The 138147-nt window shown below is 59.1% G+C and overlaps 3 protein-coding genes across 10 annotated transcripts; 1 reads left to right on the top strand and 2 right to left on the bottom strand.

Moving 5' to 3' along the window:
- Positions 1 to 43495: 43495 nt before the first annotated feature.
- Positions 43496 to 67835, bottom strand: RTN4R (reticulon 4 receptor). Of its 2 annotated transcripts, none has more exons than XM_082418421.1 (2): positions 67610 to 67835; positions 43496 to 45208 (listed from the first exon to the last, which is right to left on the bottom strand). In XM_082418421.1, exons 1-2 carry the CDS (start codon positions 67629 to 67631, stop codon positions 43776 to 43778), a joined length of 1455 nt encoding a protein of 484 aa, XP_082274547.1. In that variant the 5' UTR covers positions 67632 to 67835; the 3' UTR covers positions 43496 to 43775. The 2 variants fall into 2 exon arrangements, with proteins under 2 accessions (XP_082274547.1, XP_082274546.1); XM_082418420.1 differs by lacking the exon at positions 67610 to 67835 and adding an exon at positions 45547 to 48047.
- Positions 67836 to 95086: 27251 nt separating this feature from the next.
- PRODH (proline dehydrogenase 1) lies at positions 95087 to 114211 on the top strand. Of its 6 annotated transcripts, XM_082415849.1 has the most exons (16): positions 95264 to 95368; positions 97655 to 97764; positions 98686 to 98897; positions 99078 to 99286; positions 103041 to 103075; positions 103449 to 103598; positions 105369 to 105433; positions 105633 to 105749; positions 106172 to 106251; positions 106796 to 106877; positions 107940 to 108032; positions 108121 to 108267; positions 108794 to 108969; positions 109350 to 109448; positions 113510 to 113640; positions 113676 to 114211. In XM_082415849.1, exons 3-16 carry the CDS (start codon positions 98871 to 98873, stop codon positions 113861 to 113863), a joined length of 1599 nt encoding a protein of 532 aa, XP_082271975.1. In that variant the 5' UTR covers positions 95264 to 95368; positions 97655 to 97764; positions 98686 to 98870; the 3' UTR covers positions 113864 to 114211. The 6 variants fall into 6 exon arrangements, with proteins under 6 accessions (XP_082271973.1, XP_082271972.1, XP_082271974.1 ...); XM_082415851.1 differs by lacking the exon at positions 98686 to 98897; XM_082415847.1 differs by lacking the exons at positions 97655 to 97764; positions 98686 to 98897 and having other exon boundaries at positions 95087 to 95368; positions 105639 to 105749.
- A 551-nt stretch (positions 114212 to 114762) lies between these two features.
- On the bottom strand, positions 114763 to 122424 carry DGCR6L (DiGeorge syndrome critical region gene 6 like). 2 transcript variants are annotated; one of them, XR_014251450.1, is made up of 6 exons: positions 122130 to 122424; positions 121882 to 122042; positions 119074 to 119215; positions 116795 to 116895; positions 115787 to 115927; positions 114763 to 115254 (listed from the first exon to the last, which is right to left on the bottom strand). XR_014251450.1 is itself a non-coding variant. In XM_082415869.1 (5 exons), the coding sequence occupies exons 1-5, from the start codon at positions 122237 to 122239 to the stop codon at positions 115171 to 115173; spliced, it is 597 nt and encodes a 198-aa protein (XP_082271995.1). In that variant the 5' UTR covers positions 122240 to 122383; the 3' UTR covers positions 114763 to 115170. The 2 variants fall into 2 exon arrangements, 1 of the variants encoding a protein (XP_082271995.1); XM_082415869.1 differs by lacking the exon at positions 119074 to 119215 and having other exon boundaries at positions 122130 to 122383.
- Between the last annotated feature and the right edge of the window lie 15723 nt (positions 122425 to 138147).

Raw genomic sequence — 138147 nt, 5'->3', positions numbered from 1 at the left:
CCTTGCAGGGATCTTACTGGGGAATGAGAGGGGCAGTGACCTGGGAGCTCAGAGGGAAGAAGGGTTGCAAAGTGTTGGGGTGAAGTGAGGGGTGAGGTGAAGGGTGAGGTGAGGGGTGAGGTGAGGGGTGAGGTGAGTGATGGACATTCCCACACCTCCCAGTCTGGTGCTTCGACCTCCAGGGTGAAGGTGCCTTGATTTTGGGTCCCTGGAAGGGCTGCTCTGGGCACAGGGGTTGGGGGGCAGGGCTGATGCTTGCTGTCGGGGAGGGGCCTTAGGGACCCCTGCAGCTCTGGCCCAAGAAGGCAGTGGCTCTGTCGCACTTGCACTGGCAGACTAGCTGGGCACCCCTCTCCCAGGTGCCCTGTGTCATGGTGCCTGCTGTCCCCTGACCCTCCCCCGACCCCCGCCATGCCCAGGCGGCTGCACTGGCATTTGGAGCCCTGGGAGCCTGTCTGGAAATGTCAGGCTGGGGGCGGGGGGCTTCGCCAGAGACCACGGGGGGGCTGCTGGAGCTCTGAGGCCGCTGGAGGCGCTGAGGGACCAGGCCCGTCCCCATGGCTTTACCGCCCCGCTAGGCCTCTGGTCAAAGAGTGAGGGTGCCCTGGGGCTGAGGCGTCTGAGGGAGGCTTATTGGTGTCACCGAGTCACGGGGCCCCTTGCTGTCAGGCACACGGGGGTTGTGACGAGGGGCACTGGGGGCCGTGGGCTGCCAGGAGGCGGGTGGGAGGGTCTGTGCTGGGAGAGGGCAGGGGTGGTTATGGGATGGGGGCGCCGGGGGACACAGTGAGAGGGAACAAAGTGCCCCGGGGAGGCCCCTGCAGGACAGAACCGCTGTCCCCGTGCTCTGCTGCCCAGTCTGGCCGACCAATCCGCCTGCACCGCCCCGTGGCCGCCACCTTCCCGGCCCCAGCGCCCTCCCTGGAGGTCCTCCTGGAGGGCCCCTTGCTCCTGACCCCAGGGAGGGCCACCCACCCCCGGGCCACGGCCCTGGTTGGGGAGAGTCCAGTCCCTGGCAGGTGGCTCTGAGGAGGCTTCCCCATGGGGCCGGCTCAGTGATGAGGGGCAGGACCTCAGCCCACCGTCACCATCATGGTCCACGGGGCCTCCGTGTGGCCTTGCTCCCTGGAGAGTCCGGGGCTCTGTCAGCCTGTGACTGTGGGCCCCTCCTCCATGCAATGGTTGTGTGGGCCGCGCTGTACCCCTCCCACTCCTACTCTCCACCTCTCACTCCTCTGGGTGACAAAGTCCCCTTTTCCTGGACTCGTGTGTCCACCCTAGAGAGGGGCCTGCATCTGCCCAGCCTTTGGGCCGCATGGGATCTTTCAAGTGCGTGGACGCTGTACCGACGCTGACCCGGGCCCGGTCCCGGCCAACATGCTTCCTGTGCACCTGGCCCTGTCCGTACCCCCGTCTGCCTGCCTGCCCCATGGCTGGGGACATCTGCCTTGCCCGTATTGCTCAGGCAGTTCGGCCATGTCCGGTGGGGCTGCCCTTCAAGTCCAGCCACTCGGAGACGTGCTGGGCTTGGCCCTGTGTCTGCCCCATGTGGCCCCCGGCAAGTGCTCCCCGTCCCCCATCCCAAGCTGGCCCAGGCTCTGCCCCAGGTCAGACTCAAGGGTCCCCCAAGACAGTGACTGGCTCCGAGCCGAGCTGAGCGTGGCCCAGGGGTCCACAGCCAAGGCCCAACCCTCTGTGCAGGGCCTCTGGGAGGCCCCTGGCCCCTTGAGGGCTCAGGGTTAGGCAGGGGGGACAGGTGGCTGTTTTGAAGTCCCTGGCACAGGATCCCACCTGGGGTGCCTGGTGCACAGTGGGACAGATGGCTCTTGGCAGGACAAGAGCCCCCACCCTTCAGGTCTGGCTGCCCCCAGCTGGCATGGAGCACAGCTTCCGGCAAACCCAGAGGGATCAGGTCCAGTGGTGGCCAGGATACCGGGGATTCTTGGGGCCGGCATCTGGGGCTTGAGGTGCACAGTAGGGTTGGGACCCAGGAGTGCAGGGCTGCAGAGGAAGTCCAGGAATGCAAATATGTGTCTGTTTCCTCCATGGGGTCAATTCCTGGCAGATCACCGGTCCCCAGTGGACCTGGCCGTGCTCACAGCCTTGCCGACACCGCCCCTGGGAAGCAAAAGTTTTGCTGGCTCCGTGCCATCTCCCACCACATGGGGCCATCACAGACGCAGCCCCCCGGTGCCCTTGCCAGCCCAGCAGTGCCTTTGGGGCCTTCACCTGGAGCATCCCTTTTGGGGCCCATCCCAAGCGGAAAGACCCTGCTGGGAGTCCCGAGGTCTGGGACTGGACCCAAGGGGGTGTGAGTCCCCGTGGGGTGCTTGGGGACACCCCAGAGGCCCAGCTGGCCCCTGGCCTGGCAGCTCCATTGCACTCTGGGTCCAAAATCCGACATCACCAATCCCAGGAACACCTTGGAAACCACATAAAACAGTGACAGGCTGCCAATTGTTTGAGCAGCACACAGCGGCCGGGGCCAATTAGCTGAGATTCTCAGGGGCTCCCATGGGCTCAGGGCTGGGCTGGGGAGTGTTGGCTCTGGTGCCACTCCATCAGCTGGGCCTCGTTGACTCCAGAGATAGAGCCTGCCACCCAGGAAGTGACTCCTTGCAGGAGTGGGATGTTTTTTCTCTCCTTTTTTGGTTCAGATAGAGGGACGTCAGTCGAGGTGCTGATAAGGCCTGCAGGGAGCACACGGCCGAAGGCTGGAGCTGGGTGGGGCCACCTCTGGACACAGACACAAGGCACAGAGAAGTCCTGCAGGGGACCCCTTAACCTTGTCTAACCCAGAGTTCCCCGGGGGACCTTCTTCTTGGCTCTGCCCTGGTCAGTGTGTGGATGCTGCCAGGCTGAGGCTGCCGTCTTCCTGCTCTGCCCTGGGCCTTGTGCAATGGCTTGGGGTGAGGCTGGGACTGCCCAGGACGGTGGGAGGTGGGGATCCCAATCCCCAGACACCTCCTCTGAACTGGGACCAAGATTCAGTCATTTCATGTCCCCACTAGACAGTGCTCACAGGAGGCGCCCACTTGGGTAAAGGAAGAGCTTTCTGACCCTCTGGTGGGGCCCCCCCATGTGTCGGGACCAGTGCCCCTCCTAGCTCTGCGTGGAGTTGAGCTGCCAGATCAGGGCTGCAGACCTGCGGGTACGGGCCTCGCAGGGTTTCATAACATGTTTTGTTTTCATTCTGTTTGTATGGATACCTTCTATTTGTCGCCTGCAATGCTTGTTTTCCATTTCCAGTGGTGCTGTAAGATTTCCTTCCAAAATATAATCATTTAAGTAAAAAAAAATCCGTTTGAAGAAAACCCTCCAGTAAATAACAGTGAAGCAGGTGGGCAGATGCAAGATGGAGCAGAGTGTGGTGGGCCTTGGTGGTGGGCAGGGTGAGGGTTGCAGGCAGGGAAGGGTTGGGGAGAGGGTGGGGAGGGGTTGGGGACCCCCCTGTTGCTGCCTGGTCAGCTGGGCCCCCTTGGCCGCTGTCCTGAGGCCGCGGAGCCATTGGCCGTCTGTGTGTTGAAGTGGCCGTGGCCATGCTTGTCCAGCCCTGGACTCCCCTGGATCTCACACCCACTTGTGCCCTTAACTTGTGTCTAACTGTGCTTTTTATTTGCCTGTTAACCTTCCAGCATATGTATTCATCAGGAAGGTGCCCAGGAAAGGAGTGTTTGGGGGAGTCTGGGGTGCCCTGAGCCAGCAGGGGGCTGCTCCCAGAGTCCACCTCAGTCGGGGCCTTCTGCCCATGGACTCACACGTAGTGGAAGGTCCCACCTCCCCACACACTCCTTCTTTGCAGGGGTAAACTGAGGTCCAGGGTGCTGCCCCTGCCCGAGGTGTGTGGCTGGGGGACAGGCCCTGACCTCTGCCCCACCCCCCCCGAGGGCTGGCGAGGCTGTGCACAGGGCAGACCATCCAGGAACTGCATGTTGGGACTTTGTGGCTGTCGTCCTGTTCTCCCCACACTTTCCTGGCCTGTGGAGCAGAGGTGGGGTGGGTGATGAGGCGGGGGATGGGCTGGACCTGTCACCAGAGGTCACGTTGTCCAGCTGGTGAACTCACACGAGCGGGGTCCAGAATGGACACTGTCGGGGCCTGGACACCCCTTATGGGGGCAGGAAGGAGGGCACGGAGCCTGGCACAGTTGGGGCGTCTGTGGGCCTGGGTCCAAGTCCTGACTTGGCTGCCCCTCGGTGAGGACAGGCAGGGCTTGGCCTCAGTGTGCCCAGCTGTCCCCTCTGCCAGGGTCTGTGGGCGTGGTGGGCCGGGGCTGCAGAGCCTAGGGGACGTTCACAGGAAGTGGGCTGGGGAGCCCTGGTGGCACTGGGCCCTGCGGCCTCTCTCCATACAGACAGGATGGGGGTGAGTGGTGCTCTGCAGCCGACTGTCTGGGCCTCACTCCCTCACTCCAGTTGTCCCCCCCATCCCGCAGGGAGACCCGGCCCAACACCCCCTTCCCACCAACTGAGGGGTGACTCCCACTGGGACTCGTGGGTGAGACCCACTGTGCACCCCCCATCCAGGCCACGCCCTCCTGGGACACCCTCCCCCAGCCCCATCACCCGTTACTCTGTCCTGTGCCAGACCAATCCTGGGGGCTACACGTAGGTCATTTTCGGGATTTCATGACAAGACGCTCAAGCAGGTGTTGCCAACCGGTCGACCCCAGGCCGCCCTGTGGGGCATCCCCTGCAAGCAGGGGCCTTTCCAGAAGGTCATGGACTCCCGACCCAGCTGGGAGCACTGCCGGACAAGCTATAATCCCTGGGCGGGGGCAGGGGGTCAGGGCACCAGGGGCGGGGGCACCCAGGGGCTCCCTGCGAGTCAGCCTGGGAACCAGGCTGGCATAAGGATTAACAGAGGGTGTGTTGTAATAAAGAGAAGGAAGTCACTGGCAACCCTGCCTCACCCATGCCCCTCAGGGCCCCCAGCCTGCCTGACCCCTCCGCATAGGTCAGACCCACACGTGGCCTCTGGGGCAGGTGCTCTGCCCAAGGCTGTGCTGGGCTCTGGAGGGTCTCACAGCACAGAGCTCCTGAAGACCCAGCCCAGCACCCTAGGACCACCCCTCCCATCTCAGGGCATGGAAAGGGTGTCAGGTGTGTGAAGCCAGGCACCCCGTGAGCATCTACAGTGTGCCAGGCTCTTGCAAGTGCATGGCCTCCCTGTGAATCAGGCCTGGTCATCCTAGGTGGGGTGGGGACACGGGGGTCCCAGAGGTGCTGGGTGCTCATGGTGGACCTTTGGGGGTCCAGGGCCCCTGTGCCAGACCGAGGGTCACCCCTGGGTCTGGCTGTGTGTCCTGGCGTGTGAGCTCTGAGCACTGGTTGGGCCTTGGGAAGGTGGGGCTTCCCAGGGGCAGGGGCCGGCTCTCAGCCGGACGTGGCCCTGTTTCAAGCCTGGATCAGTCTTGACCTTCAAGCAGGTGTTTCTGCACTGCCCACTGCTTGCCTCCCCTGCCAGAGGCCTGCGACCACCTACTTTGTGCCTACCTTTCACCTAAACCTTAGGATAGGGCCTGTTGTCAGCCCTGGGCCACCCACCCACCCCGTCCTCCCCCTCCCGGCCAGGACACTCCTGGTCTGACCTCCAGCTGCCACTCAGGGTCTGCAACCCAAGGGCCCCACCGAGACACAGGGCTTACTGTCACCACCTTGGCTCCCTGAGCCCTGGTCAGCCCAGTGAGGTCCGAGAGGGACCTTAGTGAGTGGAGCCCAGCCCAGCTGTTTATTTCCCTGTACAAACCTGTCCCTGCAAATGCTCAGCACCAGCCGCTGGGGCAGTGGGCAGGGGCAGCAGGCGGTGGACTCTGTGGGCCGCCCAGAGGCCTCCTGGAGCCTCACACCCCGACACATAGGAGCCCTGCTGCCTCACCCGGCCTCCTGAGAGTCCCTAGGTCTGCCCTCCTCCACAGGCCCCTGACCGTGCCCATTGGCCTCTCCCGGGTCATCACCACCTCCTCCACGCTGGCCTCTGAGGCTGATCATATGAGAATTAGGGGCAGAAATGAAGAACAGGCTTCTCTGGGGACGAGAGTTCAGGATGCTGGTCCTGGTCACCGCTTTGGCTAGTGGCCTTGGGATGGTCAGTGCTCCTCCCTGTAAGTGGGGTCATGAGGACTGTCCTGTCTCAGAGACCATGTGAGCCCCAGGGGAATGAGTCAGGGGGCACCCCCAGCTCCTCCCTGCACATTTGCGTCCTCTATCAGTGGCAGCTGCCTCCCCTGGCACTCTCCCTGGCCCCAATCAGGGCTGGCCAGACACCCTGATGGGCTCTGTTCCTGCTTTGAGCCCATGTCCGTGGTGGTCCCTGCTCAGTGCGAGGGGGAGGGAGTAAGGGTCCTTTCTGGGGGTGGGGGGATGCTGCTATCAGGCGAGAGAGTGAGATGCTAGTGGAGGCCCTGGGGACACACCACATGACCGGCTCTGCAGGAACCACTGGGCAGGTCACCCAGCCTCCAGGGTCCTCATGCTTCTCTGCCAGGTGGTCAGACACCGGGCCTGTTGTCCAGGCTCACGCATGGGAGCAGGCCTCTCTGAGGGACCGGGAATGATGCCCTACAGACAATATTGATGCTGTTTCCTCCCTAAACAACCAAATGCCAGATATTAGTTCCAGCTCTGCTGGAAACATGGAAATCGATGCCCAAAGACCAAGGAGCACAGACCTGAGATGCCCTTCGTGGTGGCCTCCCGGTGGGAGGCAATGTCAACAGGAGGGTCAACAGAGCTCTTGACAGGTGGACCCATCCTGTCACCGCCCCTCCCCCAGCGCAGACATTCCTGATCAGGCTCCGGGAGGTGGGGGGCCCGGCTCCCCCAGCACCGTGAGGTTGACTCAGCTTCCCCAGAGGCAGCAGTGGGACCCCATCCCAGCACCTTCTCACTCCAGCACGGGGCATGCCTGGGGCATGGGGCATGCACCTTCCAGCCGACCTCCTCCTGGGAATCTCCTGCAGGAGGTTCCCAGTGCTCCTGGGCCCATGGTTTGCCTGCAGCTTCCAGGAAAGGCTCCTGGCCTCCTCACTCCCCTACAGCCCCCACGCTCCATCTAGGACCCCACCTCTGTGTCCCCCCGCCCTGCCCCCCTGCTCGGGCGCTGGTGCCTCTGTCAGAAGTGGGAGTGGGTGTGGGGCAGACTCTGGCTGGCTGGTCAGTCAGCCTCCTGGTGACTGGCGCCCAATGTGAAACCAGGGAGGTGCCAGCGGCCTGGAGAATGAGGGCAGTGGAGCCTCTCGGGCACCCTCCGCACCCTGGGGGTGGGAAAGCCAGGCTCTGAAAGGTGGGGGCCTGCATGGAGTCCCCCAGCTTGTGAGTCTGTGAGCTGAGTGCCTGCTGGGTGGTGCAGAAGGAATGTCTCTGTCCCCCTAATGCAAATATTGGAATCCTAACCCCCAGGGCATGGTATCAGGAGGCGGGGCCTTCAGCAGGTGATTAGGTCATGAGTGTGGAATCCTCATGAATGGGAGTAGTGCCCTTAATCAAAGAGCCCCAGAACTCCCTCACCCCTTCTGCCATGTGAGGACCCCGCAAGGACCTCTCACTAGACACCCAATCCGCCTGTACCTTGATCTCAGACTCCCAGCCTCCAGAACTGCGAGAGATTCAACCCCATGGTTGATAAACTGCCCAGTTCCTGGCATTTTGTTATAGCAGCTGGAATGGACGGAGACAGCGTCCACTGCAAAACGGGGATGGGGTCAGGGGCATCTCCTGTAGACACACAGCAATGCTGGGGGTGCACGGTGGCCCGCCTGCCCAGTTCCCCTACTGCCCTGTCCAGCTGGACTGCTGCCATCTCCCAGGGGTTTCTAAGGCCCCCATCTTGCCCAGGCCCCTCCCCATCCATCCTGAGACCTCCTGGCCCCACTTGGGCGCCCAATCCTCCTTGTGGGGCTGCCTCTTGCGGCCCTGAAGACGGATGCTGCTCCACCTGCATGGCCCATCCTCTGCCCCTTCCTCTGCCCACAGCGGCCCCTCGGTCCCAGCATCCCTGGAGTGGGGTCCCACCTCCCAGGCCATCCTGGCTGTGCTCCCAGCCCCTGCCAAGGAGGTGTCAGAATTCCTGGCTTTTTGGAAGGAGTCCCTGAGCACAGCTCTATTTAATCTGGAAGGCTGAGATGCTTGGAGCACAAGCAACAGGGTGTTAATAATAATGGGCCAGCAGGTAGTGGAGCCGGAGATTTGCCCCCAAGGACTGCACAGGAGGAGGGATTTGGCACACACTGGAAGGAGGTGGGAGGGAAGGGCAGGGCCTCTGCTGTGACTGAGACTGAACCCAGCTACAGAGCAGACGGTCTGCTGGGCTCTGGCCTCCTCCCTGACTTTCATCCTACTTTAAAGATTGTTCCGGGATCAGAGGAGTGCAGGAGTGGCCAGGGACGGGCCTCCTCCTCCAGGAAGCCTCCCAGAGATGTCTCCAGACCTGGGCCTCCAAGCTGCAAAAAAGAAGAGTTTATTCAGGAGACACAGATTGGGGTAAAACAGAAAGAGCTTTCTGGGAAAGAGAGAGGGGCTTATAAAGGCTAAAGCCTTATATGCTCTGACATAAGAATCCCTTTATCTTTAAGGAGTGGCTGTCATGAGTTGTTTTAGGGTAAGTGTCCAGTAAGTATCTTGAGTTTCTGGCAGATGTTCTGGGTGCTGCATTGGGACAGTAAGCGTTAGAGACGTCAGATTCTACCTGCCTGAGATGGGCGCTGCTCGCACCTCCTCTTGTGGCAACACCGACTGTGCCTTGACTTTCCTTCCACACACCAGCCTTGGGAGGGCAGGGAGCGCACCATTCCCAAGAGACTGCCCAGTGCACGCCACCTCCTGAGCAGCCCCAGGGATCAGGACTCCAGGATGTCTGAGGCTGCGCGAGGCCTTGGTTCCTCAGAAGCTCATGGGAACAAGCAAACAGCCCCAGGGATCGGGACACCAGGATGTCTGAGACACAGTGACCGTGCTCCATCCCTGGGTGGGGGCAGGGCAGGCGCTGAGGTAGGCAAGGCCTGCCGGGTGGGGTGCCCACTGGCTGGCTGCTTGGCCTCCATTCATCAGCCTGCAGCTCTCCTACCCCAGCCTTTGAAGCTGCAATAAATATTGATTCGGGCAAATCGATGTGTTTCTGAGGACCCAGCTCGATAGCAAAGTTACAAGGATCAGGGCAAAGTCATCCACTCACAGAGTGTCCTCGCTGAGCCTAGGGCTGGGGGAGGGGATGGGCAAAAAAGTGCTGTCCGCCCATCCAGGGGCCAGTGCCAATGGCTTGGTCCACCTGAGGGGAGGGGAGGAGCTTGGCAGGTACCGGCCCCTGGCCCTCACCTGGCCAAGGCCGAGGGGCCTGTTTCATGCCACCCCTGTCTGGGTGTCTCCCGTTGGTACCTGAGCAGTTCTGTGCTTGGTGGCTTAGAGTCTAGGCCACAACAGAGGACCCTTCCTCAGGGCTCTCTCTGCAGCCTCTGCTCTCCTTCCCTTGGTGGCATGGCCCCCCAAGACAGGGAGCTCCCTACCTCACAAACTGTCTCTTCCATCACTGGCCGCAGCAGCGCCTCATGATGGACCAGGGCCCCAGAGGTGGCACCCCTTCCCAAATGCACACTCTGGGGTGGGGGGCAGCCTCTGCCTGCTCTGGCCCCTCCAGCTCTGATCACTTCCTCCCTGAATCAGTCCGAATCCCCGGCTGGCCCTTGGGGCTCCCGGGGCCCCGGCCACCTCTTGTTGCCTTTGCATGTGCTGCTCCCTCGGCCTGGAGCTCTCATCCCCCCGTCTCGCCCCCCTATTCAACACCTCCCCCTCCTTCCTCTGAGCTCCGACCTGCCTGGAACTGGGGCCCAGACCCTCAGAGGATCCCCTTGGAGTCTCTCCTTGGGGGGAGGCGGGCAGGACTAACTCCAGGCCACCTGGGTGGGTGGGCACCTGGCCCTGCCTGTCTGTCTCAGGGACATTCCTTCCCTCTCCTCCCCCACCCACCGCCCAGGCATTTCTGTGTCTCCAGCCCTCTCTGCCTCCTCCCTTCTCCTGGAACTCTGAGGCTAGGTCAGGTCCGCTCTGGTGGGCGGCTGTATTTATGAGAATTGGGGAAATGCAGATGTGATGTTTCCAGCTAATAGAACCAAATCACTCGCACCTCCCCATTAGCGAGGAACCCGGTCCGTGTACATGATGCCCCGCACTGCCAAAGTGGGAGCCAAGACAGCGGTTTTATGACCCCATAAAACTTTGGGAGTTTATTGCTATTGAACAAACACGTAATCCAATGCTTCAGGTTCAATATATGTAGCCAACGACATCCCGAGCCGGTGGGGCTGCGGCTCCCATTGCCAGGCCAGGCTGCCATGCAGGCCGAGCACTGAGACATCCAGGGGCTTTGGAGCTGGTCAGTGATTGATTGGCTGCAGGATGGGAGCAAGATTTATGGTGGCCAGGCCGAGGCCTGTCCTTCTGCACACTGAACAGCCCAGTGGTGGGGCAGAGGGGTGGAGCAGCACCTGGGACCTGGGCTCTAGGCAGAGGGTCGGCCTGCAGCCCCCAGGCAAGGGGCTGGTCTGAGGGTGCTGAGGTAGAGGCCACAGCAAAGGGAATGTGTGTGTCCCAGAAAGAGGTGGGCCCTCCCCTAGGAGGGAGGGGCAACAGGACAGGCTTGGGGAGGGGTCAGTGGCTACGTCTTACACGCCAGAGACCCCCATCCACTCCCCCATCCATTCACCTAGCCATCCCTCCGCACACGTCTGTCCATCCACCCCTCCATCCCTCCAACCCTCCACCCGTTCATGCATCAACCTGGCCATCACTCCACACAAGAAGGGCCACTCCAGGTGAAGGCTCAGCCTCTCACCACTCGGGATGCCGACGTCCCACCCACTGAGCCCGCCCCTGTGGATGGTAGATGGGGCCCTTCTGTGCTGCCCGGAGGGCGGGCTGGTGGGCCAGGGCTGGGGCGTTGGAGGGGCTCCCCTCTGGGGAGGCGGGTGTTCCCCTGGCTCCAGGGCCCTCCCTCCTCTGAGTTTGCTCGCGTCCTTGGTGCTCCGGCTTCGCTTAGGCTCGTGCTGTGTCAATGGTATTAACTTTGCTGGATTCATCCCTTGCCTTTTCAGTGTACGGCTCCATCTGAGCCCCTGAAAGTTTAGCTCCCAGTGTCCCTGCCTTTGCTTTTAGGAAGTTCTTCCCCCTGGGGCACTCGGTCAATATTTGTCTGTTGGCTTCAGCTCCTTTCAGTGGCTCCAGAGCCTTGTCAGCAGGCAACCCCCATCGCCACTCGAGACTCAGAGGTCCCCCCTCCCAGTGGAAACTTTCCTCCACAGCCTGAGTTGTAGCTACTGAGGGGACGGACGCGCAGAGCAGAAGGCAGGTGTGGAGTCAGGGCTGAGGATGGGGCGGTCGGAGCTAGGGGGCTGGAGGAGAGGGTGGTGGGGCGAGCCGGGGATGCCCACAAACCCTTGGAGCCACAACTGCCACGGGGTGGGCAGGACTCGGCCAGGTGGCAGGGGGTGGACGGTGCTCTGTGCAGGCCCATTTTTTCCCTGTGTCAGGTGTTTGGGACACCTGGAGTGGAGGGAGGTGGCGGAGCTGGGTGGCTAGACAGGGAGCCATTGGAGGTGGATGGAGGGAGAGAGGGAGGGCCTGAGGCAGGGGGCCGGTTGATGCTCCTGGGTGGCGTGGCTCCCTAGGCCTCTGCCCCCTTTTGTGAAGACCTGAGGGTTTCTGGGGACGAGACCCTGACTTTGTTTGCAGCCGATGGAGGCACAGCTGGGTGACCATCCTGGTTGGAATCCCAGCTCTGCCTGTCATGTGTGGTGCCAGACGAGCCTCACTTTCTGCACCTACATAATGGAATGAGCAGGCATCGAGGAAACTCAAGATTTGCCCAGCCCGGTGCCTGGTGCACAGAGGTACTCCCAGAATGTTCTGGGAATACTTCCTCCCACCAAGGACTCCTGAGGCCCCTCTGTCGTAGGCTCTGCGCTGTCCAGGCCGGGGACGGTCTCCGGAGCCTCCACCCTCTCCTTCCGGTGCTCCCTGCAGTGTGGCTGGTGGCAGACACCCAGGCCTTATCAGCGCACGTCCTCCCCCCCGCCCCATAACTCAGCCCCACACAGCTCAGGCTCCCAGCCGACCTCGGCAGGGTTGTGGGGCTGGGGGGGGGCAGGCCCAGTGGAGGCAGAGCAGGAGGATGGCCTCGTTCCTGCCCCTTGGGGGGTCACGTGTGGGGGGCCTGGGATGCAAGCCTGAACCTGGTGGGCTCAGCCTCAGCTGATGACAGCGAGAGGGATGGCACAGCCGCTGTGGCCCCTGCGAGGAGTGAGCTCAGGACATGGACCAGCCCCCAAGAGGGAGCTCCATCCCACGGCCAGAAGGAGTCTTCCTGGGGATGCTGCAGAGATGCCTGGGGACGCTGCACAGGTGTTACCAAGCCAACCAGGGAGCAGGGGGCACAAGGCGTGGCCTGTGCACAGCCTGGACAAGATGGGGCTGACCATGGTGGACTGGCTCGTCTTTGCCCACAAAACCCAATGACTCAGGGTCAGGTGGAGAGGCAGGCTTGGCCGGTCACAGAGAAGGAGACTCAGAATCAGGCTACAAAGTCCCATGAGTCCCCAGTGTGGTTGGACGCTGGCTCAGATACCAGCACTGTCCACAGTAACAGAGGTCGGGGCCTAGAGGGAGGGAGGGGACAGGTCTGCTGAGTGGGGAGGGGCCTAAAGCTGCGGCAGAAGCAGGTACGAAGTGGTCTATACCTAAAGCTGGACATGGGCCTGGTGGCTGCCTGGGCCAAAGGGCGGGGGAAGAGGAGAGCTGCCCCTATGCGGTGGCCAGTGGCAGGGAGGCAGCCCTGGGGGGGTGGGGGGAGTAGGAGGCTGTCGTGTCCGATTGGCTGTGACACGGGACTGCGACAACCTGCTGGGGTACCCCACCTCAGGGGTGTGAGACGGCCAATTCGGGAGCCAGTGAGCAGGGCAGGGTGGCCATCTGGGGCTGGGGGCTGGTTCTGGGGGCCCCTAGCCCCCAGCCTCTCCCCATTCAATGGTCTTGTGGTTACAGCTGAGATGCAGCCCCGTTAGCTCCGGGGCAGGGCCAGAGCCACGTCCAGAGGATTAATGGTCAGAGAGGAGGGGCTGGGCCTCTTCTCAGCCTCCCCGAGTTCATTATCAGCCTCCATTAACTCTCGACCTGTGGCCAGCAAGGGCTCCGGTCACTCATTACTGCTAATTGTGGGAACTGGGTGGCCCCTCTGGCTTCTGTCACCTGGGCCTCAGCCCCTGTCCTGTGGGGGTGGGGAGGGGAATGCGGTGCCTTCAGCAGCCCAGTTGCCACCTCTGGGCGGCCAGGCTGCTCTGCCCGGCAGACGTTTAGGTCATCGGCCTGGAATCACCAGGACTCGGAGCCTCTGTCTTGCCTTGAGCCCAGGGGGTTTAAGAGTCGCCCCCTGGGTAGAGGGTCCGCCGGGAGGGGCTCTGAGAATGGACCCCACTCCTCCCCGGCCCCCCCTTGTCCTGCCTTGCGACTGCCCCCCACCCCGGCCCATGTTCCACTTCTCGCTGGGCCACCCCAAGGCCAGTGTGAGTGGGGGAGCTGTTCTGGCTGTGCAGGGGGTGGACGCAGCTGAACCCCCGCTGACATCATCATCCTTCTGTTTTCATTGGGACACATGCCCGGCTGGAGGTTTGGGGCTGTGAATGGCCCCCCTCCCTGCTGCCCAGGCAGCTAACTATGGTGGCATGGAGGATGGCTCTGCTTTTGAAAGGCACGGCCTCCTCCCTGGTGACCCTGCCCTGGGTGTGGCAGAGGGTGTGCAGGGGCTGCCCAGGCGTCCCCGCCCCTCGCTTGTCTCTTCGTCTCTTCGGCTGCCCCGCCCCGAAGAACCCTCAAGGTCCTCCCCTGTGAGCCGGGCTCCGTGACTCATCCGGAACGTTTCACTGGCTTGGATTTAAACACAGCTCCTGAAACTTGGGGATCCTGAGAAGTCACCCTTGCAGCCGAGCGCGGTCATGGTGGCGGGCGGACTCTCCTTGCCATGGCCCAGGATGCGTCTCCTCGCCATGAATGATGGGTTTAATAGCAGAGGGCAAGCAGGCAGCCCGGGTTCTCCACGCTGGCCCGGTGGCTGGGGCTCGGGCTGCCCTCGCCTGGCGCCCGCCTGCTCCCTGTCAGCCAGGGGAAGCAAGCCGAGAGGAGATTTATCTTCCCCGACTTTATGAGGTACTAGCAGAGAGAGGCTGAGAGGCAGGAGCTAAATAATTGATGACCTGGCTCTGAGGGCTCAGAGAGGCAGCCGGGCCGGACGTGAGGGAGGGCGGTTGGGTGCTGACCGCGGAGAGCTGGGAAACCAGCCAGAGGGCTGGGGGACCCCGACTGGGGGTCCAGGGGTCACAGACGCCTTGGGGCACGTGTCCCCAGGAACAGAGCTCAGAGGATCCCAGGGCGACCTCCCCTCCCCACTTGCGCCCACCCACCCACCCTGCAACCTCGCAGCTCCATCAGCCCAGTGACCACCCTGACGGTGGCCTGGATGTGATCCCTGCCGGGCCCCTGGGCGCTGCTCTCAGCCATGTGAGCCGTGGGAGATGACTGGAGGGGGCTGTGAGGGTGGGCTGTGGTATCCCTTAGCACCCCTTTTCGGGCAGCCTTGGCCTCCCTCTGAGGAGACCACCCTCCACCACTGTGCACATCTGTCCTCATCCGCATGCACTCTCTCTCCTCTGTCTCTTCCTGCCCCCCCATCTCCTGCAGCCTGGGGACCATTCCCCTGCCCAAGAGCGGTGTGCCCCCAAGGAGCCAGTGGGTGGGGATGGGGGACCGCGCTTGGCTGCCAGGACCTGGGGGCAGGAGCCACGCCGCCAGGACCAACAGGCCGCCAGGTCGGACCCCAGGCCCCACTGAGCCACTTTCTTTCCTGGTGACAGGGCTGTCGGTGACCACATGTTTGGCACCCAAGGTGGAATCCTCCAGGAAGGGGGGCTTGCAAACCCACCTGCCCTCCCGTCTCTAGTTCACTTTGCTCTCCCAAAACCAGCCGGGCTGTTTAAAGTGGAGGGATTTTATTCGTATTTTTATTAAATAAAAGTTTGTCATCCTCCCTCCTGGCCGGCCCGTGGTCAAGAGGGTTGCATGGGTGGGTCATTTCCTGTGGCCCAGGGCAGGGCACCGGGGAGGGTGAGGCCAAGAGGGCCCCCTGGGCGCTGCTGCCAGGATCAGCCAGGAGGCTCCATGGCCCCCCAGGCTGCACCCGGTGCTGCCTAAGTGTCCCCTCCAGGCCCAGGCCTGTGTTCAAAGCCCAGAAACGGGGTCTGGCCTGCGGGGCCTCGGCCTCCCCAGATGCTGGAATGGATGTGATAATAGAACACAAATCACATTCCCTCGTGCCAGGTCCTGGGCCCTCCAGAGGGTCACAGGCACAGGAGGGGACTTCAGCTGCCCCATGTCAACCACCCCACCTTCTCCTGGGGGCAATCCTGGCCCCAGGTGTGGCCTTGAGGGCCGGCGGCTCTGACTGACAGTGCCTGCTCCCTGTGGTCCCCAGAGCTGAATCAAGCTGAGGCAGACCATGCCCTTGACTTTATTTTCAATTAACACCTGTTTTAGTGCCGTTTCCCCGTCAGATCCCCCTTCACGCAGCATGGCGCCCTCTTGGCCCAGCATAATCTGCACTTGCTCAAATATAAGAAGCTTTGCCGCTTTCCAAACACAACTAATCCAGTTTGGGTTTTGGGGATTGGAGGTGGGCAGCGCCGGCCAGCAGACCACCTGGGAGGGGGCGGGGCCTGGGTTGGCATGAGCCCCCTCCCCATGACCTGGCAGCGGCAGAGGACCCCTGTAAGGACGCCCTCGAGGCAGAGCAGGCCTTCCACCCTGTGCCACTGCCCCCCTCATGTTACCGTCCCTCTGTGTGCCTGCCCTGAATGACAGCCAGCATGGTGCACGGTGTGGCCCTACAGCCTGACCGCTGGGAGACCAATGCACCCCTTTCCTGAAGGAACAGAGGGGCCCAGGATTGGGGGTAGGGCCTGTGTGGTGGGACCTCAGCACCACGGGGGCCAGGGCAGACCCCCCCTCAGCCTGATACCCCAGCTGACCCACCCACTTCTGCCAGGCTTGGCCTCTGCCCCCGGCCCACCCAGCCTAGCTGGCCATGCCTGGAGGACACTGGGTCAGGCTCCAACTGGGGCCTTCGAGGGCTCTCTTGCTGGGTTACCCGCCCATGGCAGAAACGACAAAACTAACCAGAACACACACAGTCCCCAGGAGACGGATTCAATTCAATTCCACAAATATTGACCTCCCTCTAATCCACTGCCCCTGGTGCCAGCTTGTTCTTCTGAGACGCGAAGCGCAGCAGCCGAATCAACCCATTTAATCCAGGCCCTGACGATGTGACAATATTGCCGGGCCACGGTGAGGGAGCTGAGGCCTTGCCAGGCTCCTGGCAGGTGGGGCTGGAGCTGGGGTCTGACCTCTGCACCAGGTCAGTCCCCCACAGCCATGGCACATGCCTAGAGAGGGAGGGGGGTCTCCGGCCACACAGGGTGGGCCGGGGACCATGCTGGGGAGGGGTTGGGGGCTCTGCCTGGACCCTGGGGGAAGCTGGGTGAGCCCCTGCCCAGAGTCCAGGCCCGCGTGGGGCACCTCAGCAGGGCTGGGTGGCTGGACAGAGACCAGGACGAAGCCAGCCCTGGTGAGGGTCCCTTCCCTGCTGCAGATGGGTCCCGATGCCCTGGGTTCACGGCTGTGCTTTCGGCCCCTCCCGTCCCTGCTCCTGGCAGCTCCTCTGCTCTGGGCCACTCACCTCTGCCCCTCAGACGTTCTGTCCAGGATTTGCATGCTCTGTGTGGCTTCCAGGCTTGGGATGGAGGGGAGGGGGTCAGAGAGGGGCTGAGAAGGGGAGGGTCCCAGGGCCCAGCACCTCTGCTGGGCCACGTGTGAACCCCTTGTGCCTGTGGGGGCTCAGGGCTGGGACCGTGGCAGGGTGGAATCTGAGCCAGGTCTGCAGGGGGCCTGGGGTCGGCTCCCGGTCAGATGCAGGAGGGGCAGCCTCAGCGCCCCCGACCCCGCACTCTGGGACCAGCCTGAGCGGCGTCCCTGAAACACCTGAGCAGAGGGAGGGGCATCCACGTGCTTCTCAGGCCCTGCCACCCTCCTAGCTGAGGCTGAGGCGAGCGGCTGGAGTGGCCCCTGGCAGGCGGTGAGCCCTGGACCGCCAGCACAGCCCCAGTCACCTCGCAATCCTAACCTGGCAGCCAGTCTCCGCTGGACACCAGGAAATTCATCAGAAAAGGAACTGACGGATTAAAGTGGAACCAGGAGAATTGATTTTTTTCCCTGGGCACTTAAACGCTGCTCTCAATCAGGCCATCAACTCCTAGGCAGGGGCAGCTCTGGGGACAGAGGTGGGGCCGGGCTCCAGCCCAGCCGCTGTGTGAAGTCCCTTCTCCGTTGGCTGAGTGGGGACCCCAGGCCAGTCCCAGCCCCTCTGAGCCTCAGTGGCCTTGGTGTAACTGGGTGGGTGTGTGTAGCGGGGGACTCACCATTCGCTCACTCACTGACTCACGCATGTGCCAGGCCCCGTGGCAGAGGGTGGCGATGATTTTCCACGAGACGCACGGCAGCAGCGTTGACAGCCCAGCCGGGTGTGCGGGGCCTCAGCGTGGAGGGACCCCAACACACCCCCTCCACCTGCTGCTCCGCGGCCCCTGCCCTAGCCCTCCCACCCCTCTGCTGCTGTGGGGCCCTGTGTGGATCGACTTAGGCAGGGCAGCCACCCTCTGCTTCCTGCTGCATGAGCCTGAAAATGTGGCTGGGACCCCGTGCGCACTTCAGCTGGCCCTGGGAGTGCGGTCCCAGGCTGGGGCTCAGGATGGTTCCTGAGCAGCCAGAGTATTTTCTCCACTGTGCCCTACCTCGGGCCCTGGCTGAGAAAGAGGGTGAGCCAGCACTGGGCCTGGTCTCCGTGCCATGGCCCACTCTGGCCTGACCCCAGGAGGCTTATGAGGGGCTCGGTAGGCAGCAGACGAGTCCTCAGGAGGCTTGGAAGGGGCCGCCTGGGAGGAAGGCACTCCCGTGCCCTGTGGCTTAGGGGCTGCTGGGTGGTGTCAGCACGACTGACCTTGGTGATTCTGAGGGTTAAATTCATCACTGGACACTCCCCAACACACTCTGCCCCTCAAATAAAACCCTGGTGCCAGTTACCCAGACATCAGCCCGGGTTTCCAGGTACAGACCAGGCCCATCTCTAAGGGTCTGGCTGGGGATCCCAGGGCATGTCAGTTGTGCCCAGGCCTCGGTTTCCCCCTGCATTTGGCAACCCGACCAGCAGGGTGAGCGTAGGGGTGTGATGAAGCAGCAAAGCTCTCCGAGCCCCTGATTAAACACCCAGGCTGCTGACCCCGGCCCAGGGTGAGACAGGGCCCCCTGGGCACCGCCTACCCAGTGGTCTCTGGCAGCCCATCCCAGCTGTCATCAGGGGTGGCTCAAAAGGGCTGTGGCCCCTGACCTTTCCCAGTGGCCCCGTGGATAACAGAAGTGCTGACCTGGGAGGGCAGAGGGCATGTTGAGGCTGGGCTCCCTGGGATGGGGTACCAGTGTGGAGCTGCCCACTTCCCACCTGAGCCGGTGCCCAGGACGGACGGGAGGGCCTGAAGTTGTAGGTGGGCAGCTGTGGGGGTCCCCAGACCCTGATCAAACCCAGTGCAAATGTGGTAAACAAACCTGTTTGCTCGGCACCAAGGGCTCGGGGCCGCTGAGGTGTGGACAGGGGCCAGCAGGTGAGAGGTGGTCGGGAGCTCAGGTCTGAGCAGGTGCTGCCCTCAAGGTGACCGGCCATCTGTCTCTGACTAACGTAGGGTACAGAGCTGGCCCCGCCCAGGGTCAGACAGCTCTGGATGCTCCCACGAGACCAGGCGCATCTCTGCCGGCTTCCCTCCTGTGTACGTTCCCCAAGTGTCCCCTCCGGTCGTGGCTGCTCTGGGGGACCCTGCCTGAGACAGCCAACCATCAGCATGGTCCCAGCCTTCCTGCCCAACCCACCCCTTCCCCACCTGCCCTGCAGGCTCGGCTGCCATGGGGCTCCTGCCCGGTGCATGGAGGGGCTGGGCTGCCGCTGGCTGAGGAGGAGACCGTCCTGGTTGGGCCTCGGCTGTGGTCAGGGCTGTGGCCTGGGCCTCGGGGGAGCTGGCCTGCCAGGCCTGTCCCTCCATGAAAGCATCTGGCCCGGAGGGCCTCCCAGCTGCCGTCCCCCTCAAAGTCATGTCAGACTGGCAGGCAAAGGCACAGAGGGCCTCAGAGTCCCCAGACTCCCGACCCCAACCAGCCTCTCCCCAAACTCAGACCCCGAGCCCTTGGGCAGGGCCCTCCTGGTCCCCCCAGACCTGCTGATGAGGGGGATCTGCTGCCTCTCCCAGCGGCTGTGCACCCCCAGTCAAGGGGTCTGCGTATGACTACCCCCTGCACTCTGTCCACCTGACGGTGTCCCTCTGTCTGACTCCCTGTGCCTGGGCCCCATGGTGGGTCGTGACCCATGCCCTGTCTTGGCCTAGGACCTCCCCCAACCCAGCATCTCCTCCCGGCCTCTGGGGCCACTCATTACACTGTCACCTCTGGATCAGGTGTCTTCCAGGCCTTTGGGAACCTCAGAGGTGAGTTTCATGGGGGGACGGGCTTTGTCCCCATCTTGCTGCCTGTCTCTGCCCTCTGAGTCCCACGGGGCAGAGCCCAGGTCCTTGCCTGCCCCATCTCCCCCAAACACCCGCCCGGGCCCCAGTCCAGCGAGGTCTCCAGAGGGCCCAGGCTCACGGCATCCGGCTGAGCAGGCACGCCAGCTGGCTGCCAGCCCCACCCAGGGCCGTCACCCAGGGCCTCTCAGGGAGGTGAGGGTAGACCTGGGGTCCCTGGGCTGCAGGGGAGGATCTGGAGGCGAGGGGGTGTTGTGGCTGCTCACCTGACACTTGGGAGGGGGCACTTGGCAGCAGCTGCCGGGGAGACACCTGCCTCTGAGCGCCAGGGAGGGTCTGTGCAAAGAGTCTGAGAGAGAACCAAAGACAAACTGTGCTTGTGTGTGCGTGTGAATCGTGAGAGAGCACGTCCGTGTGCACGTGAGACAGTGAGCAAGACAGTGTGATGAGCGTGTAAGTCAGCCTGTGTTGTGTGCAGATGTGAGGGCCATCCAGGTCTTACATCTGCATGGCCTCGGTCTCTTGGGAATGTACTCTGAAAGCTGAGTGAGCCCATGGGATGGCCAAGCCCCTGGGCTGTCTTAAGGCCAGAATATCCGGCTCCTGGCCCTGGATGACATGTCCAGGAGGACAGGGGCCTCCAGGTCATTACCAGCTTGGAACAGGGCACGGGCCTTGGGGCTGGAGGCCACACCCCTGCCCTCCACTGGGCCTCTTGATAACCAGCGACTCGCAGGGAAAGTGCCAACAGGGTGGGCCTGCCACAGGCGCCCTGTCCACACCCCGCAGAGGTGGCTGCCATCTTCCCTGTCCCCAGAGGGCAGACGGGGGCTCCCCTCCACACCCGGCCCCCCAAGGGACACAGCCCAGGGCCTGTCCACCATCTGCAGAGCAAACAGGCGCTGAGCTGAGCTCACCGTGAATCTGGGGGGTGGGGGGGAAGAGCAGCCGCTGGGTGGGGGTGTTTCACACACACAACATGGCTCCGTGAACCAGTGGGTGTTGGCAGGCGCTGGCTCAGCCGGCGGGAAGATCTCAGTCCCGAGGTGCACAGCCTGCAGCTGAGCAGTGCTTGGGGGCCAGGAAGGAGGACCCTGTGCTGCCAGGTGGGATCATCAGGGCGACCCACACCGGCCTGACCGTTTCTGGGGGGCTCGGGCCAAGGTCCCGTGTGCACTTGGCTTGTGTGTTTGCTTCCGACGACCCGGCCGGGACAGCCTGGCGCAGTTGCTGCCTACCTCGCACCCTAGACGCCATTGCTGACCCCCCTCCCCACCAGGCAGCAGAACTGGACTCCCAGCCAGCTGTGTCTCTGGGTGCCAGGGTGGGGGTGGTGTGGGGAGAGCGCTCTCCCTCCAGTTTGGATGCCCCCACTCCCCCGCCTGTGCTCGCACGCCCACCTCCATCACAGCTATTCCAGCAGCTCCTGGCAGGTGCCGAAAGCCGGGAGCGGCTGGCTCCGTGGGCGTTTTTTGGAAAATGGCCGCTCGAGGCGGGGCTGTCTGGCTGGGGGTCTGCGCCTCGCCTCTGCACCCCCAGGTTCTTGGCTCCCCCTGCAGCCTTCCTGCCTGGCCGCCGCCCGCCCTTCTTGGTGCAAGATTTTGCGGTGGTGTCTCCTCACCAGCTTGTGTCTCACGTAGGGGATGTTTCCATTTTTACAGCAGAAAGTAGCAGATCCAAGTGCCTCAGCCGAAGCCGGAGCGCAGTGGCCCCCCTGGGAGCTGCTGTCACGTCAGGTGCTTTGGGGGGAGCGGGCTGCTCTGCCAGCCGCAGCCTTAATTGCTGTCACTCGGGGAGCCAGCTCTAGCCTGGAGGGGCACAGAGTGATGGGGATGGGGGTGGCAGGGGCCAGTGGGTGGGGCCCTGGGGCAATCTCGGCCCTTGGGGGACTTGGGCCCCGTGGTGGTCCTGGGGCAGGGGCTTTGCCTGTGGGACGCATGTCAGGTGGGCTGCCTGATGGCCCAGGCTGGGAGGTTAGCCCAGGTGGGTTGGAATCCTGGCACCGTTCCTGCCAGCGGTGTGGCCCTGGCTCGGATCCCCCCATATCCTGTCCTCGGGCTGCTGTGAGGAGAGACCAGGACGGCTGGCTGCGGCTCGTGGTAACCATGCAGCCATGGCTGTTACCGGACTCTGTTCTGTTGCCATATGTTGCCTGCAGCCTCTGGCAGCGTCCCCAGGGGTGGGGGGGACACGGTGTCCTCTGTCACCTCCCAACCTTGCTTGGGACTGGTCTCCCAGGACACAAGACTGTCGGAGCACGAGGATTGTTAGGAAGACCCAGGGCACAGCAGGTCCACGAGCTTGATGTCCGAGGGTCTTGCAGGCCAGTGTGAGCTCCACTCTACTCCTGAGACGTAGAAGGAAAAGGATGGGAAGGGCAAACGGGACACTTGGCGATTCTCCAGCCAAGTGATGAGAAGTCTTAGGAAACAGAGGAGTATTCAGCTTCACCTTCATCAAAGCCATGTGCCTGGGCACAGCTGGGTGCTGTTTGGCTCATCAGACTGGTGGCTGGGGGGCACTGCTGACCCTGCAGCCCCTGGGGCATTGCCAGCGCCGCAGTCCCACAGGGGACGGGAAGGGAGCCAAGGGCAAGACCGGCCACGGACGCTGGGCCCCGGGCACGCGGGGTGGGATGCTGGGCTGTGCCTCCACCCTGCCCAGTGGCTGACCACCTGGACGCGTCCACAGGCTCCAGACAAGGAGGAGAGGGTAGCCTGAGGCTTGGGGCCCAGGTGGGTCAGCATGGGGAGGCGTGTCCAGCCTGGCCCTGCAGTGCCTGCCTTTTTGCAGGCCTAGTAGGGACTCAGGATCACCCAGTTTTAGTTGTGTGGCCAGGGGCCTGACGGGCCGGTGCTCAGTCAGCCAGAATCACAGCTATATGCACTTTTGATTTGAACGGCAAGAGGACGGTCTCGGGGCTCACAGCAGTGCCTGTGAGTTCTCACGCGCGGCAGGCTGGATGCAGAGCTGTCCACACACACACGACTGGGGCCGGAGCAGGTGCACTGGCCCCGGGTCCCCCGGGGGTCCACAGTGGTGTGGAACCGAGCCTGAGGGTAGCTGGGCACGAATCCCACCGCTCCCACAGAGCAGCCGTGCTATCCGGGGCCTCACTGCCTGCCCAGCCTCAGTGTCCTCCTGGCACCTGCTCCCCCAGGACCCTGCTAGGGTGACGTGTGTGCAGTTTCTGGATTTTCTGAGGCCTCCCTACAGCGATCCTTGTCTTCGCAGGGAAGGGAGCCTGCCATGGGTCGTGAGCCTTCCCAGCCCTCCCTGGGGGCTCTGAGAGCGGGGGTCCCATTTGAGGTTCCACAGCAGCTCCTGGCTCCTCAGTCATGACCCACATCCATCGAGCCTCAGTTTCCCCTCATTAAACGGGGCATCATCTCTGTGTGCCCTCCACCCTCTCCAGGCTTCTAGCCTCTGCCTGTCTTGTGTTGTCACCCCCAGCAGGCAAGGCGCCCATCTGGGGGTCCAGGACCTGCTTCACTAGTGGGCAGGGCTGCTGTCTTCTGAGGTGGGGTCCTCCCTCAGACACAGGATGTACCTATCCTTCCCCAAGTGACTGAATCCGTAGCTCGAGTGCTTCCCAGGGCCTGGCTACCTCTGCCTGTGCTGTGGCCTCAAGCTTGGACTTGGGGTGTTGGATAAGGGGGCCCTGCCTGGCCTCTGTCCTCCTGCACCTGGGCTAGGCAGGGCGCCTTGCCAGTGTGGGGCTGCCTTGGCCTCTGCCCACTTAGGAATCTGTTCCCATGATGCTCCAAGTATATGATGATACCAGGACCTGGGGACAGAGCCTCTCCTGGGGCTGGTCCGCAGGGAAGCCACCATGGTTCAAATGTCTGCACACCCACACATGTTCACATGCCTGTTCACACACATGTGCACACACTTGCATGTACACGCACACAGAGGCGCACACACACTCACACACACGAGGGGCTGGTGGCAGGAAGGTCAGATGGGAACACTGGCCAGCGGTGCCCAGGGAAGTCAGGCCTGGTGGCGGGCTGGGGCTGGGCTGGGCTGGGCTGGGCTGGGTCCGGCCCTCCCTCTGCCCGAGGCGGTCTCCGCGGGGGCAGGGAGCCCATGAGGCCAGGATTTGGAGTCCAAATCAGGGATTCGAATCCCATCTTTGGCCTGGGGATGTCAGGGGTCCTTCTGCCTGCCCAGCCAGGTACCCACCTCCCAGGTGCAGAAGGCACAGAGGAGGTGCCTCAGGCCTGGTGGCGGATCCCCGAGCTCAGGAGGGGCAGTGTCTGGGGATGGACCTGGCCTGTGCCCAGCGAAGCCAGGGCTCTGAGGCCTGAGTGCCGCTGAACACAGAGAGCCCTGGGCCACAGACTCAAGGGCCACCCCAGGAGTCGGGCCCCACTGCTTGTTCACCCAGCCACCCTGTATGTAACGAGGCCAGTCAGTGGGGCCTCACTTGTGCCCACCAGGCCCAAGGACATGCCCAGCTCCTGGAGGTCCACCCAACAGCCTTCCCTCCTGACCAGCCTCCCTGCACTGTGCCGGCTGTGCTGCAGGCGCTCCTTCCCCTGCCCAAGACCCCTCATGGGGACTGACCACCAAGACCATGGCTCTGAGAGGCTGCCAGGGGCCAGGTAAGGTGCACCTGCGAGAGCAGCTTGTCCCCTGACCTCTCCTGCCCACTCACTGCCCGGCCTCCCTTCTGTCCCAGCTCTGGCCCAGCCCCACGCTCTCCTTGACCCCGGGCCCTGGGCGTCCCCCACCTCCTTGTCTCAGCCCACTGGGGTTTCGGGCAGAGTCCCTTGCTGTCAAACATGCTCCCACCCAGCAGCCTGAGGTGAGGGGGGAGCACATCCACACTTGCTCCTGCCCACCTCCCTCCCCAGCCCTCGGCCCCTCAGGACCCGTGCCCCCCAAGTGCCCAGGGCTCTGCCTCCGAGCCTCCATTGGCGCCGGCTTCTCTGATGACTGACTTTCCCATCGATTCCTGTCGGCTCTGCCTCGGCTGCTCCACCCTCCTGACACTGTGGTGGAGACAGATTCTCCCGCCTGTCAAGCCCAGGATGGGGAGGCCCCCAGGGAAATCGAGGCTATATAGCCCCACTGGTAATCACTCTACTCAGCCCACCACGTCCTTGGCCTCAGAGATGCCGCCTGTGCCTGGCAGACATGGGAGGACCAGACCAACAGGGCAGCTGATTGGTATCTGTCCCTGGAGGGTGGGGCGCCCAGGGTACGTCATGGCCTCCACCCCCTCCCACACACAGACACCCTCCCTGGCAGAAGTCTGGGTGCCTCCAGCAGTCCCATGCCTGCTGGTATCTGTGCCACTCTGGGGAGCCGGTGGTCCCTGGGAGGCCTCACCTGAGGGAGGAGCTGCCCCAGAGGGATGGGGCCCCCCATGCCCCTGCCCACCCCTGCACCTGGGTGACCTGAGAGTCGTCGTGGGCTGCCTGTTTTAAATGTAGGTCTTTTTATTAATATTATTCCTGTCTGGCAAAGCCAACAGATCAGGAGACGGCCGTCACTGAGAAGAGAGTTGTTACAGATCCCAAGAGGAGGGGGCACACCAGCTCCGGGGGCCACATGGGGAAGCTGCAGGGTCGGTGAGGCAGAGGGACGGGGGAGCTGTGGGCAGGACCCTGTCTTGCCGCTTCTGAGTGAAGGAACTGTGAAGCAGGTGAGCAAGCTCAGGGTCAGCTCTGGGGCACCGGCCCTGGGTGACTAGGGCAGGTGGGAAGTGGCCTGGAGTGTGGGAGCCCTGGGGCGGGGGAGGGCTGGGGGCGGGCTCTGGATTGGCTGGTTTGTGTATGAAATGTGCAGACTGGGGCATGTTTGCTCTCTCCCAGGGCTGGGAGCTGGCTAGCCCAGGGCAGGGGCAGTCCCTCCAGGGTCAGCAAGGACCAGGATGACAAAGCATCAGAATACAGAAAATAAGGACTTCCCTGGTGGTCCAGTGGCTAAGACTCTGCGCTCCAAACGCAGGGGGCCTGGGTTCGATCCCTGGTCAGGGAACTAGATCCTGCATGCCACAATTAAGGCCTGGTACAGCCAAATAAATAAATATAGAAAAAAAAAAAAAAGAATACAGAAAGTAAAAGGCATGGAAAGCCAAGGGCAGGGAGTGGGGGTGACCAGCAGTTGCTGACACCCAGACCCCTGTCTGCCAGGACCCCAGGGCCCACCCTGGCTGCCTATCCCCACTGAGCCACCTGGGCCTGTCACCCACTAGAATCCCTGAGGGCCAGTGACCTGTCTGGGAGGTGGGGAAGAGCCTCAAGAGGACTGGCCCCCTTTCAGGCCTGGTCCTTCCTGGCAGCCGGCTGACCTACCTTCACGTGCTTTCTGGTTATTGTGGATTTTCATTACAACTTTTGTTTGAGGATATTTAAAAAGTATGAGAAGGAGGAGCCGTCCCCTCGGAGGGCAACTCTCTGACGTGGGGCATTCCTGCTTCTTGGCCCCATCTGTGTCCCCCTGAGAATGTCTTGTCTGCCCCATTAGCCGCTGTGTCCCGGAGCCCAGCACAAGTGTGGCCGCAGAGGCCTCTCAGGATGAAACCCCGCGTGTCCCTGCACCAACCCCGACTCCACTGCGTGGGACCCTCCCCCACGGCGGCGCAGGCTGTGGGGATGGCGTTCCGAGGCCTTGTCCCTTCCGAGGGTGTCCTCCTTCCAGGAAGCCGCCGTGGACTGTGGTGCCAGGTCCGCTTCGGTCTCCAGTCCTGAGGGCCCCGTTTCATGCTCTCCCCCTTCAACTGAGATGACCCACGTGCTGAAAGATTGTGTAACCAGGACATTTTCTCTGCAGGCGATCCTGCGCAGTCAACCTCGGATGAAGCATAGAACTATTTTTACGTACTTTAAACAAGTTAATGTTTAAAATACATACATACAGACTTACAATGTTGGGGGTTTTTTGGAGGGAGGACATTCCTTTTTTCTTTAATGTGGTAAAATACACATAACACAAAGTTTACCATTCTAACCATTTTTAAGTGCACATGCACAGCTCAGCAGCATTGACATTCACACTGTCCTGCAGCCGTCACCTTCGTCACATCCAGAACTTTTCATCTTCCCAAACTGAAACCCTGCCCCCGTTAAACACTGAGTCCCCCTCCCCTCCCCCAGCCCTGGCAACCTCCATCCTACTTTCTGTCTCTGTGACTGTGACGACTCCAGGGACCTCATACGAGTGGAATCACGCAGCATTGGTCCTTTGGTGTCTGGCCTATTTCACCCCTCTGTTTCATGCCTTTTTGCTGCCTGGCACCTGGGCTTTCTGGGTCCTGCAGCCACGGGTGGTGAGGCAGACGGATGTCCCGCTCTTAATTTCGAGGACTCAAGTCTCGGTTTTCAAACACACACCTGTCTCTCTGGTTCTTCAATTATCAGGCATGTGTAATGAAGCGATTCTTGCGACTTCCCACCGTGCAGACTCTGGAATGACATCACAGACAGCATCCGGATTGAGCCGGAGTCCCTGGGCCCGGCACCTCTGCAGCCCAGCCCCCGAGTTAACAGAACCTCTGCGCTGACTCTCGTGGGCCAAGAGCCCAGTCTCTGCTGTGAATGCCCCAGGCCCAGGGACGTGTTTCAGGATGATGTGGGCTCCAGGTGGCCTCAGGACACAGTGCCCAAAAGGTCCTCCAGCCCCTGTTGCCACTTCCCTCCACAGTCAACCTTCCCGACTGCTGGGTCCCCAAGCTGGACCCGTGGCCCCAGCAGTGCCAGGCTTGTACCTCCAGACCAGGTGGAGAAAGGGGCTCTACCTCCTGCTTCAGTGTGAAAAATTCCAGGGAAGCATCTGACTTGCGGCATTTACTGCTTCTTGGCCCCGTCTGTGTTCCCAACCAGCCTGGCTTGGGTCACATGACTCTCCCTCCACCCAGTCACTGTGAAGTGACCAGCAGAGCAATGGTTGTGGCTGGGCTGCCCCCAGCTGTCGTCCCCTCGCTGGCCTGTGCCCAGCCGCATGCTGGCTCTCCCAGATTCCCGCCAGTCTTTCCTCCTCGAGCCTCAGGGTCACACAAGCCGGGCCAGCCCTGCTTCTTCAGCTGCCACCCTCTCACGTGTGGGGCGGGCCTGCAGGGATGGACCGGCCTCCTGTTTGCCCGTTGGCGACCAGGCTGGGCGCCCGGAGCTGCATGGAGCCCTTGGCCTGCAGTGCGGGGCCTGGGCTGTTCCTCCTGCCACCAACGGGCCCAGGTCGCCTCATTACAAGCAAGTCGGCACCTGTTTTGTAAATTATGAACATTTGTGAGTGTTTGGGGAGCCCTGGTGTGACTTTGGCTCGCGCCATTGATGATTCGGGGTGGGGGGGCATGTGGAAATGACAAGCCTTATAAATGGGAATCTGCTGGAACGCCCTGTTACGGAGGTTTACGCCAATCCTTAAATATTGGAGATTAATTTTTTGAAAACATCTATAAAATAAGAGATTTATACCTAAAACAATACCGTACACTATGACAGGAAGGGATTAGAGTCAATTTATTCACGTATTAGTCAAAAATTCAATTTCATATATTGTGAAGAAAAATTAAACCCTTTCTGCATTTTATTACAAATTATGTATTCTCCATATATGGAGATAAATAACTGATAGAGATACAAATACTTAATCTAGAAAATATTTATTAGGAACAGACAACTCTTTTTTTTTTTTTTAAATTTTTGGCTGTGTTGGGTCTTCGTTGCTGCGCGCAGGCTTTCTCTAGTTGTGATGAGTGGGGGCTACTCTTCGTTGTGGTGCGCGGGCTTCTCATTGCGGTGGCTTCTCTTGTTGTGGAGCACGGGCTCTAGGCACATGGGCTTTAGTAGTTGTGGCATGTGGGCTCAGTAGTTGTGGCTCACAGGCTTTAGAGTGCAGGCTCAGTAGTTGTGGCGCACGGGCTTAGTTGCTCGTGGCATGTGGGATCTTCCCGGACCAGGGCTCGAACCCCTGTCCCCTGCATTGGCAGGTGGATTTTTAACCACTGTGCCACCAGTGAAGCCCCAGACAACTCATTTTTCATGCGTTTTCTTGAGGACAATATCGCACACTTTAAAAAATTAATGACAACTTTTTGCAAGAAAAAATATCTACATCCTAATTCTTTTGTTCAGCATCATGTTCTAGCTAAGGATAGGGAGCTGGGCAGCAGGATGAGGGTGTAGGCTGTGATATCCACCCCTTGACTCTGGCTGTGGGCAGGCCGAGGGGCTCCAGCGTGCTGGCACTCAGCCAGCAGAGCCTCAGACCAGGGAAGGTGCATTTGGAGACTATTCTGCTGCTCGAATGCTCCGTGGTTTGTAGTTTAAATCAGTGTTTCTGACTGAATCCCCGAGAAAGCATCAAGTAATGGCATTTGAAGACTGACTTGCAGAGCCGAGAAATCAACGCCGGCGGACTCTTGGCCCAGGATCTCACGAAGCTGAATCATCCAGGCCGCCAGCTCCGGTCCCAGGCTTGGTGAGTGTAGGAAGGCAGGCCTCACAGGTGGCGTGAAGCAGGGCTCGCCGGGGGGCCGGTGGCCTCACATCCCCAAGGCCTGCTTGGCCCACCCTCCCCACACGTGCTGTCCTGCCAGGGGATGCCCAGCCCCCACCTGGAACTCTGCCGGGGCCACCTGGCCCTGGGCTCCCTCCACACACCTATCACCCCATCCCGGGTCTGCAGTGGGGGATGTGGAAGGAACTAGGGGGGGCTCTGGGAAGTGTGCACCTTGCCCACGACCTCTGCCCTCTGCCCCACTGTGTGCTCAGGAGGCTGGGCCGGTGGGGTGCGGGCTGACATTGCCCCTGTGTCAGGCCACCCCAGAGAGCCTAGGGATTGAATAAATAACTGCCGTGTTTATTAAAGAATAAATTTGGTGCCTAACGGAAGTGCTGCTTCTATACATAGAAAAAAAGATTTAAAATAAAAACCAAAAGAGTTTCAAAGGCGCTGTGGCATTAATTATTCATCTCTTGCTAATGAAAACATACGTTTGCAGGCAGCATGCCCCTCATGGGGGTCTCAGGGCTCTCAGATAAGCCTGGCCAAGGGCAGGGGCCGTGGAGCGATAGCCGCGGTGTGGCAGACCTTGTGGGGCTGGGGCAGGTGGCCTGAGACTCGGTGTCCCCTTGTGTAAAATGGGGGGAGCAGGTACCCGCTCAAGGCTGTTTAGTGAACACCTACGGTGTGCCAGGCACGGCTGCTCTAGCACTCAGGACCCAGCAGGAGACAAAAGAGACAGCCTGGCCTGGAGGAGTGAACAGTGCGTGCTGGTCATCAGGATCCCCACCCTTCCACAGTCTGGTCAGGGAAGCAGGGAGGGGTCTGACCTGGAGGGGGAGGAGGGAAGCAGGGATGAAGGCCGGTAGCTTCGTCCTGATCACATGATTCAGCCCCGAGGACAGCTGGGTGCATGTGCCACTGAGCTGGCCCTGGGCCACGGGGCTGCGGCTCTCGAGAGAGACAGACCTCACTGAGCTGCAGCCCATGGCCCTTCACTGCCCTGTAAGGCCCAGGGGACTGTGGCTACAAGTCTGTGCTGCTGGCCTGCCCATCAGGTTCCCCCTCATGGGCTTCAAGTTTGCAGACTGCTGGCCCACCAGCTCGGACTTTTGCCCGGGAGGGGGTGTTACACCCTTGCCTCCCATGGCAGCCTCAGACCCTGCTTGTCACCTGTTTCTACCTCCTGTGCTTGTCCCTTGTATCCATCAGATGGACGTGTTATGCTGACGTAACAAACAGCCCCAAACCTTAAAGCAACAGAGGCTGGTTTCCTTCTCACATGAAACCCATGGTTGGAGGGGGACCCAGGTCTACATCATCTGTTGGCCCAGGCTGACGGGCAGCCACCACCCGGGACGTCACTGGATCCCGGCCGAGGGAGAGAGGTAAACTGCAGGCCTTGCACCCAGCCCAGATGTGCTCCACCTGCTCCTGCTCACAGATTGGCCAGAACTGCACACAGGGCCACCTCATCAGAAGGGCCAGCCTCCTGGGCGGGAAGGTGCTGATGGGAAATGCTTGGGGAGCATGACTCTGCCCTCCACAGGCCACACAGCATATCCAGCCCACCTGGTACAGCGGGTGGACCCAGGAGGCCCCGGCTGTCCTGCAGTGGCCAGCAGGTACTGACAGGAACCCCAAACAAAGCTGGGTCCAGGGTCCTCCATGGAGCCCCCACTTGTGGGGCCCTGGAGCTCTTGGATCCTGCCATCACCGGGGGCAGGAGGATTCCCGGGGATTTGTTCTTTTTTCCCATTCATTCATTCATTGACAAACACCCCTGAGCCCCCAGCACCACGCAGCCTGAGCTCACACTGGGTAGGTGGGTTCCCTGGGGGACAGAGGGTGCTAATCCCATTGGCCACCCCTCCGGACCAAAGGGCCTGGGGGCCAGAAGAGGAGCATCTTCAAGCTGCATTGACAGTGCGGGCGGTGCAGGTGGTGTCCATGGTGATGGCTCCCTGTGGAGATGAGATGTGCCCTTTGGCGGCAATGAAGGGGGACCCTGGAAGGAGCCTTTGAAGCTCTGCCAGCCCTGGAGTGGGGGGAGGGTAGGGGCCTGCCAGGTCCCTGTCCTGGTGCCCCTGTGCTGGGGTGGGCAGTGGCGTGGTAGCTATGACCTGCTTCCTGCTTGCGAGGACCTGACCCCAGGGTTCATATGTCGGGTGCCCCCCAAGGGCAGGTGGAGCCTTGCGGGTCCTGGCCCTAGGACAGCCCAGCTTGGCCTACAGAAGGCACGTCGGGCGCTGGCACAGACGCTTTCAGCCTATGAGCGGGTGAGAGTAGGCAGCCTGGCCCACTCTCCCTTCCGCCTCCCCCGCCCCAACCAACAGGTCTGACCTCGCTGGTAGCATTGCTCAGCCCAGTATGGATTTCCTGTCTTCGCGGAGGCAATGTGCTGTGAGCAGGCGCTGAGCTGACGGCCGGCCCGGGGATGTTTTTCTGTTGTTGTGGGTAGGGCCGGGTGGGGTGAGCTGCCCAGAACTCAGGCTCCTCTTTCTGCCATGACCCGGGGAAGCCTCACCCAACATGGGCACTGAGCCCCACCCTGCAATGCAGGCAGCTGTCCAGCCCAGACCCCTTCCCGGATAGGACACTCTGCCCATCCCCAGGGTACCACCCCAGAGCCCTTTCCAGAGCTGGGGTGACCAGGACACAATCTCTGAGCTCGGCGCACATGTGGCCTCATGTGGGGGACAGTGCAGTGGCAGCTTGTCCAGAGAGGGGTCATCAGCTGCCCAGCATCTTACTACCAGGCCCCTGGGAGAAGTGCCCCCTGCACTTGAAGGCTGGGGTGCTGCTTGGGGACGCGGGGTGAGAAAGGGGAAACTCTGGGCAGAGACTACAGCTGGGTGTCTGCCCAGGAGGGCTGACTCCATGACCTCACAGGTGTGCCCACTCACGTAGCAAGTTCACGGATACACACACAAAACTTTCTGTGAAGACTGACGTGAGGACAGCAGAAGCCTTGGGCAGGCATCGGAGCTGCTGCAGCGATAATTGGTCCCTGGTAGCTGGGCCTGGCTCACCCTCTCCAAAACCAAAGGGCAACCACAGCCCGCAGCTCGGTGAGGGGGCTCTGAGAGCCCATCCCCACCCCACAGTGTTCCTGGGAGCTGTGGGGAGCTCCTGCAGCAGGAGCCTGGGACGTGGGACTGTGTGGTGTGGTCCCCGATGTGGGGCATGCCCAGACCCCCCAGCTCCCATGTCCCCAGATCCCCCAGCACAGCAGTGGTGGGGTAGGGGTGTAGATGGAGGGGAAGAGGAGGAGCTGCAGGCCAGGACCGTGTGTCCATGGCAGGTAGACAATAGGGCTCCAGGCCTGGCTCGGGCCCTGTGAGGGTCTCGGGGACGCAGCCTAGGCCTGGGCAGGATCCATCACTCGCTGGACAGGCTGACCCAAGGCCCCGAGGCTGGCTGGGCTGCCCCACTGTCAGGGGCGGGGCCAGGGCAAGGGCCAGCTAGCAGGGCATGGAACTCCCAAGGCCCTCAGCCCCAAGCTGCACAGAGAAGAATAACGGCTCTGCTGTTAAAACAATTTATTTTGTTCTCCAAGAGACTAACAGCTGTTTACAGTCAGTGTGTCTGAGCTGCTCCCTGGGGTGGCTATTCTGCCAGAGCCAGCCTCCCCTAGGCTTCCCGTGTGAGGAAGGGCCCTAATGGGCCTGAGGCTCAGGAGGGGTGGAGGATGCCACGGGGGGCCAGGCAATGTCCTTCCGGGCCACTTCCATGACCCTGAGGCATCTCAGAGCCCCCAGGTCCACTTCCCCTCAGCCAAGGCCTCTGGGAAGCGTCCTGGCGTGGACAGCACTCTGTGGCTTGGACTGCCTTGGGGAGGGTGTGGGGTGCAGCTGGGGAGTTGGGGAGGCCCTTCAAGACAGTGAGCTGTGAGCACTGGCCCAGAGGAGGAGGGAGCTTGTGCCCAGAGGGAGTGCAGTGGGGGTGCAAAGGCCCGGGGTCCACACTGGCCACGGCCAAGGCTCGTTTAGCTCCACAGCCTGTACCTGCCACGAGGGCCACACAGCACCACACTCAACTGTGTGCATACAAGGTAGGTGCTCAAAAAATGCTTGCTGAATTTGGAAAGTGACAGTTGTGGAACATGGGACTGCAAAGCACGGGGCCATGCACACGTGGGGTCTCCTGCTGCCTGGAGCCCTGGGCTGCTCTCCGGGTGAGCCCTGTGTGCAATGGCCCCAGGCCACTCCCACCGCACCTGCTCCTGGGCTCATCTCCGGAGAGGCCCTAAGCTCTCAGGAGGCTCTGGGTGTGGACACTGGCATCTGGGCACCTGCCCCAAACCCGGCCAGCCCCTCCCACCACGCTCCCGGCTCACTGAAGCGACTGCCCTTTGGGGCAGGGATTTACCTGAGGTTCAGCAGCAGCTTGTAACGTTAATGCCAAGTGAACTGTGAACAACCCGCCACAAGGCAATGAGGGGCAAGTGAGCTAGGAGCAGAAGCCCTGGCCCCTCCAGGCCACCCTCGCTCCCTTACCTGGGTGCAGGTACCCCACAGCTGGGTGGGTGGTGCCAGGGAGAAGGAGGGCGACACTGCAGACCCACCCAAGCCTGAGGGCAGCTGCTTGGGGTCAGGTTATGAGGTGGCCTCCCGCCCAGCACCGTGTCCCAGGGCTGAGCACCAGTGAGCGTCTGGAGCTGATTAGCGCCCAGCGTGGGCTCGAGGGCTGTTCCCAGGGCCACGTGGTCAGGCCTGGGCAGCTCAGGGGTTGGTCCCTGGGCTGACGATACGTCTGCTGTCAGCAGCTGCTGTGGGCTGTGGGGCGACGGGAGGAGGCCTTAGGCTGGACGAGGGGAGACGCGGATACGCGATCCTCGGAAGAGGGTGGAGAGTTGGAGGGCTGGGTGACGTGTGGGCGCTGTGCTCTGTGCACTGTGCACACGTGTGCACACGTGAGAGTCCATGTGCACGTTCGGCGGGCCCCTCCTGGGCACAGCCCATGCACGCGGTGAGTTCCTTGGAGAGTGTGCATTGCTGGGCTGAGGAGGGCGGGCCCGGGGCCTTTTGGTGATTCCCTGAGGAGGTCTCCCTATCACCCCATTTCGCAGAAGAGAAAACAAGGCCTGGGTTGGTGAAATGGCCCCAGGGTCCCCCAGCAGCGGGAGGCCAGACTGTTGGCCCTGCCCAGTCTCCTTGCTGCCCCCTGTGCTCCTTTCGGAGCCTTTGTCTGTGCTTTCCCCAGGAGGTGGGATGGCAGTCGATCTTGGGGCCTCTTGTGTCCTGCTGCTCAGGCCAGGTGCTCAGAGACCATAACCGTGCACGTTGGCTTGGTGCAGTGGCCTGAGCAGGGCAAGTCCAGGCAACGTCTGTGGCCCCAGGCTGTCCCCACCACACCTGGGATCCATGCCCCTCCTGCTCCTGCTCCTGCTCCGTGGCTCCCAGGGACCAGGAGCAATTGTGGCTGCGCCGGCCTCTCGGCTCTGCCAAGCTTCGGTGAGCAAAGATTGTGCCGACGTTGACAGAATGGGCACCACGGCGCCCGCGTGGGCCCTGACAAGGCCCAATTAGAGGGGAAGTGTGGGGGCGGGGCAGGTCCGGCCAAGAGCCCTCAGGCCCAGCCTGCCTGGGGCGGCCACACGCGGCCACCAGCTACCAGTGCCAGCGGGTGCACAGCACACACTGCGGTGACAATGCTGGGTGCTGGACAGGGAGCCTTTCTCCCCAGGATCCCACTTGATACCACGCCCGCCAGACCCTCAAGCCAGTGTCCGAATGCATTCTGGGTGTGGGACCTGGGTGCACAGACTCCAGCCAGGTGCAGAGAGGAGGTGGAGGGTGGGCATGGCGCCCCTGGGCGGACACAGAAGGACCAGGACCTCCTGTGGGCAGCTGCACTGGGGGCCAGGGACCCCCTCCTACCCACTCAGCATTGCTGGGAAAGCGCTCATGGGCTCAAAGCTCTCCCGGGTGCCAAGTGCCTCCTCATCTTGCTTCCTGGTGCGGCCGCTCAGCTCCGCTCTGGGCAACATGCACTCAGCCAGCTCGCCAGCCAGCCTCAGTGACAGAGCCGTAATTGGGGAATTTCCTTATAAATGAACAGTGGGCCACAGCGACCAGCCTGGACTGTGCCCTCATGGGCACATGGAGCCATGTTGCTGGCGTTGAGATGTGAACGCTCTGGGAAGGTAGAGGCCTTGGCAGGGTCCCCGGCTGACCCCCTCCTCCCTCCATCCCCCTCCCACTGGCACCTCCCACAGACCTCACACGCTGGAGGGGTCCACGAAGCAGCTCCTTGTGGCCTGTGTCCCCGACTCAGGCAAGGCCTGCCCTGCCCTGCACAGGGCCCAGGGAGGGGTCCTCACCCTGCCCCCAGCCTCGTGGCTGCAGCCTGTTCTGTGGAGACATCTAACCCTGATGCCCTCCACACTACCCTCGGGTCACCCCGTCTGTGTGCCCAGCTCAGCCCCTGCTGAGGTTGTCAGCTCTCTGTCCCCTCAGGCCCACCCTGCCAGCTCTGACTCCCTATGGGGGACCCAGAAGGAGGGAGGTGAGCTGCTATTCTCAGGACTGAGGACCACCCACACTCAGAGCCACAACAGTGGGGCTCCTGACTGGGGCAGGAGGCCCCTCTGTTGTGAGGCCCCCAGAGCCAAGATGGAGTGTGGGAGGGGTCAGGCAAGACCCCTCACCCCAGACCCCTCCCACAAGGGCACAGGGAAGGGCTGGGCCTACTTAAGGCTCTGGGACTGGCAGGTGGGGCACTGTCCCTACAATTTGGGCTGCCTACCTACTCACAATACACTGTCCTTGGCCCTGAGCAGGCAGGGCCCGAGGTGACAGGCCCAGGGTCCCCTGAGCCCCACTTTCTCCACCATCACAAGCACCCAGGCCAGACCTGGGTGTTCTGCCCTGATGCCTGGATTTCAGGTCCCTGCCCCCACCCCTATGTGAGTCTGTCCTCTTATTAGCACTGTTTTGCCGATTTTGCAAGTCAAATCCTTCATTATTGAGTCCCTAGCTTGATATGCAGCCAGCCGAGCTGGAGGCCAGCTGGGAACAGGGAAGGCTTGGCATCACATGACAGCAGCCGCCCATCATGGCGGCCTGGGGACCCCAGAGGCAGGTGCAGCAAACCCTCCAGACTCATCCACGGGCGCCCAGGGTCACCTCCCTCTGCCCCCAGCCTCGCCCTGCCCGGCCCAGCACCCCTCACTGGGTTCCCTGGGGAGACCCTGCCCCCACCCCTCACGGGCTACAGGTAAGCCTGACAGGTGAGCCCAGGCCCTGCCCAGGCTGCCCAAGCTCAGGGTAGGCGGTCAGCCTCTTGCTTTCCCGCACAGTCTATTCCTTCTGCCAGGACCTGCTCAGCTGGGGTGGGGGTGGGGTGGGAGGGGGTGAGCCCCCACGGCTCTCAGGGACTGAGAGGTGAGACACAGCAGAAGAGGGTTCCACCGCCACAGCCTGGCTCTCCACCGGGCTGAGTGTATTTTTAGTTTCTCCAGGGCCGGAATCTCCTTGACTGAAGGCTCAGTTGCTCCTTGGCCCCCCTGGCTTTCGGCAGCGTTGTGGGTGGAAGGTGAGGGGCTGGGGGTGCCAGGTCCCTGGGCGTGAGCTTTCTCCTGTCCAAGCGGCATTGACCCCCACTGCCCTCCCCAGCCTTTCCTCCTCTGTAAGTCCCAGTCCCCTCTTGTACCCTACCGGTGACGGTGACGGTGGGGCCCAGCCCAGGGGCTGCAGGAGAGAGACCCTCCCTGGCCCAGGCAAACGGCAGGTACGGTGGCAGGCGGCTCAGGGCTGGTGGAGGCCAAGGCCCCCTCAACTGTGCTGTCCGTCGTCGGTGCTGCACTCTGCCTCAGACTGCCTTGTGGTCCCAGGAAGGGACCAGGTGCTGTTCCAGGCATCACAGTTGTTCCCACGTTCCCTCTCCAGACCAAGGAAGCCTTTCTGGGGAGTGGGGGTCAACCCATGCCCGATGCTCGCTTGTCACAGGCAGGAGACCGGGTCACCCCAGACCAAGTTTGGAGGGGTTGAGTCAAGACCTAACAAAGTTAGGGCTCTGTCAGGAGGTGGGTGAGGGCTCAGACTCCAGGGCTGGGTGGATGCAGTCCGGGCCGGCTTCCAGGAGGAGGTGGCCCCAGATCCAGGTGTTAGAGCATCCATAGGACTCATCGCGGTGGAGAATGCTGAGTGCCAGACACCGTGCTTGCTGCCTAGATGCCCACAACAGCCGGCGAGGACACAGAGGCTCCCTGAGACGCCGCCGTGGGGACAGCGGATGCCAGGCGCCCCCTCACTTCACCGCATGGCAGTTCTCGCCCCGGCGCATGTCCTATTTCTGGAGTACAGCGCTGGGTGCTTCTGTGTGGTGGTGTTAATTAGGGTTGGTTTCCACAGAACATGCCTAACGTGTGGGAAACCTGCAAACGTCGCTGTGCTCAGTTCACCTGCACGGAAGGAGTGGGTTTGGGGGCCATCTCACCCCTTGGGCACATCAGTGCCCAACAGACAAGGTGCACGTCCCCAGCCTGGGCCCCTGAACAGTCCAGACCCAGCAGTCGGCATGGTGGGCGGTGCACAGGCTTCCCTGGGCACGGCAGGCATGGGGGCGACAGCGCCACTGCCCTGGCCTGGGTGGTCACTCTGAGTCAGGCTTGGCCTGGGACAGGGCCTCGGGGCCAGTGTGTCCCTCTGCAGGTCTGGAGAGGTCCAGGGCTGGAGCAGGGTGTGTGTCCTGGGTGACACTGACCCAGGGAAAGGAGAGCCTTCGTTCCCCCCCGCCCCACCCCACCAGGGCCTGTTGAGGGAAGAGCAGAGAAGTGTGGCTGGACAGAGTGGGACAGACAGAACAGGTGGACGGGTGTGTGGGCGGGGCCTTCAGCAGTCAGGGAGAGTCAGATGCTGACGGGCGGGTCCAGTAGAGGGGAGAGAGCAGAAGGGTCCTGGGGTGGAGGGGCAGGACGGGAATCAGGGATGGGTGGTGGCTGAGAGCCTGGAGGTGGGCAGGTGTGGCTGCAGCCGCTCCTGGGTGGCAAAGGGGCCCCAGGAAGGGCTCAGCCATGAAGTCCCCCTTGGTTCTCAGGAACCCCAGTGGTCCCAAGGCCGAGCCCCTTGAGCTCCTGAGGCCCTGAGACCCTCCTCCCCTTCGCAGCACAGCGACTGCATCCCAGAAGCCCCTGGTATCCCGGAGCCTGCAGCACCCCGCCATGCCCCCACCTCTGCTCTTTCTCTGTTCCATCATTTTTCAAAAATAATTGTGTGGCATCAGGCTGCCCCTGACCTGGGGTCGCTGGCTCTCGTCCCCAGGCCCACCCAGGCTGGCCTCATGCGATGTGTGTGTCAAGGTGTTTCCCCTGCAAGGCCTTCATCGTTCCCTGATTGTTCACATTAATTTTTCTCCCTCCTCGGTGATCCTCCCCTGTGCTGTGCTGGTTGGGAGGGGGCTGCCTCCCCCCATCCTGCCCTGCTGCTGCTCTTCTGCCCTCCCCTAGATGGATGTTCCTTTATTGTCCATAAATCTCTGCACAGCCCTTTGTGAAGACAGATCGGAGGCCTCCTGCTCCCCGGTGTTTGTCGGCGGCGGGTTTAATTAGCACTCCCCACAGAGGAAGGGAAGGGGCTCTCCACCGCCCCCAGGCTTCTTCTAGGGGACAGAGGCTGGGGCTCCATCTGTGTGGATTCAACACGCCAGACCACATAACTAGCCTCCCCACGTTCCATCCCAGGCAGCCCCATCTCCCTAGTGGCCCAGGGGGTGGAAGCCCAAAGCCCAGCAGCACCCCTACCAGCCCCCAGCACACAGTAGGTGCCTAATAAACACACAATGAGTTGGTAGATGCCAGGATGAAAGGCCCCACCTTTCATCCCACAGTGGCTGCTGGCTGTGAATCTGTCTGCTTCCCGTTTCCTGGCCGGGGTGTGCAATAGGCTGCAGGAAGGAAGGGAAACTCGTGGGGTGCTCCCAGCCGCCAGCTCCAGCAGCCCCGCAGGGGCGAGGTGCACTCAGGTGGCCCAGCCTGGCCCCACAGCGTGCCGCCCGGCCTGGGAATCCAAGTGCGTGCTCTGTGCCGAGGTCTGAGGGCCAAGAAGACAGGCCTGTGGGGGGTAGTTTGGGGGGGTGGCTGGAGGGACGACCTCAGGATGGTGTGGCAGGAACGTCCCATCCGCCTCTCCACCGGGGCCTGCAGCCGTCTCAGTGGCTTGGGAGTCCCTCTGGTGCTGGCCCAAGCTGAGCCTTTCTCACAGCAGCTCCATGAGCCACGGGGACCCCTGCCATGAGGGTTTACTCATTCCTCATGACAGGAAGGAAAACCGAGGGCCAGTGAGGTGTGATGGATCTTCCCCGACTCAGGAACCAATCCTGGACCTCCCCAAGCCCTGGCCGTGTAGGTCTGGGCACTGTGGATCCATTCCGTGACTGCCTGGCTGGGTGGGAATCAGCCTGGGGGGATCACAGAGGGCTTCCTGGAGGAGGGGGTTGTGTCGGAGTTGAGTGTTGAAGTAAATAGAGGGTGCTGGGAGGAGGATCCTGTGGCACTTTGTGGCTGGGAGCTGGGGTGGGCAGTAGTTGGGGGGGATGGGGCAGGGCCCCTGTATTCCTGCAGGATTCCAGCCTGGCCACGTGGGGTGGGCTGCGTCCAGATTGCTGCTGTCCCCCCAGGGCCGCCCAGGCTTCACGTGCAGAGCCTGGCCAAGCCCCTGGGCTGTTACGTGCACTGGCCGGACCAGCTGTCCAGGGCTCTAGGGCAGTCTCAGCCCAGCACAGGGTGGGAAAAGATGGGGGCAAGTCAGGACCAAAGGCAAGGCTGCCAGAGGGGCCGGGCACAGTCATGCCAGTGGGGTCAGGGTGCATCCATGTGCCATGTCAAGTGATGCTCTGGGCAGAGGGACACCCCCAGGCTGACTGGCACAAGGAGGAGAGATTAACGACAGGCCTGTGCCGGCCCAGCACTGGGGTGAGGACGCTGAGGCCCAGCAGGGAGCCACATGGCGCTCTGGGCAGAGCCACGCTGGCCGTGGGCGGCTCTGAGCAAGCACGGCCTAAGGCAGGTCCAATGCTCCAAACATGTCATTTCACACCTCTGGGCCTCAGTGTCCTTGTGCGCACGCAGGGGGCGTCAGCAGCCTCTTCCTGCGAGGGCGTCGTGGGGGGTGAGGGTGGGCTGGGTCACCCTGGCTGTGAGGAAGGGCCTCTGCCCTGCAGCCCCTGGGCCCCAGCTCATCCAACAAATAAATACTTCCTTCCCATAGACGCACTCCCAACACGTTCTCAGTCTCACTGGACATCGGTCTACAATCAGTGCTGAATATTCTACTGCTTCTATTATTTCAGCACTAATTTAAGGATTAAAATATAATTCTACCAATTACTGTGCAAAGCCCTGGGCACCAGATAGACAGGGGCAGGTGCTCCTGTCCGAGGACCTGGGCCAACCCTGCAGGTAGATGGCAGGACAGTGTGGCCCCAGGGGCCCCTTGGCCCCCAGTGGGCATACAGTCATGCCCCACTGCCCTCCCAGGGCCCCAGGGTCAGGGCTAGCAGAGAAGTGACCCCTGGAAGGAACCCAGCCTGAGCCCAGCACCCTGCTCACCTCCCATCCACCCCTGCAAGCCCAGGCCCCAGGTGCCACCCTCCACTGACTGCTCTCGGTAGCACCAGCCTGGCCGGGCTTGTGACACGGGATGGGTCTGTGAGCTGGGAAGGACCCTGTGCACAGGCTGCCCTGTGGCTGGCCTGGCACCCTTGCATGAGGGCCAGGAGCATTCTGGTAAACCAGCAGCTGGCCTGGGGAGGTGGACACTCCCAATGCGCTTCTCGTGGTCTGAATTAGCTTCCTGCCCAGCCAGGTCCAAGGGTCTGGGAGTCTGAGGCTGGACATCGGTCACCTCCTGTCTGGGTCCAGTGGGCCTGACCCCAGGGGACCAGCACGCCTGGTGAAAGGTAGGGGTCAGGGTCGGGTGGGGCAGGCAGGAGCTGAGCCTGCCGCCCCGGGCCCAGTGCCAGCTGGTGATGTCATCGCTTCCTGGGATGTAAATATCACCCAAACTCACAACTCCCAAATTGTCCTCCAGCCCGGGCCCCTCTCCTGAGCTCAGCCTGCACAGCCCACGCGACACCCCCACCCAGATGTCTCCTGGGCCTTGACAACGGGGGCCGCTCCTCTGGGGGCCCCCACCTCGGGGATGGGCTGCTCAGCACAGACGCCGGGAGCCCTGCCCACCTCTGCCTTCTGCTGGGTCCAACTCAAACACAGCCGCAGCCCTCCTGGTCCCCCACCGGACCCTCCTTGGGCCTGGCCAGACCTGTGTGCCCACTCACAAGTCTCCACTGTGTTCGCAGAGGCCAGATGGGTCTATTCAGGAAATCAGAACCCATCTCTGCCCCTCAAGACAAAGTCCCCAAGATCTGTACCCCACCACCCCCCAGGTCCACCTGCTTCACCCTCAGAAGGCCTGTATGGCCCCTTGTCCCCATTTCCCACTGTGGCCTGGGTTTCTCTCGCCTGGGGGAGGGGAGGATGCGGGGCCCCAAAGGACAGGCTGGGGCTCTGGCAGTGCCAGGAGGAGCATTTGGCCGTGGAGGCATGGCATCTGGGGGTTAGCCAAGTCCCAGCTCAGCATGGGGCCCTGCAGCCTCCTGAGTTGCTGAGGGGCTCCCAGGCCCCACCTGAGGGCCAGCTGGTGGTGACAGGCACAGTCAGCCTGAAAAGTGCCCCGAGGGCAGATGGGTGTCTCTCAGCAAGAAGCAGGCTCAATAGAGGTAGTGAGCACCCTATCCCAGGAGGTGTGCAAGCTGAGGAGCTCAGGTGTGCCTCAAAGATCTTTGCAAATGCGTGTCTGCAGTTTCCTGGCTGCCAGGAAGGTGGTGGGAGCCCAGGGGCCACCATGCTGAGCAAGAACCCTGCACCCTCCCCGGATTTAGCAGCTTGGCTGTGTCTTCTTGGGCATGGCAGGGGCTGCTCAGGAGAAAACTGATAAAGAAACTCCTGCCTACGCTCCCTCTGCCCACCAACGCCCAGGCGCAGGCTGGCAGACTCCCGGCCTGGCTGTGCAGTCACAGGGACGGTGTCCGGGGGTGCTGATGGTCACCAAGGCTGCCCTATACCTCCACACCAGACTGCACGGAGCTGTGTGTGTGGAGGCTGTCTAAGGGGGTGATGGGGTCTCTTGGGCTCAAAGGGGCCTGCCCATGCTGCCCACTTGGAGCCTGGGGGCAGCGCGGTCTGGTCTTGGAACTCAGACGTACCCGCATCCACCGTGCAGAGGGGCAAACTGCCAGGGCTTACACAGGGGGTGCCAGGGGGCCCAGGCCCAAGGGTCCCTTAGAAGAAGAGATGCGGCATGTGGGAGGACCCGGCTGAGGAGGGGGAGGGGCCGGACAGGAGAGGCAGGGACCCTCCCCCAACACTGCCCTGACTCTGCCCTAGGCTGGGGCAGGGAGGGTCTGAGCTCTTACCATGGGCACAGAGGGGCCGGGTGGGGGAGCAGGGCCTGGTTGCTGAGCACACCCGCTCCCTTCCCCCCTCCCCTGGGCTTCTGGAGCCCTGGCCGCCCCCACGGCCATCTGGCTCCACCAGCAACGTTCCCCCACTCCCTCTCCCAACTCACGGTGTGTTCCTCCCTCTTCCTGCTCTCCCAGGCCCCTGCCCCGAGGGGGATGGTGGGATGGCCATGTGGCCTCTTTTGTTTCTGAGTCCTCATGCTCAGTAAGGACTGAGAAAACGTGCATGTGCATATTTTTGCCGGTGCTGCGTGTGAGCACGCATGCGCGTGCATATGGGTACACACATGTGATCCCTGCCCCGCCTGTGCGTGCACGTGTGTGCGGTATGGTGTAGGTATGCGGCACCCTGGGCACACGCCGGAGCAGGCATGGCCACAGCACTGGCATGAGATCACAGGCAGTGGAATGAGGGTGGCACACGGCCCCTGCCAGGCCTTGGAGGGGGGGGGGGGGTCAGCCTCACCTCCCAGCACTCCATCAGGACCACCCTAGCCCACCCGCACAGGGTCCTCCTGGACCTCAGGCTCCTCCTGGGACCACCTCAACCCACATGGGAACGGGGGGCAGCCGAAGCTGGGCTGGAAGGCTGGGACCTCTAGGGACTCTGTGTGACCGCAGAGCAGATGTCCCCACAGAGGCAGCCTTGTCTGGCTGGGCATGGTCTGTGCTGGACACACACCTCTCTCAGACACCGCTGTCAGCCCAGCCGGGAGGGAGGGGGCCAAGGCACACTGAGGTCAGTCTTCATGGCCACCACAAGTGCTGGGCTGAAAAGGGTCGAGCTGCCTGCAGCTCAGACCATACCACCAGGCAGCTGCCTTCCCTTCCTGGAACTCCATGTGCCATGACGGGGGCAGGGCTGCACCTCCAGGGCCCGCCTGCTTCTCACGGCTCACAGCAACCCCCAGCCTGAGAAGCCACAGCTTAGGAAAAGAGCTCTTTATTCCACATCGTCCAATATTTTTACACAAGTAAAATAAAACGCATATCTCTATATACCGCGATCCGGGCGGGAGGTGGCGTTCTGGAACAAACGCCCCGACCACGCCCTGTAAACATGACGGGGTGGAGATGGGACGGGCGGGCGGGCAGGCGGGAGGCGCCATCAGGGAGGGCCTGCCACCCGGGGCTGGCTGGCAGCGGGAAGGGACCCCGTATGTACACACACCTGGCTGCTGAGAGAGGGCTTGCGCTCGGTGGCTGGTCAACAGGGCCCGAGTACCGTCCACAGCACCAGCGCGAGGCCCAGGGGGATGAGGCCCAGGGGGGCGAGGCTACAGGCGAGGCCAGGCAGGGCACCCGAGCCCTCCACCCCGCCAGCCCCACCAGCCCCTCCAGCCCCCGCACCCCCGCCACCCGCCTGGCCCAGACGGCACTGGCTGCGTGTGCGGTTCTTGCGGGAACAACCTGGCCGCCGGCGAGGGCCCGTGGTGGGGGGCTCTGGTGGCTGGGAGCCCTCAGGCTGCACCGCGGTCAGCGGGGGTTCGGCCGAGCCAGGCAGGGTCCCGAATGGGGAGTCGTTGATGTGTCGTGGGCCAGAGCCGTTGCCCGGCGGGCTGTCGCCAGACGGCACACGTCCCTTGAGTGCGTTGCCAGCCGAGGCCGGACTCCCGGCCTCCAGCACCGAGGCCTTGTCCGCAGCGTCCGGCTGGCAGCACTTGGGCAGCCCCAGCAGCTCCTCATCGGCAGGCCCGCCGGTCCAGAAGGGACGGGACGGTCTGGCGGCCACAGCGCAGCCCTCCAGGTCGGCGGTGGCCAAGCGCTTGAGGTCGCGGCCGGCCAGGCGCGGGGGCAGGCTGCAGGGCAGCTCGGATGAGGAGCCGCGGAATTGCTGCAGCCAGGCCCAGAGCGGGCGCGCCCGGCAGTCGCACACCCAGGGGTTGTCGTTGAGCCGCAGGTATTGCAGGGCCCGCAGTGGTGCCAGGGCCTCTGCGGGCAGTGCAGAGAGGTTGTTGGCAAACAGGTAGAGTGTCATGAGACGGCCGAGGTCCCGGAAGGCGTGTGGGTGCACGCGGGCCACACGGTTCTGGTGCAGCAGGAGGCGGTCGAGGCTATGCAGGCCGCGGAAGGCGCGCTCGGGCACGCTGGGAATGCGGTTGCCGTGCAGGAAGAGGTGCGTGAGGTTGCCCAGGTCGCGGAAGGCGTCGTCGGGCAGCGCCTGTAGCCCGTTGTCCTGCAGGTAGAGGTACTGCAGGGCAGCCAGGCCACGGAACAGGCCGGGACCCAGCTCCTGCAGGCCGCAGCGGTCCAGGTGCAGTGTGTGCAGGCGGCTCAGGCCCTGGAATGTGGCGGGGTCCACGGCATGCAGCTGCGCGTTGTCGCTGAGGTCCAGCTGCTCCAGGAGCGCCAGGCCAGCGAAGGCGGCAGCGTCGATGTGGGCCAGCGCGTTCGAATGCAGCCACAGGATGGTGAGGTTGCGGCAGGAATGGAAGCTGGCGGCTGGCACGTATGTGATGCGGTTGCCGTGCAGGAAGACGCGCTGGCTGGCAGCCGGGATGTCGGCAGGCACGGCCTGGAGACCCTGCTGCGGGCAGCTTGTGGTTACCTTGGGCTCGTTGTAGCACACACAGGCACCTGGGCACGGCGCCGCCACACTCCACGCCTGCAGCCACAGCACCCAGGCCAGCAGCTGGCTCCCTGTGGGCAGAGCAGAGGGCAGTTAGTGGGCAGGGGCTCCTGCAAGGCTGGGGTTGTGCAGGAGGGGCTGGGGCTGGGCCCAGGATATGCTGCCGCCCCTGGGAACTCAGGTGCTGTGATCCTTGCCCCACCCGCCAGGTGGAAGCTGCTGCACAACAGCCCTCCAAGAGGTCGAAAGCTCCACACCGGGAAACGTCGCCTGCAGATGCCCACGTCACCCTGCCTGGCACTCAAACACACGAGCTAACACGCCCGCACCCCTGCCACTTGGGGTTAGCAGGTCACCCCCAAGGCCCAAGTGAAGGCCTCCTGGGATGGACATGCACACCTGCAGATACCTTCTCGGACGCCAGTGAACACAGAGCCCCCGTGGACCTGCCCGCTGTCCCTGTCCGTCCCAGCACTGACCCAGCCTGTCCCTGTCCCATCAGCCCACAGGCCAGGCAGGGAGAGAGGCCCTGGCAAACACTGGAGCACCAGGCCAGCCCCGCTCATGCAGAGGAGCCCTGGGCCAAGGATCATGGCCAGGCCTGCCTCCTGGCAGCTTCCGCAGCAGCCCTCCCAGAGCGTCCTCAGGCTGCAGGAAGGGTGGGGCTGTGACTCAGACCTGGTGCCCTGCCCAGGCCCCCAGAGCCCCTGGGGCCAAGGCCTGCCTGGATTCTGAGGGAACCTCCCCACCTCGGGGAGCTGTGCTTTAACGAAGAAATTGCAGGGGCCTTGGTGAAGCCGGGAGCCACAGCCCCAGTGGCCCTCCTGCAGGGGTCTGGGTCCCACCAACAGGACACAGGAAACTGCCACAGCAGCCCCAGGCTCCAGAGCAACTCTGCCATCACAGGATCAGGAGCCTAGGCCCTGAGGGCAGGCGTAGCAGGGCAGGCAGGTCCAGGGCTTGGGGGGCACTGCAGCCCTGCCCCGTGAGCCCCTCAGGCAGGCTGCTCCCTCCTGCACATGCCCTCCTCACCGCCGCTTAGTGCTTCCTGGCCTGACTCAGAACACCTCCTGCAGCCTCCTCCCCTCGGCCTCATTCTCTGCTTGGTCTCCTCCCTGGGCGAGGAGCTTACTCCTTCCCGGCCAGTCAATCTCTGCACAGTCCAGCTGCCCCCAACGCTCCTGCCAAGACATGCTCCCAGCAGGTTCCGCCCCAGCCCAGGGGGCTGCAGCTCCCCTCTTCCCTCCCCCATCTCAGGGCCTCACCAAAGACCTAGACCGGGTAGCAGACTCCTCCTGGGGTGCTGTATCCAGGCTGGGCTCACCAGCAGGGCCACATGCCCAATACTAAGCTCCCTGCCTATCATCCCACCATTAGAGCCACCGCTTTGAATGCTGAAGGTTCTTTCCGCCTTCAGGAGTAAGTCTATTAAAATGTGAATCCCCCTGGGAGGGTTATGGCTTATCAGCTAACACTTGAGTTATCAGCTAACACCTTCGTTGACAGCTAACACCTGCGTTGACAGCGAACACCTTCCTTGGCAGTCAGCTGAGAGCAGGATTCTGCAGACATAAGGCCGGCTAAGTGCTGGGGCTGGAGCCAGGAGGGAGAAAGGAGGGGACCACAGGCCAGCTTCCCCCACCCAGAACCATGACCTTGGGCCCCAAACCCCCACTAGGTCCTCTCTGCCAGGGCCAGTGCAGACGCTTGCCCCAAGCCCAGAGGCCCAGCAAGCCGGGCATGTCCAGCAGTCACAAGGAATACGCCCTCCCAGACTCTGGTCCCCAGGTACTGGGAGCACCGTCCGCACAGCCTAGGGGCCTCCTCTGTCTCCTGTGCTCTGGTGGCCACTGGGGCTGGACCTTTTGTTGGCTGCTGGGGACATGGCAGCCCCAGGACCACCCCCTGCCCAAGCCCTGGGTGCCCCTCCCTGGGCTGGCTGCACACAGGAGGCCATGAGGGGGCATCTCAGCTGTTCTATTTAAACTGCTGGCATCCTCTCCTGGCTCTCTCCTTATGGGCCTCCTTTGGAAAGTCGGGCCTGATTAAGCCAGCTCCCACGGCATCTCACTGTTGCCACGGCATGTGACTGTGCTATGAAAACAGTACTTCCTGCTCCCAAGACCTTGTGGCAGAGGACAATCTGGGGCAGGGTGAGGTGGGGCCCCAGGTACTCATCAGGCCAGACTCTGGACCTCACCACCACGGGCTGGGCCACACCACCAACTTGGCTGCCAGCGGCCGTCCATCATGACCATACCCACCACATCACTGACTGCACTGTTACCACTGCACCCTGACCATTGGCTCCCAGGCCTGCAGCCATGGTCTGTGAGCTTGGCTGGGTTGGGGTCAGCTGACCACTGGAACTGGCCGGCTCCTCCAGCCTCCAGCTGTCGCTAAGCGGGGCCCCCAGAAGGCTATAAGCCATGAGCTTGGGGCCGTGCCCACTCTATGAATGCCCTGAGATAGGCACCAGTGTTGAGCCACGCATGGGGGAAAGTGGCAGAGCAGCCATGTGGCTCGGCCCTGCCAGGAAGCGGGCAACAGGCGCGAAGACATGGCTCCCCTCTCGCCGAGGCAACTGCTTTTCGGAAACCAACTTCTGATGGTTGGTCCCTCAGCACGAGCCCTGCTGTCAGCACAGCGGCCAGCGGTGGGCTCGCTCCTCGCCTCAGCCACAGTAATTGGCTCCAGCCTGGCCCCCTTGGGGCCTGCCCGCTGGTCTCCATGGCAACCCCTCTGCTGAGCAAGCAGAGGGGGTATCTTTCTATGAGATAATCAAACCCAACTTTGTGTCATGTTTTCATTCTCACAGCAGGGGCCTGGAGACCCCACCAGGTAGTGGGAGGGTGTCCCCTGGCCCCACCCCCTGGACCCTATCACTCACCTAATCCTTCCCAACCCTAAAAGTCCTCCCCATCCGTCCCCCTGCCCCGTCCCCAGCCTGTCCTCCCAGCCCATCCTCTCATCCCACATCCCCCACCTCCCAACCCATCCTCCCTGGCTTTTGCAGTTCCCTGAGCCTGAGGCCTCTCTGGCCTGCAGATCTGCACTCGCTGGTCCTGCCCACTCATCAGAGGCCCCCAGGTTGCACCCTGCCTCACCTGCCTCTCCTTTCTCTCCCCCCAACCTTCCCACTGGCCCCAGCCAGCCACCCATTCCCCTGGCCCTGCCTCCCAGTCACGCCCTGCTTCACCAGGTCCAGTGGGAGCTTGCCTCCTGCACACAGGGTGAGAAAACAGCCCTGTCCCGCCCAGCTCTCATACACAGAAATCATCGCGAGGCACACCACGCCACACCAGGGTCCTGGTCCCACACCAGGCCACCAGGCCCCCTCAGCTAGCTTCCTGCAAACCCAAGCCAGCCCCTCCCCCGCCATCCCTCCTTTTTCCTCGGGCCTCAGCACAGAATGGATGGGTCAGGGGTTTTTTCTAGTGCCCTCCCCACGGAGGGGACCCCTGGGTCACGGCTAGGAGCCCCCACCTTAGCCCAGGTCTGCTCTGGAGCTGGGGCAGGGGCACGAGGGCTATGGTTGGTGGAGGACCAGCCACTCCGGCCTTGGGGATGGGGGCACAGCGACCAGACTCTGCTCAGGGTCTCTCCTCCGGGCCAGCTGACGAGGCCCAGAGGCCTCGAAGGCCATCTGCACTGCTCACCCTGATCCAGCTCCTGGGCACTGCAGGGGGCAGGGAGGAAGGTGGAGGGAGCAGGAGAGAGGAGCAGAAGGGAGGGGAGCCAGGAGGGGCGGAGGCTTCTGGGGAGTCACCAGCAGCCGCAGGAGCCAGTGGGCAGCGGGCAGGCAGCTGCTGAGGTCAGCAGCTCAGAAACAGGGTGTGCTGGAGGCTGCAGGCACGGGGAGGTCTTCAGTGTGTTCCCTGGCCCCTGCCGCTCCCGGGGCCCCCCAGCCTGGGCTGAGGTTGCAGGAGTGCAGCTCCCCTGAGGTCTCATGGGGATGCCTCTGCCCCCACAAGCGAGGCCAAAGAGATGGCACAGGGCTGGCAGCCTTGGAAGCCCAGAGCACGGGCTCAGTGCCCTCGGGCCTCTATGCCTCCCTGCGGCTATGGGGTGGCTGTAACACCCCCTTTGGGGGTCGTTACAAGGGTCCACCAGCTGATATAAAGAGGCGTGAGTTGGAGCTGCATAAGAATCAATTTTCTTTTTGGTGTCCTGAGCCCATTTTACAAATTAGGAAACCGAGGCAGTGAGCAATTAAGCCATGGCCTGCTCCCACTCAGAGCCGGTCCAGGAGGAAAGATGGGCAAGAGAAGGAGCCACAGAGCTGCCAGAAGGGGCAGGAGGGACATCCAGCCCAGGCCTGAAGAAAGGCCACTATGTGGCCACGGCAGGAGAGCGTGGGCAGCTCCCTCCTGTGCTCTTGGTGGCTGGGAGGGGACGTTTCCCGGGAGGTTCTGAGCTGCTGCCCACCCCCTGGAGGCTGGGGTCAGCCGTCTGTGGAGGGGCAAGACCGCCGTAGCATAGCTAGGACATCAGTCTGCTCAGGACCCTCTCGAACACCAAGAACGTCCCATGAAGGGTCATGTCACAGACCGCAGTTACAAGGCAGAACAGGAGGCCACAGTCAGCACAGCCAGGCCAGAAATAGCTCCAAGCGGGGGTGGGAGCCAGTGGCGTCCACACACCGCAGAGGGTCAAGGCACCCGTCACGGCTGCACCCATACCCCTCCCATCCCTGCCAGCCCCCAACTCACGACGGGCTCACCACCCGCCCCCGTCGTCCATCTGTCCCCCCTTGGTCATAGTTGTTTCTCATACTCACCACCCACCTTCCGTCCGTCCTCCAGTCATAGACATGCGCGGTGGCAGCACACGTGGCCAGGGCGTTTCCTGGGCCCTTTCCCTGGCTCAGGTGCCAGGGAGGAGGGTGGCAGCCACTCCCGTGAGGCAGCCCACCCTCAATAGTGCCCTGTGTCTCCAGGGGTGTGGCTACCAGCTCCCTGCCCGGCTGTGCCCCTCAAGGCCCCCTCCTTATTGATCTTTTCAGGGCACAGCTGTGGGGCAGGGCAGGGTGGGCTGGCCAGGTGGATAATGGGCAAGGTGACCTACCATGGCAGGAGGGTATTGGACACAGGGCTGAGCAGTTCCAAACACCAGGCCAAGCTGCGTGCAGTGGGGGAAACTGAGGCCCACTGTGGGCAGAGTCGGCCTCCTGACTGCACTGTGCACGGGTGGACCCGGGGTGAGCAGGCCAGGTCCCTCTGTCTGGTGAGCTCTCCCAGGGGCTAGTGTATTTAGCCGTTCTACAGGTGAGGAAATGAGGCTTGGTGGGGGGTGGGGGGGTCTCTTGCTCACAGCCCAGGAGCCGGTAGGATTCCCAGCCCTGTGGTATCCAGTTGCTGAAAAGCCTTGCTGGGCAGTAAAAAGTTAAAGCTCCCCCACCCCTACCTCACCCATCAGCCCCACCTGGAACCCAAAATTTCCAGCCGACACAGCACCTGGGAGGCAGCTCTGGGACCTTTCAAGGCAAGGAAACAGAGAGTGGCGGGGGAGGGTCTGGCCTGCCTGGGAGCTGGAGGCCCTGGATGCAGAGCCCACCCACCAGCGTGTTCCCCAGGGGGAGCCCTGTGGTCGGGATGTGGTCCTGGTTGTCACACCTGTGGTCCAGGAGCGGGCTGACCACAGGTGTCACGTGGGGGATTGAAGGGGCCACGGAGCCCTGAGCTGGCCCCAGACAGCAGGCAGACGTCAAGGGAGGAGCCCTGGAGCTCACTGCCAGGGTGGGGGTCCAAGAACACCCTCTGATGGGCAGGACACTGGGCCCAGCCAGCAGGCCTCAGGAATCCATCCTTGGCCAAGGCCAGGCTGCCAGCCTGGAGGCTCTGGAGCCTCGCCCTGTCCAGTCCACATGCTCTTCACCCAGAGCCCACCTCCCTCGGCCCCCACCCAGGAGCCCCACATGGAGGGCTGATGACACCAGCATCTGAAGCCTCGTCCAGCCCCAGGACCCTGCCTATGCAGGCCACACCCACACTTGCAGCAGAGACTCAGCCAGCATTTCCTCCCCCCCAGAGTCTGGACACCCCCATCCCCCCACCCCCACCCCAGCAAACCCCCCACTCCATCAGGCCACCAACAAACGCCCGCTGCCTAATTACCTGGAGAATTCTGTCTCCACGACCAACTCATCAGGGTCCTGAGGCTAATTCAATCCGGGGGCCAGTGTAGGCTCGAGTCCTCAGAGGATGCTAATGAGAAATTGGCCAGTGGCCGACATGCCCCTGCCCCAGGGAGGCTCAGAGAAGGGGCACTCCCCGTGCCAGGGCCTGGGACCTACCACCACACACCTACCACCATGCCCACCCGCCTGCCCAGATCCCCGTCCACTGCCAGCTCCTGTCCAGGACTGGATGCCTAGCCTGGCAGGGCCAGCATGGGTCCTGCCCTCCCCGCAATCCATCCCCCATTCCTCCCGGGACCCTGCATCTACCGCCAACACGAAGCTGACCATTCCTGTGAGGCCCTGATGGCAGCCTCCAACAGGGCAGATGCAGTGCAGGAGCCCACGCTTGGGGTGGGGGGGGTGCACGCCATGGGCACACACAATAGGAATGCACTCTTGGAACTTGTGCTGCTGGGGCCTGCGTGATCAGGGCACAGAGGCGAGCCAGCCAAACAGCAGAGGGGCTGCTGTGCAGAGGCTGGCAGACATGGGAGCCCCACCCAGGAGCCAGGAGCCAGGAGCCAGGCCGAGGGGTTCTGCTCTCCTCTGTGGTGGGAGTTGACGGGTGGGCACATTCCCAGGTGTCCCCGAGCCCTTGGCACTTGTCAACATCACCGACAAGGCAGGCGGTGGCCTCTGCCCAAGCAGGATCTATTTGGCTATGGGAAGACAAATGCAGGTCTCTGGAGGCCCTCAACCACTCACCCTTGGGGATCAGCCCGTCTGGCCTCTGGGCCGCTGTGGATTAGCCCCGTCTGGAGGGAGCAGCTAGACTGAAGCCCACCTTCGCTGTCCCAGGACAGCCGAGTTCTCGCAAACGCTCCCGACCAGGTTGGCTTGGGCCCCGAGAAGGGGTTAACATGGGCAGGGTGCTTGGGGGCTTTGAAACTGAGCTGGGAGAGTGAGGGTGGGGGGCAGCACTCGCCAAGAAAGACCGTGGGGAGGACCAGCATGGTCTGCTGAGCACCCCTGGCCAGAGGCAAGTGTGGGGCCCAGGACCCTCAGCCTGAGATGCTCCCATTTGAGTCACCACCGGCTGAGGTCACTGCATCCAGGGGCCGTGGGTCCACAGGATGGTCCGGGGAAGCCTGTTGGCAAGGCAGCCTGCACGCCAGTGCCTCTCTCCTTTCCTGGACCGAGTTGTCCCACCTTTGTTACTTGTTCCTAAATGGGAAGAGTTGTCAGCCAAGGCCTGAATCCTAACATCTTGGGAAGTGCGTCAAAACTGACTTGCTGTGTCCCTTCCTCCCAGCCAAGTGGACAGTGTGATGCTAGTGGGCCAGCGAGCCAACCCCTGTGTGACCTGGCCACAGAGCCCAAGAGGAGGGTGTGGGGTCCTGAGGAGGAGAGACCCCCACCAGCCCAGAGGTGAGTGAGTGGGTGGCCAGCGCTGAGCAGACACGAGACAGCCCTGAGCATTCCAGCAGCAGTGCCTTGAGGCCATTCAGGGCCTTCTTGGTCGAGCTTGTCTCCCAGGGAGGCCCTGTCCATCCACCTTGACATCCCAGCCTCACACAGCACCAAGCACCAGTGGAGGGGAGAGTGGGGGGAGATGGGGCCCTCGCCTCCCTGGAACGCCCAAGTCACAGATGTCCCTCACTCCTGGAGGTTTTGCTACATCCCACAGCACGAGGAGATGACCATCAACCCCACTCCTCAGACAAGGGCACTGAGCCTTATCAAGGTGCGGTGACCACAGGGAACCAGCAAGACCAGGGCACGGGGTCCAAGACCCCCCTCCTGCCACATCAAGTGACCAGGGCAGGCCCTGAGCCCCAAGTGACCCAGATAACAAAAAGGGGAAGCAGCGCCCCTGTAGCAGGTGAGCTGCTGAGCCCCTCCCTCCAACACATGCTCTGTGTTCTCTGACCCCCAGAGAGGCTTATCCTTGGCCCAAGCTTTCCGCTCCATGGGCCGCCCGAGGTGGACCCCAGGGTCCAGGAGCCCTGGGCTCAGATGCCAGCTCTGTACACCCTCACCAAGGGGCTGGGGAAGCTGTCTCTACAGCAGTGACATGAGGATGACAACAGGCCAGGACCCACCTCCCCGGGGCCCCAAGATGCTTCCAGCCTGGAACCCCACTGAGCACCTCCACCCAGGCTCTGGCTTTGTGGCCAACACCCTGCCTCCCCAGGGGCTGGTGTGGGGCCTCTGCCGCTCTGACCTTGGGCAGCCCTGTCTGAGGCGAGGAGCCCAGGCAGGAGAGGCCCACAGCTCACAGGTGGCATCCGCAGCCATGCTGATCACTCTACTTGTCTTGAGGCCCCTCCTGCCTGGCATGGTAGCCCTGCTTTGTCCATGAGAGGCTGCATCTGGGTGGGAGGAGGGCACGGCAGCCAGGCCATGCTGCGAACACACCTAGGGCAACCTCCCTGCCTCCACCGAGCTCAGCCTCAGCGGAGGGAGGAGGCTCGGAGACAGGCGTGGAGCCCAGCACAGATGGAATGGCCTCACAAGTTGCTGCTGCTCCTCCCGCAGCGCTGGCACACTCAGCGGGCCCCTCTGTGCCCACCCTCCACCCGTGTTAGAGATCTGTGCTCACCCCACCCCAGACCCAGGATGACAGTGATGCAGTACTCGCTGAGGGGTTAGGGAGCAGGGCGACGAGGCTGCTCCCCCGGAGAAATGTCCAGAGGAAGGATCTCCACCATGGCCTCTGGGGTGTCCAGAGCAGCTCCTGCCTGATCACCCACACCTGCCAGTCAACAAACCCCACTTTCAGCAGAGCATCCCACCACCTTCCATGCTTCCCTAGTAAACGCTACCAGAAAACCAGGTGTCTGGAAAAGGTGCCAATGCCGACAATCGCGGCAATGCCTCTAGAGGAAGCAGAGACAGTGCAGCGAATAGATAGAAATTAGGGAAAATCTAATCAGTGTCCTCGTAGGGATAGAAGAGGATTTAAAACAAGAACTGGGTGCTATGAACAAGGAGCCATCAGAAAACAAGAAGAGTCCCTGGAAGTTAAAGATAGAATTGCTAAAATTATCCCAAAAATCAATAGAGAGGTTGGAAAACAAGGTTAAGGAAGTCTTCCAGAAAGAAAAACAAAAAGAGAAACAGGGAAAAAATGATGACATTCAGAAGACAAATACAGATCCAACACCTGTCTTAGGTAATTCCAGAAAGAAAACAGAAAATAGAGGGAAAAAGTTATCAAAGAAATAATACCCGAAAATCTCCCAGAGCTGAAGGCTCTCCTGGGTGAGTGCCTGGCACAACACGTGACATTCACAGTGTGATTTCAGGTCTCTGGGGGTCAAGAGAGGAACAGGAACACGGCAGCGGACTTCTCCACAGCACACTGGACGCCAGAAGACCACAAAACTGCAATGGCTTCAAAACTCTGGGGGGAAACTATTTGCAACCTGGAATTCTGGACTCGGCCAATCCAGCTTGAATAGATTTGCTAACATTCAAGGGCTCATAGAATGATTCTTCACTGTGCTTTCCTTGAATAGTTAGCTGGGAATGCGCTTCAGCTAAAACAGGACATAAACACGAACCCCAAGAAACACTGGGTGATGAAAGGCAGTCAGGGGCAGCTGCGAGGGGGCCACAGCATGCCCAGCCCAGGAGGGGAGAGCATGACAAAGGCCTAGAGGGAGACTTCCCCTGGGGAAAACGAGACACCCAGTAGAATGCCTGACACAGAGAAGAATAAGCACATGAGGGTGGCATATGGGACAAGAGAAAAAAGACAAAGTCAACTGTGAACTCCAGGAAAAACAAAAGGCCAGACGAGAGCAAGAGGGTCACCCCCTGTGGTCAGGCAGTGACAAGCATTTATGTGACCTGGATTAGGAAACACTGGTTATGAATTTAACTGTCGGTAGTGAGACAGCCACACTGGGGAGTGTGCTGGAGAAGAGGGGGCTGGGGTAGGAGACATGGAAACGTGAAGATAACCACCTGGAAAAACAGGGAACATGGCAACAGCAGGTGGGTTGGAGGAGGGCTACAAACCAATGCCCCAGACCAGCCTCTGAGGGCTGGGTGCAGGCTTTCACTTTGAGCAAGATATGGCCGACCACAGTGTTATCTTTTTAAAAAGACTGCATACTTGGCAATGAAATCTCAGAAACAGAGATAAATAAAAAGAAGAAAATAAAGCATATCTGCCAGAAGGTGGAGACGAACGTGGGTTAGCAGCAGGCGTCTCCAAGGTGCAGGAGGAGAAAGCGGGACTGAGAGCTCTCGAAGCCTCCTGGTGCTCAGCCCAGCGTCTGGCTGATCTTCAGCGGCTGCTCAGCCAAGGGTGGCCAAGGACGCCCCCAGCCTTCAGGGACGCTCCAAGCTCCTGGCTCCAGGGGCCTCTGAAATCCAGACTCTTGAAGGGACAGCTTCCAACCTGAAGATCCATGTGTGCCCTGGGCCTTTCACAGTCCCACCACCTCCAGGCAGCCCCTCCCACTGTCTCTCCTCAGCCCTGCCTACTCCCAGGTCACAGATCCGACCCCCTGACCCCAGACTGGGGACCCTCAGGAGCAGGGGATCCAGCGGATAAACCCAGGGCCTCTGGGGTAGGAGTCTGCAGCCCCTGGGGAGGGCTCCCCTGACCTTGGCCTCTATGAGAGCCCCAATCGCGTTTCTGCATCCAAATGCATGACACGCAGGCAGGGGTGACGTGAATAAGTAATTGCTCTTTTATTAACGAGTGATAAATTATTCCTATATGATTGTGTGTGATAACTCTTCCTTATTTGAAATCAATTTGGGATGGAAATTGTTGGCGGCTTCTCACCAGTGAGGGTGGGAGGATCAGGCACGCCGCTGCCTCCTGGAAAAGCAGGTCAGTGTATTTCGGCTACTTCCTGAGGCTGATGCACCAGGCGCTCCTGGCAGCAGAAGGGGGTCGGCTGCCCTGGGGGCGGGGCTGGGAGGGTGGCCTCATTTCCTCAGCACCGGCCCCCAGGACAGGTGCCCAGCATGGCCTCTCCCACCCCACACCCCGCCTCACTGGACCCAGGGCACCGATGCCCCCTGGCAGAGGAAGGGGCAGGCTGGGAAGGAGTCCCTGAAGGCCCAAGGCATTGCTGGGGACTGCCGCGGCCAGGCATCAGGAGGCAGGGGGCCATCTGCAGGCCACACTCCACTCATCCCCGCTGTGTAAACCTGAGGACCTGGGCAGCCCAGCCTTTCACCCCACAGAGGACATACCCAGCGCCCAGCTGGCCTCCCCTGCCTCCCCACCCAGGCCGGCATGGCTCTACTTCACCAAGCCTGACAAAGGCATTTGCCTTTTCCCTAAAAATTTTCCTAACAAATTCACATCCTCATTCCCTTCTCACCCAGCCCAACATAAAAGGGTCCCCAGCGCGAGCCCAGGCCTGGGTCAGACAGACTTGCTCCCCACCCAGTGCCCTTGGAAGGCCCTTGGCCTGCTCACCTGCAGACGACCTGTGAGGGGCTGCACACAGCAGGTGCTCAATAACCACTGAGCCAAGGAAAGAAGGGTTGCACCCCAAAGGCCTCCCTCACGTTGACCCCACACCACGTGGCCCCAGGGGGCCAGGGGAGCCCGGTGTGGAGGAGGAAGCAGACGTGCAGGGAATGGGGTGCCCTTGGCTGGTGACCACAGCCCCCACAGGCCCCACCTGCTCAGAGCAGCACCCCGTGGCCCAGGCCTCTGCACCTCTTCTGTTGATGCATCAGAAAAATCCAGCAACCCACTGGGCAGGCAGCCAGCTGCCTCTCGCCCACCCTCCTACTGTTCCCTGGTCACAGGCTCGCCCCTGTCATGAGCCAGGTCACCCCAGCCCAGACACGTCGCCCTGCTCAGCTCAGGCACGGCGAGCAACCTCCGCCTCTCAGAGCCAGGTCTGTCATCTGTAAAAGGGGGAGGCTATGTCTGAGAACTTGACAAATCACTCCCAGGGTCCGTGAAACCCCCACCTCTGTCCACTGCCAGGTGCCCCCTTTGCCCCACACCTCAATGGTCAACTTGGCAGGTTTGCCTTGCTTGTTTCTGCACCCCCGGGCCATGGGCTCCTCGGGGCAGGACCGGGGCAGGTCCAGGGCTGGTGATGGCACAGGAGATGCTCCATAAACGTCTGTCACGTGAATGTAAGAAGTGTGGAGATGGCTGTCCCAAAGGCGTCCAGGCCCAGGAGAGTCCATGGGGCACTGACGTCCCCACAGGGCGAGGCAGCAGTGCCTGATGCCAAGGGCAGCTTCACTTCTGTTCCAGGCTGAATGTCTGTGCCCCACCCCCCAAATTCATATGCCGAAGCCCTAACCCCCAATGTGATGGTATTTGGAGGTGGGGCCTTGGGAGGTGATTAGGTTTACATGAGGTCGTGAGGGTGGGGCCCCATGATGGGATTAGTGCCCTCGTAAGAAGAGATACCTGAGAGCCTGTTTTCCTGTGAGCAATGTGAGGAAGGCGGCCATCTACAAACCAGGAAGAGAGCCCTCACCAGAACCGACCCTGCCAGCACCCTGATCTCAGACTTCCAGCCTCCAGAACTGTGCAAAATACATTTCTGTGGTTTGAGCGTCCATCTGTAGCATTTTGCTATGACAGCCTCAGCTGATTAGTACAACAAATTTCTTAAAACTCTGGTATATTTTTCCAGATTTTTCTACAATGCACACAAACTGGTAAAATCAGAAGAGTTTTTAGTTTGTTCCGTTTGGTCTCATGTGCCAACACTGGATGGGGCAGCTGGCCCAGGGTAGGGTGGGTGAGGCCAACCCCAGGCAGCGGGAGTCCCTTTCAAGAGCCCCGTGCTGTGGGGTCCCCGCCTGGTCTCCCAACCTCTACAAACCCATTCCCTTGGCTGAAAAATGCAGATGACAGGCCCCACCTTGCAGGGTGTTGAGGCCACACAGCTCATGCAGGTCTGGTGCGCACAGTGGATGCACAGGAAATGCCTGGCCCACCCGCCCCATGGGAGCACCTCTTGTTGCCCCTGGCAGGGGCCACGTCTCCCCTAACAGAGGGGAAGTTAAGCCACAGCTAGCAAGGTCATGATGGCGCCTGACATGACCTGACCTGGCCTGACCTGAGCTCAGGCAGCACCCCCTCCTTGCTCCCAGACACCCCCCCGGAAGGGCTCTTCTTCCCAGAGCCCCACCACACCCATCCCACTCCCCTCCCCAACCACAGTCTCGCCCCGAAACCTGGACTTAGCCCCTATGGTGCCACTGAGGGAGCAGGCGAACAAGCAGAGCGCATGGAGCTTGGCTGGGGTCTCGGTCCCTGGGCTCCCACCAAGGGTTCTCGGCAGGGAAGGGGCCTCAGCTAGGCCTGAGGGGCCCTGTACGCATGACATGCCAGGCAGGGCCTGACCCCACCTGGGCCTCGGGGCAACGTGGGGACAGTGAACCCACCGGCGTCCACATTGGCCACCCGGCAGGAAATGAGCTGCGGGGGTCAAAGCGTGAAGGTCTGCAGCCCTACCTCCCTATTTCCCACCACCCACCCCAGGGACATACTGCCCCACCAGAGCCCCTTGTACTGACAAGGATGGTCCTGCTGTATCAGGCTTCCTGTGATCTGGGGGTCAGGGGAGGCAGCCACGGAGTCGGGAGGGCTCCGTAGAGGCACTGACACCCCCCCACACCACCGCCACCCGCCTCAGGCCAGCCTGGGGGCTGGGCCACAACTCCAGCAGCAGGTGAAGAATGGAGTCCATTAGGGCCACCATCTGTCTCAGCCGTGACGGGCCCTCTCGGTGACATCCAGGAGGTGTGTAGATGGAATATCTTTATGGGGAGAGTTTTTCTTTTGCCAATTTTCGAAAAGGAAGCCAGACACTTGTCACACCTGTCCCCGTGTCAGCCTCTGCCTGACAGAAATTGGGGCTGAGGCAGGGAGATGAAAGACAGCCTGGACATGGCCGGAATGCAGGGGCCACGTGTCACACGGCTGGAGCACAGAGCAGTGGGCTGGCCTCCTGCTGGGACGTGCCGCCATCCACCTCTGCAGCCCCCACCCCATCCTTCCAGCCCGAGCTCCCCGAACCCCTCCCTCTGCACCCCTCTTGGTCCCACAATCTCCTCATCTGACCCCCAACTCCCTCCACCCTGCTGCCCAGGGCCTCCTGAGCCCACCCCAGGGGCCCCGCCGTACGCACTGGGCTGTCCTGGAGTCTCTGGGCTTCTGCTTGCACCAGGAGCCCCCACCCCCTCAGCCAGCAGCTCCAGGGCCTCTTTAAGACATAGGCCCAGGGTGGCCTCGGTGAGGGCCCAGTGGGGGACCCAGGCCTCAGGCTCCTCACCAGCCTGCCAGCACCCACACCCTCACTTCTCTCCCCTGGGTACCTAGTGGGCTTTGGGGTGTCTCCCAGGGACCTGGAAGGCTGAATATGTCACAAGAATCTCGAGGTCCCTGCTGCCTGGCATGGGGCTGGCCTGAAAGTAATGCTAGAAAGCACTTGCAGGGGAACAGAGGTGGAAGCCAGTGGCCCTCGGGGACCTGTCCAGGGATCCCCGTACCCCCATCTGGATTGTGCATTGTGGTGCACGGCTAACCCCACCAGGGGTGAGGAGGGTCCTCCCCAAGGGAGGGGGGTCACTTGCTAGGCCATACTCAGGAACCACAGCCCCAGGCCCCCCCTCCGCCCTCCATTAGTCCCTGTCATGTGGGGAAGGCCACCGCGCAGTGGGATGGGGGTTGCTCACTGCCAGGGCAACATGACAGTCCTGCTGCTTCCTCAGATGGCCCTGGGGGTCACGGCCTCAGCCCCCAAGGAGATCTAAGAGCGTGGTCCCCACCAGGTTCATCAGCCACTGCCTTACATGGCCTCATCCTCCGGGAGGCCCTGGGGAGCCTGGAAACAGGCTGGACGGGTGTGATTGGCCAGCTCTGTGTTCTCTGAGGACAAGTGGGGGCTGGACGTGTCCCGAGAGAGCAGGGAGGCCTCAGCCTGGGCAGAGGGAGGGAAGAGGCAGTGGAAAGTGTGGGAGGGATCACGGCAGGGCACTGGGAAGGGTGAGGGTGGCCCAGGACACCAGAGCCCACTCGCAGGTTCCTGGCTGGGGTGTGCTGTGGAGGCAGGTGAGAGAGCTGGGTGCGGGGTGTCCTGTGTGACCTTGGGACCCACAGCCCTCCCGAGACCGCTCTGATGCCCAGTGCGTCCTGGTGGTCAGCCAGGACTGGTCTTTCTCTGGAATTCTGCTTCCAGCCACATCTTTGGGAACAGTAGATGCTTCTGGGCCAGAGGCCACACGGGGGACAGGTGGCCCACCCTCCCTCTGCCCAGTTCCCGTCTTGCCCAAGGACCGGACAGGAACACTGGCCTCCTTCTCGCCACACCAGAAGGCTGGTGCAAAGTGAGCTGTGGGGCAAGGGTTCACACCCACGTGGTGAAGCAGGGAGACCCTGAACCTCCTTCCAAGTCAGCACCGTAGCCAGCTCAGCACCCACCTGCCGCAGGCCCCCAATGGGCCTCCGCCTCTCACTGAGAAAGGCAGACACCCCATGAGGGCCCCAACTTCCCCTCCCCCAGTCACTGGCCCTGCCTGGGGCCTGCACCTCCCACCCCCATCCCACCGTGTCCCCCCAGCCCCATTTCTCACTTGGGTCCCCATGGCATTAACTAATAGGTCACAGACCCCCCCCCACTTGGGATGGGTGGCAAGGACCTCATGCAGAAGGGCTGGTGGGGGGAGGGAGGCCCCAACAGGGGCTCCTCCTCTGCGCTCAGCAGAGGCTCCTGCTCCAGAGAGGACAGTGGGGCCCACACCCATCACACACCTGCCTGAGTGCCACCATGATGTCCCCAGGGCAGGGAAGGACCTGGGAATCTGAGGAGGCCCCTGGGACATGGGGGCCCCACGAAGCCCCATCACAGCCTCTATTTCCACGGCAAGTTCCAGCTCAGGGCAGGAGGTTCCACCTGAATGGGAAGGGGCCCCAGGAGCTGGGACAGTCAAGCCCCCACCAGGGGCTGTCCCGTGGGCATCATTCACCACTGACTCCCCCTTCGCAATCTCCTGTGTGACATGGAGGCTCAGAGGGTGAGTGGCCTGCCAGGTGCACAGCTGGCTCTGGGCTGAAGTCCTGGGCTCCCAATGCAAGCCCCATAGGCCCTCAGCTAGAGCAACTCCCCCAAAGGTTGGCACCTCTGCTCTCTCTCCAGACCTGTGCCCTGGAGGGGACCGCCCTCTTGAGCCACCTTGGGCAACTGGCCTGCGCCCGATGGCCAGTGGCCAACCCTGAGGGCTAGGACCACCAGCTCCTGAGACCCTGGGAGCTGACTCAGAGCACTGCCTGAGGCCACCCTACCATTCGTGGCTCCCTGCACACCGGTGCCAGGCCCAAGCTAGACTCAGGGACATGGACATGGGGAGGCAGACACAGGTGTGTGTGCCAGGCCTGGGGCCAGGGAGCCAGAGTGCAAGAGACGTTCCCAAACCAGACCCCCTGGTCCAGGCGTCATGGCGGGGCAGACACAGGAGAGTTCAGTCAGGAGGGGCTGGCCGGCAACATGTTTTAGGAAAGCATCTCAGAGCCTGAAAGGAGGATGAGATGGCGGGCAAGGAGACGTGGGCGTCTGAGGCCACGGGCCCGGGAGGGGGGGCTAGTCCACAGCAGAACTTTGATGAGGGATAAAAGGGGACGGGCAGGGAGGGGTCAGACTTGACACTGGACTTTGGGGAAGGGTAGAGGGAGGTGGCCAGGACATGGACCTTTGGCCCAGATGTAGGGGGTGGAGGGGCAGGTGGTATAAGGGCGATCACCACCAGACAGGCTGAATCTGGGGGACCCAGGACACCCAGTGGAGCAGAGCAGCACGTGTAGGGAAAGTGGTGTGGAGCTTCTGGGCAGGGGCAACCTAGGAGCCTGAGACCCCCACTCAGCTGCACAGGCCTGGCACACAGCCGGGAGGCAGCAAACGTTTGCTAACCAACCACTGGGACCCAAGGGCCAGACAGAACTCCATGACAGGCCAGGCTAAGGCCTCAGAGCTGGCCCTGCCAGGCAGGCCAGGAGGCCAGTAAGTCTGGGGGCTGTGGATTCCCCGCCGGCCTTGAGCCCTCCCCTGCCTACCATGTCCACTCTTTGCCCCTCCCTATATACTGAGCACCTACTATGTGCCTGGAGCTGCCACAGGATGCCATGAGCCAGCCACCCACCCCCACCACCCCCAGAGCCCAGCACCCCACACACCTCAGACTCAGAGGGTTTTCCCACCCATGAAGGCATCGAGTGGGAATCCCACCTCTGGTCGACAGCCGTGGATTACGGACAAGGTCTCTGGTGACCAGGAAAGGGCAGTGCTGCCCAAGGTCACACAGCAAGCCAGTACTGCAGAGGCTGATCCAATGGCTGCCCAGACTTCAGGGCAGGGAGAATTCTGGCAGGTCCCTGAGCCCACCCCATCTGGGCTCTGGCAGGAGGTAAATAAAGGCAACATCTCAACAAGGTCACAATGGCTGGGACAGACCGGGCACACGGTGCTGGGCCCAAGCAGTTGAGGGGCAATCTGAGAAGGCTCCCGGGAGGAGGTGAGGGACTTAGAGCCTCGTCTTGGCCTGAGCCCCTCAGCACTCCACCCCCTTCCTCGATGGGCCCCTCACCCATCAGCTTCAGCCTTAGCCTGACATTTCCCGTGACATTTGCTGCAAAGAAATAGAGCCATAAACCCAAAGGTTAAATTTGCACATTGCCTTGCTGCCAGGAGAGCATGGTCCCTCCACCCACCAGGTGCTTGGCTGCAGGATTTGTGTGGGATGGCCCACCCACCCTGGAGCCCTTGATGGACCCAGGCCCTCCAAAGGACCTCAGCCACTGTTTCCCAAAATAGGTTACTGGATACACTAGACCCTGAGTGTGTTACACAGGGGTGGTAAAGGAGCTCTGTCAGCACCTCTTACCCAGCCATTCCCAAATTTGCTTGACCACGAAACACTTGTCCAATCCCCACCAACATTCCGTGGAACCTCAGTTCCATGGAGCGTGATCTGTGATGGCGTTAGGCCAAAGAGCATCCCCCTGGGGCACCGGGAGGCCGCCTGAACAAAGCTGAGTCAGCTCCTGACACCCCGGTTCCTCCACTGGGCTCCCCTTGTCACCATCAGCCCAGCTCCACGTGCCAGGGCCTGGCCGGGGCTCACCACCTTCCAGGCCCACCTGGGCCAGCCCTAGACAAGCACGGCTCCTCCCCAGGGCCCCTCCCCCTCTGGGAGGGCTGCCGACAGCCCTGCCCTTCAGCTCCACCTCCTGCCCTGGGTTGGCGGCAGGGGCGGGGGCGGGGGCGGGGGTGGGGGTGGGGGGGGGCACTAGCAAGGCTGTAGGACAGGGCCACCATGGCCCATTCTCTATCCCCAGGCAGGGAGAGGCAGCAGGCCCACTAGGAGACAGGACTGTAAGGACACTGCGGGGCCGGGGTGGAGGCTAAGTGAAGGGGGCAGGAGAGAGACAGCCCCAAAGCGCCGGCTGCACTAGGGCTGGACCAGCAGCAGAGCCGGAATCCTGATGAAGGCCAGGAAACAGATTCCACTTGTGAGTAGCAGAAATGCAAACCCAGGGGTGGGAGAGGCCCGAGGGCTCTGCCCCCTCCACTTAAAAGGTTGGGAAGGGTTGGGATCAGGTCCTGCCTCCTACTGGGGGAGGGGCACCTGACCACGCCCCCGGGGGACCTAGCAGGGCTGCACCAGCGACACTTCTCTGGTTGTCCAGCTGCACAAGCACAGGCAGTGTGAGAGGCCGAGGCAGGTTTGGATAAATAAATGATGGCGTATCCTCGGGAAGGGATTCCACACACACCCGCAAACCCATGATACACAAGAACAGTTCCCAACGTGCAAAATGTTTAAAATACAGCGACCAAAGAAGAAACTGCAGCACAAGACACCCGGCCGGGCCCACACGATCCAGCAACGGCACCAGGAGATGCAGGGGTGCGGATGCTGCTCTGGTTGGGCTGCCATTTTCAGCTCCGTGGCCACCTGTCCTTTAAAGCATTTAGTCCTATAAACTCAGGTGGGCAAGGACCACATCCCTTCACCTGCCTGGCTCAGAGGGAGTCTGACAGGCCAGGAATAAGTGAGTGAGTGAGTGAATGAACAGGTACCTGAAAGCAAACGTGGCATCTGGGAATGGACCGCTGGAAGGGGCAGGAGCAGGCGGGCCACAGAAGGTTAGGCAGCCTGGCCTAGGGGTCAGAGGTCAGAGCCCTGGGCACAGGGCAGCCTGAACCTCATTGACTGTGCAGGGCCAAGAGCCATCAAGAACCCCAGGATGGGGCCCGGGGGCCAGAGTGCCACTCACACCTACTCCCCATGCTCACTGAGACCCCCATTCTCCCATTCCTTTGGCTCAGTTCACTGGTTCTTCATGCTCCTGACCCCTCTCTGGATGCACAGACTGAGGCTCTACGGAGACTTTCTGGCTACAGGCCCAGGAGAGCAGGAAACACGGCCCTGGCGGGGTGAGTTCCTCCTGCCTCCACCAGCTGGGCCCCTCCTGGTGCTGCCCCAGCTGCCACAGGCCTCCATGCCACAAAGCCATGAATTCAAGGCCAGGGCAGGGAGCACTGAGGGGCCGGCCCAGCATGCCGGCCGTCCTGGGGGCAGCGGAGGGAGGGTGAGGTCGGAGTCTAGAGAGTGGGGGTTGGGACAGCTGCACACATTGGGCCCCTCACCGTCTGTCACTCACAATGAACAAAAGCAAACAAACCCTGGGCCCCACCACGGACCTGGGGCAGCCCTCGGCCTCCCCTGTCTTCCAGAGCCCGAGCACATCTCCTACGGACCCCCTACAAGCCCTCTTGCTTGTTGAGACCCCCTGGGCCAGGCTCTCTTCCATGACCACAGGGAGAAAGCCAGCTCTGATCTAAGGGCCCCCGGCTGACCATTAGTCCTCACATAGGGAAACCAAGGGTCAGGGGTTCTGCAGGTTCCCAGCTGGAAAGGGGCAGAGCAAAGATGCTGCCCCGGTGTGGGGGACACATCGGTGGCCACTTCACACCTCCCGCAGGGACCTCTCTCCCTCCCTGCCTCCCCACCTGCCCACCTCCTTCTCCAACTCCCCAGTGACCTCCATGGGCCTTTATTTCCCATCTGCAAATGGTTAGGAGGGAGGTCCAGCTGGCAGTGCAAGGGTTCCAGGGGGACTTCCCTCTGTGGGAACCATTGAGTGGGGCAGGGGGGTAGTGTTTTCAGTATTTTGAAGGCAGAAGCACTGGAGTCAGAACTCCGTGGGGGCCTCACCCTTTAAGTGTCCCCAACAACCCCTGAGGGAGGCCCAATTACTGACCATGTCACAGGTGAGGAGACTGAGGCATGGGTGAACTGCACACCCAAGGTCATACCACTGTCGGTGGCTAAGCCAGGACCCACATCCAGGCCCTTGTTCTCCTGCCACCCCACACCCAGGAATCAGGGTCTGTGAGCAGCCTTCTGCCTTGCAGGGACCTGGTTCCTTCCTCACCTCAACTGCAGCAGAAGTGGGAGCGGTGATGGTACCCACTTTAGAGATAGAAAGACTGAGGCTTAGAAAAGGGGAGTGGCCAGCCCCACTGCCCACCTCATCATGGGACCCACCCCTCTGTTTCACCCCCACACAGCCTATAAGGATGACCTACTTGTCCTTATTCTACAGACAAGGACACTGATGGGTGCGGGGGAGAGCAGGTGGCGTGGCCCTGCCTCTCTGAGCCCTGGCCTGGGGTTCTCCTCACCACAGTGAGAGCGAGTCACCAATACCCTTACCTCAGACCTCCACACAGCACCTGAGGCAGCTGACACACCACAGAACCTCTCATCAAGAAGGCTCTCGCCATGGAGACCCCCAGGCACTGGGGGCAGAGCTTTCCTGAGGTCACCCTGGGTCAGCCGTGGGGTGGGCATATACCTACCCTGAGCTGGACCTAGTGGCAGACTGCAGAGCATGCGGGGGGTCTGGCCTGTGTGTCACGGTGCTGACCTGGAGGTGTGAAATGGGCCTTCCCTGCCTAGGTGGGTCCCAGCCCCCATCAGCCACCACTGCCCCAGCCTGGGGGGAGGGGGAGGAATCAGACACTCCTTTGGCCTCACACCCTGGGCTGGGGCACTGGGCCCCCAACACACATTCCCTGGGCCTCTGCTACAGATTTGGGTGGAACCTGGCCACGGGCTGCCTGGGCACACAGGGGCACCCACGTCTGGAGGCAAAGAGACACATGCCGATATGCTCACAGGCACACACGGTCATGCGAACAGAGACACACGTGCAGACGCATACCGAGTTCACACACACACAGCCCCAGGGGGCTGGGAGGGGACAATCCCGGACACGGGGGTCGGATCCTATAGCTGGTTTCTCACCCTTCTGAGCTCCGGCTGCCCAGGGCCTCCCCCTTAACACACGTGCATGTAGGCACAAGAATGGGTCCCTTGGAGGGGACCTAGCGTGCGCCAAGCGTGGAGACCACAGCAGGCACGCTATGTGCATGCATGGCCGTGGGCGAGCAGGCGGGGGCGAGGACATGGATGTGCACCCACAGCGTGTGTGTGTACGCGTGCACACGGGGCAGCCTGGCATGCGTGTGCACATGCGGTGTGCAAGTGTGCAGCCCTTGTAGACATGTGCACGTGCAAAGAAACGTGTGCAGCCTGCGGCACCTTGGAAATAAGCAGGGCACCCTGGGGCAAGGGGGGGTGGGGGGGGACGAGGGGAGCACCCTCCAGGCAAGGCATGTCCAACTCCCTCTACAGGAGGTCACCCCCAGCACCTCACACCAGGTAGGGGGGAAGGGTCCCATGAGAGCTGCCAGGGAGGGGGTGCTTGCAGCCCCACCACCTCTGGTGCCCCTCAGCGGAGCCCGCAGGGGCCCTCAGGCGCCCTCAGACTGCGGATAGGGGGTGCTTGGCTGCGCCTCTCCTCGCCCGCCCCCTGGGGGGGACAGCTCTGGGCCAGCCCCGCCCCCCACGCCCTCTACTGTCGCCAACGCCCCCATTCATCCTGCTGCGGTCTAACCCCAGAAAAACCAGATGTCCTGAGCTGAGTCCGCGGGTCGAGGATGGAGGCGGCTGGACACCCCCCACCTCTGCTCGGTACCCGGGTTTCTTCAGACCTGCTCATTAACCCCTTCGCGGCCGGGCGATCAGAGGCAGGACCCCACCCTTCCAGCCAGCAGTCCCCACACTAGCCCCGTCGCCGCCGCCGCCGCCAACTTTCCAGGGAAGCGGCAACTTTTCCTGCTGCCGCGGGCTCCGCCCTCCCGGGGCCAGGCAGCACTGCGGTGGCCTCGCGGCCGCGCGGTAACCCTCCGCAGCCTCGGCAGCCCGGGCGCGCCCCGCGGCTCAGGGAGGGGCGCACCGGTCCCCGCCCGCCGGCCGGCCCGGGCGCGGCACTCACCTCCGGCGGACGCCCTCTTCATCTTAGGGGTCGGGCGGGGCGCGTCGGGGACCGAAAGTCGCTCCGGGGCCGGCGCCCGTCTCCCCGCGGCCGGGTCCGCATCCAGGCGCCGCAGCTCCGGCCCGGCCCCGGCCCGGCCGCGGGACGAGGCTGCACGCTCCGCCCGGTCGGCTGGGCTGGCGGGCGGCGGCGCGGAGGCGAGGGCAGCCGGCCGGGAGCGGATGAATGTTTTATGGGATCATGTGGTTTGACGCGCGAGCGCTCCGCCGGGTCCCCGCCGGCCGGGCCACGCGGGGCGGGGGCGGGCCGGGGCGGGGCCTGGCGGCGGGCGGGGCGCCCACCTGAGCTCGCCGCGCCGGGCCGGGCCGGGACGGCGGGAGGGGCGCGGGCCGGGGGCGCGGGCCGGGCCGCGGGAGGCGCTCAGCCCGCCCGGTGCAGCGGGGCCGCGGGACCAGGACAAAGGCGGCGCGTTTCTAAAGAGGCGGCGGCCCCTGCAGGCGGCAACGGGAATGGCGGCCCGGCCCGAGTCGGCTAGGAGCGCGGGCTGAGGGCGTGGCGGCCCGGACTGGAGGCTTTTGGGGGTCCCCGATCGGCCAGCTGCCGGGCAGGGCTTGGTCCGCAGGCCTGGGAATGCGGGGTGCGCCTCTGCCTGGCCCACGCCCTTCCTCGCCTCAGTAAACCCTGGAGGCCAACCCCCTCTGCCCAGCAACCCTTTGCTGGGGTAGCATTGCTCCATCTTTCAGTTAGAAAACAGGCTCAAAGCTCAGGAGACTTCCCAGGTCCCCACCTGTCTTCGTGGCCTTCTCTGCACCACCCAGGGAGGGGACTCAGGCACGGGCCTGCCCCTACCTCCACAGGTTCCCCCCACCTGTTCCCTCCCGTGGGATGGGGTCTCCAGCCCAGGAGTTCCTCTCTGAGCCCACTTGTTTAGTACCCCACCCTTCTCAAAGCCAGGCCAGGCTCTAGGGCCAGAGAACCCAGTGACACACACTCACACCCCAGGCACATCTGCACAGGCATCCCACCTCCCTCTGCTGCTCGGGGATCTACCTGGCCTCACAGATAAGCTCTTGAGTCTTCAGCCAGCTGCCAGGCCAGCGTCCCTGCAGGCTGCCCTGCACATGGAGGGCTGGGAGCTGATCAGCCAGATCTGGGCCTCTCCGAGCCTGCCTGGCAGGTAAGAGAGCCACGTGGATGGGTACTGGCTGGCAGAGTTAGTTCCAGTCTGTAGGACCCTGTGCCCAGGGCAGGCCCTGGACTGGCAGTCTCCCTGTGACTGGAGCATCCTGGCTGAGGGTTTGGTGGTCTCCCTGGGAGCCCAGCCAGTGTTCCAGTGATGTGAAGCTGAGGGACCTGGTGACTAGGAGACCTGGCACATTCTGCCTCCCCATCAGGCCTCATGACCTCAGATGTGGCTGGGAGATGTCAGTAGAGCAAGGGGATCAAGGCCTGCTGGACTCACCAAGGGCAAGTGGGACCTCTCTGAGCCCAGTGCTCCCATCTGAGCACAAAATCACAGGCAGCCTCGTGGGCTGGAGACCAATGATGGTGCCCGTGCCAGGCCAGCTCTCTGGCCTGGGGTACAGGCCACACTGCCCAGACCCCTCTGGCCGCTGTACTGTGGCCCTGACCACACCTTTGCCTGTTGCGTCCCTGTCACCCTTGTCCCAGGATTGGCTTACCAGGTCATTGTGGAGTACATTCAATTCCCAGACACATGGGAGCTGAGGGGGAACCAAGATCCCCAGCTCCTGTGCACTTGCGCCTGCACCCGGCCATGCACCCAGAGCCGCCTCCCCAGTGGGTACTCGTTGCTGGGTGCCACGAGTGAATCCTCCCCACAGCCACATGGAGGTGTGTCCCCCATTGTGTAAATGGGGAACATGAGGTCAAGCTCACAGAGCCAGCAGGAGGCTGAGGCTTGTCCCCCATGTCAGCTCTTCCCCCAGGGTCCCTGCATGCAGGAGCTCCCAGATCAGGAAGAGTTCTCCCCACAGGGCCACCTCAGACCAGATGACAAGCCATGTGGCACTGGCCGTCATTCTCGGGTCAGGGCTAGTGTGGACCACGATCCCATGCTCCTGGGTGGCTATAATGATCTAGGACCCCAGGCTGGCCCACCACTGCTAAAAGTTGTGCCCCGCCTGCCTGTAGGTTCAAAGCCTGCTCCTGCAGCAGTTGGGGGCAGCCGTTCTGGGGCACAGGCCCACATGTTTCATCCACCAAGCCCGGATGTTCTGGCTGTTCTGGCCTGGGGCTGGGCCTACCACCCACCCGCAGGTCTGTGTGGTGGGAGTGGGGCTGAGACCTGCAAGCCAGCCACTGCAGGCTGTGGGAAAGATTTCCTCTGCCCGCCACCCCCCCCCAAGTCAGCACCTTGGCCAGCGCCCTCCTCGCTGGAAGTCCAGCCTGTAGGATGACTCCTGCATGTCTGCTGTGGGTGTTGGCTGGAGGGAGGGAGAGGTAGGTGTGGGCCAGCACTGAGGGGGCCCATGGCAGGCAGAGGAGGAGCTGAGCAGGGCTGGGTGGCAGGTCAGTTGGCCTCCAGCAGGATACAGCTGGCTCCTCAGGCTGGAGACAGTGGCGGGAGTGGGGGAGGGGTATGGTAAGGCACGTTTATCAGGGTGTGGGTAGGTCCAGGAAAGCATGAGGGATGGGGCTGCAGCCTCTGGTCCAGGAGCACAGCCAGCCCTAGGGGTCAGTGCTTGGGGCTGGAGCCAGAGACACCGTGGGAAGAGCCTGGTTGCACACTGCTGACTAGTCCCTGGGTCACCCAGCAAGGGTGGAGAGATGACAGGCCATTCGGGCCGCACTGACCTGAGTTCTCCAGGCTTTCTGGACACGTGGCTCTGGGGATCAGGAGTGGGTTTGGCCTGGAGACTGCAGACAGCTCTACTCTTGGGACTGAACAATCCTGTCACCCCTGCCTGGCCTGGGCTTCTGCCTGAATTGCCCCCCTCAGGCCCACCACAATGGCCTTCTGTCAGCTCACCCACTACACCCATCCAGTGAAGCCACGTACAGGGCTGCCTCACCCCTCTCCTCCGCCCTGGGGACCAGCCTCCAAGTTCAGCCTGTCAGGCATGAGAGGGCCCTCCCAGCTGTGTGACCTCAGTCCAGCCCCTTGCCCTCTCTGAGCTCGGGGCAGCATGTGGATGAGGCCAACACTAACACCTCCTGGGATGGATGAACTGGCCACCGTCCCTCCTTTGCCCAACCTATCCTATTCCCTGAGAGGCCTGTACAGGGCCTTGAGGGGGCACGTGGGATTCTCACTCAAACCTCCAGGTCCACTGGAGGTAGAATCCAGCTTGGACAAGGGGACCCTTCCACTGTGGCTGGTGCTGGGTAACAGGGACAGGAGTCAACCTGCTCAGACGCTCCCAGAGGCTCGTTTCCATCTTGGACAGAAAGGCCTGTGGTGGCTTTGCTTGGGCAGCTGATGTGGTACCCATGGGCATGTGGTCCCTTGACACCCTCCCAGGGAGGGATGGGGGAACAAGGGGCATGGCCTCTGCTGCACACATTTTGGGCCACCCCAGGGCAGTGCAAGGAAGGACCTGTTAGCTCCAAGGGCATGCAGCAAACCTGCTTCCACCCAGGTGCTGCTCCAATGTGACTTTTCCCAGCACTCTGAGTGGGTGGCTGGGAATGTGGTCGCAGTTCCAGGGAGCTGGGGGGCGCCGGCCTGCCATCTGCTCTCTCTGCACAGGGCAGCTGTCTGCCCAAGGCCCAAAAGAACTCTGTGCCAGGCCTGCTAAGTGCATTCTGTCCTATAGTGTAGACAGTACCACCACTACCCATTTTACAGACAAGAAAATGGAGGTCAGGGGAACTTGGGTAGACCCACATCCTGGCAGCCCCTCCCAGGATGACCTTTGCCCACAGCCACTACTTCACCCAGAAACCCCCATCACCCCAACCTCAGGGCTGCAGAGGGTGTCTTGGCCTTCTGTCATCAACCCTGTGCCCCTGAGGAGTCCCTCTGCCCAACTTTGGTGCATATTAGGCCATAATTAATCTGCTACTTCATCTCTTATTCATCAAAGCCACACACAGCAGCAATGGGGGCCAGTGCAAGGAAGGGGCTGACAGCCCAATCCCTGGCAGCATCCCCAAGAATCCCACTGGGCCTGCCCATCTCCAAATGCCTCCTATCTCCACACCAACTAGACGCTTCCTCCCACAGGATGGCATCCTGGATTCTGCCATGCTGGATGCTCTTTTTGCCAGGAAACATGCACCTTCCACCTCTGGGAGGCTGCCGGGCATGGTCGAGGAAGTGTGTGCATTACACAATGGTGACCCTCACCGCACATCCCATCCCCGCTTCTAGTGGCCGGTCTCCAGGATGGGAACCTAAGCCTGGAGAGGGTAGGGGACTCAGGCTGAGTGGGACCCGCAGCACTGGCACGTGGCACCCAAGGCTGGATCTGCCCCTTCTGCTGACTCCCAGAAGATGCAGTGAGTCCCCAGGGCTCCCTAGTGGTCACTGGGGGGTGGGCTCAGGGTCCTGTCTCAGTGAGTGTAGGTTGGTTGCCTCTGTCTGGGCACCGGCTGAGACAGGGGCTAAGGCTGAGTAGGATGTTCCTGGTCCCTGAGGGCCAAAAGTCTGGAAGGCAGTGCCCCCAGGCTGTGCCCAAGGCATCAGCACTTATTCATGCCCCTCCCCCACCCCTGCAGGGAATGCGGATCCTTCCAGAGCCACCCACCCGGCAGTGACAGCTAAATTGGGAGCCGCTGTTCACACCAGGAGCCCAGCGAGCGGTCAAAACCGGGTCGGGAGAGGGGGGGCCCCTGGTTAGAGGACCCACAAACGCCCAGTGGGGTGGGAAAGGCAGGCCTAGGCGTGGCCATGGCTGCCAGCTGGAATAGTTTGGAGTGGAGGGCAGGGTGGGCATTGCAGACCCATTCCGAAGTCACAGTGAAAGGCTCCTGCTGGGCCAACTCAGGCTTAGTGCCCAGTCTTGCTTTTCCCAGGGCTCCCTGGGCCCCTGAGACTCTCTCTGGTCTGCCATGATCCACGGGGCATGAAGATTTGCTCCATTTTTCAGATGGAGAGGCTGAGGACAGAGAAGGGCCAGTCCAACTTGGAGCTCAGAACTCCCACCCAAAGTGTACTGTGGAGAACCCCCTGGCCATCCTCTCCTCAATGCCTTCATCTTCTCTCTTGCTCAGTCACTTAGTCATTCAACAAACACATTGGAAGACTGCTTCCAGATACGCTTATATCTCTCTGGACTCGACTCCTCTCACCCTCACAGGGTGCAGATGGGGAAATTTAGCCCCAGGGAAGACAGCCTTGTCCTGGGGTCACTCAGCTAATGAACCCAAAACAAAGGGTGTGTCCATGCCAAGTGGTCCCCCAGAAGCCCACAGGGACTGATACAGTGGGGCAGGCAATTGGGACAGAGATGGCTTGGCACTCACCTGGTGCCCCACATTCTACTGGGGTGGCTCAGTCCAAGGTCTTGAGGCTCTGCCCCCCCCCAGCAAGTGACTCTGCACCCCAAGAGCCATGGGACAGAGAGCCATGCCCCATGCCCCAGCTTATCCTGGACTGAGCCTCACCCTGACCCCTGTCCAGGGTCCCAAGCAGAGAGCAGGACAGGTGCCAAACCTGCCCTTCAAGTGAGACAGAGGTCTCTGTGGCCAGTTCTGGAGACTAGTGTCCTGGGCTGGGACTCACCAGGTGCAGGTTCTGAGTTTTCTCATCTGTTCAACGGGCCCTATCACCAGCCTCTTTCACAGGGGTTGAAGGGCACGTTTGCAATGCCTGGCGTGAGAAGGGGGCTCTGAGGCGGCTGCAGCAGCAGGCAGGCCTCTGAGACTGGGGTATTTTTAGCCAGGATTCCTGCTGACAGGCCAGGCTGGCCGAGGTTTGCTGCCAGCCACAGAGGCAATTCTCCCAGCCTGCGTCAGGACATTCAGGGTCTGCCACCCAAGTCCAGCCCCGGCTCAGGGCCCCCACCCCATCAGCCCATCCAGCTGCAGCCCTTCCCAGTCAGGTGGCTAGTTCCTCCCAGGGGAGGCTCTCCCAGGTCAGGCATTCTGGGAACTGAGCCTGGGCCCTGAGGGTGCAGCTGAGATCTGGTGAAGGGAGACCTGGTAGCAGAGCCATCGGCTGCCTGTGTGCTGGATCTTGGGCTCCCGGCCACCACTCTTGACCGGCCTGAGAGCTGGGTTTCTGGGAGTCTCCAATCAATGCCCAGGCTCCGGGCTCCAGGGTCTGGGCTAAGCACGTGTAAGTTCGGCCTGAGGGCCCACTGGCTGCTGCTTCCCACCTGCCTGCAGGCATCCTCTGGAATGACTGGTCAGCAGAGTGGCCATAGCCACCTGCCCCGGGCCTAGCTCCTCTCCCGGACATCCCTGCCCAGTGCTGTCCACCTGCTCTGGCCACTGGGTCTCTGCAGCCTGTCCTACAGGGTGGGCTGGCTCTGCATGTGAGCAGAAGGGCCCACACCTGGGCCTGCAGAGCATCCCGGCTTGGCCAGGACCAACCACTTCCTTTCCCATAGACAAGTGAGGACACCCAGAAAGAATGTCCTCCGCTTGGGCCACTCCCTTGGTACACTCCCTTTCCAAGGCCAGGGGGCAGAACCACTGTTCAGCAAGCTGGACAGCGCCGCGCCTGCGCACTCTGCCGCGGGGGGGCGGGGGCGGGGCCGGGATGGGGCGGGGCCGCGGGCGCAGGTCAGAGGAGGTGGTCCGGGCGCTGGGCCCTGGGGCGCGTCCCGGGCCTCGCTGGAGTTCTGAGTGGTGGTTCTCTGACTAAATCAAGAGGCCTTGCCAAAGTAATTCTGAGCAAGCAAAGAAACCCAGGCAAAATTTTAAAATAAGCATACCGAGGGAGACGGGCCATGTGGGATCCTAAAATATATTCTAGAACCACAATAATTAACACGGCCCATGGACAGTCAGATGATGGGAAAGAAAACCCAGAAAGAGACTCCAATGCGAATATGAGAAGGGAGAAGGTGAAATCCAGGAGGAAAAATGGATTATTCAACAAATAATTCAAAATACATAACAAATACATCATCTTAGGACAGCTAAACAGACGTTTGGGGGAAATTTTTGGATTCCCTACCTCACTCCTGATACTAAAATAAGTTCCAAATGGACTAAAGCTTTAAAAAGTAAAAAACCATAAAACTACTAGAAGAAGAAAAAAAAAAACTGTAAACTTGAATCATTCTAAGAATTATACAAAAACCAGAAGCCATAAAGTACAAGATGGATATATTCAACCTCATAAAAATAAAAGGCAGTGCATGGCAGTGAGAGGGGGGCACAAAATAAAAAGATAAACAACATACTGTGGGAGTATCGGAGACATTTCACAAAAGGCCACTTCTTGTTACATATAACAAATTCTTACGAATCAGTGAGAAAAAGACCAACAAACCAAGAGAAAAATGACCAAGATATGAAATGAACCCATCAAAACAGGCTCAACTTCACTCAAAATAAGAAAGATGCAAATTTAAATTGCTGTAAGATGCAATACCCCCACCCCCTGACAGGGCAACAGATTTCATTAAGGTTTGGGGACTCACTCTGCGAGAGAGGAGACACCTGCAGGTAGTGATGGGGGCTGGGGGGGCCCACAGGTAGGGATGGGGGGTAGGGGGACACCTGAAGGTAGGGATGGGGGGTGGGGGGACACCTGCAGGTAGGGATGGGGGGTGGGGGGACACCTGTAGGAAGGGATGGGGCGTGAGGGAGGGCACCTGCAGGTAGGGCTGCATTGTCAGATGGCTGGAGATGGGGTGAGAGTGAGACACACTCTTGTGCCCCTTTTACCTACATTACAGGTTGGAGATCCACTCAAAATAGGAATAAAGCATTATTTAAAAAGAAAACAAATGACCCCATCCCCTCCTGGCTGCCACCACTGACAAGGTCGCAGGCAGGGATTCTCCTGGTGCCCACCTGTGCAGAGCTGCCACCAGGCGCCCGGAAGGGCCTCCCCCACCCTCGTTTTCACTGACGCTGTGCTAGCAAGACCTGCTTTAATTAGTCTGTCGTCCAGCTGTCCTGCTTCTAGGCAGCAGTGCCAGATTAACGGGTGCACAGGGGCCCTGCTCCCCGGCTCCCACTGCAGCCCCTCACCAGAGGCTCCACTGCCCCTCCTCATGGGTCCAGTCAGCTTCACCCACATTGCTTTATCACACCCCAGCTATCCCCACTTGTCACAGGTCGCTAGCAGATCCTTGGCCTCTCATAGACTGGCCACAGGTCCCTGGGCAGTCCCTTCCCCTCCCAGCCTCAGTTTCCCTGTTGGTGAAATGGGGTAAGACCTACTTCTTAGGAGGTAGAATTAACAAGAATAGGGAAGGCAGGAGTGGTGGGATGTGAGAGGAGCAACCCTGCCAGGGTCCCAAAGTGGGTTGGGGGTCCCTGAGTTTGCAGGTCCTGCCTAGGCATGTCCATCTGGGAGGTGCAAAGACAACAGTCATTTGGAGAAGAGGTGGGTAATCCAGGAGGGTTGCCTGGAAGAGGCAGATAGCTGGTCCCTGAGTGCTGGGCCAGGGCGACCAAGGCTGACTGTCCACTCCTTAGGGACCCACTTGCCTAGTTTTGCCTGACCCCCCACCCCGCTGGACCAAGGAGGGGATGCTTGACCAGCCTGGGCTCTGGGTAGCCCCCGGGGCTGAGCTTCAGGGACCAGAGTGAGGCGGAAGCTGCTTTCACTGAAGCAGAGCCTGGGTCTCCCCTGCCCCATAACTCACCAGCTTGTCTTGTCCTGGCAGAGCTTTCTGGGGAAAAGGTCATCTTTTCAGCTGAGGCTGACTGGAGGTGGGAGGATGGCAGCAGGGCTGGGTGCGGAGGAGTGAGACTTCGGGGGTGAGAACTGGGGGGAGGCACCTCCAGCAGGCACTCTGCCTGCCAGGTCAGGAACGCCTCCTGTGTGCACCTCAGGGCGCAGGCTATGCCGCCCCTGCCCCACCCAGGTCCTAGGACAGGGAGACCCCGTCTGGGGGACCCACGCTCCTGAGAGGGGGGAGTCCAGCCCCGAGAGCATCTGGCCACAGTTGGGGAAAAGGCTCTTCCACGGGCTTGTCGGGTATGGAGCATGGTGTGGACGTGGCCCATGTCACAGATAAGGAGACTGAAGTCCAGGAGGCTCTCTGTGGTGTACAGGAAGTAAGGAGTGGGGAAGGGCCACAGCCAGATGTGTGGTGGGTCACTGTCTCCACCTTGTCCAGGCCTGACTCCTGGGAAGCCCCCCGGATGCCTGGTGGGCTGGGTCCCAGGTGACAAACCACACCTCTGTGTCCCTTTGTTCTTGAGAAGTTTCAATGACTAAAAGGCAGATCCTACAACAGAAAAAGGACATCAGGTAAAAACCAAGGAAAGAGGAGTAAAGTATGTGCTTTAGTTGATAATAATAATGTATCAATATTGGTTCATCAATTACACATACTAAGTAAAATGTTAACAATAGGGGAAACTGGAATGTGAGCTCCCTATGTTATCCTCTCAATTTTTCTGTAAATATAAAACTTCTAAAATTTTAAAGTTTATTTAAAAAAAAAAAGGAGAAGAAGAGATGGGTTTGTCAGCAAAAGTCTGGGATATACAGAATGGAGCAGGAGGACACCCTCCCTCCAGTGACAACCCAGGCCGTGCGCGCCCATTTCACCCCGTCGGGCCCAGTCCTGTGCTGCCCTTCCCTGCTCTCCCCTCACCGATACCTGCCGCTGCCTGGGACACCCTCTGAACCCCTCTTCCTGGCCGTGCGAGGCCTGGTGGGTGTAATCCATGAACCCTGCACGGTTGGACATGGCAGTGGGTTCTGAGTTAGGCAGGCTCTTACTCTGCAGAGAGTATCCCTGCACTTAGGACCTGGCCCGGACACCTTTCCAGGTGGGACTAGGGGGTGGCCCCATCTGAGCTCCCAGGGTGTGGGGGCCATGGGCTGGGGCCCAGCTGGCCCTCTCCCGTGAGGCTGTGGTCCCCTTCAGTTTCTTCTTCAGAAAACAGAGTGTGGTGGGTGATGCCCAGGCCTGAGGGTCAGACGGGCGGGGTTCAACCCCACCCCCCGTTGCCCTATCCCTCCCTAGCTGAGTGACCTCATTGCCAGGCTGGGGCTCCTGTGATAGAACAGGGACCAGTTAGCTCCCGCTAAGCTCCGGGGACGTGGCACCTGGGCAGCGGTCCTCAGCTAACTGTGCCCACCCAACGAGGGGCCAAGCAGGGCTCTGCCTGTGGCAGGATTTTCCTCTACTGGGCTGGGGAGCCCAGATTAGTCCAAATTAAGTGATGTCCATGTGCTCATCTCCAGGAGCGACGAGGGGTTGGTGATGGGGTGGAGGGCCCAGCTCTGTTACTGACCTCTGTGTGCCAGGCCCTAGCACCCACCACGCCAGAGGCTCCATCAGTCCCAGCCTCTGCCCCTCCTTCTCCTTACACAGCCCAAGGGCTCACCCGGGGCTCATCTGGGAGCCTGGAGCCCTGACCCAGCCCCAAGGCACACACATCCACTGAAACCTCCCATTTGGGGACCCAGGACACTAAGGGGCAGCACCTCGGGGTGGCCGTGGCCCCTCCTCTGCTAAGATTGGGTCCAGATATGTCACTAGACCCCACAAACTTGTGTCTCATAGCTTCTCATGGGGTGTGAGGACGCTGACTGGTCATGGGGACCTTTCTACTGAAAAGGGACACCAGACCATCGCCAACATCTTTCCAGAAGGGAGTACCCGCTCCCAGGAGTTTAATGTAAAACATAGAGGGTCACCTAGATGCTGTGCTGGGGCAATACCTAGTGAAGCTGCCCGGCTCCCGCTGTGCCCTGTCACAGGGCCCTGGCCTGTATACTCTTTCTTTGTGTTCACACCACTTGCCTGCTCCAGAAGCCAGGACCATGGCTCCATGGGCACAGCCCGTGAGGGTGAGGGCTGCCCTGGGCCAAGCTGCTCGAGTGAAAAGGAGCCCAGGCCAGGGAAGGCAGGTGCAAAGCCTGGGCCTCATGGAGCCAGCCTGGGGTGCAGCCAGGCCTGCTGCCTCTCCCTGGCTTCCGTCCCTCCATCAGGAAACTCCCAGGAAGTCCCTCACTGGCCCGGCCTGCTCTGAAACATGGGCAGGGGAGTGAGGTCCGGATGAGCCGCCCTCACCAGAGTTCCTGGATTGGAACAAAGGGGCAGCGTCTCCCCCAAAGAAATGAGGCCCCCAAAGAGCCCAGCCCCCCAGACATTTGGGGACATGTGTTAAAGAGCAGGTGGCTGCTTCCATTAGGCAGGAGAGGAAACTGAGGCTCAAAGTTGTTCCAGATGCCCCCACGTGCCACAGTGAGTGGGTGACACCCCAAATGGTCATCTCTCCTCTGCCACACCATGGGGGTGGGAGGGCAGTGGCTGCAACCAGAAAATTCTGCTGTAGACTTTTTTAGTTGCATGAGTCTGAGGAGATGATTAAAGGGTGGATTATGGGGAGATAAAAAGTGTGAGTGGTGCACAGGGCGTAGAGAAAGCACAAGAGCCTCAAAAACCCCGCGACACCCCCAGTGGGGTGAGTCAGAGACAGACACCAGACAGCGGACGTGGAGACAAGGAGAGGATGGAGTAGTACTGGATCAGGAGCCCCCTGCAGCACACCCTGCCTGTCAGTCCCGGGGCCGTCAGGTGCTGTGGGTACGGAGGGAGGGGCAGCATCTGCCTGGGCCTGGGTCCCAGAGACTCAGACACCCTGCGGGCACTCAGGCTGAGAACAGCCCACTGCACAGATGGTGATTTTGGCCGGGGAATGGAGAAGGCACATGCAGAGTCTTGTGGCCGCCGTGTAGTACGCTGCAGCCTTCGTGTACCCAGCACCACGCTGGGCTGCAGAGAGACCAAGGAGCCAGGGGCCACCAGGCCTCAGTTTCCCTCATTATATACAGCTTCAAATAAGATCCCAGTAAAAGTGCACCTGTCCCTGGGTGAGAGGGAGTGGGCGCCAGTCCTGGCTGAGCCTGGCGTTTAGTTGGACGGAGAGAGGAGGCGGCACCTGCCACCAACCGTCCCAGCTACCCCCGCCCAGCCCGCCAAGAGAGGAGGGAAGCCTTGAAGTGCCAGGTCTTTGAATCGCCGTCTCCATGGCAACGTGTGGGCACAAAGGGCCGGGCCTGAGCAGGCGGCGGTGGCTGTGCAAGGCTGGAAGGAGGAAGGGAATCTTTTATTTGTGGGGACAGGGCGTCGGGGAGCTGGACTGTGCCCATGCCTGTGGCCAGACCGAGGTCTTGAGGCTGTGCCCCCTGCCCAATAGCCAGGGCCTCTGAGCCAGCACCTGCCCGGCACCCCCGAGCGACGCGGCCAGTCTGGGAGGATGGAGCGTGGGCAAATCAAGGGCAAGGCTGGAGCGAGAGTCCAGCACACATCCAGCCTGAGAAGCAACCCCAGAGGACCCCAGGGGTGAGGGAGCCTCCTCCTTCCCCTGCACCCCAGTCTATAGGGCACACTTGCTAGGACAGGTGCATGCCAGGTACTAGAGCAGGTGCAGGCAGTGAGGAAATGTGGCCGAACTCAGGTGCTACCAAAGGGCCTCTCAGAAGAGGAGACCAGAAAGAGCCAGGCATGGGCAGAAAGAACCATCAGTGCGAAGGCCCTGAGGCAAGACAGACCTGCGGGAATCTAAGGGTAGGCAGGAAGCCAGGAGCCTGAGGGGGCAGACCGGCCCCCTGCAGCCTCTCCCCCAACTCACAGGGCCATGGGCACCAGGCCTCCGACACTGGGCGCTGGGGCCACCAGGTGTACGCCCTGCCTGCTTCCGGTGCCGCCACCGTCCACTCCTGGCTTCCAGCCGCCAGCCCCGTCTCCCCCGAGCTCCTCCCCTCAGTGCTGACACCCTGTTCCTTGAGCCCCCAGATGCAGGGAACTGCACCCAGGGTGCACGAGGGGGACTCTGACCCCAGAGACCTGGAAGCAGTGCAGAAACCACCATCGTGAAGCAGAGATTTTATTTCCCTTTTAAAAATATCTGAGCCAGATTGAAGAGAGAGAGAGACGGGCACGAGTGTCAGAGCCCTGCGGTTACTTCCCCAAGACCCACCCCACAACAGCCTGTCGTGCCTCCCGGCAGCACGCCCTTTCCTTGTAAATGTCGAGATTGGGTCAATATTTTATGACACTGGGAGAACCGAACTGGAAATTCAAACCCAGCATGTTCAACAAGTCACCCGCATGTCCTCTGAGGCAAAGGAGGGATGCTGGAGTACCCACCACCTCAGTCCTCAGATGTTAACGAGGAGCCAAACCACGGGCTGAGGGGGGCTTGTGGGAAACGCCGTGTTCCCTCCACCCGAAACCTGGGCGGGCCTGCCTGGGAAGCTGCAAGCCCTCTGTCCCCAGGAGCCTGGGGCCCGTCCCGAGACCCACAATGTACGTCTGCGTTTTCGTCCCCTCCACGTTCCCACAGCTCCTGGCGCCCTGTGCTCAAGCCTCAGGGCAATTTAGGGCAGTTGGTGCTGTTTCCTCCCATCGCATCTGGAGACAACACCCGCTCACAGCCACCTCTGCCCCGAGCCAGGCTGCCTCTCTCCTGGTGGGGTCTGGCTCAGTTTTGTCTCCCCCAAGTTCAGCTTTGGGTTCTGAGCCCAGAGACAGGAGAGTGAGGGCTCCAGGGAACCAGGCAGGACTGAGGGTGAAGGGAGGGGACGAGGGCTGGACCAGCACAGACCAACACACAGTGGGAGGAAGGGGGCCCGGGGGGAGCAGGTGGCCGGCTCAGAGCTCATTCTCCCCAGGGGCACCATGTCTGGAACAGCCTCGGACCCCCCATTCCAGAGATGACCCTCCAGCTCAGGGAGCCTGGATGAGTATGTTCCTCAAACCACCACCCCCTCCAAGACCACGTTGTCAGGGGCAACAAATGGCATGTTCCGCCGCGGCCACTGCCCACCGCTGTGGGGCTCCAGCCCAGACAAGCCCCAGCTCCTCCTGATGCTCAGAACAAGGGCTGGGGGCTGCCACCTGCTCCCCCCATCCCCGTCGACCCTCTCCGACCCCACTGGGGACGTCCTCTCCCCAGACGTGTCTCACGCTCCCATTTCATCCACATCAGCTCCCCTGCAGAGATGAGGGGCAGCAAAGTGAAGTTTGGGCGGGGGGAGACGGAGCGCAGGCCAGGCCACCCAGGGCCTGCCACACCCCCTCCGGCCTTTGTGTGGCCAGACTCTCCCCGGACACAGCCTCAGGCCCCCACATGCTTCTTTTCCTCCCTCAGAGGCTGGGAGTAGTGGCCCCTGCCCTACACCTTGATGAGAAAGGGCACAAGGCTGCTGGAGACCCCAGTGCCCCCTTGGCAGCATGAATCAGTGGGTGCTATGGAGCAGAGCACAGTGGGAGCCACTCCCGGGGACACTGGAGGTGAAGATATCGAGGACACCCAGTGACAGGATGGGAGATCCCAGGCTGGCACTGGTGGTATAGGGGGACACATAGTCAGATGGGGCAACGGCAGGGTTACCCCAACAGAGACCTGGGCCAGGTAGGAGGCCTCTGTTCCGAATGGGAAGGGGCTAGATGCTGTGGCCTGGGCCAGTGGCTCTATTCAATGCTTTTTTAAAATTAATTAATTTATTTATTTATTTTTGGCTGCGTTGGGTCTTCGTTGCTGAGCGTGGGTTTTTCTCTGGTTGCGTCGAGCGGGGGCTACTCTTCATTGCAGTGCATGGGCTTCTCACTGCGGTGGCTTCTTTTCTTGCGGAGCACGGGCTCTAGGTGCGTGGGCTTCAGTAGTTGCAGCACGTGGGTTCAGTAGTTGTGGCTCGCAGACTCTAGAATGCAGGCTCAGTAGTTGTGGTGCATGGGTTTAGTTGCTCCGTGGCATGTGGGATCTTCCCGGACCAGGGCTTGAACCCGTGTCCCCTGCACTGGCAGGCAGATTCTTAACCACTGTGCCACCAGGGAAGTCCCTCAATTTTTTTTTTAACTTTTTATTTTATATTGAGTATAGACAATTAACAATGCTGTGATAATCTATTCAATTTTTTGTAAGGGGGAAGTTGCTCCCATTGATCATCAAACCCTTTCATTACAAAATGCCCCATCCTCGAAGACAATGTGCTTCGGGAGGAGGAAGGTGAGGCAGGTTCAAGTCTGTCCTCGGTGGAGTGGGCCTAAGACGCCCACCCGGCCAGCCCTCAGCCCCTGGGGCTGCCCCTTGAAAACAGTGCCCAGAATTGGGCCACCCCCTGGCTGACACAGGGCCTGTGGTCACCAGGCCCAGGGCTCCAGGTTGAGCCACCACGAGGGGCAGCTCAAGGCTCATTCGCTGGTTCAGGCTGTCACTCACTCAGCATCCGAGCTGGTGCCCTGGGCGGGTGTCTGTCCTGACACTCTGAAGAGGGAGGCGAGCTTTGGAGTCTGGGCCCTTTCCCCGAGGGAGCTCGTAGGTCTCACCAGCTTCTCGCCCGGCCAAGGCCATGGCTGCACACCCGGCTCTGCACATAGGGCACGTCAGACCTAGCCCATCTTCCTGGTGCCTCTGTGTCAGGTAGGAGGCTGCGACTTTCAGTGTGGGCTCGGGAGGCTGGACAAAGGGCACCGTGGGGCTGCGGGCACCGGGGGGCTGCAGGCCCCAGAGGGTGAGGGTGTGGAACCGTGTGGGGCAGTGGGCAGCGCTGGGGCAGGAGACCCTGTGTGTGGACATGGTGTGGGGTTTGGAGAGGCTGCAGGCCTAGGGGTGATGGGGTGGTTTGGGGAGATAGCCCCCCAGAGTCCAGACCAGAGTGTCCTGGTTGGGGGCACTCTCCTTCTTGGAACAGTGACCTCCAGGGAGCACACCCTCCACCTGTCTGCCCCTCCAGATGGGCATCCTGGTTGGCTGGCCCTGGGCCCTTGCGGGCCACCGGGTGTCTGTCTCTGGGGCTCACTGTGGGCCAGCGTGACTGCTCTGCAGTAGGTGCCACCCAGCCCGCTCCTTGCCGGCTTCCTCTGGAGGCGGAGGGCCTGAAGAGGGGCTGTGGGGACCCAATCATCCCCAGGCAAGCCAGCCACACATACTGGGAAGACTGTGGGGAGAAACTCTGGGCTGCAGTGGGGGCGAGGTGGGGTAGACAGTGGTGATACACCCACAGTGAGCCTTTGGCTTCAAAGAACAGAAAACCCACTGCAAACTGGGCTGGATGGTGAAGGGAACTCATGGGCTTGTGTAACTGAGAAGATTTGCAGCGATGTAAGTTTCAGGTGCTGCTTGATCAAGGCTCACTCTGCTCCTAGAGGTTCCCTCGGCCATGCTGCCCCGTGTGCCTGCTTTACCTTCCTGGAAGCCCACAGTGCACTTCTCACCTCAGCTGTTCAGCAGCCACCCTCGGCTCCACCCTCATTGTCCCATTTCCATGCCCAGGGCAGGCCACAGCGACCTGGCTAGTCTCAGTTCTGCCTGGTCCAGATCAGCCTCTGTGGCAGGTACAAGTCTGTGCTGACAACCTGAGCCAGCCAGGCCCCAGTCTTCACAGTGGGAATGGGCCAGGCCCAGCCAGGTCACAGCTGCTGGGGGTGGGGTGGGATTCTTGCCAGTGTGGCTGGGGAGGGGTGGGGGTGGAGGGCAGCCCGGACTGATTCTGAGTGCATGGAACAGCCATGGGAGGTTTCTCAGGCATGGCTGGGGGCAGGAGGGCAGTTAGGAGCTTCTGTCCAGGATGGGGGCCAAGCAAGTGGGCTGGGGAAGGAGGGAGAGGGAGACGGAAGTTGGGGTGAGTGAAGAAGAATGGGGGGGGGCGATGTCCCTAGGGCCAGTGGTGCCATGTGGTGGCTGGGGGGATGGGGTCGGGGCTTGTTTGAGGAGGGTCAGTTGTGTGGAGCCTACAGTGGGAGCCTGGGCCCAGGGGTGGGTCCTGGGAGTGGCTGGGCTGGTGGGAGGACCATTGTGGACTGTAGTTACAGCCAAGACACCAGTGCATTCACCTGAGAAAGAAGGTGGACAGTGAAGGGAGGGTCCCAGGCCAGAGGCCGGATCCAGCAGTGGGAGGAGGAGGGCTTGATGGCAAATTCAGAACACCACCCATGGGGCCGAGGGGGTTGATACCACCAAACCTGAACTTATGGGAAGGAGCTGTGGAGGTTCTGGAACCAGCAGCCTTGAAGGGGTGAGCTCCCTGTCACTGGAGGACACAAAGAGACTGACCACCCACTGAGGCAGCAAGGCTCTGCAGCCTTCAAGATGCTGGGTCCAGGGCTTCCCTGGTGGCGCAGTGGTTGAGAGTCTGCCTGCCAATGCAGGGGACACGGGTTCGAGCCCTGGTCTGGGAAGATCCCACATGCCGCGAAGCGACTGGCCCGTGAGCCACATTGCTGAGCCTGCGCGTCTGGAGCCTGTGCTCCGCAACAAGAGAGGCCGCGATAGTGAGAGGCCCGCGCACTGCGATGAAGAGTGGCCCCCGCTTGCCGCAACTAGAGAAAGCCCTCGCACAGAAATGAAGACCCAACACAGTCATAAATAAATAAATAAATAAATAAATAAATAAATAAATAAATAAAAATGATGCTGGGTCCAGGGAGCCTCACATTGGTGCAGGGTACAGCCATCTCTGTCAGGACCCCCACTGGGAGAAGTTGGCCCCTGAGGATGCTTGGCCAGGCCTTGGAGGCCCAGTCTTGCTCCCTGGAGGTGCTCCCTACCTGTGGCCTCAGCAGCTGGCTGCACGTGGGGTCTCTGAGCTGATGGGAGGTGCGTTTTTCAGGATGTGTGGTGCAGAAGCAACACAAACGTGCTTTATGGCCCCTGGGCTGCCGCCCAGAATGTTCTGGAGCCTCACCCAGTCCTTGGGGGCCCAGGGGTACAGGAGGCAAACCCTGTGCTGGGCTCTGGCATGGGCCAGGACAGTGTCTGGGGGTGGCCCATGCGTGGGGGCTGGTGAGAGCAGTGGGAGAGAGCTCTGTGCTGGGGGCAGGCGGCAGGATAGAGGCCTGAAGGGGAGGTGGCCTGGAGTGGGGGAGGGGTGAGGCCTGATCTCCCTCTGCAGATGCGGGTCAGGGTCTGGGTGTCCTAGAGGCGGGATAAGGCCCCTTGGGGTGGGGTGGGGGGGCTCTATACAGGGGGCTCCATGGCCCTCTTGCTGCCCTCTGCTGGCCAGCTCTGTCACTGCGGGCCTAGCCCCTCAGCTCCCCAACACTCCCAAGGGCATGGACCCCAAGAGACCAGGCCAGGCGGTGCCAGGGGCAGGCACGGGGTTGACTTGCTGAGGTCTGAGGGGGCTGGGAGCCTGTGCCGATCCCTGTGCCCAGCGTCATCTGGGGCAGGAGGTCCTGGGGGACTCTGTGGGACAGCCTGGGGGCCGCCACCACTGCCCCACAGTGGCTTGAGAGGAAAGGGCTCAGAAAGGCTGGGCTGCAACCCAAGGTCTCAGGACAGCAGGGGCCAGCTTGGCAGGTGCCCTGCCACCAGGAGGAGGACAGGAAACCCCACCCTAAGCACCTGGCACTGTGGGTCCCCATCTGGGCCCTTGGTGAGAGATCTAAGGAGAAGCTAAGGGCAGGGGACCCATCCCTTCTGCCCCCAACATCACCCTGAACGTGGCCTGACTCCCCCAGCCCCTCCCAGAGGGTGCTCACCACCCAGACCCTCTTTATGGCGGACCTTCCTCTGTGTGCCCCAGGACTCTGTACGCAGGTAATGCATTCCATCAATCCTAATGGAGTTTGATACTTGGTTAAAACAGGCCAGTGGGCTGTTCTGGATGAACAGTGACTTTGGTGCTGACCCTGTGCCCAGCCCAGGGCTGAGCTGAGGCCAGGTCTTCACCTGTGATCACCGGGGGCTGTGAAGGGCTCAGGGCAGATTCTGTTTGCTAAGAGCCCTCAGTGCCCCAGGGCCTCCCCCTACACCACCCCCCCTTCCCTCAGCGCCCCCGAGGCTCCGCTCCCCCGGGACATCACTCAGAACCTGCCCTGCTCTTCGGGGGGTGGGGGTGACAGTCCTCGTGCTCCCAGTGCTGCTGCTCCTGAGTCCACCCACCCTCGCAGTTTGCAAACAGACCACATCCCTCACAGGCTGCTGGGGGGACAGAGCTGAAGGCGTCTCTTGGCTTCTGTGGGGCCTCTACACCCACTGAGCTGCCGTGAGCTGGTGCAGGGCTGTTGGGCGCCTAGAGAACTCGTCCTGAGGCAGCCCTGCCACGTGGCAGGTCCCTGTGAGGACATGGACACTCTGAGAGCACCAGGAGCACAGGAGCCCCGAGCCCTGAGGGACAGGAAGTTCCAGAAAAGAGGGTGGGTGTGCACACATGAACACATGTGTGGGGTGGGGCCAGTGTGCCTCGGGTACAGGTGCACGTGTGCACACGTGTCACACCTGCAAAGAAGAGATTGGAGAGAGACACGCCTGAATTTCAGCCCTGGCTTCCAGCCCTGGGTTTGGGGTCTCAGACAGTGCTGTTCTGTCTGCTGACCTTCCATGTGTTTATCAAGATGTCTACAGAAAGCACAGGCTAGCTCTATAATCAGAAAGGAAACAAGCTTTTTCAAAACATCAGACAGTGTTCAAAGCACATGAAGGTCTCTGAGAGGCTAAGGGTAAGTCCAGGTGGTCCAGAGAGAGGCTCCAGGAACCTGGCAGGGCGGCTAAGGCAGAAGCGGGGCTGCACTGGGACTCGGGGGACCCACAGGGCTCTGTTTTAGTATCGTTTGCGTGTGTGTGTGTGTGTGTGTGTGTTGCATTTCTTTGTATTTTTTTTTTGATTTATTTATTTATGTATTTTTGGCTGCATTGGGTTTTCATTGCTGCGCACAGGCTTTTCTCTGGTTGCGGCGAGCAGGGGCTACTTACTCTTTGTTGCGGTGCATGGGCTTCTCATTGCGGTGGCTTCTCTTTGCGGAGCACAGGCTCTAGGCACGCGGGCTTCAGTAGTTGTGGCACACGGGCTCAGTAGTTGTGGCTCGCGGGCTCTAGAGCACAGGCTCAGTAGCTGTGGCACATGGGCTTATTTGCTCCGCAACATGTGGGATCTTCCCGGACTGGGGCTCGAACCCGTGTTCCCTGCATCGGCAGGCAGAGTTTTAACCACTGCGCCACCAGGGAAGCCCTGTGTGTTGCATTTCTCACCAGCCACCCTGAACCTCTGGGCCCTGTCCTCACCAGGCCCGCCTGTCTGATGTCCTTATGGCCTGGAGGTGGGGCCTTCCCACTGTGCCCCACAGTCTGCTCTGCCCCAGGGCGCCCAACCTAGTCCTTCCAGACCCACCCCTGGCCCTCAGGGAACTTGCTGGGGCTCGCCTGGGGTGGGCACCCTCGTTCCCCAGGCTCAGCCCCCAGAGAAGGCATGCAACCCCCAACGCCCACGGCCTCCTGCTTCCCCTTCAGCCTCAGCAGGCGGCAGCATCTGAGTGGACAGAGGACACAGCTTTTCTCCCCCTTGGCACCCTGCCCCGCACCACGTTCCCCCACACGTGTGTTTAAACATTCATCGGAGGAGGGGGAGGCCTGTCTGCGCTGCTCTCTGCAATACGGGGTCTAACGTGGACGGCCAGGGGGCCAGGTCGTCCGTGCCTTGCCTCTCCAGGAGGGCGGCAGGATGCACAGAACAGCGTGCTCTGCTGAGGGGCAGGGAGGCCAAGATCAGCATCGCTGAGCACCTGGAGATACAGCTCGTACCAACTTCAAAGTGTGGCCGGAGCAAGGAAGGAAAATCAATGTTGGGCTGAAGGACTATTCGCAGCTGCAGGGATGGGGGTGGGGGCAGAGAGGGGACAGGGCTGGGGGCGGGGCTGGGGGTGCCAGACCCACTCCGGCTCCACAGGCCCCTGCGCCTTTCCACTTTCCACGGGAACCTGGGGAAGGGGCAGCCAGGTGAACAGCACTCCGGGAGCCCGTCCACCTGGGCCCTGGACATCCCCTGGGGGTGGTCGGGCTCTTGGCCCAGCTGGAGCAGAACTGCTGACCACGCACTGGGGCGGATCTGGAGAGAAGCCGAGGGCCTTGAACAGCGATCCAGAGACGCCCTAGGCCAGCTCCAGCCACGCCAGCTGAACCAATCTCCAAAAAGTCCCGGCGAGCCTGGACTGGGTGAAGGGCACTGGTGAGGGGTCAGCCTAGGGGCCTCGTCTCCATCTCTGACTGGCCCTGATTATTACACGTTACAAAGTAAGCTGTAAGCTTATTTTACGACGTTATAACTTTTGAAAAAGAATGATGGCAACTCTTTATAAAAGAGCAGTTGATACAAAAACATTACTGTAAAAGACAAAAGTCACTGAGTCCTGGCCTCCTCGACTCACCTGTTCTTGCCCCACTCCCACCCCCTTCTGCGGCCTTTGTGGGCACGCAGCCTCACCTGTGCAGGCCTTCCTCACCCCCGTGTACTAGGGACATGTGTCACTGTGGCCAACACACAGAAGACACTCATTTATCATCATGTGGATGCCCCAAGGTGCTCCCAGCCCTTCAACCCCTGTGGTGACATTTAAGGATGTCCCAAACCTTCTTTATCAGGGGGCTCTGTGAGAAATCCCAGCCCAAGACCTCACCCAGGACCCAGTGTGTCAGGCCGGCCCTGCCCCTGCCGCCACGCAACCCCCAGCAAGACCTTGGGCCAAAATGCCTCCATGCAGCCCAAGGAGATGGCTCTGCAGGAGGCCTGAAGTCCCCGAGAGGTGCTGGGGCAGCAGGAGGAACTGGAGCCCTCAGTCATGCTTTGTGAAGCCCCCATCTGTCCCCGACCCCTACCGAAGGGAACCCATCTTGGGGACCCCGGTGCAAGTTCTGATGTAGCTACTGTTGGGGGACGGGCAGGGCAGGGAGCCCCCGACCTTCCCCCATGCCGAGACCCCCAGGAGAGGCTGTGGTTTGGCACTAATTTGGGAGCTGGGACTGATGGGAGCTGGCGGCGGGGGCTCATCCCAGTACTGCTGAAGGCAGACAAAGGGGCATGGGGGCACCCGTGGTGAAGGGTCAGAAGTCAGAAGCAAAGGCTGCAAGCCGCCCCCAGGACCCCCGCGGGCTGGAGGATGCTCAGGGTGCATCCAGCTGGTAGAGGAGGACTGCAAGCCTCCACATCTTGGGCCAAGTCTCACTGTGACCCCCTGAAGACCCCCAGCTCTCCCTTACCAATCCAGGGTCCTCCTTGTTCCAACTCAGCTGTCACCTCCTCCAGGAAGCCAACCAGTCATTGCGTGGGTGCCCAGGAAGCACGGCCAGCGCTGAGGCCGTTGCTGGTGGCCGAGTTGGCACACGCAGCCAGGCCAAGCCCTGGGGACTCTGGACAAGCTCATCCCTGCCTACCAGGGCCTCCCACCTTGGGAGAGAGACCGCCAGGGACAGGGAGCTGTGCAAGTCCCACGTGTGCGTGGCAGGGCCAGGGCCATTTCCACCTGTGTCCAAAGGCATGAAAGGCCGGTCGTGTAACCCTGCCTTGAGCCAGCTCCTCACGAACATCCAGGACTTCAGCCAGAGCCCCTGCTTTGCCTTTTCTTTCTATGGCTATTATTTACACACTTTAAAAATATTTTTTTACAGAAGTCACAGCTGCTTGTTGGGATTAAAAAGCTCAAAGTAGACAGGTGTGTAAAGGAACGAGTGACTGTGTCTGTCCCACTGCACTCTCCCGGGAGGCCCTGCTGGGCCCATGGCACGTGCAGAGACCACAGGCATCACCCTGCATCCTGCCCCATGGCCTTAGGGAGAAGCCAGGTGGATGCCCCAAAGGAGCCACATGGGGCAGCTGGCTCCTGCTTCCCGGGGAGGTTTCCACCTGGGCTGGGGTGCCACCATCACCAGGCTGGAGCAGAGAGGGTATGGCTGGCCCAGTGTCACCAAGAGTCCTGGCTTCTAGTTGACTGCAAAGGACCATGGGTGGCATGTCTCTCACATCCCACCCAGACTCACAGGGTGTGTGTGGGTCACCCAGGGAAGGCTGCAGGCAGGAGGACCAAAGTCACAGCTTCCCAGGATGGCCTTGCTTCTGAGACTCGGCCCAGGACCTGTTGGCCATCCACAAGGTCCAGGGCCCTGGTGACCTGCCGCCGCCCCCCGAGGGAACAACCATCATGCAGGAAGCTCTGTGTGAGGGGACTGCCATGTCCGTGTCCCCAGGACAGATGCCAGCAGGGTATCCGCTTCCACACAGGATCCTTGCCTGCAACCTGCTCATTGTCAAGTCCTGAGGTCCCCTGGGGCCCCCTTCCAGCCTGTGGGAGACCTGGTCTCCTGAGGCTTCCCTGTACCTCCCAGGTGCCCCACGCAGCTGGCGAGAGCAGAGCTCTGGTTTGTCAGGAGTTTGGTGGGTGCCAGGGCTTGTGCTAAACGCCTTCGGTGCCCATTGATTGTTGGCAGTAACCCCCGGGGGGGATTACTGTTGTTCTCATCTCCCCACGGAAGAGGTCCCAAACTCTCTCTGGCCCAGAGCCACAGTCTGCGGCCTCGCTCTGCAGTCCCTGCACTCCAGGTGTGGGTATGCCCAGGACACAACCTGAACTGGGTCGCTGCAGGCTGCTGTTCCTGTTCTTGTGTCATTCCGGCCTTCACATGACACGTGCCTGCTCCGTCCTGTTAAAGGCGTCTGGAGCCCCCAGCCAACTGCCCTCTTCATGGGCAGGATTCCACTCCACTGACCTCAGATGCACAGGCTTATTTAGCCTCAACTCTGCTGTCATGCCCTCCCTTCTGTCACCAGGGGCTGCGGGTCCCTTGGACTTGGCCCCTTTTCAAGGCCCGAGCCCAGGCCGGGGTTCCCACATTCCTGCCTCCTTGGCCTGCAGGTCCCCAGCCCGGTGCCGGCCATGTGCGTCACCGGGGGTCGTGTGCTCCGCAGACCTAGTGCACGCCTGACAACCAGAAAAGGTGGAAGAAGGCTCTGGGGACAGTGACCCAGGCTTCCAATCCTGTAGTGGGCCCTGGGCAGGTTGTTCCTCCCCTCTGGGCCTCAGTTTCTCCTGCATAAACCGGGTCAGCAATCATAGCTCCCGAAGGGGAAGGTTGTGACTGCCACGCTTGTCAGCACACAGAGGACACTTTGATTTTACAGAGAAAGAATTGGGGGGGAAATCTGAATGCCTTTCCTCACATGTATTGAAAGTCACCAGACAAAGCGGCCTGTGTGGTGAAGAGTGACGGCATCCACGTAAACACAGCAGCGTGTTCTGGGATCGAGCAGACAATCTTAATGTCAGGGAATGCAATCATATTTTACTAGCTCTGAAAAACAATGACTAAAATCACAGAGTTAAACAGAGCTCGGGCAGAATCTGTGAATACTGGCAGGGAGTGGATAAGGGGATGATGTGCCCATGAGGGAATTTACGCTCCGGGGGGGGCAAATACTGGTCTGTGTTTGGTGCAGGCTGATAACAGGAAGACAATCCCCAAATTAAACAAATGTGAATGAATTCCTCTGTGTGCAGACAGAGCAAATATATCAGTGAAAATGGGTATAGAGCAAGCAGCAAACTGTAATAAATTAGAATGAGTTCTGACAGGGAGCCACGATTCGGGCAAACAAATATTTCAGGAAATACGGGTAAGAGGCCCATGGCAAAATAATAACTTTGACAGAGTTCCAATGTCATGCTCACCAATGAGGTGAAAACAAACATTTTACCGGGTGTCCATAGGAGACGAGGCGCAGGGGGAACTCCGAGGGTGTGCTCTCTGGGAAGAGCCGGGCCACATGACTGTGGCAAAAGTGGGTCAGTGACTGTCCTGAGATGGGACAGTCCACTGAGTGTGACAGACCTGCCCACTAGGGTCTGTCGCCCAGCTGCTTCCTCCTCGGAGCCCTTGCTGACTGGCCCTCATCCAGGTGTGACCAGCAGGTGACTGCCACATGGTGAAGACCCCAGAGGTCTGGCCTTCTCAGATCTGTCTCAGTCTCCTGAGCTGGAGGACAGGAATCCAGTGCTGATGTGAGGCAAGGAACCCAGGGCGACCTCCCACACAAGAGGCAGGGCTGAACATGTCCCTGGGGACTGTCCCTGGCTGGGGTGCGGTACCAGGCTGAGCCCAGCACTGACCACGACTCTGCTGCCTGGTCTGTGAGATTTTCCTGGACCTTGCCTTGACCTTGTCAGCTGTGCTTTGGCTTAGACTCCACCCTCTATTCCCTGAGTCAGAGCAGGGATGGAGATGTTGGAGGACGGATGCGTGGGAAGGTCAGCCCACGAGCTGACCTGGCATTTCACATGCACAATCATTTTGCCAAAAGTGTGTGTGATGTGGATGATTACCAGCATTCTTCACTATCAGTGCAGTGAGCCGTGGCACAGCCAGGGCTGCTGTGGTACGCCCCACCCTGGCCCCTAATACGAGTGCATTAGAGGGAGATCACTGGCAGGGGCAGATGAGCTCAACAAGATTATCCTGAAGATGGGCCAAGCACAGTACTGGCTGCTGGTGGGAAGGGTTGAGGTTAGGGTCAGCTCCAGCCCTGTGTGTCAGCTGGGACTAAGTACCAACACCGATTGGTGTGTGCGTCATCAGGTGCCCACAGAACTGCTCAGCTGCACTTTGTCCTGACACATGACGCTGAGGGCTGGGAACCTGGGTCCAATCCTGGTAACTGGGTGCAGACGCTCTTGGGGGAACACAGCCCAGGCCAGCTTTGTGTGCCCAGCAGAGGAGAGACATGGCACCAACGGGGTGTCTGCCTGTAAAGCAGGAGCCAGGGTGCTAGGCAAGGGCTGGGTGTGGTCCAGGGCGACTCAGGATTCAGGGCGGGGCCTGGAGGACGTCTCCAACCCAGTCACCAGTCTAGAGCTTGGCATCAAACTTCCCACATCAAATGTGCTCCTTCCTTCCTTCATTCAATAAAGACACATCAAGAGGCAGTTGGGGAGGGACACAGCAGGTGGCTGGGAGTCAAGTGCAAGAAGAGGGAGCTGTGGTCAAGCTGGTGCCCAGCTGGGAATGTGCCCGCCAAGCTGACCCTGAGGAGGAGGAGGAGGGAGGGGGCTGGGGTGCAAGGGGAGGGACAGGTGCCCGAGAGCAGCGAGCAGTGTGCGAATGACCTGGAGCTCAGAGGAGGGGCCGGCAGATTGACTAGCATGGTGAGAGGTAAGGTGGGTGTAGGCGGGGCCTGGCCACTGAGGGCCGATGAGCCAGGCTGAACCAGCAGCCTTCTCCAGATGGCAGCAGGGAGTCCCTGAAGGGTTTTCGGGAGAAGGGAAGTTTTTCCATGACAGGAAAATGGGGGAGTCTGGTGGCCATGGCCAGCTGTCAAGGCTGGCCTACTCTTGGGGAGCTAGGTTTCTGAGCTGCTGGAGGGACCCCCAAGTTCCTGCCCCTGGGCCTTGACTCACCTGCCCCCTGTGTCTCTCCCTTTTTCTCTTCAACTCCAACAGGGGGAAGGGGGGCAAGAGGCCCGTGACAATGTCAAGAAGCCTCCCTCAATATAGGGCGTGGTGATGGTGTCCCCCAGGAGACATGAGCAAGGTCTGGGGGAGGGGTGCTACTGACATCTGGCAGGTAGAAGCCTGGGATGCTGATAAACATCCTGCAATGCACAATTATTCAGTCCCAAGTGCCAAACAGGTCAGGGTGTCCAATGCACCAAGATGCGTGGAGCACCCAGAGAACCAGGTGAAACAGGTGGGCAAGGTATGGAGTGAGGCTGCCACACACAGTCAGACCCAGCACCTGTGGGTGTGCAGGAACATCCTGAGGAGATGCAGGTGGGGGGAGGGGGAGTGATGGGGAGGGTGGTCAAGACAGGTTCCTCCCAGGAGGTGAAATCTGGGGCTGGGACAGCAGGCCTAGCATGATGTTGGAAGGAAGGGAATCCAAGGCAAAGGGACAGAGGGTGGGAAGGCCCTGAAGGCCCTTAGGAGTGAAGGGAGGCCGGTGGAAGGTGGCAAAGCAGGGGCTTTGCTGTCAGCCCCAAAGGTGGTACAGAGGGCAGGACCTGTAGGGGAGAAGCAGGGCGTGTTGGAACCATGGGGGCTGCAGGGCTTCCCAGGGGAGCCTGGTGGTCCACGCCTGCCCGTTGCGTGGGCAGTGGGACCGGAAAGACGGGAGAGAACGGAGTTGGCAAGCCCCTAAGGAGACTCCTTCCCACGCTCGAGCCTTAGGCCAGGGGAGAGGACGGAGGGCTTCCCAAAGCCCCTTTACACAAGAGAAGCAGCATCGCGCTCGGCCTTCCCGGATTCTCCGCAGACCCGGCCTCAGCTGTGAGTTCCTGCAGCTCAACGCCCAGAGAGGCGCCCAGGTGTACAGGTGAGCGGGGGGCGGGGAGGGTGGGGCCTCCAGCGAAGCAAGGGGAGCTAGGGTGGTCAGCCAAGTAGGCGGGGCCTCCTCGGGGGGGGTGGGGGGAGCGGCCACTAGCTGAGAAGGCGGGGTTCAGGCGCACGTGGCGCCGCTCGGTGGGCGGGGCCTGCCAGGGGACCCACACCTTTCAGGAACGCGCGGGGCGGAGCCTCCGGGGGAGAGGGCAAGGCTCGAGCTCGGGGTGCGGTGGGGCGCGACCGGGGGCGGGGCCAAGCGCGGGGCGGGGCCTCTCGGGAAAAGGCGGGGCCGAGCGCGGGGCGGGGCTGGCGGCGCGTACTTAATCAGCCCAGGGGCACATGCACAACAGCCATGAACCTTAGGCGAACGTTTCCGTTGCTGCGCTCCGCCCTCTCCCGCCGAGCCCCGCTGTCTACAGCGCCGGCGACCCGCGAGCAGCACGCCGCGGGCCTGGAAGCCGTGCGGGGGCGCGGGGCGGCTGAGGCCGCGCGGCCGCCAGTGCCCGCCGTGGACTTCGGCAACACGCAGGAGGCGTACCGGAGCCGGCGCAGCTGGGAGCTGGCGCGCAGCCTACTGGTGCTGCGCCTTTGCGCCTCGCCCGCGCTGCTGGCGCGCCACGAGCAGGTGTGCGGGGGCTCGGGGACGCTGGGGGTGGGGTGCGGCCAGAGCCCCGCGGGCCTTCGCCGGTCCTGGGAGCAGTTATGAAGTTTCAAAGTGGAAAGCGGGGCCTCTGGAACATCACCTGTGGCCGGGAAGTCAGGAAGGAAGGTGTTTCCTGCACGCCCTTTCGGGCCCGTGAATTTTACTACGTGTCAGTTACTGGCAGCTAAAAACAAAGATTAATTTAAATTTTAAGCTATATGCTGCTTGCAGTAACACACAGTGTTCACCCGAAATTTAAAATTGAGTGTCGTCAATGTTGCCCAAAGGGAAGCCTGGCCGTACTGAGCGGCTCATAGCCTGGGACCCCAGAGTTCTTGGACGCTGTGACACAGGGGATCCCCAGACATGATCACTCTGAACAATGTTGAGGGAGAATGGGAGGCTCGCTGCTCAAATATCCAACTTTTGAAACTTTAACACAGTTACATTGAAAAGTGTGAGGGCTTTGGGGAAGTAAAAAGCAGAAGTGTCTTAGCCGCTCTTGGTCAAGGTGATCCTGGGAACAGTTTAAAAGCAAGGGTCCAGTTGGTGCTGAGGGTCCCGAAGGCACTTCATGCAGGTGGTGTTGACTTCTCAGTGAGACTGTGCTGAGGGCACTTTAGCTCCGGGCAGAGGCTAGGGAGACTGGACCCGGGAGGAGCACCAAGCCACACCTTGGGCATAGGTGAAGGTGAGGCCACCCAAGGTGGGTGGGTGATGAGGGCAGAGTTAGAGTTGGGTGGCCTGAAGGGGCTAGGTTCAAAACCAGCAGAGAAGCCAGCAGAGAAGCCAGCAGAGCTGTGGGTCCTTGGGTACTGTGGGCAACAGTGGGAGGGACATGTCAGCTCCACCGTCCCTTGGGTGCCTGCCTGGGGCAAGTGCCAGTGCACTGGGACTGTGCTGTGGGTGCCTGGAGGAGCAAGGAGGCTTCTCCCACGCTCCCCTCGTGTTCTACCTGTGCCCTGGGGACATCCTTAAGGAGCCCAGTAACTGTGCGGTGTGCTCTGCCTGCCTTCCGTGGGACCTGTTCCCCCTGTCGTAATTGCTGGTGGTCCCACTGGTGACAGTGGCCTTGGTGCCTGGTGGTGAAGCAGATGGGGCAGAGGCCAGACTGCAGAGTTGTGGGCCGCTCACTAGAACCTGGTCCTTCTTGTGCTCTGGCCTGCAGCAAAAATTCCTCCTGCTGAGCCAGTGCAGGTCTGTGCAGCTCATGCCCCAGGGAGTATCAGCCTGCAAGGAGCCCAGTTTGAGCTGTGGCATTGGCTCAGGACCCAGTGGGGGCCCGCACTTGCCCAAAGGCAGGCCTTTTTGAGAAGGGTTTAGAAAATTCAGGTCTTCCATGATGAAAGCCTTTGTGCTTGGGTGTGAGCCAGTGCAGGAGAGTGTGGGGGAAGGGGGCAGTCAGGGAGGGGAGAGAACCGGCTTTACCCGTCCTCTCTCTGCAGACATGTCTTTGAGTCTTTTACAGTGTGTGTGTTACTGGTGCAAGTTTCTAAATCCACGAAGGATATTCCTACCTGGGGAAGAGGTGGGGCTACCCTCGTCTCCGTTAGTGCCACCCCAGGGCATGCCTGATGCCAGGATGGTTTTAAAGGGGCTGTTTTGCTCTGGAGTTGGCTTAAAACTGCCAGCCCTGCGCCATGTGCTTCCATAGCCCTCTGTGACAGGCTGGCCTCCCCTTTGCCAGGGTGAGACGGTCGGTGACCAGCTCAGGTTACCTGGGTGGCCTTCACTGTTGTTCCCTCTGACAACAGGGTAACAGGAGGGGAGCGGGAGGTCACCAGCCCATGACCCCTGGACCACATCTCAGCATCAGCCTTGCTCCTGCTCCTTCTATGAGCATTGGCTAGAGCTGTTTTCATGCTAGTTGGGTAGTTATGACAGAGACTGGGTGGCCCGCACAGCCTAAATTATTTACCATGTGTTCCTGGACGGGAAAGTTTGCCGGCCCTAGAGTAGACAGTTGGCCCACTTCCACACACACTGTGTTTCTGATAGTCCTCAGAATTGACTTGTATGATGTCCGGGGTTTTCCAGAGCTGAATGATGGTTTTCAGGTCCCTGTTTCCGCCTGGCCTGCCTCTGGGGTGAACTTTGATATGTCCAAGACCTGGCTTTTCCTCCTGCGAGGGTGCCCTGACCCACGGACTCGTGACTTCTGGCCAGGGCTCTTGTGAGGTGGAGGAGGCCTGCCCGTCTCCCGGGTTGGCACTTTCACTTTCCATTTCTATTCTTCTTTATAAAAATAATGAGATGCAATAAAATCAGACACGGCACAGAGGCTGCAGCGAGACAGAGGTGATGGCCTGGAAACCTTCACCCTCGTGTTGCCGCACGGCTCCTTAAGCATCTCCGTCCGGGTGCCAGCCACAGTTCAGGTGTGTCGGCGTTTGAGAGGCTTGGGCTGTTTGGGACTGGTTTGTGGATGAAGGTGTGTGACTGACTCATGCTTTTGCTTAGACTAGAGATTGCTCCCTGAGACCCTGATCGCAAGAGATGTTCCCCACAAAAAAGTGGGGTTCTGTTACTCACTGGGTTTGAGAAACCTTAGACTGTTCCTGCCTTGTAGCTGGAGCCTGGGGTAGTAGACACACAGGAATTCCCAGACAGGTGTCCTCCCAGTGGTCATCCCCCTGCCCCTCCTTGACCTCATTCCTTCCCGCCACTGTCCCCAGTGCAGGAGCACCGCGTCACCTCCTAGCCTGGCAAGCCCCGCACTCTGGATCTAAGTTAGCAAACACCTCCCGCCCTTGCCCTGGCCAGCACTCCCTCACCCCCATTCTGAATTCCATGGAGGTACCTTGCCCCTCCCTCCTTCTGGGTCTCCCTGCATCTAGGATGGGAGCCCATCATCTGTTTTGTTCACCCTAGAATTGTGTCGGGCAGGAGGCAGTTGCTTGGGACATTTGAATGATGATGGCAGAAATTTGGGCTGTGGCAAGATATGGTTGGAGGAGAAAGCTGAGTCGTTTGGGAGGCTGTCTTCCCCTGGGGCACGTACTCTCAGGCTGCCGGCCTGCTGCGGCCTGGATGAGTGTGCTGCGTCCCCACTGGTCCTGGGTGGATGGTCATCTCCCAGACCTTTGTGGGTGGTTACCTGGCCCACTTTTAGCCTATGCTTTCTCCAGAGGAGCTCATACTCACTCGGAGTTTTGTGTGTTCATCTGTTCAGCACCCACTGGAGGCCCGGCCCCTTGCCAGGCACTGTTTTAGGGACTTGGAATAAGCAGTGAACAAAACATTGAAAAATGTGGGTTCTCACCTTCTAGAAACTCACACCAAATCCCCCTCTTCTCCAGCATAACCTGCAGAGGTGTGGATACAGAGAATGTTATGAACACGCCCACTGCTGTTCCCAGAGAGACCTGCCGTTCACATCTTTATCCACCAAGCGGTAGTCAGGCGACTGCCATGTACCACTGGGGTCACCCATGAGCGTGCAGGGCAGGGAGGCAAGAGCAGCGCCTGGGACCGGCCACCCTGCATGAGGAGTGGGGCATGGACAGTCACTGTGAGCAGAGGAGCAATCTGCTTTGGGTGGTGTCACCGTAAAACCAAGGCCGTGAGCCGAGTTTGGCCCTGGGGAGAGCACGTCAAGGCTTTGTGACGGGTGGGCGGGGAAGCAGGAGTGTCCTGCTGGGGACATGGGAGGCCAGGTGGCCCAGGATAGCCTCTGCCCTTTACCTTTCAGTTGCTCCGTCTTGCCAGGAGACTTCTGGGGCAAAGGTTGTTCAACAGACTGATGAAGATGACCTTCTACGGGCAGTTTGTGGCTGGTGAGGACCAGGAGTCCATCCGGCCCCTGATCCAGCACAACAGGGCCTTCGGCGTGGGCTCTATCCTGGACTACGGTGTGGAGGAGGACCTGACCCCCGAGGAGGCCGAACGCAAGGAGATGGAGTAAGGCCTGCGTGGCACCTGCTGGCAACCCCAGCACCCCGGGGCTGGGCTGGGCCTGGCTGGGAGAGCTCTGTCCACCTGACTTACGGCAGCCCTCCTGGGTCTGCCTGGGGTTGTGTTCTTGCCCCGTGAGGATGACAGCTCTGGGCTTCCACCGAGGCCTTGTGTGCCGAGGCTGGAGGAGGGGTGAGGATGGGGTCAGCAAACTTTGGTCCCCAGCCCGATCAGCCTGGTTTTGTACAGTCTGCAAGCTAAGAATCATTGTTGTATTTTTAAATGGTTGAAACAAAGCAAAAGTAATGTTTTGTGACACGTGAAAATTATATGAAATTCAAAGTGCTCTCACCCTACAGGGGCAGAATTGAGTGGCCGTGACTCAATGGTGGCTGCTGGGTGCTACCCGGCAGTTTACAAAATATGATTGCTGACACTGATGTTGGAGGTGCTCTGGCTTCCTGCTCTCCTGCAGCATCTCTTCTGGGGATTCTGACCTACTGGGCAGGTCCCACTGTCCCACTCTTGCTTGGCTCCTGAGATGATTTCCTGATTAGCAGGTGGGCCCCACCTGGTGGGTGTGGAGGCTGCCTGGGGGTCCGAGAAGAAGGGAATGTGCTGCCAGGAGCACACGTGTGGCAGGCCAGCCCAGCGGCTCCTGCCGAGGTCACCAACTGCCTGCAGGGCCCGTTCTCTGGGCAGTGAGTATGGGGACAGATGGGCATCCCCCGACCCACCCTCCTGGGCCATAGGACAGAACTCGAGGATCATTGCACCCTCTGCTTCCTGAAGTAGGAGCCTCATGGGAGATCCAGGCAGAACCAGCCCTTTCTTTGCAAAATGCCCAGTTCCTGGGCTGGTGCCTGCACCCCTCCACCCCTCACTGGCATCTGGGCCACTAAGTCCTGACAGCAGCCGCGCCCGACCATGTGAGGCTTGGGACAGGCTTGCTGAGTAACCTGCCCTGTCTCAAGCTCTGGTGTTTGCTCTGGCCTGGGGAGGGAAGGGGTGGGGAGGGGCACGGAGGGGAGGGGAAGGCGTCACATGAGGCTCCTGCCCTGGGAACGGAATGTCCAAGCCGAGCTGCTGGTGGATTGGCCTGGGGAGCCAAGCCCCTGCCTCGCGATTTGCTGTCTTGAAGGCGGGGCTCTCCAGCTCAGCACCCCGGTGTTCCTAGGGGGGGCTGTGGGCTGGGGCTGTTGAATAACTAGTGGGCTGTATCCCCGCTGGGTCTGGGTGAGGGCTAGTGGTTTCACAATGGGATTTTCTCTCTCTGGTATGAAAAGACTTCTTTCCCAGGGCGATCGCCTGGCTTCCTCCCTGCCCTGCAGGGAAGCACTGGGAGGAGGGCCGGCTTCGCCCTACCATGGACACTGGAGCCTGTGACCCTGGGCCACCCTGCTATTAGTGCCCCTTGTCCTGCAGAAGCCCTGCTTTGTGGGCTTTGGGACGTGAACGGCAGTCCCTTCCTGTCCTAACATGGTGGCCGCCGTCCGATGCCAGTGGCAGGGCTGCTGCCAGGCAGCCCTGTGTGCTCGGTGGAGCCCGGCTGAGGGTGCAGAACCAGGCTCATAGGCACTGATCGAACATCCACGCCATCGAGATGCCACGCATTCTCCATCAGGAGCCCCTGTGTGGGGAACAGAGGGGTCACAGGCCCCTAGACCCTGCTCTGGGGAATGATGTAGAGGCCACTGCCCCAAGTTAACGCCACAGGAGTGGAGTGGGCTGGGGCGGGGAGCGAGCGCAGGTGGTGGGGCCCTGCCCCAGGCATAACCATAAGAGGCACAGTAAAGATGGGGGTGTCTGAACATGCAAGAGGCCCAGCAGGTGCCCTGAGGACGTGGCCCTGGGAGGAGGGGGTCCGGGGGTCTTCCCCAGGTTAGGAAGCAGGAGGTAGGAGGCCGGAGGCGCAGGAGGGAGAATAGCCATCCAGGGAGGGGGTGGGATGGCGTTTCCCAGAACACTTGTTAGAAGGCAGAGGCCAGGAACCTAACTCTAGAAGAGGAGCCTCACAGGGTCCCCCAGCAGGCTGAGGGCCCTGGGGAGAGGGCGCAGGGCTGGGTTCCTCTTGACAATTGGCTGTGATGAGGTTGTGATGAGGATGGCTGGGGACAGTGTAGCCAGCAGGTGTGTGTGTCCTGGCTGTGCAAACCCAGGGCTGGCCCGGGGCGAGGCCTGGGCCTTGGTCCCCAGGGTGGAGGCCGCTCCTCGGGACTGGTGTGTGCAGTGTCTTGGGTGCTGCCCGGAGCCAGATCCTGGGGGCCCACAGGCTTTTCTGCGTTCTTCTCTTGCCTCCTGCGTTTCACCAGGGGAGAGCTGGTGTGAGGGCAGCCGGCGTGGTCTCCCCTCACTTTTCACATTTTTCTAAAAGGTGTCCAGCCAACAAATTACCTGATGCAGAGCTGAGCTTGGAGGTGGCTGAGGGGATGGTTGAGGTCTTCCTGCCACCCCTGCAAGCCCCTGGGTCGCTCCTGCAGTCCTCTCCTGCCCCCTGCCCCCCGGGGCACTCCATTCCCTCCTCCATATCTTGGGCCGTGCACTTATATGTGCACGCATGTGTCTGCACGTGTGTGCATGTGTGCACATGTGTCTGCACATGTGTGTGTGTGTACAGAGCATGCTCTTCCTTCTCTTCATGGTGACACGACACTCCCCTTCCCCCCAGCCTGGTAACTGCCATCTCTGTCTCCTCGTGATCCACTCGCCGGGCCTGGTCAAGAGTGCAGCCCTGCCCATGCTAAGTACTGTCTGCTCTGGGATAGGCCGCTGCCCCCTGACCACGTGGCTGTGTGGCCGGCTGGCTCCCCTGTGCCTTTGGAGCCAGGCTGGGGCTTGGAGGGTAGAAGGCCAGCTGTGGAAATGCTAATTGGGACCGTCACACGGCCCCGGGCCCCTGGGGGCCTCTGGGTAGTGGTGTCCCCTCAGTGGAGGGCAGTCTGCCTAGAAGGTGGATATCTGCGGGTTATGGGCTGTGTGGTGACAGAGCAGGCCCAAGCCTCCCTCAGCTGCCAACCTCGGGATGAGGCCCCTGCCTTGGTGCAGATGGCAGGTGCCATGTCGTGCCTCTACCTCAGTGGGCCACAGCTGCGGGGCAGCCTGGGTCTGGCCTTACAGGTGCCCTCTCTGTCCTGTCCTCATGAGGACTGGGTATATTCAGGTATGATGGCCAGGGGAGGCCAGGGGAGGGTTTGCATTAAAAAGATAAATTGTGGTTGCTGGTTTGAAAATAATCCTGAGGAGCGCGGGTGGAGGTGAGGCTGGCTGTGGGCAGAGGGCAGAGCAAGGGGCCCTGCTCCTTGACTCTGGGGATCAAGAAGCTGGTGGTTTCCATCTCTCCGCCATCCTCAGCCCTGAGTGGCCCGCGCCCCTCCTTTTCCTCACAGGAAGGAATACCCCATGGCTAGCGGGCCTCAAGGACCTACCCACGCCCTGGACTGTGTATCGCTTTACTTCCTCCTCACCCAGTGTAGGGAGGGGGCCTCACCCAGGGGGAGACCCAGGTTCCTCCGGAGCAGGGCTTGTAGGCTGGGTCCTGTCTGCCAGGCTCAGAGAAGGTGACCCCGGAGGCCAGGGGCGGGTGGGGTGGGGTGAGTCACGCTTACCTGGCCAGGTGACACTGCCTTCCTCTTCAGCCCTCCTGGGTCAGGGTCAGGGCTCAGCCTCTACTTCCTCCCACCTGTGCCTCCTCAATGGGACGCGTTTGTCACTTGTACCTGAGGTGGCGTGACCGCAACCCTCTTCTTCTTCCCTCCTGCAGGTCCTGTACCTCAGCATCAGAGAGGGATGGCCATGGTGAGTGCGAGGCAACCATTCAGGAACGAGCCCGCTCCCCACCCGCACACACCCCCGGCTCCTCCCCGTGTCCCTGGGCACCCAGGCCATCGTTCTGAGTGGCTGACACATCCTTACGGCCGGCCTTGGGGGCCAGTGCACTCGGCCCTCGGTGGGTCTGGGCTTTGCCTCCCTGCCCTGGGTTTGCCACGTGACTAGGGTGACCCAAGGAGAAGGAAGAGTGGGCGCCAGGGCGGGTGGGTTTGGGGAGCAGCACAGGCAGGGGGCCGGGTGCTCGGGGTGGAGTGGGGCTGGAGCTGGAGTGCGGCGCTGGTGGCGGGATGGGGGCTTGGGGGGTGGGGAGGTGGCTCAGGCCGGACACCCACCTCTCCAGGCACCAGTAAGAGGGAGAAGCAGTTCCAGGCCCACCGGGCATTCGGAGACCGCAGGGATGGCGTCGTCAGCGCCCGCACCTACTTCTACGCCAGCGAGGCCAAGTGTGACAGCCACATGGAGACATTCCTGCGCTGCATCGAGGCTTCAGGTGGGGCCCTGCTTGTCGCTGGCCTGCCGCCCGCCAGGCTCTGCCTGGGCTGACCTCCGCTCGAGGAGATGCTGGTGTGGGAACACAAGGCTGGGCCCGGAGTGTTTGCTCAGGGCTCCATCCCCATCTCTGTGGCCTTGGTCGTGAGGATGACATGGGCTCACACCTGAGTCCAGCTCCTTCCTGAGGAGCCTGGCTGCCCGCAGGAGGGCACCTCCCCCCTCCCGGGTACCAGGTGTCCAGATGTGGACCTGTCAGTGGGCCAGGTGGCCCCCAGTCCCAGGCAGGGGCCTGACTCTTGTCACATGACCCCTGGCTCTGCTGAGGGCCACACCATTCCGGGAGCTGGTGCCACGTCCTCTTTAACAGAGAATTCTTCCCCGTATGGCCTCTGGGTGGGAACACCTGCTAGGGAGGTGAGTTAAGCTGGGAGGTCACAGAGGCCTCAGCGTCCATCAGGTCCCCAGCAGCCCTCCTGTTAGTGGGTCCCACACCTTCTGAACACTTTAAGGAGTGGGAGTGAGCAACGCCCAGAGGCAACCTCCTAGGAGCAGCGCTGGGCACCCCGGGTGGTCAGGCAGACACCCGGCTGCCCAGTGTCCAGTGCCAGGGGCATCTTCTTGGTTCCCTGCCCACTCTGCCTGGGGGCAGACAGATGGGGAGGGCTCCACAGAAGCAAAGATGTGTGTCGTGGGCTTCCAGAAGCCAGAGGAGAGAATGGGGGAGGTGGTTGAGTGCCTTCTGCCTCCAGTTTGTGCTCTGCTGGGCGTTTCTGTGTTCGGTGAACCCCCAGGGGCAGCCCCGGGTGCCGAGGGCATTGGAGAGGAAACGGGCAGGGATTGAGTGGGCAGGTCTCACCAGCACCTTTGCCCACTGCATTCCTGGACCCACGTGGCAAACTCAAACCCTGCTGAGTCACCGGTTCCCACCTGCATGGTCAGGCATCCGGAGCAGCCGAGTGCAGGGTGTTTGTGGGCTGCGTAGGGTCGTTGTCCTTCTGCCATGGGTGGTCAGCCAGCCCAGGCGTCTGGGTCCTCGGTGGGCTCTCCCCTCCTGTTGCCACCACACTTGGCCTGAGATTGCCAGGCAGCCACCAGAGCTGCTTCTGAGGGCCAGGCAGCCTGCCCGGGAAGCATGGCCAGCGTGGGCCTGCTCGGGCCTGGTGGGCGAGGGAGGAAAGATGCGCTGGTGCCACTGCACCGTCTCATTGGGTGGCTGGATTGTTCATGCTCTGGGGGTCTCAGGGCCCAGGTGCAAGGTAGACCCAGTACCATGTGTTGTAGGTAACTAATAGGAAGAATGGCCACCGCCAGCCTCCTGAAGTCTGTTATATGTCGACGAGAAGTGTCCTCTTTTTTTCTTTTTGGCTGCGTGCGGGCTTTCTAGTTGCAGCGAGCGGGGGCTGCTCGTCGTTGCTGTGCGCAGGCTTCTCATTGCGGTGGCTTCTTTTGTTGCGGAGCACGGGCTCTAGGTGCGCAGGCTTCAGTAGTTGCAGCACGTGGGCTCAGTAGTTGTGGCTCGCGGGCTCTAGAGTGCAGGCTCAGTAGTTGTGGCGTGTGGGCTTAGTTGCTCTGCGGCATGTGGGATCTTCCCGGACCAGGGCTCGAACCCGCATCCCTCGCACTGGCAGGCAGATTCTTAACCACTGCGCCACCAGGGACGTCCCAGGAAGTGTCCTAACTCTTGAGTGGCACAGATTCCGGGCGCAGGCTCAGGGTCCCCCCCACACACACACCCAGCACTGATGGCTCTTTCTGTGGCTTCTCACAGGTGGCGCCAGCGAGGATGGCTTCTCAGCCATTAAGTTCACTGCACTGGGGAGACCCCAGTTTCTGGTAAGTGTCAAAACCTTCCACCCACAGGGAGTTTGTAAGAACTTGGGGCTGCCGTGAGCGTTAAGTGAAAGCTCATGCGCTGGTGCCTTGGCCCTGGGAGCCAGGCACACGGGCGGGATGGGGTGGCTCAGGCTACACGGGGGTCCTGGGAGGGGGCTGGGTGTGCGCCTGGGATGGCAGCTCAGGCCCACGTCCGCAGCTGCAGTTCTCAGATGTGCTGACCAAGTGGAGACGGTTCTTCCACCAAATGGCCGCAGAGCAGGGCAAGGCCGGGCTGGCTGCCATGGACACGAAGCTGGAGGTGGCTGCACTGCAGGTGGGGCCGCCCCTCCCTGGTGGGTGTGAGAAGGTGGGCCGGGGAGCAGCCCTGCCCAGGAGGAATTGGCCAGGCGGTGTCTGAGGTGGGTTCCCAGGGCCTGCTGCCCAGCCCCCAGCTGCTGGGTCAGTGGGGAGGGAATCTGAGCAGAGATGGAGGATGTGTTGGGTGGGAGGGTTGGAGGGGGGCTGGCCCTGCCAGTAGCCGAGCTCTGTGGACCCGCAGGGATGGAGAGATGTGGAGGTGGTGGGCAGCGGGGAGAGACCATCTCTGGAGCAGAAACCCAAGGCAGAAGTGTAGCCAGTCTCAGTACTGGCATAAGAAAGTCAGCCTAGCATCACAGGCCAGTGGGCAGGGGCAGGAGATGTTTGTGAGCAGGGCTGGGAGATGGCAGTGGGACCAACACTCTCTCGCTTCTGAAGGAAAGCGTGGTGAAGATGGGCATCGCGTCCCGGATGGAGATTGAGAACTGGTTCACTGTGGAGACCCTTGGCGTGTCCGGGTAAGAGTAGCCCCTGGGCTGAGATTTCGGGCCGCCCTGGTTCAGCCAAGGTTCTGGCTGAGCCCCAATGGCGTCTCCCAATCCTGGTCGCCCTCTTCCAGGGCATGGGCCCCCCTCGAACCCTAGGGCTTCTTACAGAATTATTTGGGTCGTGGAGTGAGGGTGCCACACCCAGCAGTCCCAGGACCCATCTGGCAGACGGGTGAAGGGTGAGGGCAGCTGAGATCCTGGAGGGTCCCAAGCCTCATTGTGAGGAGCTGGGGGCTGGCAGCAGTGTGCTGTCCCCTCCTGCCTGGTCTCCCACGTTCAGCTCTTCCCGGAGCCTGATGTGGCCTGGGTGGTCTCGGCCCTGATGTAAGAATATTCATGTTTTGGTTTCTGTTTTTTAAACAGAGGACCGTGTTTACATTTTACCAGTCTTTCAAAACTGAGCACTGAGGCAGGTTCTGTGGGGTTGGGTCTGGGGGTGCTCCTGCAGGGAGGGGGCTGGTTTGGGGCCATGGTGAGGCCGCGTGTCCGCATGCTGACGCGCCTTCTCCCACAGCACCCTGGACCTGCTGGACTGGGGCAGCCTCATTGACAGCAGGACCGAGCTCTCCAAGCACCTGGTGGTCCCCAACATGCAGGTGACGCTGTGCGCGTCCGTGCCCCCCACCTCACGGTTCTCGCAGGGTTGTCATGGAGGGTCCCCGCTCACACTGCCAGGGCTTCCTCAGAGTGGCGCTGGGTCCCCAGCATGAGTCTCCCCACAAGCCAGGCGGAAGCTGTCACCTATTCTAGTCGAACCTCAGGAGACCCATGCCGTCCCTTCTGCCCAGTGCTGTTTGTTAAAAGGGAGTTGCTAGACTGGCCTGTGTTCGGGGGAGAAGAATGAGACTCCACCTGCCCCTGGGAGGGTGACCGGGCATTTGTGGCTGTGCTTGAGCGCACCCCTGAGCTGGGATGGGAGGAAGCAGCAGAGGTGCCTTGGGAAACACCCAAGACGCTGCCTTTCACAAGCTCCAGCCTGGCGACAGAGGGCCCAGGAGGGGTGTGCTCGAGGCCTCGCCGGGAGTGCCCTGGGTAGTGTTAGTGGACAAGCGGGGCAAGCAGAGGGCCCCCTGTGCTTCACGGGCCTGCAGGGTGGGTGCCCACTGCTGACCTGCCCAGTGCCCTGAGTGCCACCATCTGGGGCCGATGCTTCCGTCCCCCTGTTGCATGTCAGTCTGTGCTGTGTGGTCAGCCAAGTCTGCCTGTAGGCACAGTTCTTCCTCCATGTCCTCTGCCTGCTAGGGGCTGAGTCTTTCCAGGTGATTGGGTGGGTCAAGGGTCACTTCCTGAACTTTGCGCAGGAACAGAAAGGGGGCCCATCGTGAGGATCCTCTGGAGGCCGTGGGAGCCGACTCCTTGGGTGCAGGCCTGACCTGGGGCAGCCAGCCCCGTGAGGAAGGGTGTGCTGGCGGGCAGCGTGGTTACGGGACGCTGTGTGGCCGGCGGGACCCTGGACAGGACACTGACCTTAATGCACAAACAGGGTGGCAGGTGGAGAAGGGGGCGCGGGGATGGGGCCCACTGGTCCTGGGCACCAGGCACTGGGTATCGGTAGGCCCTGCACCAGGGGCGAGAGGGTGCCCACAGGAGGGGGGAGCGCTGGCCTCGAGAGCCCAGGTCTGGAGCCCTGCCGTGGCCTGACTGCACTGCCCCCTCAGACAGGACAGCTGGAGCCTCTGCTGTCGCGGTTCACTGAGGAGGAGGAACGGCAGATGACGAGGATGCTGCAGAGGATGGACGTCCTGGCCAAGGTCGAGGACCCTGGGATGTGCCAGGGTGGGGGGGCACCTGTGTCACCTGAGCCCCAGACAGACCCTCTCTCCCCGCTGTGCCCCTCAGAAAGCCAGTGAGGTGGGCGTGCGGCTGATGGTGGACGCCGAGCAGACCTACTTCCAGCCGGCCATCAGCCGCCTGACGCTGGAGATGCAGCGCAGGTTCAACGTGGAGAGGCCACTCATCTTCAACACGTACCAGTGCTACCTCAAGGTGCGCCCAGCGTCTGCCGCGGGGAGACAGGCCCCCAGGACCAGCTGCCAGCGGACCCGTCCCCTGGGCCTCAGACCCCAGACAGGGTGTTGAAGGGGCAGGAGGACGATGAAGGAGCTTTTGGAGTCCACGTAATGTGCCTTAATCGCCAGATTTCGAGTGACTGTTTCCTCCCGCCCTTTTTAGCTTGGTTCCCTCTAAGGGTATGATGAAGGCTCTGGGCCCCTCCCCAGACTCGTGCGTGTGCCTCGGGGACCCTTGAGCACAAACTCTGGCGGCCGCTCGGGGACCAGCCAGGTGTTTGGAGGACTCAGGGTGGGGTGGGTGTAGGCGCTGCGGGGACAAGGGGAAGTGGGTGGGTGTGGGTCCAGGCAGGCGCTGACAGCCCCCGTCACCACAGCTGCTGGCCCCGGTGCCCCTGCTGACTACACACTGGGGGGTGCCCGGGCCCCAGGAAGGCCCTATGGGACACAGGCTGGAGGGAGCCCCATCCTGGTCATCCTCAACTTTCGGCTCCGACCCACAGGATGCCTACGACAATGTCACCCTGGATGTGGAGCTGGCTCGCCGAGAGGGCTGGTGCTTCGGGGCCAAGCTCGTGCGTGGCGCATACATGGCCCAGGAACGTGCCCGCGCCCTGGAGATTGGGTATGAGGACCCTATCAACCCCACGTACGAGGCCACCAACGCCATGTACCACAGGTGCGCTGCCCTCTTTGGCTTCCGGAGCCTCAGAGCTTCCCGGGGGTGGGGTGGGGGGGGGGAGAAACCGGGAAGGGGCTGGAGCTGACCCGACGTGACCCTGTCCAATGTGGGAGCAACCCTGGGGTCAGAACCAATACCTCCTCTGCCTTTGTTTTACTTTTTCCAAAACCATTAAGGTTTTTTTTTTTTAATATAAACGTCTACTGAACTGCCTATGTTGACAAAGATGAGAGCTGTACTCTGGCAGCCCTCCCCAAATGGCACGAGGCCTGTTTGCTTTTTAATTCCACGCCAGGATCGTCCACTGTTTTGCACCTGCTTCTGCCTCTGCCCCTGCAGGGGCTGTGCAGGCCTGCCTCACATGTCACCCTCCCCAGGTGCCTCAACTACGTCCTGGAGGAGCTGAAGCACAACGCCAGGGCTGCAGTGATGGTGGCCTCGCACAATGAAGACACCGTGCGCTTCACGCTGTGCAGGTTGGCCCCGCCCCCTTCCCGCTGGGCGCTTCTGGGTGGGCAGGAAGCGTGGGCAGGCAGTGGGTTTTGGGGGGACATCTGTGGAACGAGCTGGAGTGGCGGCTTTAGGGCCCCCAGACCCCTCGAGGCCGGCTGGGCGTTGTGCTGCAGTAGCCAAAAGGCTGTTTGCAGTTACTTGGGTTTTTAACATTAATACCAGACTTACTAAAGTTTCAAATTAAAAACTAAATTTCATTAGGTAAAATTTTTTTTTTTTTTAATTTTTATTTATTATTTATTTATTATGTTTATTTTTGGCTGTGTTGGGTCTTCGTTTCTGTGTGAGGGCTTTCTCCAGTTGCGGCGAGTGGGGGCCACTCTTCATCGCGGTGCGCGGGCCTGTCACTATCGCGGCCTCTCTTGCTGCGGAGCAGAGGCTCCAGACGCTGAGGCTCAGTAGTTGTGGCTCACGGGCCCAGTTGCTCCGCGGCATGTGGGATCTTCCCAGACCAGGGCTCGAACCCGTGTCCCCTGCATTGGCAGGCAGATTCTCAACCACTGTGCCACCAGGGAAGCCCCTCATTAGGTAAAATTTAAGTGTGAAATGTTGGAGCCCTAAGATGTGTCGCCTCATTTATAAACAATTTCTCAACACTTTAAACTGTGTTTAGAATTTAAGATAGTCTGTTTTCTCTTTAAACGCCTGTCCCATGGAGCATCCTTATAAGTCAGATATAGGAATGAGGTGAAATAAATATACATTTTTTTCTTTTGGCCGTGTTCTGGGAGTTCCCCGACCAGGGATCAAACTCAGGCCCCAGGCAGTGAAAGCCCCGAGTCCTAATCATTGGACTGCCAGGGAATTTCCAATCACCACGTTCTTTTATCTCATATCTTAACCCAAACTGGACCACAGCCGGGGTCCAGCTCCCCCTCCACCCGCCACAGGAAGCTGGGCGGGTGGTGGCCTTGCTGGCCCTTGCCTTCCCCAGGAGCAAGGCAGGGGCCACCCCTCCCACAGTGGCACCCCGAGCCCAAGGCTTGGGCCGAGTAGTGAAGGTGCAGGGCATGCACCCAGAGGCACTTGCAGGCTCTGCCTGGAGGGTGACTCTGGTCGTCCTAAACCATTCATTAATGTCATGCTTGTCCTTCTCATGCTGGGGCTGCTTTTTCATGGTGTGAAACTGCAACTAAGGGCCACGATTTCTAATGCTCTGCACTTGAAGCTGCCTGGCTGTGAGAACAGGAGCACTGAGGCCAGCGGGGCTGCCAGGTGGAGGGCAGATTGTGTCGAGGCTCCCTCTGGAGTCCTGCTGGGCTGGGGTCAGGCTGTTTCCTTGCTGGTGGTTGGCTCTGACTGGCGTCCTAGCCAGGTGGACTGTTCCGCTTTCTTCCCTCCATCCCTGGGGCCTCCTTGGACGCCCCATCCTATCCCTGGACGTGGGATGGCCAGGGACACCTTTTGTGCTTGGGGAAGATTAGTTTTGTTTTGTTTTGTTTTAATTTATTTATTTTTAAAATTTTTGGCTGCGTGCGTTGGGTCTTCGTTGCTGCATGCCAGCTTCCTCTAGCTGCAGCGAGCGGGGGCTACTCTTCGTTGCAGTGCGCGGGCTTCTCACTGCAGTGGCTTCTCTTGTTGCGGAGCACAGGCTCTAGGCGTGCGGGCTCAGTAGTTGTGGCTCACGGGCTCTAGAGCACAGGCTCAGTAGTTGTGGTGCACGGGCTTAGTTGCTCAGCGGCATGTGGGGTCTTCCTGGACCAGGGCTCGAACCCGTGGTCCCCTGCATTGGCAGGCAGATTCTTAACCATTGCGCCACCAGGGAAGCCCCAGTTCTGGCTTCTTTGACTTTTGAAGGAACACAGGGCTGAGTTGAAAATTTTAAAAGCTGGCTTTCACTTCTTAGGCTTAAAAGTACAATTCTGTGATGGAACCGTGATCAAAGCTGGTCCGTCCGGCACCAGGGTCCTCCCCAAGACGATGTGCACAGAGGTCCTGGCCCCTGCCTGGCAGTGCCTACCTCCTGAGGTTTCCATCACCATCTCAGCAGCCTGTGGTTGACCCGTTTTAGGTTTTGGTCACAGGCTAGTCCACTCAGACTGACTAGGCGAGGACGGTGAAACGTCTAAAGGTATAACCTGCCCTCAGAAGGGCTTCCTTTCACCTGATTTCTGGATCTTGTCACTGGGAGCATGTGTGGCCTCCCCATCTTGGCCACGGTGGCCTCCTGCCCTAGACATGGCTCCCCCCATGCCGAGTGCCAGCTGAGCGCTTGCCCGTCTCTCACAGGCTCCGCAGCCCGCGCCAGGCCAAGGTCCTGTGCACCTGCCCCAGGAGCCACAGAGCCTTGAACACCTTGGGCTGGTCTTCCCAGGGACAACAGTGTGGGCCTCTGATGCCACACATTAGAGACCTCAGTCAGATTAGCTTTGGCTGAGTAACAAACCAACCCAAAATTCAGAGGCCTGAACACCGTATGTTCTGTGAGCCAGCAGTGTGGGCTGGGCTCTGCTTCTGCTGGCCTTGCCTGGGGCCCATCCTACATCCGTGGTCACATGGGGTCTGGTTGGCCCTAAATGGCCTCATTTGTGGCTGGGACAGCAAAGGGCACTGCATCACATGTCAGGTGTCCTACAGGCCAGCTTAGGCTTCTCCACAGGTGGTCTTAGGCTACCAGAAGCCCTGGAGGGGGCAAGCCTCTGCCCATGTCACATTTGCTATCGTTCTGTTGGCTAAAGGAAGTCATGCCCAGCCCAGATATTGCCAGCCAGATGGAGAGAGCCTCTTTCTGTGCTGGGCGAAGCTACAGTCACATGGCAGCAGGCATGGACACTGGCAGGGAAGGGGCAGCAGCAGGGGAGGGGTCAGTTTTTGCAGGACGCCACATGAGTGTTCCCACCACCATCAGGCAGCAACACTGTGGCAGCCCTGCTCTCAACGGGGGACAGAGACATGTAAGCTGGATACCAGGGCAACACGGTACAGACTGAGGCCCTGACCTTGGAGCCTAGCCCTGGGGGAAGGAGAGAAACGATCTAGGATGCCCCTCATGTAGAGGCCCAGGGCGAGAGGTGCTAAGTGGCCTGGGGGCCTGGGGTGGGGCCCTGAGACAGTGAGAAGGGAGGGGGGCTCCAGGGGCAGGGATGGGGACCAACAGGCCCAGCCTGTAGCCTGGGTGGGTGTGAGGACCCAGGCTGAACACGCCCCTGTGGGGTGGAAGGATGGGGGCGGGCTATAGAGTGCTGGTGCTGATAGGCCGAGTCTGTATCTGCACGTACAGGAAGCCAGAGGTAAAAACGTGGGAATCATCAATGCATAGATATTTCAAAACCTTGGGAATTTTTTAAAGATCCTACAAGGGGAGGTATGAGGATAGGAGAGGGTGTGGACAGAGTTGGGGGCCCCCACCTCAACGTCTGAGTAGCAGTAATAGAAATTCGAGCCACATCTATTAACCCCAAATGTTTCATAGCCACGTTAAAAAAAAAAATGAAGTTAATTTTGATATACATTTTAATTAACCCCACATATCCAAAATAGTACCATTTAAACGTTTTCAGAAAAAAAGTGAGATACTCTGCATTCAGTTTTCACACTGTCTTCAAAAGCCCACGTGTGTTTGACACTTGCAGTGCACCTTGATTCAGACCACCCGCCTGCCAGAGGCTCAGTTGCCACCAGTAGCTGGTGACTGCCTTACAGACAGGGTAGCCAGCAAGGGGAGGATGAGAAGCTGGAGGTGGGGTTGCAGGGCTGGGAACACAGCAGCAGTGGAACTCTGAGGGGTTTGAGAAGGGGATGGTGGGAGGGCTGAGAGCTTCCCAGGCCACACCAAGGGCTGGCCACTGGATGAGTCTGCCTTGCTGGGTCATAGTGGGCAGCAGGGAAGGGGCCATCGGGGAGCAAGCACAGCAAGAGGGAGGCTGGCTGGGGAAGGGGGGCACTTGGTGGCCTTGGGCTGAGGCAGCAGCAGCAGGGAAGAGGCCTGGTCTATGCAGGAGAGAGCCTATGCCCATGCCCTACCCTGTGGGTGGGGATCTGGGGGTGGAGGGAGGGGCTTACCCACCGCCCTGCCTGTTCACAGGATGGAGGAGCTGGGCCTGCACCCTGCCGATTGCCAGGTGTACTTTGGACAGCTTCTGGGCATGTGTGACCAGATAAGCTTCCCGCTAGGTGAGCTGGGCTTCCGGTGGGGGGCGGGGGGCAGGGGTGGAGGCGCTGGGACTCACCGCCTCCACCCCTGTGTGCAGGCCAGGCAGGCTTCCCCGTGTACAAGTACGTGCCTTACGGCCCTGTGATGGAGGTGCTGCCCTACCTGTCCCGCCGAGCCCTGGAGAACAGCGGAGTCATGAAGGGCGCCCAGAGGGAGTGGCAGCTGCTGTGGCAGGAGCTCAAGCGGAGGCTCCGCACAGGCAGCCTCTTCCACCGCCCGGCCTAGTGCTGTGGCTGCCTCCCAACGCATCCTCACCTGGGCTGCGACCACCCAGGGCTACAGCCCGACCCCAACCTCACACACACCTTTTACATCCCAAACTGTGAGACCCCGCTGGCCCCTGCCCGTGGGCACCCAGGTGTGGGCTATGTCCGTTACCTGCCAGAGCTGCTGGGAACTCAGAAACCGCCCTCCAGTGAGCGAGCATGCCTGCATCTCTGCCCACCCCCACGACCTTGGGCCTGAAGAACCACCTTCTGCAGGGTCCAACCCATGGGCCCCGAGCCCCACAGGTGGGCAGTGGCTGGCTGGGGAAGCTGGCCTGTCAATAAACCACTATTTCTGCAGCTAAGAGCCCTTGACTCCAGGCCCACGATGCTCTTCCCTGCAGAACCCTCACGTGCAGTCAGTGGCAGAGGGAGTGGCTCCGATGGCCCGAGAAGCCTCACACTCAGGCTCGGCCTCTCCTGTGTCACGCGCCCCCAGCACACCTTGGGCAGGGTGGACCCACCAACACCTGCCTTCAGGCCATATTGCAGACCCGGCCATGCAGGGCACTGGATACCCTCACTTCCAACCCCACAGCTGGGGCTCAGACCAATGCAGACACCACACTCCCCAGAGTGGGCTTGGTGCTTCCCCATCCTCAGTCTCTTCCTCCCTCAGACCCTTCCTGCTGCTCTGTGCCCTTCACCCCAGCGGCCCCAGTGACCCACACCAGACTCTGGCTGCTCTGACAGCCCCACAGAGCAGACTGGATGTGGCCCTAGTGCCCTGGGACTTGCCCCAGGGAGGGGCCTCTGTGACATGGGGGTAGGGGCATCTTCTGCTGACTCCTCTGTAGGCCACAGAGACCCCAGGCGAGGGCCCTAGCTAGGCCCTGGTCACGACAGGCACCACAGAGCTGTCATGCAAGCCACATGCAGGCCATGCTGAGGCGTCTTTATTTCTTGGGGTCACATACAGCTCATGAGCCTTTCCCACTCGGGGGCTGCACCTGCCAAGGGAGGGGCCGAGAGCAGAACACATCAGAAGCCTGGGGCAGACAGCCGGAAGGCTGGGCCCACTCTTCCCTTTACCTTCCCACCCTAGCCTTGGACAAAAAAGCCCAGGTGAAGGTGGGTGGCAGATGCAGCCCAGGTCCACCTAGCTTCTCCTCACGGGGTGCCCCTCCTGCAAGCAGCTGGGAAGGTGGTGGCCAGACTTCAGGAAGATGAGCGCCACTCAGCTTTCTGCTGCCTTTGGTGACTGTGGGACAGGGCTGTCTTCCCAGCCAAGATGGGCAGCGGGTCACTGGCAGGAACCCTGCCTGGTCATAGTGCCGCCTTCCCCACCTGGCAGCCCCTCTGCTGCAGCTTCCGGATGAGTTCCAATAGGTTCATCTGTAGCGTCAGCTCCTGGGATGCAGAGGGTCCACTGTGAGGTCCCCTTTAGCCCTGGCAAAGGCCCCAGGAAGCAGCCTCCTTTACCCAAGGACCCGGGGCAGATATCAGGACCTAGAGAGCGCCAGGCTTGAGCCCATGGGGCTGACTTCCAGTGAAGCCTGGCTACCTCCTGCCAGAAAGAGGCAGGAGCTGGGACTCCGCCTGTGGCAGGGCCTGCAGTTGCCCTGGCTCGGCACAAATGGAGGTGTGTGCAGGGATGTAGGGGAACTGCACACGAGGCCCTGTAGGGCAGAGCGAACCCAGGGAAGGTGGGCAATGCCCTGCAGCTACATGGCTTACCCTCCTGTGGTGGAGGCAGTGTGACCGGCCTCCATGCTGAGCACAGCGCAGAAACCCTTCCTGGAGCCTCCCTAACTCACCACGTACCCTGTCCCCACACACCCTGGGCCTGGGCTCCCCAGCGCCCAGCTAGCACCCCATATGGAATCTTGCCTTGGGGACCAGCATCCCCTGGGCTGTGCCGGGGCAGGCCTATGCCACTGACCTGCGGGTTGGTGGTCACATAGAAGCCGGCAACCCCTGCCTTCTCCAGTGTGCTCTGCTGGTCCGCCACCTTCCGGTCCAGCTCCAGGACAATCTTCTGGTCCATCGCCCGCTGCTCCTCACGGATCCGGTGCTCCACCGCCTGCCACGGTGAAGGCAGCTCAGGGGCTCAGCCTCCTGCCCATCAGTGCCTCACACACACACTCCTGGCCTGTCACCTCCTCTGGCCCCTCTCCACCCCCCAGTGGATCCAGCTCCCAGACTACGGATGGAGCCCGTACTGCACCCAGGTCTGTCCCTCCTTGGCCACACAGAACCCTGCAGAGGGGCTCAGATGCCCTGCCCCAAATGCCCTTACTCCAGCACCTCCTGTCAGGTGTCCTCCCTTTGCTGTGCCAGGCCTCGCCCAGCCTTGACAGCTCGGGACCACCATGAGCAGGCCAGATGCTGGCTCCACCTCTGCTGACTGTCAAGCTGGCCACCATCTCTGGGCCTTTGCGTATGTTTCCTCCCCACTGGAGCTGCGGCCAACCCCAGCTCAGCACCTCCTCCCTGCATGCCCTGGCTTGGGGCTGCCTCAGGACGCTGCACACACCTCCACATGGACCCCACCACTGGTGGCTTCTTGGTTATGGGTGGGCCTCTGCGTTGTTCCCAGGCAACCTGGGAGCAGGACTTGCTGGCTCCATCATCCCACCACTGCCCTCATCCCCAAGGCCACGGGGCACAATGGCCCCCACTCACACCTGCCCTGTACAGGCCCAGCCCATTAGGAGCTGCTGTCTTGAGGAGCAGGTGGAGGGGAGTGGGGGGATCACACACTCTCCACCCACTCCAAGCACACCCCAAACCCCCAACAGTGAAGAGCCACATGTGGGCACATTGAGCCTTCGCGGCCCACCCCGGGCTGAGGCCCAGGCTGGCCAGCAGCTTCCAAGCCACCCGGAGCCCCTCCTCTACGGCCCTCTCAGCAGAGCCCAGGTGGTGCCCACCCTGCCCACACCCCTACCTCTAGCTCTCGCTGCTGGGCCGCCTGGAGCACAGGCAGGTTGTGGGGCCGGCAGGCCTGCTGGGCTTCCTGGTGTTTCTGCCGCAGCGCCTGCCTGAGCACTGGACGGGGACAAGACCAGAGGGGCATCAGCAGGTGGCAGAGGGGTAAGAAGGAGGGGGCCTGCTCCAGCTGTCCCACCACCACAGGGAAGCAGGGCAGAGGCGTGGATGTGAGGGAGGCCTGCACCGGGAGCTGGGTGGAGCTCTGGACACCCAGCCCCCAGCCCACTCAGGCGGGCCCTCACCCAGGGTACAGCCCTTCTCCAGCAGCAGGGCTCCAGGGCACTAGAGGAGGGTGAGGCCAAGCGTGTGGTACGGGGGTAGACATCTTTGGTGGACTTTATGGACAAGGCCACTATATCATTTCCCTTAAAGACACCGATTGGTGCAGAACAGACTGGTCAGACGACCTGGGGAGATACTGGGCTGGAGTTCTCAGCTTAAATACTTACTGATGACCTTATTAATGTCACTAGCTATATTTCTGCCTATTTTACAAGATTATTGTTTCTTTCATGACCAAATGTGTGGCTGAGCCTCCAACAAAAATAATGATGACTAGAAGACCTGAAACAACTGACCAAATATATAGTTCTGTAAGATCAGTGATTGTAATAGTGTAGCTCTAGATGTGGGAAGAAGCAACAGGGCAATAACAGACTAGTAGAACAGGCGGCCCGGAGGCCTTGGGCTACTGTTAGTTAACAGGGCCTAGTCTGGTAACAGCACATTGAGTGGCCTATCAAGGAAATCCTCACCTGACCTGGGAATGAGCATTCCTAATACCGTGGGACAAATTGGTCATGAAATGCCTTCCAAACCTTGGTCGAAATTAAGACTGAAAGAGAAGGGACTGTAACATACAGAATGTTGCCCACCACCCAGTTCTACAAGAATCAAGTCATTAACCACTGCAGTCGCTGACCTACCTGAAAGGAATTCAGGGTGAAGACAGGGATGAGGCACTTTGTGCTCTGGGAAAACTGGCAGAACTGGCCCTCAGACACTTGGATATTTTCAGGAGAAAATTTTATGAATACAGTTTCTTGCATCTTCCCATACTTAAAACGCACTAAAACCATTAACTAAGCTATCTGTTCCTCATGAATAGCAGTAACCTTCTACCAAGCTGCGTGCTTGGTTACATGTACCCCTTCACCAAAATCACATATATACTGGCCTCCCCCCCTCACCTCTTTGGAACAGTCCTCAGAGCTTTCGGAAAGACTGCCTCCAGGTTAGAATCCTCAGGTTCGATCGACTAAAATTTTCCATTTCTTTCTTAGATTGACTATTGATTAATTTTTCAATAAATGGCATGAGCCGGCAGAGGCCATGTGCCAGGAAGTCTGTGTTGCTCCAAGAGGGGCCACCACGACCACCAAGCAAAGCTTCCACAGTCCCCACTAATTGTATAGGACTGGACAGAAGAGAAGGGTAGCATGGGATGGAAAGAAACCAATCACAAAACAGAACACTCAACACTATGCAGCCAAAATCCTAGACTAATAAGTGTCAAGTGGCCAGATCTCCCCTGTGAGGAGGGGTCCCGGCTATAAGACACAAGCCCACCACTCTGTCCTCGGCAGAGACCTCACGTTACAGCCCTTCTTTGGAGGGCCCCTGAGGTTCCCCAATCTCCTGTTTCTTCACAGTGCGTGCACATCTCGACTATGGCGTTTATCACACTAAGTGAGTCTGAAGCTGAGGGCCACCCTCAAGACATTTCCATAAACACAGAGATGAGAAAGACACTCCCCAGTTAACATTTACAATGTGTGGAGGCAGGATGCAAGGAAACAGATAAATGCAGGGAAATGTCATCTTCACCCCATTTATCAACGTTGCTACAAAATTCCAGATTCCACGGGGCGAGCAACCAGAGGCAAAAAGAGAGCTGTGCCCACTGCCCGGGCTGGGGCCTGGCCTTTGCAATGACCAAGGAAAGCAATGGCAGCCAACCACCACCTGCTAAGTCAGAGAAAGGAAAAGCAGAAAGTCACAGGCACTTTCCCGCTACTGACAGCACAAAACCTTCCAAAGGACAAGAAGCGAAGTGTCTGAAGAGTTATCAAAACTCCCCACTAAAAGGAACCAGGGCTCCATGGAGACACGGCTTGTTCCCTTGCTGCCCCCTCCCCCTTTAAAAAAACTATTCTGAGTGCTTGATTTGCTCCCTGAGCTACTAAGCTCTGGAGATAAACAAAAATCACCAAAACGAGAGCAAATACTACTTACTGACAATCTGCATTTGGCACAGACCCAGTCAAAGGCAGGAGGAGTGGGAAAGCTTTACAGTGGCAAAGGGGAAAGGTCCATCCTGATGGAAGGTTGTTGGTGTGGGGAAGCTGGAGGCAGACTGTCAGAAGAGGGGTTGAGGCTGGGAAAGAACAAGAAAAGATGAGCCTGAACACCTTCCTGTACCAGAAAGCAAGAAGTGCTCCAAGAATAATGGGGACACATAAAAAGGACACAGGAGCCAGCCCACTGTTCTTCCACTGGCCAAATGTGGCATGATTTGAGCATTAAAAGGCATCAGCTATGTACTTTGGATTTGTGAGTTGCATCTCATTCCTCAATAACAATGTGTACAGGGACTTCCCTGGTGGCGCAGTGGTTAAGAATCTGCCTGCCAATGGAGCGGACACAGGTTCGATCCCTGGTCTGGGAAGATCCCACATGCCGCGCAGCAACGAAGCTCGTGCGCCACAACTACTGAGCCTGTGCTCTAGAGCCCATGAGCCACAACTACTTAGCCCCGTGCCACAACTACTGAAGCTCGCGCGCCTAGAACCCATGCTCTACAACAAGAGAAGCCACCACAATGAGAAGCACAGGCACCGCAACGAAGAGCAGCCCCAGCTCACTGCAGCTAGAGAAAGCCCGTGCGCAGCAACGAAGACCCAACGCAGCCAAAAATAAATAAATAAAATATAATTATAAAAAAACAATGTGTACAAAGACAACCACCCAAACATTTAGGAAAGAAGTAGTACCAATTATACACAAATTCTTCTGGAAAATCAAAGAGAACACTTACCAACTCATCCTGTGAAGCGAGCATCACCCTGATACTCAAACCAGACAAAAATGTTACAAGAGAACTACAGACCAATGTCCATCACTAGCATAGAAGTAAAAATTCTTAAGATTTTAGCAAATCAAACCAACACAGACAAAAAGAATAGTTCATCATGACTGAGTAAGGTTTATCCCAGGAATGCAGTTTATCCCAGGAATTTTAAAAATCAATGTATTTCACCGTAGTAACCAAAAATCCACTTGATCATCTCAACAGACGCAGAAAAAAGATGTGACAAATCCCAACATCCATTCCTGATAGAAACACACTAATCCTGGGGCAGATGTCTATCATCTGCCCCCACAGGAAAGGGACCTCACATCACTAGGAGGAATTTTTGCCACAAACGCTTAACGTGTGTATCGTCATGCTGTCCAGTTTACAGGAAACACAGAAAGTGGAGAAAGAGGTAAAATGTCAACACGAGGAAGCAATCCAACAGATCCACAGTGAGGACGTTCTAAGGCAGAATACCCTGGACTCTTCAAAAAGTCAGCGCCACGATAAATGTTGGGAACTGTTTCAGAAGCAGAGACCAAAGTAACCAATGGCAATGCATGACCACACACTGGATCCTTATAAAGGGACAGACAATTTGAGACAAGTTTCGGTATGTGACCGTGGACTCAATGTCAGAACACACCCTGGAATGATTCATTTCTATCCATTGTGGTTACAGAGGAGAGCGTTCTTGTTCTAGATCGCTGGTTCTCAGTACTGGACCAAGGCTGACCCCCAAGGATGTCTGGAGACATTTCTGGCTGTCACTACTGGGGAAAGGTGCCACTATCATCTAGTAGTTAGAAGCCAAGGATGCTTTTAAACATTCAGCAAATAACCATTAAGACCTGTCCGAGGACTTCCCTGGTGGCGCAGTGGTTAAGAATCCACCTGCCAAAGCACGGGACATGGGTTCAAGCCATGGGTTCAAAGCAGGGGACATGGGTTCATGATCCCGCATGCCGCGGAGCAACTAAGCCCTTGCGCCACAACTACTGAGCCTGTGCTCTAGAGCCTGCGAGCCACAACTACTGAAGCCCGTGCGCCTAGAGCCCGCGCTCCACAAAAGAAGCCACCACAATGAGAAGCCCGCGCACTGCAATGAAGAACCAATGCAGCCAAAAATAAAGAAAGAAGAAAAAAAAAAAACCTGTCCAGCCTCAAATGCCAACAGTGCTGCTGTTGAAAACCCTCGTCTAGAGGAATGCTGAGGACCCCTGGTGAAGCCCTGTGGTGTTGCACATACTTACGGACACAAAGAACTTTGTCAAAACTTCAGTTATTGAGTGTAGCTGGAGAACGTATAAGTATTCATTATATTATACTTACAACTTTTCTAAATACTTAACCTTTTTTAAATAAAAAGTTTGGGGAAAATAAAATAAGAAAGGTGGGAAATCTGAGGGGGCGGGAAGAGCTGCCCAGCATACCTAGCAGGAAGGGGCTCCGGAGGCCCCTCCCATTCCCAGTAGGGATGCCTGGGAGGGGCCAAGGCTCCCAAGGCTTTGGCCAAACGCGTGGCTCAAGTGGAAAAGTTTTCGGGTCCTGGAGGGTGTCTCAGGGCTCAGAGCAAGGGAACTTGATGCGCGGCGGAGAGGGAACTGACACTAAAGGGCGCTGCAGAGCTGTCAACACTGCGGGGGGCCAACCGCCAACACCAGACCTGCCGGTGGGCTGACCAAGCACAGAGGCCTCGGGCCATCCTGCCTGGAAGGGGAGTGAGGGCACGCGGGAGCGCGAGCAGGGAGTTTCTGGATGTCCTGCGAAAAGATGACCGTGCAACTGACAAAGTAAAACCGACTTGACCCATTTGTCATCAAAGGCCCCGCGCCCTCGATCCGGTCAATTTCAAGGGCTTCTTTCGAACGGTACCCGGGAAAGGCCTCCGCCCGCAGAGACCGGAACTACCGGGGCAGGCCGAGCTCCCGCGCGGGGAGCTGGGCCATCCCGTCCCTCCCGCGCACCTCGGTGCTCGTTCTGCAGCCGCAGGCGCTGGTTGTACAGGCTCTTCTCGGTGAGGTGCTGGATGTCCAGCAGCCCCTGCACGATCTCGAACACGGTGCCGTCGAGGAGCGCCAGGGCCAGGTCGCTGAGCGTAGTGTAGGACAGGCGCTGCTGGAAGGAGCTGCGGGAGGAGGGCGCGGTGAGCGGGGCGGGGCCGAGCCGCCTGCCCGCGCGCCCCGCCCACCCCGCGCGCCCCGCGGCCGCGCACCTGGGCAACTCCTTGACCAGGCCCTGCAGCGCCGACAGCAACTGGTAGTGCCGCTCCTGCTGCCGGGCTCCGTCCACCGCCTCCTCCAAGGCGCCGGAGTACCGCTCCATGGCACCCGCACCCCGCCAGCCGCCGCCGAAGCGACGCGCGCCTCCTACGTCAGTCCAGAGCGCGGCGCGCCCCGCCCCCTTTCACGACAGTTCTGAGCACGGCGCGGCCCGCCTTTGCGTCATCCAGAAGGAGGCTGTCTCGGCCCCAGCGAGCAGCGTCCCGCATTGTCCCCGCCCCTTACCCTGCCTCCACGCCCACACGACCTCCGAGACGTTACTCCACAGCCTCAAAATCGCGAGATTTCTGAGAATTCTCCCCCGCCCGCGCGGTGGGCGTGGACCGAGGCCCCGCCCCTGCCCCGCCCTGCATTGTAGACTGTGCTATGGGCACCCTGTGCTTTTTTTTCCTTCAATTGGCTATTTTTCTGGAATCAAATTACAGTAGTGATTAATAGATTTTATTTTTTATATCTGGAGAAAAGGATTTGTTAGTTTTATAATTTTTCTTAAGAACAAGCATATGTATTTAGTAGTTCCATTGCATTAGAACAGTTTTAACTCACAGTGACTTGTGAAATCCATCTTCTCCAGGCCTGTGTGTTGAGAGCTTCCTGTCTTATCAAGTCATGGGTGGAGAAGAGGCTGTCCTGTTAAGTGGCAGGATGTTTACAAGTGACACTGCTTCTTCTAAAACATTGGTTCTTTTCAGACTTTTCAGTTTTACACAAAGACTAGAGTAAAATGGTAACAGTAAACCCGCCAACTAAAATTTGGCACTTGCCATCTACCTCTACAAGGATTAAATCCTAAGCCTGTTGCCAAAATCTTGGCTCGCTGTGCACAGATGCCAAATAAAAATATGGAGACAGAGGTTTGGAAGAAAGGAAGTAGCGAGGCTTAATTTTCTTTGCCAGGCAAAGGGAAGACAGCAGGCTAGTGCCTCAAGAACTGTGCCCCACCCCGCCAACCTTCCTGGGGAATTACAGGGATTCTTATGGGGAGTTCGCAGTCCGAAGTGAGAGACAAGGATCAAAATGGTGAAGGTCATGCATTCTTCTTCTTGCATTATTTCAAAACAGTCACCGCTGGAGTCAAGCAACCCGGTAATTGTGTCCGGCAGCCCGGTAATTGGGTCTGTTAGTCTCTGGGTTATCGGTCTGCGACCTCCTTTCTGAAATGCAAACAACTACAAGGGGTGATTTGCTACAAGAGGTTACAGTGGGAGCAAATACCAGGTGCAGAATGTAAATTACAAAGGATTGGGGGTGACAGGTTAGCTTTGTGAAGGGCAATTCTAACTACAGACACTACAGATCAGTAACAGTTAAAATAAAACTAGGATTAACTCTCTCAGGCCACGTTATGTTTCTTCTCTAGCCTGTTCACTGCTCCCTTTATTTTCCTTGTTCTTAGGAGAGGGAAAACTTCATTTTTATTTTTGCTGCAACAATCCTTACCCTAAAAAAACCTCATGATTTCTTTTTTTTTAATAAATTTATTTATTTTTTTTTAATTTTTGGCTGTGTTGGGTCTCCGTTGCTGCACGTTGCTTTCTCTAGTTGTGGCGAGCAGGGGCTACTCTTGGTTGTGGTGTGCGGGCTTCTCATTGTGGTCGCTTTTCTTGTTGCGGAGCGTGGGCTCTAGGTGCACAGGCTTCAGTAGTTGTGGGCACGGGCTTAGTTGCTCCGCAGCATGTGGGACCTTCCCAGACCAGGGCTCGAACCCGTGTCCCCTGCATTGACAGGCGGATTCTTAACCACTGCGCCACCAGGGAAGTCCCCAAAACTCGTGATTTCTTAAGGACAAATATTTTCTGACTCCCTCCAGAGTCAATAACAATTATTGCCAGGCAACTTTTAACAACCTTGTGTCTTTTTGTCTTTATAAGCAAGCCCCTGACCCTTTCTCTTCCCTAGCACACTCTTTAAGGGTTACCTGAATCTGTGTCTCCTGCCACCTAAAAATTGTCACTCGCCATCTGACTCTGCCAGGATGAGGTCACCAGCCACTGCAGTCTCAAAACACACCCTGAAAGGAGTTCAGGGTAGAGATCAGGAATGAGGCACTCTGCTCTGGGAAAACTGGCAGAACAGGTCTTCAGACAGGAGATTTTATGAGCCCAGTTTCTTGCATTTTCTCATATGGAGAGAAGCACTAGCATCGGGACTTCCCTGGTGGTCCAGTGGTTAATAATCCGCCTTCCAATGCAAGGGACACGGGTTCGATTCCCTGGTCGGGGAGCTAAGATCCCACATGCTACGGGGCAACAAAGCCCACGCACCGCAATTACTGAGCCCCCACTCTGCAACTATAGAAGCCCGTGTGCTGCAACCAAGAGCCCACACACTGCAAATGAAAGATCCCACGCGCTGCAACTAAGACCCCACGCAGCCTAATTAATTAATTAAAAAAAAAGAAAAGCACTAAAATCATTAACTGAGACATCTGCTCCTCGTGACTAGCAGCAACCGCCTCATGACCAGCTGCAATCTTCTGCCAACATGTGTGCTTGATTGTACGTATCTCCCTTCACCAAAATCACATATATACTGACCCCCCCACCCCCACCCCCGGCCCAACCTCTTCAGAGCAGTTCCTCAGGGCTATCTCAGAGGCTGTCTCCCGGGCTGTAGTCCTCATTTTGCCCCCAAATAAAACATAACTCACAACTTTCACGTTGTGCTTTTTTTTTTTTTTCCCAGTGGACACTCCCAAACGCAATTCTTAAGATCCCAAATAAACCCTTTTCCTGTTTGCAGTCTCCTGCATTTTTTTTTTTTTTTGGTTGTCACACTTAGCATTATACATGTAAGATCCATCCATGTCTTTGCATAGATTGATGGTTCATTTCTTTCCATTGCTAAATAGTATTTAATTGCATGTGTATGGGAGGAAAAATAATTTTCCCTCTATACTTCTGTGTTCTTAGTTGAGATCACTCCTATAAGATACATTAACAAAAGAAAAACAATCAGAAACTTAATAATGTACATACATCCTGTGAATTTGGGAGGTACCCAGGAAAACTAAGTAAGTCCCTGAAATGGCCCAAGCCATCTCCTCAAATGCCATCCTCAGCTAAAAACAAAAGAAAGATGTTAGGGGAGGGGGGAACCAGGTTAAAGGAGGTTATCAGGCAAAGCACAGTAAAAAAAGGGTATGGTTGTTATGCAGATTTAAGTTCCGGCCTTCTCCACTGAAAAGAGTTTCTTAAGATAGTCACCCTTCTATTCCTGGTACTGAGAGGGAGACACCTTTATAAATGTAGATTTCCATTATAAATGTAAATTTCCCTCCCCAAAAGGGTAACTTCTACTCGAATTTCAGAGATTCTCCTGTGTCTGTTTTTTTAAATTAATTGGTTCAAAATAATCCTTATGCCAAAGAGGCATATATGGGGGTGTCCTATTCCGCTCCCCTTAACATGGATGTGCAAGTTTTTGTTTGAACCCCTGTTTTCAATACTTTGGTGTCTATAACTAGGCGTTACATTGTTGCACCATATCATACTGTACATTTACCTTTTTGAGGAAATATCAAAATATTATACACATAGGCTGCACCATTTTATATTTCCACAAGCAATGGTTAAAATTTCCATTTGCTCTACTTTGTTGCCAATATTCATTATTTTTTATTTTTCTTGACAATAACAATTCTAGTGTGTTTGAAGGGGTATTGAATCGTGGTACTCATTTGCATTTCCATCATGACTACTGATGTTTGACATCTTTTCATGTCCTTGCTGACCATTTGTATATCTTGTCTGGAGAAGAGTCAGGTCAAGTCCTTTGTGCATTGTAAAAATTGAGTTCTTTATGTTTTTGTTGTTAAGTTTCTTTTTTAAAAATTAATTAATTAATTAATTAATTTTTTGGGGCTGTGTTGGGTCTTCGTTGCTGCACCTGAGCTCTCTCTAGTTGCGGTAAGCGGGGGCTACTCTTTGTTGCGGTGTGCGGGCTTCTCATTGTGGTGGCTTCTGTTGTTGTGGAACACAGGCTCTAGGCGCGAGGGCTTCAGTAGTTGTGGCACGCAGGCTTAGTTGCTCTGCAGCATGTGGGATCTTCCCGGACCAGGGTTCGAACCCGTGTCCCCTGCATTGGCAGGTGGATTCTTAACCACTGTCCCACGAGGGAAGTCCCTGGTAAGTTTCTTGATATATTCTAAAAATAGACTTTTATTAGATATAAAATGTGCAAACATTTCCTTCCATTCTGTGGGCTGTCTTTTCACTTTCTGGATAGCATTTTTGATGATAAAGTTTTTAACTTTGAGGAAATCCTATGTATCTATTTTTTTCTTTCATTGCTTGTACTTTCGTGTCAGATCTAAGAAACGATTACTAAATGTAAGGTGATAAAGATTTATTCCCTTGGTTTATTTGAGAGATTATAGAGACATCCCTCGGTATCCACTTTGCTAGGGTTTAGGTCTGTGGTCAGAGTCAGTGTCAGGGCTTAGGGGTCAGGGTTAGGGTTAGGATTATGGTCAGGGTTGGAGAGTCAGGATAGAGGGTGATGGTTAAAGGGTCAGGGTCAGAGATTAGAGTTTAGGTGTCAGGATCGAGGGTCTAGAGTCCAAGGTTAGGGTTGTTAGGTTTAGGGTTATAGGTTAGGGGTTAGGGTTATAGGCTGTGGTGTTAGGGTTAGATTTAGGTTTAAGCATAACCCACCCTCATCCCCCTTCTCCTTCTCTGAGGCTTCCAGGATGGACATTATTCTCCCAGGGTCACACATTAGTCAGGTAGGTGAGCTGCATCATTGTGTTTCTGCCCCCCGAGTCTGGGCTCTGAGAGAATGAATGTCTGTACTTGTCTCTGTTTTGAATCCAACTCAACCTCAGTCAAGGGTTGTGGAGGGCATCAGAAATCAAGCAGTTTCTGTCAGCCTTCCCTCCTGCCTGGAAAGGATGGTGCTGGCCCCACTCTGCCTGGGCAGTCCTAGGTTCCAGCACAGCTCTGACGCGAGGGCACTCAGAAGACATGTGCGGATTTATTCAGGACTGGGTGCAGTGACTGGCTGGCCCTCAGGTGCTGCCTTTTTGAGGGCTGCTGAGGCCCTCCTGGGACTTGATGAATCCTTTGTCCCATCTGAGCGGGCATCAGTAGAAAATAAAGTCTCAGACAGGATAGCCCTTGACCTCTGAGCATCCAGGCAGGCATCTGTGGTTCTCCAGCTCAGGCCATCCTGGGCCCTGTCAAGCTCTTGTTGCCAATTACTGAGCTGACCATGCAGCTGTGCAATTGAACAGCTACCCAGGCAGCGTAGACATCCCCCTGGATGTTTCAATTCCCTACATCCATGTGATTGAGAGAAGTGTCTCTTCCCTCACAGCCTCGTAGCCGGCCAAGAGAGGTAATAACCCTCCAAACATAGAGTGTGGCCCTGGCCACAACATCCAAACAGCAGACTATTACCCTAAAATTCTTTGGCTTTCCAGTTGTGATAAACTTTGACACTCATACTCATTAAGACTCAAAGATATGGGGGACACTGGGCCTCCCTGTGGGCAGTTTCTCACTGAGGCCACATGGTCTCAGTGAGCCATGTGAGTTTAGGGCTCAGCCCCTGTGTCCTCCAGAAAGCTTGCCAACTGTGGATTGTGTGGCATGGAATAACCCTTGAAGCTCCCACTGCTTCACTGAGCAAGAGTTTACTTACCACCCAGTATTTGGTCTCTGCTCTTTGTAAAGGAGAGAGAAGAGACTGGAAAATGAGCAATTTTGTTCTTCAGGAATGGGTGATTAATGTGGCCAGGGGGCAGGTGTGACTCCTGGGCTCCCACCACCAGGGACGTGAATGAAGTCCGTGTGCCTTTTGAGGCACACGGGCAATCAGGGCCAGTCTCTGATGTGAGGACCCGATGCCCAAAGCAAGAGCCTGGAGTTTACCACCAAAAGCAAAGTTGCTATTTTAGCAAGTGGAAGAGCATCTTGCCATCAAGGGAGGACAGCAAGAGCCGTGGATGGGTGGCTGCAGCCCCTGACCCTAACTGAACCCCTTCCTTCTTTGGGCTTCAGATTCCACAGCTGTGCAGTGATCTGTCAGTGATACAGAAGCAGCTGCTTTCCCTGACTGGGTATCTGTTCTCATGGCCCAGTCCAGCAGCTCAGCTTTCCTTGGGGGAACTGCTTGTTACCTGCTTGCAATCCAAACATTTCCAGAGGGCAGACCCCACATTCCACCCACATTGAAGATGGGCTTCTGATCCACGTCTAGCCAATCCTATGTTCTATCTTCTTGGTGCTCTGATGGGTTCAAGAATGAGAATGTGACCCAAACCAAAGGCATTTTAGACCATGGCTTTTCATGGGAAGGAGAGACCCTTTCTGGTAAAATGGTCATTGAGTGGTATCAGCCTGGAGTTGCTCCAGGAGGCCCTGGATGCAGTGAGAGAGACTGTTCCTGTGAATGGGGTCGCCCCAAAGCAGGACAAAGGATTGGAGAGAGACCAGATCACACCACAAGAGAGTGTTTTCTACAGAATTGTCACAATTAATGAACAAATATCGATACCTTATTATTAACTGAAGTCCATATTTCATTTGGGTTTCCTTCATTCTAACTTTTTCTCTTCCAGATGCCATCCAGGGTATCACGTGACATTTAGTCATCATGTCTGTTTAGGCCCTTCTGGGCTTTCACAGTTTCTCAGACTCTCCTTGTTTCTATGACACTGACATTGGTGAGGAGGTCTGGTCAGGTATTTTGTAGACTGTCCTGTGCTGGGATTCACTTGGTGTTTTTCTCATGATTAGGCTTGAGTTATGGGTTTTGAGTAAGCAGATCACAGAGGTAAAGTGATTTCTCATCACTTTATATCAAGGGAACGGGCTCTCAAGGCAACTTATCACTGTTAATATTAACTTTGGTCACCTGCCTGAGGTAGTGCTTGTCAGATTTCCCCACAATGAAGTTAATTTTTTTCCCATTTCCATACTGTGTCTTCTTTAAGAGGAAGTCACATTAGGAACCAGCACCTATGGAGGCAGGAGTTAGCGCCACCTCCACACTCCATGGATGGCTGAGTGTCTACATCAATTATTTGGAATTCTTCTACATAGGAGATTTCTACTCAACCCCATTCATAAAAAACCCTATGCAGTTACTTATTTTTACCAACATGGACACCTATGGATAGTTTTGTTCTGTTTTTTTTTTTTAAACTTTGTGTTATTATCCAGCAATCCAGATTTGGTTGCTAAGTTCATTCCCACTTTGGCTATTGAGAGATCTTTCCATTGGCTCCTGTTTTCCTTTGACATCATTTCATCCTGTGGATTTGTTTTCTTGGTACTTCCTTACTTTCTGATACAAGATTCAAGATTGTCCTGGCTCATATATTTACTGTCTCAGTCCTAGTGTCAGCCATTTCTTCAAAGAGCTCTGGTTCCTTTTACTAGAAAATGGTATTAAAAAGTTACATATAGATTTCCGGGCGGCGGGGACGGAGGTGGGCTTGGCGGGTCCGCGCGGCCTCGGGGCTGGAGCCGGGATTCCCGCCCGCCCCAGCGGCCGCCGACCGCCAAGCCCTGCGCCCCGCGCCTCCGTCCAGGGTCGCGGTAGCCGGAGGTGCGGCCGGGGCCGCAGGACAGGCGGGCGCAGAGGTCTCTTGTGTTGGGGGTGGTGCGACGAGGTTCCAGCGCCTCCGCGGAGCATCGCGGGTCCGGGGCTGGGGCGCCGCGGCTTGCTATGCTCTCCGCACTTTCCCGGCTCTGAAGCCTCGAGAACACGGCTAGGCAGCAGTAGTTTAACGGGGAGTTTGCCTGCTGGGAACTACTAGGGGCCTGCTGGGGTCTCAGTTCTTGGCTGGCCCCGGAACACGAGGTTGCCAGGCGTGTGACAGCAGCAGGTAGGAGTGAGCCGCTGGTGCAGTGATGAACAGGAAAGGAAGGACACTGGTGGTTGGCCTGTGAAACTAGGCAAGAATGACCAGCCAACACAATCCAGACCAAGGTCCATGGGCACAGCTTGGTCCTGTGAGGCTGGTCAGTGGAATAGACCTGCAGGTGTGGCTCTTGTCACTCTAGGACTGGCTTCAGGACAGATCCTGCTGATGCGCCCAGGGCACCGCCCTCAGTTCTCCAGGAGAGTGCGCCTGAGTGGAGCCAGGGGGGTGTGCCCGACTCAGCACGGCCACGCACATCCTGCCGGCAAGGGCAGTGGGGAGCCGGGGGAAGTCATGGCTTTGGGAATGTCCTCTGATGAAAAAGAACCTGCAGGCTTATAAAATAACTTTTGTGTGGAACGTTGGTGTGTTGAAAAGCAGTTCTGTGTGCTTTTCCCCCGTGGTGTGGATCAGCAGTGCTGAGGCAGCAGGTGTGATGCAGAAGTGTGAGCAGAGACCGTCTGGAATCCCCAAACTCCAGGGAAACTAGAGGTGACAGCAAGCCAGTGAAGAGGACAGGAGTTAGGGGGTCGGTGGCAGTGGTGGCAGCTCAGCAGGGGCCCCTCGTCTCAGGGCCCTAATCCTGGCTCCAGCCGGGTGGTCAGGGGAGCTGCAAAGTCTTCTGGGCGAGCAGAGCCCACAGTCCTGAGCTGTTCTTCGCTGTGTTTGGGTCATCTCCCCCCATGCAAGGGGAGAAATCTAGATGAGGTTTAAGAATTAGTGCTTTAAGAATGTGGATCTCATAGTTGAAAACTTGGAACACGTGTTTTCAGCACAAGGTGTTAAAGTGAACGGAAGGATTTAAGGCCTTTTCAAGGAGGGTGTCTCCATGTGGGCAGAACTAGAGAATAAATGGGTCTTGAATTAAAAAAATAAATAAATAAAAGTTACATATAGGAGCTAAATGTGCTCACCTGATAATGCAAGGAAATATATGCATGTATTCCCACCTCTGTGTATTTTTGGGTCTCAGGAAGGGCTGCTCCACAATGGCATATTGATTATTTTGAATTAAAGTTCCTTAATAAATGGCTGATGCAAGAGGGACACTCTGACTCTCTGCCTCCCTGAAAGCATGAAATAAGTCTCTCATGTGCAAGGTGCAGAAGCCTGCATAAACAAACCTTTTTACTTCTTTAATTTACGACCCCAAGACCAAACTGTTTAGATTCTTCAGTAGCTGAGCACCCAAAACCTAAGTTTCTTTGGCCTGTCAATTCCTCATAAGCTTATTGTTTCTTTGTCAAAAAAGTATAAAAGATGTTGGTCTGACTATTCTTAGAACCCAATTCAATGAGACTCTGTGTGCAGGAATAAAAATTTGTTTCTTTTTCTCCTGTTAATATGACTTCTGTAATTTTGTTATTACTTCAGGCACAAGAACTCAAGAGGGGGCAGAATTGTTAGCTACTACACCCTGAAGAGAACTCCATAAAGTAAAGCCCACTGTTTACGTATGGTCCGTTTTGCCTTTAGTCTACAGATTCAATTCATTTCCAAAGTTAACTTAGGTCAGCACCTTTTACCCCATCCCCTAGAGTTTTGTCCATGCATTTCTGATAGAGTTAGATTCTGTCATATTGAGTAGTCCATCCTGCAATATTCCTTCACCCTAAATAACAAAATCTGAATTGATTTTGATTGACCCCTTAGGTTATACATATCTATGGGCTTAGACAAATGCATAGTGACAGGTATCCATCCAAAAGTATCACATGGAACACTTCAAACCCCCCACCCCATGATCTGCTTATCATTTATGTAGCTTTGCATTTCCCAGTATGTCATAAATGGGGTCTTACTGTGTGCAGCCTCCTCAGACTGGATTCTTTCACTTAGCAATATATACTGAAGATTTATCCATATCTTTCCACGGGTTGATGGTTTACTCCTTTCTGAGTAGTATTCCATTGCATGTGTATGGGAGGAAAAGCAATTTTCACTCTGCCGTTCTAGGTTCTTTGTTGAGACCCGCCCTCCCCCCCACCCCAGCCACCTGTAGTAAAAGACAGATTACCTGGAGAAAAACAGACGTTTAATAGCATGTATACCTCCTGTGTACAGGGGAGCTACCCAGAAAAACTGAGTCACTCCCTGAAATTGTTAATGCAAGTTCGTGTGCCAGATGCACAGTGAGGCCAAACAAACTGAAAAGTCGGAGTTTGGAGCAGAGAAAGGTTTACTGCAAGGCCACACAAGGAGACAAGGTGGCTCATGCCCTGAAAAACCTCGAGATCCCCGAGGGATTTCGGCAAAGCATTTTTAAAGGCCAGGAGAGGCGGGGTCCCAGGGTACGTGATGAGCTTGTGCACAATTCTCCGATTAGCTCCTGGTGAGGCAGCAGGGTGGAGTCACAGGGGTTAACTTTATCAGTCCTTAGGCTCCAGGAGGCCTGGGGCTATGTGCTCCTGGTCTTTAAATAGTTCTTCCTTTTGGTGGTGGTGGGGGGGGTTCACACTGGCAAAGCAACTCAGGAAATTTGCATCAAATGCTATTACCTAGGTCCTTCAGAGAGGAGCTAAAGCAGAGGATATGGGGGAAGGCCTGTCCTGAGAAGGCCCCATAGGGTCCTGCTCGGTTACAAATGGCGAAAGCCATCACCTTAAATATCATCTTCAGATAAAAACAGAAGAAAGACCTTGGGGAACGGGGGAAGCCAGTTATGGCAGGTTATCATGCAAAACACAGTGCACCAGGGTATGGTTGTTTGCAGATTTAAGTCAGGACTTCTACATTGATAAGAGTTACTTGAGGTTTAATTATCCTTCTATTTCTGGTGCAAAGAGGGACATACCCTTACAAATGGAGATTTCTCTATTGTACATGTCCTTCACAAAAGGGCAATCTGTACTCAGTTTTCTGAGATTCCTTTCTTTTTTTAAAAATCAGACTGAAATAATCCTTATGCCAGAGAGGCATATTTTGGGGTGGCATATTCTACTCTCCTTGACATGGATGGACCCCACTTTGCTTATGCATTCATCTATTGAGGGATATCCTTGATTTCTTCAAGTTTGCATCCATTATGAATAGTGCTGCTGTGCATAATTGCATCCTTGTTTGAATTTGGACATAGATTTTCAAAGCAGTTGCCTAAATACTGGAAGCATGATTGTTGGATCCCAAAGTGAGATTTGTTTAGCTTTGGAAAAAAAAATGCCAAACTGTCTTACAAAGTGGCTGTACATGCATTCCACCAGCAATGAGGGAGAGTTCCTGTTGTTCCTCACCCTCTAGCAATTGGTATTGTCATATTTTTGGAGTTTAGCAGTCCTAATAGGTGTGGTGTGATATCTCATGATTTTAATTTGTAATTCCCTAATAGTATGATATTTTTGTATAATTTTTGTATGATTTTTAATATCTGTATATCTTTTTTGGCGGGGTGTCTGTTCAGATTGTTGCCGAAATATCGGCTTCCCTGTGCACAGATGCCGAACAGAAATATGGAGACAGAGATTTTGGAGGAAGAGAGAGATGGCTTTATTTTCCTTCCAGGCAGAAGGGAAGACACAGAAGGCTAGCGCTTCAAGAACTGTGCCCCCCTGTCCTGGGGAATTACAGGGGGTCTTATAGGTGGAACTCTCAGTCCAGGATAAGTGGTAAGGATCAAAGTGGTGAAGGTCTTGCATTCTTCGTCTTCTTGCAATATTTTAAATCAGTCACTTCTGGCATCAGGCAGCCTGGTAATTGGGTCCGTTCATCTCTGGGTTATCAGCCTGCGACCTTCTTTCTGAAATGTAAACAGCTACAAGGGGTGATTTGCTATAAGAGAATGCTGCGAGAGTAAATGCCAGGTGCAGGGTCCAATTCATATGGAATCAGAGAGTAATTAGCTTTGTGAAGGACAAGTCCAGCTACAAGTGTTTGTTAGTAGTAACAGCTAAAGAAAAACCAAGATTGCTTAACTCTTTCAGGCCTGTTTATGCTGTTTCCCCAGGCTGTTCATTGTTGCTTATCTTCCTTGTTTATCAGAAAAGTCTCATTTCTATTTTTGCTGCAACAAGATCCTTACCCATTTTTTATGGGGTTGTTTTAGAGGTCTTTGTCTATTTTGAGTCCAAATCCGTTACTGGATATGTTGTTTACAAATATTTTTCTTCCAGTTTGTGGCTTGTCTTTTGACTTTTTGAATAAGGTCTTTCAGAGTAGAAATCTTTAATTTTATAAAGTCCACAATATTTTTTTCTTTTGTGGATTGGCTTTTTGTGTGTTAAAACTCCAAGCTCATGATCTACAGACCAACGCCAAGGTCATGTAGATTTTCTTCTATGTTTCTCTGTAATTTTAAGTTTCACATTTTATTATTATTATTAGTTAAACATGTATTTATTTGGTTGCTGCAGGCGGGCTCCTTAGTTGAGGCACGCATGTGGGATGTAGCTCCCTGACCAGGGATTGAACCCAGGCCTCCTGCATTGGGAGCCCCGAGTCTTCACCACTGTGCCACCAGGGAAGTCCCAACAGTTTTACATTTTAAATGCCTGTTAGTGAATTTGGTGTAAGTTTTAAAGTTAGTGTCTACGGTCATTTCATTTCATACGGTTTCCAGTTAATTGTTTCTCAACTATTTTGGAGAAGTCATGGGACATTTGGCTCTATTTTAATTTGAATTTCCACAGTTTAATGGAGGTAGCAGAACGGCCCTCAGAGGGCGGGGCCTCCGCTGAACTGTGAGGGCGGCTTGGTCTGCCCTTTCCCATTGGCTGGCAGGGAACGAGAGCCCGCCTCCCTGACCCGCCTCTGGAATCCGCCTTGTGCTTGTGGACCTGGCTCTGCGCACAGCTGACGGGAACAGGTCTCCTCAGGACCCACTGGGGCTTCAGCTTTGGGACACTGTGGGGTCCAGTTCATGCTGACAGGAGCCCGGTCTCCTCAGGACCTGCCAGGAGGTGATGCCGCTGAAGGAAAAGGTGCGGAAAAGTGGGGAGAAGGTTCCTGTGCGTGGCTGACCGCTGAGGGTGTCAGTCTTCAGAGGACCCAGGAGAGGAAGGGCTTGATGTGGAAAACTGGGTTTTTAGCAGTTTTTGTGTGTGTGGTGTAGACAGAGCGCAGTGTTGTTCTTTAGTGTGTGGTGTCCAGTTTTCCCAGCACCGTTTATTGAGGGGACTGTCCTTTCCCCAGTGTATGTTCTTGGCTCCTTTCTTGTGAATTAACTGACCACATGCCCGTAGGTTTATTTCTGGGCTCTTGGTTCTGTTCCTCTGGTCCACGTGCCTGTTTTTATGCCAATTCCACACTTTTTGGTGACTGTAGCTTCATAATGTAGTGTGAAGTCAGGGAGGGAAGTGCCTCCAGCCTGTTCTCCTTTCTCAGAATCCCTTTGGCTATTCAGGGGCCTTTGTGTTTCCACCCAAATGTTAGGAATGTTTGTTTCTGTGAAAAATGCCATTGGAGTTTTGACCAGGCTTGCTTTGCATTTGACCAGGCTTGCTTTGGGTAGAATGGACTTTTAAAAAAAATATTTATCTATTTATTTTGGCTGTGCCGGGTCTTAGTTGCGGCACACGGGATCTGCGTTGTGGCATGCGGGCTTCTTAGTTGCGGCATGCATGTGAGATCTAGTTCCCCGACCTGGGATCCAACCTGGGCCCCCTGTATTGGGAGCACGGAGTCTTACCCACTGGACCACCAGGGAAGTCCCTAGAATGGACATTTTAACAATATTCTTTGCATCCATGAGCACGGGATATTTTTCCATTTATTTGTGTCTGTTCAGTTTCTTTCATCACTGTCTTACAGTTTTCAGTTTGCTTTCACATCGTTGGTTAAATTTATTACTAGGTATTTTTTGGATGCCATTGTAAATGAGATTGTTTTCTTCATTTCTCTTTCTGATGGCACATTATTAGTGTATAGAAAGACAACTGATTTTTTTTAACATCTTTATTGGAGTATAATCACTTTACAATGGTGTGTTAGTTTCTGCTTTATAACAAAGTGAATCAGCTATACATATACATATATCCCCATATCTCCTGTCTCTTGAGTATCCCTCCCATCCTCCCTATCCCACCCCTCTAGTTGGTCACAAAGCACCGAGCTGATCTCCCTGTGCTATGCGGCTGCTTCTCACTAGCTATCTGTTTTACATTTGGTAGTGTATATATGTCCATGCCACTCTGTCACTTCGTCCCAGCTTACCCTTCCCCCTCCCCACTAGTGGGTTCTTAACTAGCAATGTGAATGGTGACATTAAAGGTCCTCAATCAGGACTGAAATACCCCCAGGACTTCCCTGGTGGTCTGGTGGGTAAGACTCCACGCTCCCAATGCAGGGGGCCTGGGTTCAATCCCTGGTCTGGGAACTAGTTCCCATATGCATGCCATAACTGAGTTCGTATGCTGCAACTAAAGATCCTGCGTGCCACAAGTAAGACCTGGCGCAGCCAAATAAATAAATAAATAGTTTTTTAAAAAAGATTGAAATACCCCCCACATGCACAGGTGTAAGAACATGGGGAGGCCGTGTGCAGCCGGCACCCTTAGGGATGGGCTTCCGACTTGATCCCTCAACGTTCTGGTGTCCAGCCACTGGTTTAGGATTTCTGGGGGCCCAGTGCTGACTCGAAGAGTTCCACAATGCAGCCTCTATCTGCCTTTAGTGAGACCCACACTTCCAGGATCCTACAGAGCAGGGTCTGTGTGACTGTTCTGTGGCTTCTGTAACAAATGACCACAAGCTGGGTGGTTTAAAACAACAGGAATTCATCCTCCCCCAGTCCTGGAGACCAGACATCTGAGATTAAGGGGTCGCAGGACTGAAGTCCCTCCAGAGGCTCCAGGGTAGGGTTCTTCCTGCCTTTTCCAGCTTCTGGGGGCTCCAGGCATACCCAGGCTTGTGGCTGCATCCCTCCCATCTCTGCCTCCATCTCCATGTGGCTTCTCCTCTGTGTCTGTGTCTCTCCTCCTTTGTCTCTTATAAGGACGCTGTCATTAGATTTAGGGCCACTCTAACCCAAGATGACCTCATCTCAAGATCCTTAACTAGGGTTTCCCTGGTGGCACAGTGGCTAAGAATCTGCCTGCCAATGCAGGGGACACGGGTTTGAGCCCTGGTCCGAGAAGATCCCACATGCTGTGGAGAAACTAAGCCCGTGCGCCACAACTACTGAGCCTGTGCTCTAGAGCCCGTGAGCTACAACTACTGAGCCTACGCTCTAGAGCCCGCGAGCTACAACTACTGAGCCTGCGCTCTAGAGCCCGTGCTCCGCAGCAAGAGAAGCCATCGCAATGAGAAGCCCGCGCACCGCAACGAAGAGTAGCCCCCGCTCTTCGCAACTAGAGAAAGCCTGCGCACAGCAACGAAGACCCAATGCAGCCAAAAAAAAAAAAAAAAAAGATCCTTAACTACAATATACAAAGACCCTTTTCCCAGAGATGGTCCTGTTCACATGTTCTGGGGGGACACATATTTTGGGGCCACTATTCAACCCGTTATCTGTGTATACAGTAACCCTCATTTTAGGAGGTTACCAAGGTCCCACATAGACTGGCACAGACAGTAGCTTTATGTAGGTGTGGGTCTGGGGAGAATGAGGACCCTGGAATCACCTGGAAAGGATCAAGGCCTGGCTTCATTAGGTGAGCTCTTCCACCACGGGGCCCATGGAAACAGCCACTCCACTCTGTCCGTGGAAAGGGATCCAGTGCCAAGTCCAGAAGCAGTTACCTTGCAAAGCTGGCTATTCTGGGATTTCATCATCAATAGCATCATGTAACCAATAACTACGGGCTTGGAGGAATCGCCTTCTGGCACATGATGACAACAGCACTGTCACTTTAGGCTCATCAAGCCTAGAATAGGAATGTTTGAAGGAGAAGTGTTTGGGAGATTGCTAAGCTTGGTTGTCAAGGAAACTGAGCAGGTTTGTCAAGGCTGTCAAGGAAACTTCTCCCTTAAACTGAAGGCAGGGCTGGGGGAGTTGAACTCCAGGGATCTTTTAAAGGGCTGCTCTGAAGCACCATAACCTGAGTGGTGGTCTCAGCGTGAGCTGTGGTTTGAGAAAAGTATGATGAAATTAAGCCTTACTTTCTGTTATAGTTGGGGAGGAGTTTGTAAAGCACTTCGGCTTTTAGGGC

Source organism: Balaenoptera physalus (assembly GCF_965194825.1).
Source record: "Balaenoptera physalus genome assembly, chromosome: 12".
Taxonomy (NCBI): Eukaryota; Metazoa; Chordata; class Mammalia; order Artiodactyla; family Balaenopteridae; genus Balaenoptera; species Balaenoptera physalus.
Note: the sequence above shows the minus strand (reverse complement) of the source record. Positions and strands in the feature narration are given on the sequence as shown.

Bases quoted from the DNA above. Each gene is read 5' to 3' on its own strand.
- PRODH (XM_082415846.1), top strand. From the start codon at position 95,096: ATGAACCTTAGGCGAACGTTTCCGTTGCTGCGCTCCGCCCTCTCCCGC. The intron at 105,750-106,171 runs GTGGGGCCGCCC...TCGCTTCTGAAG, and splicing joins TGGAGGTGGCTGCACTGCAG to GAAAGCGTGGTGAAGATGGG. The intron at 109,449-113,509 runs GTTGGCCCCGCC...GCCTGTTCACAG, and splicing joins GTGCGCTTCACGCTGTGCAG to GATGGAGGAGCTGGGCCTGC.
- RTN4R (XM_082418420.1), bottom strand. From the start codon at position 45,730: ATGATCCTTGGCCCAGGGCTCCTCTGCATGAGCGGGGCTGGCCTGGTG. The intron at 45,209-45,546 runs GTATCTGCAGGT...CTCTGCCCACAG, and splicing joins GTTCACTGGCGTCCGAGAAG to GGAGCCAGCTGCTGGCCTGG.
- DGCR6L (XM_082415869.1), bottom strand. From the start codon at position 122,239: ATGGAGCGGTACTCCGGCGCCTTGGAGGAGGCGGTGGACGGAGCCCGG. The intron at 122,043-122,129 runs GTGCGCGGCCGC...CTCCTCCCGCAG, and splicing joins CTGGTCAAGGAGTTGCCCAG to CTCCTTCCAGCAGCGCCTGT. The intron at 116,896-121,881 runs GTGCGCGGGAGG...GTCCCCGTCCAG, and splicing joins GCTGCAGAACGAGCACCGAG to TGCTCAGGCAGGCGCTGCGG.